This window comes from Choloepus didactylus, chromosome 12, assembly GCF_015220235.1.
Source record: "Choloepus didactylus isolate mChoDid1 chromosome 12, mChoDid1.pri, whole genome shotgun sequence".
NCBI lineage: Eukaryota > Metazoa > Chordata > Mammalia > Pilosa > Megalonychidae > Choloepus > Choloepus didactylus.
In genome coordinates this window covers 6,878,581-7,022,759 of record NC_051318.1, presented here as the reverse complement: position 1 = coordinate 7,022,759, position 144,179 = coordinate 6,878,581, and the positions used below count along the sequence as shown (strand labels likewise).

The 144,179-nt window shown below is 45.6% G+C and overlaps 1 protein-coding gene across 1 annotated transcript; it reads left to right on the top strand.

The window, feature by feature from the left end:
• The first annotated feature begins 86,432 nt into the window (after positions 1-86,432).
• On the top strand, positions 86,433-142,536 carry KL (klotho). The gene is made up of 5 exons (XM_037800180.1): positions 86,433-87,303; positions 133,311-133,821; positions 134,544-134,812; positions 138,774-139,875; positions 140,380-142,536. Exons 1-5 carry the CDS (start codon positions 86,476-86,478, stop codon positions 140,712-140,714), a joined length of 3,045 nt encoding a protein of 1,014 aa, XP_037656108.1. The 5' UTR covers positions 86,433-86,475; the 3' UTR covers positions 140,715-142,536.
• The last annotated feature ends 1,643 nt before the right edge of the window (positions 142,537-144,179 follow it).

Here is a 144,179-nt window from a genome sequence, read left to right as displayed (position 1 = left end):
TAAGTGTGAATGGTTTTGTTTTGCTCTGGAGACCTGCAGGCAGACAGCGGGAGGGCTCTGCCCCGGGGTCCCAGTGATGATCAAGGTGACCCTGGGACTGGGTGCCCCACGTCACAGGAACTCCCCCCGTGACTCAGGGTCTGCGCCTCACATCATGGGATCTGTGTCCCAAAGGCTTCTGCCGTCTTGTTTTCCTGAAGGACCAGTGGCTCTCCAAGAGGAACCTGTTGCCAATTGCCTCTCTTCCTCGATGCCCCAGAAGGTCACTTGCAGGCTCGGGAAGCCGGAGCCCTGATCGCAACAGCAGCAGCTATTGTGTGGCACTGAGCTGACCGGTTGTTTTATTTGAAGTTCTCACACACCCTGCTGAGTGGGAAAGACTACTGTGACCGGAGGCTGCAGGGCTTGGCCATGTTAAAGGACTCTGAGAACGTCCAGCTTTGGGGGGAGAAGCAAGATCTGAAATCAATTCTTATCTGATTCCACGGAGCATGCTTTTTCCACTGCCCTCTCTCACATGACTGAATACTAACGAAATGACTGACCAGCCTTCTTGAAACACGGTTTTCCTTCCCCCGGCGGTCCGTGGTGTGCAGGGTGACCGCAGAGCAAGCAGCTGGAGGAGGGGCAGAAACAGAACCCGGGTACTTTGTGAGCTTTGGGTCATCCAATCCTCACTGCAACCCCGTGCTGTGGGTTTCATTATGCAACCTCCCCCCTCCCCCACCTTTCCACAGCTGAGGCCAGAGAGGGTAAGCCACTTGCCTAATGCTGATAACCAGCAGGGACAGTGCTGGGACTCGAACCCCGGGAGGCTGGCTCCAGAGATCCGATGCTCTTATGGACGGCCTCTCTGAACTAAGATGGGGAAAGCTGGAGGATGCAGGGCAGTGCGAGGCTGGTGGTTTGCAAGAGCTCTACTTCAGCATGTCAAATTTGATGTAAATTTTGGGTTTCCAAGTAGAGTCCCGGAGAAGGCATTGCAATGTAAATTTGGCCTCCGTGGTGCACAGGTGGTGTGTGAAGCCAGAGAGACAGAAGATGGACCCAGCCCCAGAAGGGGTTCGGTGGAGAAGGGTAGAGGCCCAGGGCTGTCTCGGAAAAGGCCTCGAGGGACCCCCTTTCTCTCCCATCCCTCGGCCAACCCTGGAGATGACAACTTGGCTCACTGCCCCTCACCCCACGGCCCCAGAACCCGCCATCCGTGGGGCTCCCAGGCCTCAGTTTGCAGAACCCCCTCCAACCGCCCCGCCCTCCTCACTAAGCAGCTCTCGGGGCCTCGGCACCTGCCACTCCCCTGCCTGGAGGAGTCTCCCCTGGATATTCCAGGGCTCCATCCATTGCTTCAGATGGACCCCCACTGAGTGCCACCTCTCGGGGGGCCTCTTCTGGCCACCCCATCTGAAAGGGCTCCCTCCGCTCTCTTTCCCTACCTCCTGCTTTATTTGTCTCCATGGCCTATTGCTGCCTGGCATTGTTTCAAATTAAATTTAAATTCGAAATATTGGCCAACTCCCCCCCCCCCCCACCTCCCGCCTCGTCGTGGCAAGTGCATTGAGAGTGGGGGCCCCAGACGCTCGCTCCGGCCCTGGACGAGTGCCTGGCCCAGGACACAGACAGCAGAGCCCGGTGGCTGGATGCCCGGTTGGAAAGAAACCGAGTCGCCGTGACGGGGCAGGAGGAAGCCAGACGGGGCGTGCTGTCCCGGGAGGCCCAGGAGAAAGTGCGGGAGGAAGGCAGGATGCTGGGAGGCCCGGGGTCCGGGCGGTGCGGGCCCTGGGCTGGGCACTGTTGTTTTTCCCATTTCAAATTATCATCATCGGTGAGGAGACTCGTTTGCTGAAGCCCATCTCTGTATTGTTGGCAATCGCAAAACATTGAGAAAAAATGAGGGTAAATCAGGGAAAACAAACCATCAGTAACCTAATGTTGATAAGGTATTAAAATTATGCTATATAATACGATGCATTCGAAAGAACTGGGGAAATGAGCTGCATTTCCAGGAAGCTGTCCAGACATATTAAATGAAGAAAGTAAGCTGGAGTCCAATTAAGAGTATGATTCCTTTTATGTTTGTTTGTTAGGAAGACATGTTATGTACTGAGGGGAAAATTAGGCTGCATAAACAACAAATTATTTCAGAAGTTCTCTCTGTGGGGATGGGATGGAACATGGATGTCTGGGGGGAGATTTTTACTTCTTACTTTAATAGTTGCTTTTAAAGGTCAGGAATATGGAATTTTTTTTGCACTGTTTGGAATTTGTCAGTATTTAAAAAATAAATTTTTTTTTTAATCATCATTTTATTGAGATATATTCACATACCACACAGTCATACAAAACAAATTGTACTTTCGATTGTTTACAGTACCATTACATAGTTGTACATTCATCACCTAAATCAATCCCTGACACCTTCATTAGCACACACAAAAAAATAACAAGAATAATAATTAGAGTGAAAAAGAGCAATTGAAGTAAAAAAGAACACTGGGTACCTTTGTCTGTTTGTTTCCTTCCCCTACTTTTCTACACATCCATCCATAAACTAGACAAAGTGGAGTTTGGTCCTTATGGCATTCCCAATCCCATTGTCACCCCTCATAAGCTACATAAAAAATAAATTTTAAAAGGAAAGGAAATAAACAGGATGGAGATGCTGTAGATATTTTAACTAAATAGATGACATAAACCTGGAGACGGTGTGGTGGCTCTGGATCAGGCCTGCGCTGCCCCGAGAGGCCAGAGGACCAGCAGGGGAGCCCCGGGCTGGGGCAGGATGCTTTCAGCTCGTTGGTGCCTGGCCTGAATATTCGAGAGGAGCCAGACAACTGGGCCTCAAAGAGGACCTTCTGGAGCGTTCCAGGGGCTGAGGTGGGCCAAGTGGCCTGCGGAGAGCTCCTCTAGTACACCAAGACTTAGCTCCCAGCACCTGCACTTATTGCACTTAAAAAACAACTTCTCCCCAGGACATCAAGAGTTTGCAGAGTGAGCTCTCATGCAAGACGTGCAGACCCATTCTTCCCTTTTCTAGATGTGTGGTTTTCCCAGCCTTCTTGGACATCTACGAGCAGTGCTATGCACTTGGCTTACCCTCTAGAGATTTCATAACAGACTAGAGTTCACTTTGATTGAAAAGGTAAGCATCCAGGTGAATTAAGGTTCTCCAGATGAACAGAACTGACGGGGTCTACATGTATGTAAATAGCGTGAGATTAAGTATGGGAATTGGCTTACGCCAGCAGGGGGATTGGTGAGTCTGAATTCCGTAGGGCAGGCTGCAAGCTGGGAACTCAATGGTGACATCGAATTCCCCAGAGAAGCCGCAAATTGAGGACTCTGATGAAGGTTTTGATGAATTCCTCAGGAGAAGCTGGCTGGCTGAAGTAGAGATAGAAATTCTTCCTGCTGACTGCTGAAATCTTAAATTCTCCCTTTAAGGCCTTCAACTGATTGGCTGAGAGTCCTCTCATTGCTGAGGACCATCTCCTTTGCTGACTGTAGATGCAATCAGCTGTAGATGCAATCAACTGACTGATGATTTAAATCCATCCATGAAATGCCCTCCCAGTAACCATCAGGCCAGTGCTTGCTGGGCCAAGCAACTGGACACACAACCTGGCCAAGTTGACACATGAACTGAACCATCACCCAGAATCCTCCTGTAAAACAGATTTTCTTGGAAAAGGAACCTAGTAATTTACCTCATGAATTGCATTTTAATAAATTAAATTCTACTTCAATAATAAGAGGTGAAGTATGCTGACGTTCTTTTCTTTTCACTTTGTTAAAGAACCAGGATCGAAGCCAGCTGCGGGGGTGGGAGAGAGTCAGCAAAGTCTCTCTATCCCTTTCCCTGGTAACTTCTCGAGACACTGGTCCGGATTTGCTGTCCCTTTCTCTCTTCTCGCTTTGCCCTCAGCGTGACTTCCTCGCTCCTGGCTTCCCAGCTCCCTTTTCTCCCTCCCTCCATCTATCACCCTCCTGCCGTGGCTGGGTGGGACTCGGGGCCCTGCCCAGCTCCTGCTGCTGTGTAGATCTTCCTCATTGACCCCACGTCCCCAGCTCTCACAGCTGCTCTGCCTTTCACACGTTGTCCCCCTTGCGGAATGCCTTGCCCTGAGCTCTCCTGACCTGCTGACCTGTTCCTTTGTTGGAGAAGTCTTTGTTGAGACTGTCCCCCTCCCAGGAGGAACCAGGACATCCCCCAACACCAGCCCAGGGCTGGGCGGCATCACTCAGCTCTGAGATCTCTGAGTTTCACGCCTGCCTCTGCCACTAGTCAATTTGCTTTTGCATCCCTGGCACCTAATGGGACTTGGCACAGCGTCGGCGCTGGACACAGGCTGGCTGTTAGATGAACGGATGATGCGCAGCGGGGGTATAAGGGCAAAACCCACAAACGGGCTCCAGACTGGTCACCCCGTAACAGGAATCCTGCGGTGCCCCCAGCGCATACCCCCCACCTGCGTGCCACCCTTAATCTTCCTTCCAGGTCTGCAAGGGGGGTGGCCCGTGCCGGTTCTGCTGCCCTGGAGCCCTGCAAATTACTCCCCTCCTGCCAGCGGCTCCTGCGGGATGAGACAGACGGAGGGCGCACAAAAGATTTCCCGGCACCGCCGGCTGCGAACGTGCTACATGCTGTGAATCAATGAAGCGCGTTGGTGAACGGAGACCGCAAGCCATCCCCGGGATCGCAAACTACTGTCTCCAATTTAGAGCCACTCAAACCACCCCAAGGGGAGAGGCTCGACGCCCACCCTCCCGCCTGAGTAAGACAAGGGCTGGGAATTCCGGACGACGGGGACGGAGTGTCTGGCTTGCTGATTCCCACTTTGGTGAATTAAGTTAAGTGTTTGCAGACGGAGCGATGCATAATCTATTAGCGCCCACAGGCACTTCCTGGGCCGGGAAGGGGCCTGCGAGCGGCGGCCGCGCCCCCTCGGGGGAGCCGGTGCGTCCCGGGCCGCGCTCCCGCCCCAGCGCCCTCCGTGCGCGTCTGGGCACAGCCGAGTCGCCTCCCGACCGCGGGGTGGGCGCACGGGGTCCCCGAGCCCCGGCCTCCCCCCGGCCGCCGAAGGGTCAGGAATAGGAGCTGATCCTTTCCAAGGACCCGCGCTCCCCACCTGCCCCCGGGTTCATTCAAGGGAGAAGAGCAGAGCCCGGGGGTGGGTGAGGACCTCTGCGCGGGGGCTCTTCCCCTGCGCCTTTAGGAGACTCTCACTGGGTGTTGCAGGCTCGGGCCTTTTCTCTCTCCTGTGTGAGGGAACGAGGTGGCGGCACAGGGATGGGGAAAGTTGGTCCTTTGTCCTGGTCAGCCCCCCAGGTGGTGGCCGGCTGTGGGCTGTCCCTGCTCAGCAGGCGGGTTTCATCTCCCTGGGGGTCCAGCCTCAGCCCCGGGGTGGCCAATGCCTCCTTCCAGGGCTGGAAAAACCAAAGCACTGTGCTCAGATGGGTTTTAAAAGCTCCGATATCCGTGTACAGCCACATATATAAGATATGCATACATAGTATGTAACTGTTTACAATATGTACCTGCATGTGTGCTTATCTATGTATATGTATATCTATGTGTGTGCGCTTATGTGTACAGTCTTTAAAAAACCCTTCTCTAGCAGCTTTTCCCTGGCAAATGTGGGAATTATCCTCTTAATATCTGGTTTCAAAGCCTATCAAATGAGAGAAAAGAAATTCCTTCCAGATTAGGGCAGCACATATGAAATTAAAGCTGGAATAGGCCACTTTATTCAATTTACATCTTATTTTAAAACTTGAGAGTCACCTTGGAAAAACCCTTCGAAGAGGCTGAGTCTGGTCCTCAGGCTGGTTCCGAGACTGCGATGTGTTTGCTGATACGAGCCCAGTGAACTCCGAGAGGCTTTCTTCCCTCCACCCCTCCATTTGTATCCCATCCATGGCAAATTCCTATACATTTGTAGACTCCATCTTTGTGACTGTACCCAGATTACACTGCTGAGTTAAACCACTGATCAACCAAAACTTAGCTAAGCAAAAGACTAAGCAAACATTGTATATGTAGAGAAAAAACAATAACAGCAACATTCAAAGCTAAATGAAACTTGGCAAGAAGAGCTTGTCACTTCCAAACCTCTAGCAACCTCTATGACTGATGACCTCACAATGTTGCCAATTTGTTGAACTTTTTGCACTCTGGGTATGATTCTCAAAATTTGGATCCCAAATGTAATCTATTCCCATATTTTAAAGGGCAACTCTTTGCTTTGACCAAAGTATAGCTCTCTTAGCATCTCAGATATCCTGTTCAAAATTATAGTGGTTTACTTATTGATAAACTTCATCTGAGCTTCTCAGGCTCATATTTTACATGGTAAGTGTATTTAGTTAGGGTTCTCTAGGCAAACAGAACCAACAGGAGATATCTGTAAATGTGAGATTTTATAATTTCATAGGGCAGGATGCACAAGTCCAAATTCCACAGGGCAGACAGCGAGCTGGAAACTCTGAGGAAGGTCTTCAATGAATTCCCCAGGAGAGGCTGGGTGGCTGAAGAAGTGAAAGTTCTCTCTCTTCTCCCTTAAACGTCTCCAACTGATTGGGTTAAATCCAGCTGATTGAATTCTCTCATTGCAGAAGACATACCCTTTGTTGATGTAATCAGCCATAGACACAGTCAATGGACTGATGACTTAATAAACTAGCCTTCTGGTTTATTAACCAGTCACAAATGTCCTTGAAGTAATGGTTAGGCCAGTGCTTGCTTGACCGAACACCAGGGCTCTGTCACCTGGCCAAGTTGACACATGAACCTAACCATCTCAGTCCACCCCTTGTCAACTTGGCAGCAATACACATCACCTTAAACCACACCTAATTTCTAAATAGAACACAATAACAGACATATGTTTTGCCTAACAATACTCAGCTGTCCTGCGTACAACCAGAAATGCACTAAATCTCTCCAGAATAGGGTGTAAGTCCTTGGGTAACATTCACTCTTAAACTTGATATCCTATAACTTAAATACTACAAAATGAACAATACAAGTTATGTCATATGATTAGGGGATAAGATAGAGAAGAAAACAAAGATATTTCCTTTATAGACAAATACAAATATAATCATAACAAAACAAGTAGGAAATATTCATGTCCTTGCAGTCCCTGTTTCTGTAACTGGTCACGGGGCCATACTTCATATTTATCACTACCTTCCTTCACTACCCATTCCATGTTCCCTTTACCCTCAGCAAGCACTTCAGCTGGCCGTGGTTCTTTGCCTGGTGGGGTGACCCAAACCTTCATTCCTGAAGTTTCTTGGCCATTGATCATCCTGCCTGGATTGGGTTGTTGCAGTTTTCCATTGACTTTAATCACAGGGTGTGGTAGTACTAAGAGACGCCCTAGGGGATCTCCTGTATTCCAGGAAAACTCTTCTTTACCTCTACTGTGTAGTTGCAGTGCTATTTCCCCTTAAGAGTCAGGATCAATCACCCCAGCCAGTATAGTGATCCCCTTCCTTGACTGTTAATTCAGAGGCATGAGAAGCCCAAAGTGGGCAGGTGGCAGCCTTAACTACCAGTTCAATGGAATTATTGTGTTTCCTGGTGGAAGCACTCCTCCTTTTGGAACTAAGACTTGTAGACCAGCAGAGCTTAAGCTTGCAGGGACAGGAAGCAAAAATTTCCCTAGTGGATCACTAGGAGTGATAGCGAGTGGTGCCACTCCTGTTTCCACCCCTTGATTCTTGGACCTGTGAATCCTGGTGTGCTGGTTTGAATGCATTATGTCCCCCAGAAAAAGCCATATTCTTCGATGCAGTCTTGTGGGGCAGATGTTTTGGTGCTGATTAGATTTGCATGGAAATGCACCCCACCCAACTGTAGGTGATAACTGATGAGATATTCCCATGGAGGCATGGCCCCACCCATTCAGGGTGGGCCTTGATCAGTGAAGCCATATAAATGAGCTGACGGGCAGAGGGAACTCAGTGCAGCTGTGAGTGACATTTTGAACAGGAGCTACAGCCAAGAGGGACACTTTGAAGAAAGCACAGGAGCTGCAGATATTAGAGACAGTTTGAAGATGGCCATTGAAAGCAGACTTTTGCCTCAGAGAAGCTAAGAGAGGACAAATGCCCCAAGAGCAACTGAGAGTGACATTTTTGAGGAGCTGCAGCCTAGAGAGGAACGTCCTGGGAGAAAGCCATTTTGAAACCAGAACTCTGGAGCAGACGCCAGCCACGTGCCTTCCCAGCTAACAGAGGTTTTCCGGATGCCATTGGCCATCCTCCAGTGAAGGTACCTGATTGCTGATATGTTGCCTTGGTCACTTTATGGCCTTAAGACTGTAACTATGTAACCAAATAAACCCCTTTTTATAAAAGCCAATCTGTCTCTGGTGTTTGCATTCTGGCAGCATTAGCAAACTAGAACACCTGGCTATGGGAGAAACAGCACCATGGAGTGGACGCTGATTCAGAGTATACACAGCCTCCTGGAGAACACTGCCCCAGCCCTGCAAGGTATTGCCACCTAGTTGGCACTGTAATTAAGTCTTTAAAAGACCACTGCACTGTTCTATCATGGGCCGCCTCTGGATGATGGGGAACATGGTAAGACCAGAGAATTCCATGAGCATGTGCCCACTTCCTCATTTCTTTTGCTATGAGGTGGGTTCCTTGATTAGAAGCAATGCTCTGGGGAATACCATGATGGTAGATAAGGCATTCTATAAGTCCATGGATGGTAGTTTTGGCAGAAGCATTGCATGCAGGGAAGGCAAACCCATATCTGCAGTATGTGTCTGTACCAGTAAGAACAAATTGCTGCCCCTTCCATGATGAAAGTGGTCCAATGTAATCAACCTGCCACCAGGTAGCAGGCTGATCACCTCGGGGAATGGTGCCATATCGGGGACTGAGTGTGGGTCTCTGCTGCTGGCAGATTGGCCACTCAGCAGTGGCTGTGGCCAGGTCAGCCTTGGTGAGTTGAAGTCCATGTTGCTGAGCCCATGCATAACCTCCATCCCTACCACCATGACCACTTTGTTCATGGGCCCATTGGGCAATGAATGACAGGAGTGGCTGGGGAAAGAGGCTGACTGGTATCCACAGAATAGGCCATCTTATCCACTTGGTTACTAAAATCTTCCCCTGCTGTAGTCACTCTCTGGTGAGCATTCATATGGGACGCAGATATCGTCGTTTTTGTTTTTTTGTTTTTTTTGTTTTTTTTTTGCCTACTCAGAGAGGTCTATCCACATCCCTCTTCCCCAGACTCCTTTCTCACTAATTTCCCAATCACGTTCCTTCCAATCCCTGACCAACCAGCCAAACCATTAGCAACAGCCCATGAATCAGGATAGAAATGCACCTCCAAGCAAAATGAACAACCAGGTGCACTGCTCGAAGTTCCAACTGGGAGGATTTCCTCTCACTACTGTCCTTCAGTGCTGCAGTGCTGCAGCTGTCCACTTTTGGGTGGTACCTAAATATCGTGCAGAACCATCTGTAAACCAGGCCTGAGTTTTCTATTCCTCAGTCAACTGACTGTAAGGAACTCCCCAAGATGCCATAGCTATGGGCTGGGAAAGAGCAGGTAAGGTGGCAGGAGTGGGGGCCATGGTGGGTGACTTCCTCACCTGACTTACTTGTGCTTTCAGGACCTGCTTTAGCCCTGTCTCGTATATACCATTTCCATTTTATGATGGAGTGCTGCTGTGCGCACCCAACTTTATGGCTTGGTGGGTCAGATAACACCCAGTTTATGATAGGCAACCCAGGTCTCATGGTAACCTTAACCATGATTAAGTTTTCTGTCTGTACTAAGGCCCAGTAGTAAGGCAAAAGCTGTTTTTCAAAAGGAAGGTAGTTACCTGCAGAGGATGGTAAAGCTTTACTCCAAAATCCTAAGGGCCTGCATTGTGATTCTCCTATAGGAGCCTGCTAAAGCATCTCTTTTTGTCACTCTTTTTGTCATCTCTTTTTGTCACTGACACTCCCAGCACCATTGGGTCAGCTGGATCATATGCTCCAAGTGGCAGAGCAGATTGCGCAGCAACCTGGACCTGTCACAGAGCCTCCTCGTGTTCCGGTCCCCACTCAAAACTAGAAGCTTTTCTGGTCACTCAGTAAATGGGTCAGAGTAGCACACTTAAATGAGGAATATGTTGTCTCCAAAATCCAAAGACACCAACTAGGTGTTGTGTCTCTTTTTTGGCTGGGGGTTGGGCAGATGCAACAGCTTATCTTTCACCTTAGAAGGGATATTTTGACATGCCCCACACACTGGACACCTAGAAATTTTACTGAGGTGGAAGGCCCCTGTATTTTTGTTGGATTTATCTCCCATCTTCTGAAATGCAAATGCTTTACCAATAAGTTAGAGGAGTTGCTACTTCTTACTCACTGGGTCCAATCAACATATCACAATATAATAGACCAATGTGATGTCTTGTGGGAGGGAGAAATGCTCAAGATCCCTGCTGACAATATTATGACATTGGGCTGGAGAGTTGATAGACCCCTGAGGTAGGACAGTGAAGGTATATTGCTGGCCTTGTAAGCTGAACACAAACTGTTTCTGGTGGTCCTTACTAACAGCTATTGAGAAAAAAAAGCATTTGCCAGATCAATAGCTGCATACCAGGTACCAGGGGATGTGTTGATTTGCTCAAGCAATGATACCACATCTGGAACAGCAGCTGCAGTTGGAGTCACCACCTGGGTAAGCTTATGATGATCCACTGTCATCATCTGTTCTAGTTTGCTAATGCTGCCAGAATGCAAAACGCCAGAAATGGATTTGCTTTTATCAAAGGGGGTTTATTTGGTTACACAGTTACAGTCTTAAGGCTGTAAAGTGTTCAAGGTAATGCATCAACAATTGGGTACCTTCACTGGAGGATGGCCAATGGTGTCCGGAAAACCTCTGTTAGCTGGGAAGGCACATGGCTGGCATCTGCTCCAAAGTTCTGGTTTCAAAATGGTTTTCTCCTAGGACATTCCTCTCTAGGCTGCAGTTCCTCAAAAATGTCACTCTTAGTTGCTCTTGGGGTGTTTGTCCTCTCTTAGCTTCTCCGGAGTAAGAGTGCTTTCAACAGCCATCTTCAAACTTTCTCTCACCTGCAGCTACTCTCTCAGCTTCTGTGCATTCTTCAAAGTGTCCCTCTTGGCTGTAGCTCCTCATCAAAATATCACTCTCTGCTGCACCAAGTTCCTTCTGTTTGTCAGCTCATTTAAATGGCTCCAGTGATTTAATTTAGACCTACCCTGAATGGGTGGGGTAATACCTCCATGGAAATTATCCAATCAGAGTCATCACTCACAGTTGGGTGGGGCAGATCTCCACAGAAACACTCAAAGAATTACAATCTAATCAACACTGAATAGTCTGCCCACACAAGATTACATCAAAGATGTAACTCCATGAGTTAGGGAACCAATGTGAGGATTCTGCCAGTTGCTGAGCATGTCTATTCCAATTATACATTCTGGAACTAGGGAAATAACCATAGAATGGGTCTGGGGACTCACTGGACCCACTGTGAGATGGACCTGAGCTAAAACTACATTGATCATCTGACCTTCATAAGCCCTACTCTGACTGGTGGACCAGAGTGACATTTTGTATCTCCTGGAATTGATGTTACTTCTGAGCCAGTGTCTAATAATCCCTGGAATAGATGATCATTTCCTTTTCCACAATGCACAGTTACCCTGGTAAAATGCCATAGGTGCGGGTAGCTGAGCTTGTGCCTCGACTTACCAGGCCTGGGCCAGGGGACTTGATATCACCCCCTGGGGAGGGTAGTAGGTACGGGCGTGAGTGCCCTCTGCAGCCCCCCCGAGCCTGAGGAGCGAGGTCAAGGCAGCTCCCTTTTCCTCACCCAAAATGCCACTGGCAGGGGAGGCTTGCCGGAGGAAACCGCCTTTCTCCCAACTGCCCTTTCCCCACTACCTTATCTTACCCACTCACTCCCTGGTGCCAAGGCCACTCCTGCCACCGCCAGCGCGCATGCACCGTGGCCAGAACAACCCCCGCCCGCTGCAACGGCTCCTGCGTCCTCTCAGAACCAATCCTAGCCCCTCTCCCTTCATTATTGCCATTTTAGGCTACTTCACCTCCTTTCCAGCCCTGCCCCTCTTACCAGCCTATATAACCTGTAATCACCCCTGAATAAATCTCTTTGGCGCATACCCCTACTGGATGAAGAGTGTTTTTGTCCTTATCGCCGCCCTCCTTGCACGCCTCTCGCCGAGGACCTTGGCCACGTTCTCCGCCTCGCCCTCGCCTCCGGGAAAGAGCCCCCGCCGCCGGTACCCTTTAAGCAGCCCCGAGAGCTGAGGGCTCGGCTACCGGCCGCCACTCCCCCTAGAAGCAGTAACCCCGACCGCAACTGGTGCCCCGTGTGAGGAACGTCTCCACACAACAGTTTGGCAGGTCACCCGCTCGCCCGGACGCCTCTCCAGCTTCCCATTTCCTCGCCTGCAAGGTAAGGGCCGCCTCTCCCTCGCCGCTTCCGGAGCCGTGGGAGGTTCCTTGCTCCGAAGCCGCTCCTCCCTTCCCCCACGCTCTCTTCGTCCTCTTGTATGCGCACTTCTATGACCCCCGTTCCTCCTAACACTCTCCCTCTTCCCCTCCATTACTTTGCTGTAGTTCTTTGTATCTTTGTTTCCTCATTTGGCACCGTGTGCCTCTTTGCAACTGCCCCCCCTGACTGCTCTCGTTGCCAAAGGGCACTGCTTTCTGCTCTCGCCGTCTCCTTCGGCCTTGCAGCCACAGTTTATCTCATTCTCTCTGCTCGGTAAACAACTCCTCCTCCTCCTCCCTGCCAGCCGGCCGGCCCGGCTCGGGAACAACTCCCCCTCCTCTCCCCTCAGCTATGGGTAATCGTATATCTACATGTCAGGCACCTCAAGTTCGTGCTCTAGCGGGTCTCCTAGACACGCATCGCTGTAAAGTGTCTGTCCGGCAGCTGCAGATATACTGGGATCTCCTGCTGCCCTTTAACCCATGGCTCACCACTTGCCATCTTTGGGACCCTGTTACTTATGATCGCCTTATTGATCGAGTCACCAACGCCATGGAGCATGAGAGCAAGCGCTTCCCTCCCGGCTTGCTCCCCACCTTGATAACCATCCGCTCCTGCCTTCAAGGCTCCCTCCCCCCTGATAGAGGCCCCGTTAAATCCAAAGAGGCCCTATCAACCCAGCCAACAGACTCAGATAGCGATACTAATTCAAATCATGACTCGGACACGGAGTCCTTAGTCGAGCAGATTAACAACGCGCTCGAGGTGACTCCCAAAAAGCAAAATAACACTGCGCCACGCCAAGATGGCGAACTTCCTCCTTCTTCTTCCATCGAGGGGAGGAAATGCTCCGGCGATGACATCAGCCCTAAGCTGGGCCGGAAACCGCATACGCTTTACCCCGCCCTTTCACAGGGCGGAGCTAGTCCACCATCTTATGCCTTGAACCCCGCCCTTTCACAGGACGGGGCTGATCCACCATCTTGTGTCTTAGCCACGCCCACCGCGCCGCCATCTTGCGACGCTTGGGGCCTCCCACTCCCGCCTCTCCCTTCGGCGAGCTCCCCTTCGGAGCCGCTACCGGCAGCTGCCGCCGCCCCTCCCACCCTGCCGACTAACAACCCCTGGCTGCCTTCTACACCTCAAGGCAACCCTTGGGGCAACGCTCCCCCTACCCCCACTCCCGCGCCAAGTCCTCTGCAAGCGTGTCCTCCTTTCTCTCGTGCTTTTCGCTGTTTTCCTCTTAACCTTGCCCCCACCCCACAGAGGCCGCATGACTGGTATCCCATTGACTTAGATACTATCAAGCAGCTTCGCAAGGCCGTCAAGGAGGACGGGTTAGGTAGCCCATATGCTTCCCAAATACTACAGGATCTCGCCATGAACTATTGCATCCCCCAAGACTGGGCCTCGCTTGCCCGTTCAATTTTTAACCCCGGTCAGTTTGTTGACTGGCGTGCTCACTTCCAGGCAGAAGCAGCTAAGCAAAGTGAGCAAGATGCAGCCATTGGAGTCTATCATCCCCCCGAAGCCTATTTGGGCACTGGAGCGTTTCTAAATGCGTCTGCTTATATTAATGTCCCTGCCACCTTCTGGACTGTCCTCAGAGGCATCGCCTTGCGCGCGTTTGCCAATTGCTCTGCCTGTCGGCCTAATAAATTCACCAAGCTCTTCCAGGAGCCGAGTAAGCCTTTCGCCACCTTTGTCTCCAGAGTCGAAGAAACCTGCGCTCAAAAGGTAAGTAATCCCCAGGCCCAATATTACATGTGCCCATCCTCAAATCCTGGAAAATCGTACTGTAATTCCCCCAACGAGTACTACTGTGCATACTGGGGGTGTAAAACACTAACCACTAATTAGAAGCCTCCTGTTCCTAATCATTACCTTACCCTAAAGTGGGCCCCTACAGGGTGCAAACTCCCTACTGTTAACTGGCTCGGCCAAGAAAGTAAGGGATCCTGCACACATCTTAATCTTACAGTGCAGCTCCCCACTGATCCCTCCTGGTTACTCGGTCAAACTTGAGACTTCAGAATCTATGAAAAAGGAACCAACCGAGGATCACTTATTATAATAAAAAAGGAAGCTGTAAGCCAACCATACCAAAATACTGCATTAAAAACACCCTCTGGCATAAGTCCCAACCAAGTCATTAACCCCCTTTTTCCACAGCTCTCCAGCCGCACCTTAGTTCCAACTAAACGCACTTCAACTACATCTCAAACCCCACCACCCCAGCTTCCTCTGCCCCCTTCTCGTTATTCCTCTCCCCTCCTCAGCCTCATCCAAGCCGCCTTTGCCTCAGTAAACTCCTCCAACCCCAATTTTACCTCCTCCTGCTGGCTCTGCCTCTCCACCTCTTCCTCCCTGTACGAGCCCGTTGCCTCCAACCTCTCCTTTTCAGAAAGCACAGAAGACAGCCCCTTGGAGTGCAATTGGAATACCTCTGCCGTCCCCCTGACCTTTCATTCAGTCTCCTATACAGGAAAGTGCGTCCGCCCTCGCTCCAGTAACTCTCCCGACCTCACTGCCTGTGCCAGCTACTCATCTCCCAGCAGCTCGGCAAAGTTTCTCATTCCTCATAACTCCTCCCAATGGCTCTGCTCCTCTACAGGACTTACCCCCTGTCTCAGCACAAATATCATCAGCGAATATAAAGAAACTTGCCTCCTAATTGTCCTTATCCCTAGGGTCTTATATCATAGCGAAGAAGACTTCTTCCTCCGTCTGAAAAAAAACTGCAGCTCCTGCCCTTCTGCAAAAGCGAGAGCCCATCACCGTCCTCACAATTGCCTCCCTCCTAGGTCTTGCCGGCGCTGGCACCGGAATCGCTGCACTAACCAGTCAAGGCTCCGCCCTAACTCACCTCAGGGCGGCTGTTGACGAGGACATTCGCCACTTACAAAACGCTATTTACCATCTAAAAAATTCTGTCAATTCCCTCTCTGAAGTAGTGCTCCAAAACCGCCGAGGTCTTAACCTTCTCCTCCTCAAAGAAGGAGGCCTCTGCGCCGCCCTAGGAGAAGAGTGCTGTGTTTATGCCAATTCCACAGGTCTCGTCGAGGACAGCCTGAAAAGGGTCCGAGAGGGACTGGAAAAGCGTAAAAGAGATCGTGAAGCCACCAATTATTGGTCCAGTTTTTTCACTCCCATCCTCCCATACATCCTTCCTTTTCTTGGCCCCCTATTAATAATTATTCTAGCTCTCATCTTAGGACCCTGCCTCATCCGCAAAATTGTCCAGCTTGTAAGAAAACAAACAGATGCCATTTTTTCCTCGTTCGTGCAAATCCAGTATCAGCGACTCGCCACCTCTGACGCCCCCCACTCCAAGATGACAACCAACCCTCCGCGACCTCAACGCCACCGGTCAACCCGCCGACCGCGAGACCCTTCTCAATCACCTGAACATCGCTCTCGCCTCGAGTTCCAGCTTCTCTGAACCCCTGAACTTTAAACCCCTGAACTTTAAACCCCTCACCTTCGCCCAGCCCGCTGCAGCGAAGCCATTGTCAAGCGCCCGGGCACCACACCTACACTGAACTCCAGCCTCACCGAGCCACCGTCAACCCCTTTTTTCCCTTCCCTGACCTCCCCCTTCCCTCACCCTTAGCGGGCCTCTCCGGTAAAGCCTCTTCCTCTAATTAGAAAAGAAAGGGGAATTGCGGGTAGCTGAGCTTGTGCCTCGACTTACCAGGCCTGGGCCAGGGGACTTGATATCACCCCCTGGGGAGGGTAGTAGGTACGGGCGTGAGTGCCCTCTGCAGCCCCCCCGAGCCTGAGGAGCGAGGTCAAGGCAGCTCCCTTTTCCTCACCCAAAATGCCACTGGCAGGGGAGGCTTGCCGGAGGAAACCGCCTTTCTCCCAACTGCCCTTTCCCCACTACCTTATCTTACCCACTCACTCCCTGGTGCCAAGGCCACTCCTGCCACCGCCAGCGCGCATGCACCGTGGCCAGAACAACCCCCGCCCGCTGCAACGGCTCCTGCGTCCTCTCAGAACCAATCCTAGCCCCTCTCCCTTCATTATTGCCATTTTAGGCTACTTCACCTCCTTTCCAGCCCTGCCCCTCTTACCAGCCTATATAACCTGTAATCACCCCTGAATAAATCTCTTTGGCGCATACCCCTACTGGATGAAGAGTGTTTTTGTCCTTATCGCCGCCCTCCTTGCACGCCTCTCGCCGAGGACCTTGGCCACGTTCTCCGCCTCGCCCTCGCCTCCGGGAAAGAGCCCCCGCCGCCGGTACCCTTTAAGCAGCCCCGAGAGCTGAGGGCTCGGCTACCGGCCGCCACTCCCCCTAGAAGCAGTAACCCCGACCGCAATAGGTCTCCTTGGGGAAGGCTTGGAGGAGGATTAATAGTATAAATTTTTTGGCAGTGTAACAAGGTCCTTCCCCAAGGGTACATGGCCTTCCCCTCATTCAAGGGGCTCTGGGTTTGTAAACTGTCTCAAGTCTGGGAATTGATTAAGGGGCTGTGACTCTCTTTTTTAAATTCAAGTCAGACTTTTGTTCACTTGACCTAATATTTTTCTGCTTGTACAAATCAAACAAGAATTTAATAGACTGCCCATCTATTTTACTTCTAGGTACTCCATGATCTACTAGCCAACGCCATAAGTCTCTGTGAGGCAGATTGTTTTGACTGCTGCTTTGAGCCTGTTTCCCATTATGGTAGCCACACCCACCACTGCTGCCATGTGGCTTCTGCCGACTCAAGATCTGATTATCCCCATTGTGTTTAAGGATTCCAGCTCAGTGACAGCAGTTCCCACAGTAATATTTGACATACAGAGAAGGGTGACTACAGAGCTCTTCAGGGATGATGGAGCTAGTCTCACAAATTTATTCTTCACAGTCCTGGTGTGTCCTCTGGACATTCCAGGGATGTGTGAGCAGGTCCTCCATGATAAATCAACTCTAACATTCCAATCTCTCTAAGCCTTTGGATCCCCTCCTCCACATTGTACCAGGGCACTTCTGGCATTTTGACCTCAGCTAATGTCGGCCACCTTTTGATCCATGTTTTAGCCAACCACCCAAATAAACTATTAACATTCTGTCTAACCCCTGAAGCTACAACCTTGAATGCAGGATCTCTGCTTAGTGGGCCCATATCAATAAATTCAGCTTGATCCAACTTTATATTCCTTCCACCATTATCCCACACCCTTAATATCCATTCCCATACATACTCCCCTGATTCCTGTCTGTATAAATTGGAAAACTCATGCAGTTCTTTTGGAGTATAGCAAACTTCCTCATGGGTCACACTTTGTTCCTCAATGTTCGGGACCTGTTGGGACTTTAGTCTAGTTATAGGTCTTGAAGCAAAGGCTGGTGGTGGGGGTGGGTCATGAAAAGAATTAGAAGTATCCCTTAAGCCATTTACCTCAGGACATTCCGTCGTAGTTCATCAGGTGTAACAGGATTGATCTTTCCAGACAGAGGTGTGATGGCTGCTCCCTCAGGGGAGGTGATTGTAGGTTTAGCAGGCACTAAAGGGTTAATCTCTTTAAGTGGAGGTTGGGTAGCTGTCTCCTCAGGGCAGACTGAAGGTGGGGGGCTGTTTCCTCTGGGCAGACCACGACAGGTATATCTAACAAAGACTCAGCAGAATCCAGGGTTCCAATGTCCTCACTGCCATCATTATCAACCCATATGTCTCGATCCCAAGTTTCAGGATTCCATTCTTTTCCAATCAATGCCTTTACTTTAACAGCAGACAACCTGAGAGGTGAAGATTTTAGTTTATGTTGTAAATCTGCTACTCTCACGATGAGACTTTGGGTCTGGTTTTCAGAGATCTCAAGTCTGTGACCACAGGAAATAAGATTTTCTTTCAGGGCACACATAGAAACCTTTACATCGGTCACTCAGCATTTAAGTTTCAAATTTGAAGCCTTCAGCTTATCCCTTTCTCTTATAACTTTATCCTGTATCTGTAAGAGCAGCCAGCCCACATCACTATACCTCATAATTTCACAAAACTCTGTTAAGGTGTCAAAAACACTGTCATTCAGAGTCTTGCCTCCTACAAGATTATGGTTAGGAGAATCAAATGATGATATTTTGCATATTTCTATTGCCAACTCATGCGATGGACTGTCAGTGCCATCTTGATTATTGGAAATAGAGTCATTAGTGCCTCTGAATCTAATCAGAGTGGAAAACAAATTGTAAAAGCCCATTTTAAGATTCTGTTTCTCAAGAACCAATCCCAGTAGCAAGCTGTATTAGTTAGGGTTCTCTAGGGAAACAGAATCAACAGGAGATATCTGAAAAGATGAGATTTTATAAAAGTGTCTCATGCAACCGTGGGGATACACAAGTCCAAATTCCATGGGACAGGATGCAGGAGTCCAAATTCCATAAGGCAGGATGCAGGAGTCCAAGTTCCGCAGGGTAGGCAGCAAGTTGGCAACTCTAATGAAGGTCTTCAATGAACTCCCCAGGAGAGGCTGGCTGGCTTTCGAGGACGTTCTCTCTCTTCTCCCTTAGAAGTCTGCAACTGATTGAGTTAAATCCAGCTGATTGAATTCTCTCGTTGTGGAAGACACACCCTTCGTTGATGTAATCAGTCACAGCTGCAGCTAATTGACTGATGATTTAATGAACCAGCCTTCTGGTTTATTAACCAGCCACAAATGTCCTTGCAGTAAGGGTTAGGCCAGTGCTTGCTTGACCAGACATCTGGGCTGCATTACCTGGCCAGGTTGACACACGAACTCAACCATCACAGCAAGCATGATGCTTGCCCCTGGCTATTATATACATAAGTGCATTATATTTTGAATAGCCTCATGAACAAACCTGTTAGGAATTGCATAAAATTGGGCCAGTTTTGGTCTTTTACCTTACTAGTTTATGAGCTGGGCTTCATGAGCTCTGTCTCTGCCACTGTCCTGAAATACTAATGGGTTAGCTGGGGCCATCTTTTGACAGTTTACAATTTTTAGTGAAGTGAGACAGGGATATTGTATCAGTCAGCGTTCTCCAGAGAAACAGAACCAACAAGATGTGTGAGCGTGCATGTGTGCGTGTCAAGAGATGCATTCCCAGGAATTGGCTCACTTGATAGAGGGGGCTGGCAAGTTCAAACCCCAGAGGGGAGGCTGGAAGGGGGAAAATTCCTGCAAGAGTTGACCTTGCAGTCTTGAAGTCCATGGGGGAAACCAGCAGGCTGGACACTCAGACCAGAGTTGATGTTGTGGTCTTCAGCCAGAACTTCTTCTCTGGGAAATCTGAGTTTTCTGCTCTTAAGGCCTTCAGCTGATTGGGTGAGGCCCACCCACATGATGGAGGGTCACCTCCTTTACTTACAGTCAACAAATATAGATGCTAATCCTACCTACAAAGTATCTTCACAGCAACATCAAGCAAACAACTGGAGTCACAGCCTAGCCAGCACAGATTAACCACCACAGGTATCTTCTTGCACATCTCCTTTGAAATTTACACTCAAATGACTTGAAAGCTCACACACAGATGCACTCAGAGGTCCCTGCAGACACACACATGCCTATGACAGATGGCAAACAGGTGTCACTCTTCACCACAAGCCAATGGATTGCTGGAGCCCATCCTGAGCCCTGCACTGAGAACCATGAAGCGATGGGAAGTCTCAGTGGAAAGAAAATGCTGAGGGCGGGGGGCTTGGTGGGGCCTGGGGGTGGTTTGCTGTATGAATACAAGAGCTCTTCTCCTAGGGGAAACTAAGGTAGTGCAGAAGAATCATATATCACATTATCTTAGGTTTAGAATCTGTTGTGTGCATTTTTATTTGATTCTAGCTTGTTAAAACAATTGCAGCAGGCATTCAACACATAGTAATAGCCACCCTGAAATGCCAAGAGTTCAACCAGAATTTGTGGAGTGAGTGTAAAACAAGGGACTCTAAGGCAGGAAATGGAAAAGAAAATTGTTGAGTACATTTTAAGCTAGTTTTACATGAAACAATGAACATTAAGTTAAATTCATATGTTATCCCTAAACCTACCTTAGCGGTGTTTCATGATTTCCCACAATTTAACTTAAACATGTTTCGCAAAGTTTTATCGTCACAACCACAGAAAATATATATTTCAATTGGTTAAAGAAATGCTCTATAGTAAAATAATTTTCTAGGAGGGGCCTTATATCTTTGCACTGGAGAGCAGGGAAGAAATTTGTGACTTGAAGAATAGAGCAGAGTCAGATATTTATTATTTGAGTCCTTTGCCTCAGTCTCATTAGTTAGTGTTTTGGTTTGCTAAAGCTGCCAGAATGCAATAGACCAGAAATGGGTTGACTTTTTCAATGGGGTTTTATTAGCTTACAAATATACAGTTCTAAGGCCATGAAAATGTCCAAATTAAGGCATCAAGAGGAAGATACCTTCTCTGAGGAAAGGCCGCTGGCGTCCGGGGCTCCTCTGTCACATGGGAAGACACAAGGCAATGTCGGCTGGTCCTTCTCTCCTGGTTCTGGTTTCAATGGCTGTCTCCAAATGTCTATGGGCATTTGTCTCTAAACTCTGTTCTTTTACTGTCTTTTATCCTTTTCCAGTAAAGGATTAAAACCCACCTTGAATGGGCTGGGTCACATCTCAATTGAACCAAAATGTCCCATCCACAATAGGTCTGCCCCCACAGGGATGGATTTAGAGAACATGGCCTTTTCTGGGGTACACAACAGATTCAAACCAGCACAGTTCGCAAACGGGTTTTTTGTTTTTTAATTTTACTACATGGTAAATTCAACCTCTTTGTCGGCACAGAATAAGGCATTTTATAGCACAGCATCTGAATAAACAAAAGCACTTTAAGTCTGAGTGATTTGCCACACAATTTCCCTTTAATTAAAGCTGACTCTCCTCTTAAAAAGAAGCCCACATTTCTGGATTCCTATTTTCTTTTCTTAAAGAAGTGCTTACATTATTCTATAGGTCAACAAACAAGATGTTTTCTGATGGTGATTGCATCATTTAGAAATTGCATCTGCTGCCAGTTACAGAGACCTGACCATAGAGGCTTAAATAAATTAGGTTGCTTTCTCCATCATAAAAGACACATGGATGTTGGCAGGCCAGTGCACTCAGAGCTGCTGCAGAACATGGCCTGGGAGACAGGCTCCTGGTGGCCTCCTGCTCTGCCATCTTTGGTGTGTGGCTTTCCTCCTGAAACTTGCCTCATGGCCCAAGGTGGAAGGTGCATCAGCAGCCATCACGTCTGCATTCCAGGGAGGAAGCAGGACAAAGGGAAAGGGCAAAAGGAGCCTGGGCCACCAGTCTGTGCTTCTTTTAAGAAACTTTCCCAGAAAACACACCCAACAACCACCCTCTTTCAGAGGACTCCCAAGTTCCTCCCCCTGGCGTGAATTCTGCTCATCCTTGCGTACACAGGCACAGCCTGAGAGGGCCTCACCTCCTGCCTGTGCTCCTCATCTCTTGTCCCAGGGCTTCCCCTTTGCCGCTGAGGCCTTAGAAGCTGCAGAGTTCACTGGAAAGCACCCACATGATCCAGAAGGCAGGAGAGCTCCGCCTTGTGGGGCCAAGCTTCGGCTAATGGGACCAGGAAGCTGTTGGAAAAATCCTTCTCCCCTCCTCACCCAGCCCGGGATGGATGCCCTGAGCTGCGTGGTTCATTTCCCTTTGGGAATATGGTCCCGTGAAATGGAGCCATCATTTGGGCTTGGTGCCAAGGGATGTCCGGTTTGGAAACCCGCCCTCGTACTGGCTCTCTCTTGTCCCCTGCCTTTGTTCCTTTCCCTCTCCTGCCTTGTCCGGGATGGCATTCGCTAATAAATTCGTGGCGCAGAAATTTTGTCTCGGGCTATGCTTTCTCAGGTTCCTAGGAGAAGATGGGGCTGAACTTGGGGACGTGCCATATCCAGTTGCTGGAGAGGCTGAAAATTGCGGTCTTTGAGCTGGTGATATTGACATGTCAAATAAAGTCAGATCACTATTGCTCAGGAAGAGGGAGACGTCTCTGCCACAGTGGCACACGGTGAAAAGGAAATGACACAGCAAGATGACCCGGCGACCTGGGGCAGTGCCTGCAACCAGCTCTGTCTCTTTGGCTCTAGGCAAGACCAGCCAGCACTGAAAATTTCCATCGGTCGTATTTAGCTAAATTGGAGATAAAGCAGCCTTTGGGACATGTGGTGCAGGAACAAAATTCAGATGAGGCAAACGCTCTGACCCAAGGCGACTTTTTTCTCTTGAGCTGGAAGTGCCTCTGGAAAGGGGTGATTCCGAGGGAGCTGCTCCACCAGCGGCAGACCTCATGCACTCCCAGGCGGCCTCAAGAGGCTGCTGAGCCGCCTCCAAAGCTCTTGGTTTTTGCTTGTTTGTTTGTTCGCATGTAATAATAAACTCTATTTTTAGAGCAGTTTTAGGGTTAGAGCCAATCTGCACAGAAAGTACAGAATTTCCATAGACCGCCTCCACACTTACAATTTCCACAATCATTAACATCTTGCATGAGAGGGATGCATTTATTACTATTGAGGACTGTTCTGGTTTGCTAATGTTGCCATTTTGCAAAATACCAAAAATGGATTGGCTTTTATAAAGGGGGTTTATTTGGTTACAAAGTTATAGTCTTAAGGCCATTAAGTGTCCAAGGTAAGGCATCAACAATAGGGTACCTTCACTGGACAAAGGCCATTGGCATTCCGAAAACCTCTGTTAGCTGGGAAGGCTGTGCTCTGCTTGCTCCCAGGTTGAGTTTCAAAATGGCACTCTCCAAAATGTCAGCTTCCAATGGCCATCTTCACAGTGTGTCTCTCAGCTGCAGCTTCTCTAAAGTCCTTCTGTTTCTGAGCTTTTATAGGGCTCCAGTAATTAAATCAAGACCCAAACTGAATGGGTGTGGCCACACCTCCATGGAAACAATCCCATCAACAGGTCACATCCTAATCAAAGGTGTTACTAGTCACATCTCCATGGAAACAATCAAAAGGTTCCAACCTAATCAACAGTAATACGTCTGCCCACACAAGATTGCATTAAAGAGCATGGTGCTTTGGGGGACATAATACAACCAGACCAGCACAAGGACCCATATTGATACATTATTATTAGCCGAAGTCCACAGTTGCCATTGGGGTTCACTCTCTGTGTTGAGCAGTTCTGTGGGTTTTGAGAAATGCACAATGTTGCACACCCATCATATGGTATCATGCAGAAGAGTTTCACAGCCCTAAAGCTGCCCTGGGCTCCCCATTCCTCCCTTCCATCCCCTTCCTCCCCCTGGAACCCCTGATCTTTTTGTGCCTCTATAGTTTTATCTTCTCCACAATGCTCTACAGTTGGAATCATAAAATGTAGCCTTTTTCAGACTGGCTTCTTTCACTTAGCAATGTGCATTTAAGTTTCCTCCATGTCCTGTCTTGTCTGTTCTTTTCCTTTATTTTATTTTTATTAGAGAAGTTTTAGGTTTGCAGAAAAATCATGCAGAAAATAGAGAGTTCCCATATACACCCCTCCACACACAATTTTCCCTATTATTAACACATTGCATTAGTGTGATGCCTTTTTTTACAATGATAAAAAATATTATAATTATACTATTAACTATAGTCAATAGTTTACATTAGGGTTAATTCATTGTGTTATACAGTCTTATGTTGTGGCTTTTAAAAAAATTCTAGTAACATATGTACAGTGAATGTTTCCCCTTTTAACCACATTCAAATATATAATTCAGTGGCATTAATTACATTTACAACGTTGTGCTACCATTACCACCGTCCAAAACTTTTCTACTACCCCAAACAAAAACTCTGTACTGATTGACCATTAAGTCCCCACTCCTCACCCCACCCCACCCCAGCCCCTGGTAATCTGTATTCTAGTTTCTGACTCTATGAATTTGCTTATTCTAGATATGTCATATCAGTAGATCACACAGCATTTGTCCGTTTGTGTCTGGCTTATTTTATTCAACATGATGTCTTCAAGGTTCACCCATGTTGTCTCATATATCAGCTCTTCATTCCTTTTCATGGCTGAATAATATTCCACTGAATGGATGTACCACATTCTGTTTTTCCATTCATATGTTGATGGACGCTTGGGTTGCTTCTATCTTTTGGCAGTCATGAATAATGCTGCCATGAACTTTGGCTTGCAAATATTTGTTAAAATTGCATTAATTGAAAAAGCATGTTTTACTGGGACCCTATTATTTTACACCTGAGGATAAACTGAGCTGGAGAAAACCTAGTAGTGAAAGTGCTTGGAGACATGAATGGAAAGAAGTAAAATGAAATGAAAGTAATAAAAAAGAAAGACTAGAAGTGGGATGTTTTCCAGGACTAGGAATCCAGTTATTAGCCCTTCTTTTCAGGTGAGAAAAAAAGACTTGATGTCATTGCATTGTCTTTAAATTTAGAGCACATTAACAGATTACTTCATTGTTATAAAAATAAATTTTTTTTTTTGTTTCTTCTTGTGAAACTTACTGAAAAATACCCTGGGTTTTTATGTTTGTCTGTTCCTGAGAAAAGTTAACTATCGCACCTGTTCTGCTATTCAAAACACACCTTTAATCAGCTGGCAGGCATGTCAGTGGTAAAGGAAAACAAAGTCCTGAGCAGCTCCTTAGATAAGCCCTGAGACAGCACTGGTTACATTTAATTCCCAAGGTTCTCTCATTATATTTCTCTGCAAAGGGGTTGTTGCACTATAGTTCTTATGAACTGAGAGGTTGTCTTGGGGAATTTTAATATTTCTTCTTGTCTTTAAATGTGCCTGCCAAGGTATTTCATTTAAAGAGTTTGTATTAATCAGCGTTTTCCAGGGAAACAGAACCGATAGGAAACAGAGAGATATATACGTTATACAAATAGTAGGTGATTTCTTCTAGGACTTGGTTCATGTGACTGTGGGGACTGGCAAGTCTGAGTTCCATAGGGCAGGCTGCAAGCTGGGAACTCTAATGAAAGTTTCCATGAATTCCCCAGGAGAAGCTGGCTGGCAGAAGTAGGGATAGAAATTCTTCTTTCTGACTGCTAAATCATGAGTTGTCCCTTTAAGGCCTTCAACTGACTGGTTGAGACTCCTTTCATTGCTGTGGACCATCTCCTTTGTTGATTGTAGATGCAATCAGCTGTAGATGCAATCAACTGGCTGATGATTTAAATCCATCTATGAAATACCCTCACCGTAACCATCAGGCCAGTGCTTGTGGGGCCAAACAACTGGTCACCATCACCTTGCCAAGTTGATTTAACCATCACATAGTTGAAAAAAATTATTTGCGTGGGATGATTGAAAATGTTTTCATCACTTCAAGACCATCAAAGGTCAATCCAGGAATAATAAAGAAGCCACCGCATAAATAACAAAGTTGCCACCAGATGCTATGCTTGGATGTGGTGACTTTCCTAAATGTAACGGTTGACAACTGCATGCCATCAGCTGCCTTGGGTAGCCAGGACTCTCCATTTCCCATCAGCCAGTGAGCACTAGCAAGGACCATATCAGCGTCAACAGCTTACGTTTCATCGTCTCTTGTCCTCACCTGCTGATAGAGGCCCCATTCCTGCAAAGTCCTCTCACAGCATGTTTGGAGATCCTCTAGGGGTTCCCCACAGGTAATCCTGAGTGAGCCTTCCCCTTATAGGTCTGTCCTTTCCCTAATAGGGACACGATCCCTTCCCTTCTGGGTCAAAGCCTGAGATCCGTATCCTCTCCTGGTTTGTACTGTACTCCGTGACCCCAGGGAAAGGCTGGGCTTCCTGCATCCTCAGTGCTTCACAGAGGCTGGGAGGTAGCAGGTCTACTTTCCTTGGAGCCCCCTCTCCCTGGATGCAGTCCATGAAGATGGACATGGAATAATTTGTGGGACAAACACCGTCACACTCCAAATAGCTGTTCCCCTTTGGTCCTGAGTCCTGGTTCCATGGTCCAGCAGGCTGTTTCTGGCATCCTCAGCTCTTCGAGGGAACTTTCTACACTCAGGCTCTAAGCCCTGGGAAGGCAGATGGCACACATGCCTGGTCATTTTAGTATCACCATGGAGTAGGCACACAATTAATATTTATTGTCTCTCTGACTGGGGCTCTTAAGTCATTCAGCAAAGAGAATCCTTTTGGGGCTGACCCCACAAGTTTGCCAGATTTGCCTCAATTCATATTAGGACAAAGCTGGGGCTCTCGCTACATTTTAAATGTCTCAAAATTATCTCATGTTCCTTAATTTGGGCTAACTTGCTTTATTCCTAGAGAGCTTGGAAATTGTGACAAAATTTTATTGGCCATTTTGTTACTGTTTCAACTTTGACTTTCTCCTGATTCCCACTATTTTGTTTTTGGTTTAAATATAACTAATGTATGCATTTTAAACACATGAAGGACGATAAAGTAGTTTCCCCTTGTGTTTTGCTTTTTCAGGCTGTTCAAAGCAGATACATGAAATGGGCTGGTTTAAAGAGTAGGAACTTATTATCTTACACTTTCAGACCTGAGAATGTTCAAATCTAGTCGATGCTTTCTTCTCGAAGAGCAGCCCCTGGCGATCCTGGGCTCCTCTGCCACATGGCAAGGCACATAGTGGCATCTCCTGGTCTCTTCCTTCTCTTCCCAGTTTCATCGCTTTTAGATTTTTGCTTCCACGGCTTTTTTTTCTCTCTGTACTCATCCCATTTGTAAAGGACTCCAGTAATAGGATTAAGACCCACCCTGCTTGAGGTGGGCCACACCTTGTCTGAAGTAGCCTCATCTAAAGGCCCTACTTGCAATGGGCTCACATCCGCAGCAACGGATTAGGTTTAAGAACGTGATTTTCTGGGTACACACAGTTCCAAACCACCACACCTCTCCAGCCACTAATAAGCCATGACTTTGGACTCGAGTTGCCGGATAAAGCACAGGATGCCTGGATATATCTGAATTTCAGGTAAATAATGAGTAACTTTTTAGTGCATAGCACACACTCACTATAGTGAATTCAAAACAAATAGGAGATAGGTTTTGCTTTTAAGAAGCTTTCTAGACAACTAAGAAGACAAACTCCGTGGACTTTTAACCACTTCAGAAGATAAATAGCTAGTGCCAGGTAGTAAGAGCTAGAGGAGGCCTCAGAAGGAGGCTGAGACTGAATCCTGAGTTGGACCTGAAGGACTAAATGGATTCTGGGTCCTTGCTGGGACTCCTTGGGGATCCTGTGGGTAGACTGGACCAGAAACAAAGGAAGTGTCATGAAGCCTGGCAAAAAGCCTTTAAAACGATGGGGTAGGCAAAACCCTTGTAGCCTAATTGCAGATACATGTTCCAAGTTCCAACGTGAATTACTTTGATCCCAATTAGTTTGAGCTTAAATAATGCCTTTGAAAAACAAAGTAATATATTGTTCTTTACAAATAAGACACATCTCCTGTTTCTCAATAAACTTATCTCTTAAGCACGAATTCAAAGCGGAAGACTTTGCTGGCACTGGCCTCTCTCCCTCCCTCCGCCCCTCCCTCCCTCTTTCCCTCCTTCCTTCCTTTCTTCCTTCCTTCACTTACTCAGTCACTCAGTCACTCAGCAAACATGAATTGAGCATGTTCCCTGCACCAAGCACTGTGTTGGGTGCACAAATCAAGAACGAGACAGTGTAACAGAGGTCCTGAAGATGCTGTTTGGAGACACTAGCGGGATAGCTAAGCTTTGTGTGTGCCCTTGGCTGGTAACCCTCTTTCTTCTGGGAAGCATATGTTGTCTTATAGGATCACATAACCAGAGCAGCTGACCAGCTCTCATTTCCAAGAAAGTGACTGGTGTGACTGTCAGATAGCCTTCTTTCTTAAACAAAACAAAACAAAACAAAACAAAAAACAACGTCTATTGGGGAAGGCAGACTGTAACAAATATAATTAAAAGGGTGTGACAAGAGGCTTGAACGAGGTGCTACAAAAGCCAAGGATAGTGTCGCAGGGATGGTTTCTGGTTGGCTTTGCGAGCAGGTGGCTGAGTCCTGTTTTCAGAGAGCAGGGAGCTCGCCAGCGCGTGGAGGGGGCAGACCCCTGGCAGGATGGATGGCTTGTGCTTCTTGCAGCATTCGTCATATTCTGCCTTCCGACTCTATGCCTTCCTGCCTCAGTTTCCCCACCAGACCCTGGGCTCCTTCAGCCCGGGGCTGTCTGATGGTGTCTGCAGCCCCCATCATCTGGCACAGTGTCCCTCCAATTGCAATTTGACTTGAGTGGCTCCAGGTTGCACTGATAATCTTTTCCCATGAGACGCCACCTGCAGCGCACACCCTGCTCAGATAACAGGCTGTGGGCTACCGTGAGACCCTCCCTGAATGTCTCCTTAAAAGAGAAATGAGGAAAATGAAATCTACTTCCCAGTACCATTTGGAAGGCTGAATGAGGCAATGTGTGTAATTCAGCCCATATAGTAGTTGGCATCCTGTTCCTTATAAATCCCCACACACTCACCTGTAACATCCTCTTTAAACTGACTTGGAATTTGGTTGCAAAATTGATTGGAAGAAAAATTTAAGGACTGGGAATATAGCCCACCAAGCAGGAAAAATTCTGCTAGTGTGAAATATAACTATGTTTGCAAGCTAGTCACACAGTTACCCGGCCATGCATTGCAGACAGAGCATGTTTGGATGATTCTCTTGGGGAGGATGCTTTGGCTGGCAGATGATCATGCACGAGCCCCAGGTGTGTCTGGGGCAGCATCTGGAGGTCAGGAGTCTACCTGCAGGACGTCATGAACATTTGAAATGTTAACCTGAAAAAAAGACTGAATTATTTATGTTGACGTAAACTCAGTAACATAACTGGTAACAAACGTTTAAGAACATAATTTTTGGGAAAAATTTAACAATTCTCTCCATTAAGCTCTGTGTATTGGGAAGAGCCGGCCGCAGTTTGCTTAGGGACATGGTAGAGACTCCTCCGTTTGCTCACAGCACACCCAGATTGCCTGGCAGCAGCATTTGAGAATCTCTGGCCTGTTCAATTACATAGTTTCGGCGTGAACCAGTTACTAAATCATTTTCAACATGGTTCAACTATTTCTTAATGTGGTATCTTTCCAAAGATAGATCCAGCCTTTTGAGAGGTGGGCCATTTTTGGAAATAGATAATTTGTTGAAGGATAGTAGATAACTTAGTTTAAGCCTCAGGATAATATTAAAGGTTGTAAAAGTCCCCTTTCTCCTTACCTTTCCACCCAGTTCAACTAATTAATTCTATATCACGGATCCCAATTGCAGGTGTCTTCTCGCTGGGAATGGAGGAGCCAAGACTCAGGAGTGTTCTCCTGGATAGACATGTTTTCTCCTGTCTGTCCTGGTTCCGCGGCTTCTAAGAGCAACCTCAGATTCAGTCTGTAGCTGGAGTGGAGTTTCTATCCTTATCCCTTGTATTTCCTCCACAAGGAGGAAACCCAGGATAGAGCATTTACAGGGCTTGATGTGTGTGAAAGAGCTAACGCGCCTGGGAAACTCTTCCTAAGTGAGGAGGAAAGGGTCCCAGGGGACTAAAGAAAGCCTTTTTCTTCTGAGGAATGTTACAGCATAAAACTCAGCTGTATCTGCCCCTCCAGCAGCGTCTGCTGGCACAGCCTCTCCAAACACAGCCTGTGCTCCAGCCACAGGGAGCTGTGAAGGATAGTGTCAAACCTCAGTCCTCTGTGAAGGGTTTCCCAGAGCTGCAAATGGAAACAGTCTCCAAATGCATTTTGCCTTCACTTATGCTATTCCTTTTGCTTGGAATATCTTTCACCCCATTATCTGCTGGAATGCTCCTATTTATCCTTCAAAACCCTCCTCAAATGTCACCTCTTCTGTAAAGCTTTAATCCTCAAGGCTGTTAGTCAGTTCTTTCTCTGGGGCTTTAACAGCACCTTTAATGTCTCATTTATGGCTCTTATGGCCTTATTCTGAAACTTACCTGCTTACCCGTCTGCATCACTGGGACACACACTGCTGGTTGTCTCCCCACATGTCCCCCTAGGCCTTCTTTCTTACTGATGGACTCTGGATATGGTTCAGTTTCCCAGCTTCAGGAAGTCTGGGTCTTCTCCTCCGCCCCTGGTTGGGAATCCTGAGTAGCATAAACCAATAGTGACAACTCGTGCCTTCCTGCCAGTTCTCAGTTCCAGCCTGAGTGTGTGACGCGCTGCTGGCCAGCCAGGGACAGTAGGCTTTGGGGGAGCTGCTCAAACTTGGCTGGCTTGTGAATCACTCAGCAGTATTTCTGTCAGGCCCCCAGAGGAGCTGCTGCCAGGGCAAGGACCCCACCTTGGAGAGTAAGCCAGGGGACTTCCAGGGAGCTCCCTTCCTCTTTAAATGAGGCAGGAGGGAAGGCCTGGCCCCCTGCCCTCCGGAAGCAGCCTCTGCAAGGCGCCTGGGGCTGCCGCGGGCCTCTTGCCCCCACGAGCGCAGTGGCAGCCTCTGGGGACGGCAGGACGGACAGGTGGCACAGCCTGGAGCCACCGCTGAGCTGTGGGCTGCTCAGCCCTGGGGCAGCCCATCCTTCATGCATCTCCTCGTGCAAGATGGTCCGTTTCCTTCTCGTTTCAGCTTGTCGATGGGAGCATTCTGTGGCTTGCAGCCAAAGGCAGCCCAGTGGGGAGTGGGCTTGGTGGGCTCAGAACCCCCAGCCCCAAGGGTAGAGCCCGGCGTGTTGTGGGTGCTCTGTAAATGTTCATCGAATGGATGAATGGGTGGCTGCAGGAACATATGAAGTGGGGTCTCCTGAAGTCAAGGACAGCTGGGGCCGCAGGCCCTGCACCAGTGGGGTGTGCCCTGGGATTCTGATGTCTGGGTCTGAGGACCGTCTAGCGTTTAATCCTACTTCTGCATCACCTTGCATCTGCGATTGGGCGATACCGACCCACTTAAATCCTAAGAAGTGGCAAATGTCCTTCATATTCTGTATTCCAGAAACCCCCTCACCTCCTCAGGTGAGTCCAGGTAGTGTTTCTGATGTTGTGGGTTGCATCCATTAGCAGGCTGTGAAATTAATTTGGTGGGTTGTGACCGGAATTTCCAATAAGTAGATAAGAGGAGAAACTGTCCGAGTGCATTCTCTACGGTGAGGCCAAGGTGTCGCTTTGTGAACTGTTTATTTCAGTCATGAACAGGTGGACGCACTGGGCCAAGGTGTAAAATGCGTCTCTTCCTCTGGGCGACTGCCGGCCCCAGAGGGCCACAGGCTCCTCCTTTGGAAACAGACCCCGGCCCCACCGAGAACCCTCCCGGACAGCTGAGGGGTCTCTCCTTTTCCCAACTTCCTGACTCAGAGAGAGCAGCACTTTGCGGTCCCTTCATTTGACTCTTTCCCTCATTTGGCGCGGAGGCCTCTGGGGGGCTCGGGGGTCCTGCGGGGAGACTGGCTTGGGGCTTGCTCACTGGCTGCAGCCGGGACTGCACAGATCCCCACAGGGGGATTTGAGCACTGGGGCTCGAGGGGCTTGCACGGGTCTGTGGCCTGGAGTTTTGGACCCCATCTTCCATCCTCCGGGTTGCCGAGGAAGGGCACACTCAGGGATGGGACTTGGCCCCACGTTGGAGATGTCACTTGAAGACTCTTTGGGGGGAAACAGCAGCCCTCAAAGCCGTTCTCTGGGTCTGGGGGAGAGGGGTGTAGAAACCCAGGTGCCACCCCCTCTCCCCTGGCTCTGCAAACGTGGGCAGATGTCAGCCGTGCTGGAGCATGAGACAGTTTTACCCTCACTCCTCCTTGGCAGGCTCCCTCCTCACACGACCCCTGTCTGGGCCAGACCCACCCTCCAGTTTCCCATCTCTGGGGTCCGTCCAGGCCACGCCCTCCAGCTGACAGTCTTCCCCCCACCAGTTTCTATCATTGAAATGGTCCAGATGCCAAAGTCAAGCTCACACGCCACCCACACCGTGAAAACCCCGGGTCTTCCCTGACCCTCACCAAGCCCCCCAGGGCCGTGTTTGCGCCTCTTCAAGCCCACCCCACATTCTGTCCCCTGTGGTAGCTATTTGAGTTTAGGCCTTGCCTCCCCCGCGTGGCTCTGAGCTCCGTGAAGCCATGGCTCCTTCTCCCCCTCAGCCAGGCAGCGGTGTGGACCGTCGCAGGAGCGAGGTGCTGTTATTCGCAGGGTTAAAGGGGTCAGCGAGTCCAGGTTCCGAGCACAAGGCGGCCCCTCCTACTGGACGGAGAAGGAAGGTGGAGGTTTCCCAGAGCTCAGGACCCGGGCGCGCGGGAGTTGCTGGGCTTGTCCACCTCTCCCTGGCAGTTACAGGAGGCTGCGTTCCTACCTGTGCCTGGGTGTGTGGTCCTCGAGGGCCTGGGGCTCTGGAACTGCCACACAGGGCCCAGTGTCCGCTTGGGGAGGGTCTGGGCTGCTGCCCCGTCTGTGGTGGCTGCAGAGCAGACCCCTCTCGGCTGGCGAGTGAGGCCATGGCCTGTTCAAGGGGTGTTGGAGCATCATGAGGCTGGAGTCGGGTAAAGGTGTCCCAGCAGGGGCCCTGGGAAGATGAGACGGCACCTGTGGTCTGTGATGCGCTGGGGAACGCGGAACACAGCTCTCAGGTGGGCAACACAGATCAGGCCCACCTGAGCCATCCCACCTGCGCCGTCTCATCTGAGCCGTCTTACCTGAGCCGTCCACCTGAGCTGTCCACCTGAGCTGTTTTGCCTGCACTATCTCACCTTAGCTAGCCCACCTGAGTTGGCCAGAGCTCCTGAGCAGAGACATGGCTCTGGATTCCAGTACTTGAACTGAGGTAAGGAGTCAGAGTGTTGAAAAACCACCCACTTTTCCCTGAGAAAGAGAAAATTCTTTCAGTTTAGCCTAATGCAGCTAAAAAAAAATAATAAAAAATTAAAATTTAAAAAATTTAAAAATTAATAAAAAAAATCCATGGCTTTGGTCAAACAACAGTGTCTGCCTTGCCTTCATCTAGCTCTTTTATTCTCAACCACAAGCCCTCTCCTCACCCCTTCCCTGGGTCCAGGGCAACTTCCGACCTCCCACGGATTCCCGTGACCTGTCACAGCCCCTTCTGGGAGCCGGAAGTGCCTGTTGACCAGGTTGTAGGCCCTTGGGAGGGGCGTCAGGTGCCCCTGGGGCCTGGCCAAGCTTGCGGGAGGAGTTTAGACCCATCACCCCCATCCTGGCTTGGAGGGTCTGCGGTGGGCCCCGGGAGCTGTGGTTTTAACAGCTTTCCGGAGATGTGATTCTCACAGGGGCTGCTTTTTTTTTTTTTTTTTTTTTTTTTTTTAAAATTTTTATTGAGATTGTTCACATACCATACAATTATCCAAAGATCCAAAGTGCACAATCAGTAGCCCCTGGCACCCTCTTACAGCTGTGCATCCATCACCACACTTAATTTTTGTTCAATTTTTAGAACCTTTCATTACTCCAGACAAGAAATAAACCCAAAGATGAAAAAAGAAAAAAAAAAAGAAAAGGAAATTCTAATCCTCCCATATCCCTAACCAACCCCCCTCAACTGTTGACTCGTAGTGTTGGTATAGTACATTTGTTTCTGTTTATGAAAAAATGTTGAAATACTACTAACTGTAGTATATAGTTTGCAATAGTTATATATTTTTTCCCTATATGCCCCTCTATTATTAACTTCTAATTGTATTGTCATACATTTGTTTTGGTTCATGGAAGAGATTTCTAATATTTGTACAGTTGATCATGGACATTGCCCACCATAGGATTCAGTTTTATACATTTCCATCTTTTGATCTCCAACTTTCCTTCTGGTGACATATATGACCCTGAGCTTCCCCTTTCTACCTCATTCACGTGCCATTCGGCACTGTTAGTTATTCTCACAACGTGCTACTGTCACCTCTGTTCATTTCCAAACATTTAAGTTCATCCTAGTTGAACATTCTGCTCATACTAAGCAACCGCTCCCCGTTCTTAAGCCTCGTCCTATATCTTGGTACCTTATATTTCATGTCTATGAGTTTACATATTATAATTAGTTCCTATCAGTGAGACCCTGCAATCTTTGTCCTTATGTGTCTGGCTTACTTCACTCAGTATATTGCCCTCAACGTTTCTTCATCAACCCGCTTTTTTTTTAGATGGTTTTGTTCACCCACCATACATTCCATCCTAAGTAAACAATCGATGGTTCCCTGTATAGTCACATATTTATGTGTTCACCACCTTCACCACTATCTATATAAGGGCATCTACATTTCTTCCACAAGGCAGGAGGGGGAGTCAAGGAAAGTAGAGTGGCAAAAGAAAGAGGAAAAAAGAGGAAAAAACAGTGACAGCTAGGAAGCAGCAAAAGGAAAGATAACCTTAAATCAAAGTAGAGAAAAGAGTCAGGCAATACCACCAACGTCATTTTTCACAGCGCCTCTGGAGATGCTGAGGGTGGCCGGCAGAATCGTCTCGGCAGCTGTGCTCCAGGGCCCCGGGGGAACGGGCCTGCTCCACCCCACGGCCCTGGAGCGCGCATTCTGGCCGATGTACGACAGTCTAGTCTATCAGTCTATACGCAAGATAATATCAGCTCGGGTGAACACAGGGTGATGGGAGGGAACCTGGAGGCTGCCGTCCCAGTCCCAGCACCACAAACGGGGTGGCTTAAAACCATGGAAATCTGTCGTCTCACATCCTGGGAGCTGGAAATCAAGGTGTTTGCAGGGCTGGAGCCTCCGAAACCTGTGGGGAGGAGCCCCCGACCTCCTCTGGCCGCTGGCCACTGGCCTTGGCTCGCTGCTGCGGCGCCACAGCCTCTGCTGCTCGGTGGCCGCAGGGCCGTCCCCTTCCAGGTCTGTCTGTGTGTCCTCTCCCCTTCTTAGAAGGACGCTGGTCATATTGCATTAAGGGCCTGGCCTGCTGCAGGGTGGCCTCGTCTTAACTGACCACTTCTTCAAAGACCCTGTTTCCAAATAATCCACCCCCACAGGGCTGGGGTGAGGACTTGAACTTGACTTTTTGGGAGACATGATTCTACCCATAACAGCTGCTCCAGCTGAGTCGAGGAAGATGCTCTGAGCAAGTGGAGACCTGACTGATGAGAAGAAGGCAGCCGGCTGCGGCTGGGGGGGACACTGTGCCGGGAAGGGGGGTTGCCAACGCTCAGGCTCCATGGGCAGGTGATCCTGGGGCCAGGAGGCTGGAGCAGGGGTGGGTGTGGGAGGGTGGGCGATGAGATGACACAGGGGCCTCGGCTAGGTCGTGGTGAGACTTAAGAATTTTGGGATAACTAACGGGAAGCCCCCTGAAGGTCTTTAGCAGGGGGCACCTGATCTTCTTCATAAAGGCCCAGCTGCTGTGGGGAGGATGGACCAGGGTCATGCGGAGGTGGGGACTGATCAGGAGGTTGTTGCCAATATCCAGGGGAGAGACTGGGGATTACGTGAAGTGATGGGAAGAAGGGGCCAGATCCCAGATCTATTTCACAGGAAGGACTGACAGGTCCTTTAATGCATGGGAAGCTCAGTGGAGGAAGAGAAGAACCAAGGGTGACTCCCAGGGTTTCAGACTGGTCAGTAGACAGAAAGTGTGACAGCATTTCTCAGGACAGACAGGGCTCGAAGGAGTGAGAGAGCCAGTTTGGGGGAGAAAATGAATAATTTTGCTTTGGTCATGTGAGTTTGAGATGCCAATGGGATGTCCAAGTTAAGAAGTTAAACAGGCAGTTGGATCTACAAGTCTGGGTGTGATGGAAGAGTTCTGGGCTGGAAAAACATATATTTGAGGGTCAGCAGGGGATAAATGGGCTTTCAAACCATGGGGCGGATGAAATCACCCAAGAGGAGGTTATAGATAGAGAAGAAGACCCGAATCAGAAGCTTGGCTCTGAAGGAGGCAGAAAACAGGTGTGCCGTGGGGTAGAGGACAGGTGTGCCGTGGGGTAGAGGACAGGTGTGCCGTGGAGTAGAGGACAGGTGTGCCGTGAGGTAGAGGACAGGTGTGCCGTGGGGTAGAGGACAGGTGTGCCGTGGGGTAGAGGACAGGTGTGCCATGAGGTAGAGGACAGGTGTGCTGTGAGGTAGAGGACAGGTGTGCCGTGAGGTAGAGGACAGGTGTGCTGTGAGATAGAGGAGAACCAGGTGAATGTCCAGCAGGGGCCTGGAGAAGGCAGTGGATGCAGCAGAGAGAGCAAGTGAACATGGACAGAGAGTTGACCAATCGCCTTGGCAAGGTGCAGGTCCTGGGTGGCCCTAATAAAAGTTGTTTCAGTGGTGGGGACAAAAGCACGGCTGGAGTAGGATGAGAAGAAAGTCCTTTTCCTCATTCTATGAGGACAATGCCTCTCCCCCACGCTGATTTTATGTTCTCAACTCATGAACGAAACCTGGGTGCATACTAATTCCGGAGATGGTTCTAGGGTTGAGCCCTCCCCCCAAGTCTCCCTTAAGAAACGGGGCCATATCTTGATTCAGCACTCAGAAAAGTGGGGTGCCTCCGAGGAAACCACACCTGCAGATTGGGGGTCTGGCTCTCTCATTTTTAATTGCCAAGGTGTCCATGTTTCCAGGAGCTCCTCCATCCTGGTGGGGTCTTGTGTTTAACAAAGAGCTGTGGGTAGAAGGGTGGGGATGGGGGGGGGGTCCCGAGGTGTAGCACTTGCCAATCTTTGTGGTGTAAATTCTCCCCCTCTGGCCAATTTCAAGCTACCACTGTAACCTCAACCAGTTCAGATTTCCTGAAAATGTAACAATCGGCTCTATGACACTGGAACCCTGGTGGTACAACTTGAAATAGATCTTTGGCTTGGTGACAGGTGATAGCTGGTGGCAGGGACCCAGGGGAGAGAGTGCAAAGTCGAGCTAACCTGCGGATGTTGACTTTGTCTGCCAGGGTTATTTTTGGCTCCTCATACTCTGTGTTTACTTCCCTTATTGGTTTCTCTTAGCGTTCTGTGAGGTGATGTCCGTGGTAGGATAAATGTTTAGACTTTTAATATATGTTTTAGGTTTGATTTTTTCTCTTAGTTTCAGACAGACAGTTGTACCTTTTCCTGTTTCTCCTTGTTTCAGGGAATTTTGCAGGTCTGGGAGAAGAACTAGTTGACATTAACTGCTTCTGCATTTTTGGGACTCGAAGCCATTGAAGACATAAGGCCGGGTTAGGGGGTGGGACCTGGTGGGGCCGTCACGAAAGCAGAGAACTTTTGGGGGTAGCAAAGGAGAGAAGGTCCTCCTGGGACTGGACGGGGCAGAGGTCAGAGGGTGGGGGGTGGCGGACCTCAGAGCAAACGGCCTCTGGGTCCCAGCTCTCAGCAGATCCCTGTACCCCTTGGGGGATGGAGGTCAAGGGCTTCCAAGGGCTGCAGGGCTCGGCTCAGAGCACACCAGCGGCAGCCTGCGGGGTTCACCGGCAACAGTGACTCCACTGAAGCATCTTCCTGCCCAGTGGGCTGGGGCCTCAATTCAGAGTTAAATGGAATTAAATAGAGTCATATCTCTTTTGCATCCTAGTTTGTGCACTGAAATTCGTTCTCACTGTGCTCTGCAGTTTTCTTCAATTTCTCAATCTCTTAAACTAAAAGCATTGTAATGAGTTTACATGCATCCCAGGATAGGGGTTTCTAGAACACTTGGGGAATGGCTGTGCAGAGGCTTTGAAAAGTTACAAGCACAAAACAAATAGAAGGGAGAAACAGCACTGCCTTGCTCAGACTGAAAAATCATGACCCCACCACCCCAGAAAGCACCAATAAACCTAAAACCTGGCAAGACAAAAGCAAGCAACTACCTCTTGACTAGTGTATGATCAACGATATGAGGTGGAATATCAATATCTTGTATAATCGGAAGTTCCTGTGAGCAGCAACTGGTACTTAGCCCAGCTAAACAGGCTACTACTTTTGTGCCACGATTCATGTTAAACAGAGAGAAAGGGAGGGAACAAAAGAGGAAGAAAGGTTGCTTTCTCACCTCCTCCCTGCCCTTCTGCCTGGCATCTGATAATCATGGGAACACTTGCGGGAAGAAGGGCAGGCGAGGAAGAGAGAAAGCTGTTCCCGTTCTCTTTACACGTGGCTCTTTCACAGGATCTGAGCACATTTGCTAGAAAATGTCAATTCCGTGAGCAGTTAGAGGACGCATCCTGCTGGGGAAAAGCACCCTCCAGCCCCCAGACACAAATAACTGGGGGCGCGGGGTGGGGTTGGAGAATGAATTTCAGTGACTTTGCAGTTTGGCCCAGAACCTCTGCTCAGGACCAGACAATCCACCTTAGCTGCAGATGGTAATCTGATCATTTCTACAAGCTCCTCGCCCCACACGCTGGAGTTCAAGCTTCATTCTCGACCACAGTTTAATCTTCAGAGGATTATTTATTTTTCTGCCGCAAGGTATTCGTTAGGCAGGAAGCCAGGCCCTCTGGACCACGGGCAGTGTGGCACGTCCCAGCGCCCCATCCAAACGGAGAAAGGTCCCCAGGAGACGTCAGCCAGGTGTGCGTCTCACAGAGGAGAAAACAGTGAGGGGCGGTGGCGGCAGAGAAGCAGTCTGTCTGCTGTTTGCTGGATCACCCAGCCCTGGAGGATGGGTTGCCTAGCAACCCCCAGTCACTTTCAGCCAGCGCTAGGCAACAAGATGCGATATGTCGGCTGCATCCGATTGGTGCGTCCTCCTGGTTTTTGGACGCCATGTAGGTATTACAGAAGCATCTAATTCTCTTCCATTTTGTTCACTCTGCTGCCTGCATGGGGCACCCCATCTCCAGGGTTCCGCAGTCCCTCTGTCTTTCTGGTGTAAGAGGGGAACTAAACTGGGAGGCTGAGGGGAGTTTTGGCCACTTCAGGGACTAGGAAAATGGAATTTTAGTCATTTTGGGTACATTAAGCATTCCCTCTTTTTGCTTAAGCCAGCTGTCTGTGGTCATTTTCAGGCCTTCTTACTGTCATATGGATTGTTAGATGTACAGAGAGCAATTAACTGGCCGCTGCAAAGGAAAGCAGTTCCCATATTTTATTATAACAACTATGTTAGCACCCCCTGCACCCGCCCTGAGAGGATGGGCAAGCAGTCAGTGTCTTCTTTGAGCACTTTCTATGCGTTCATCCTTTTCTGCTTTTTAAACCTCATGATAACCCAATTATTATTTCCAGGGCACAGGTGGAGAGACAGAGGCTCAGGAGGCCTGATTTCCCAGGACACCAGTTACTAAGTGACTCGAGGCGTAACCCAGTAGCTCTCCAGAGTCGTACGGGACACGATTTCTGCTCTTAGGGAAATTGAGAGCAATTCTGAAATAGCCTTGCCAATTTTAAACCCAAGTCAATGTCTGATTTTGAGGGGCCCGGGAAGGTAGAAGTGTGTGGCTGGCTCCATGCCTGGAACGGGGCCAGGCCGTGAGGAGGGTGCCCCGCTCTCCTGGAGCCTCTTCCCTGGAAACCACTGGACAGTGGTGGCATCTTCTGGTTCCACCAGGATGATTCTAAGTTCAGACAGCAGAGCAAAAACTGGACGCAAAGGTGAACCTCGATGGTCCTCTGTCCCTGCGTTTTGGTGTTGGTTGAACTTCAGACCCTGGGTTCTCCGGCACTGCATGCCCAGTCTAAACCCCACACAGGGCCTGGCTGCTGAACAGCCAGCACCCATCCACCCACCCGAGGCTGGATGGGAGAGGAGATAAAGATTAATCCTTCCTGGCTTTGGGGAGGCATTTTCCCAAATAGGAACTCAAAAACAAACGGGGAATCAAGTGACCATGAGAACAGAAAAGGGAGGAAAAATCAAGAGGAGCGGTTCAAGGTCAAAGTGAATAAGAATTTGCAAACGTTTGAGCTGCCTCCTCATATTTAGAATCACCCCCTTTAAAGTTAATTAATTGCTTTTAGAAAGGAGTTTTATGACATTTGAATGCTGTAATGCCTGGCACTTCCCTGTGTGCATGCACACACACACATAAACACACGCGCACACAGAGACACTGTGGTTTTATTAACCTGTTGTTTCTCAGACCCCCTGTGAAAGGTGTTATGTGGGGCAGTGATTCCTAAACTTGAAAGTGCCTATAAATCATCTTGTTGAAATGCAGATTCTGATCCAGAATTTCTGGGGGTGTCCAAGATGCTGTGTTTCCTATGAGCTCCTGGGTGAGGCTGAGCCGCTGGCCTGGGAACTGCATTGTTCCTGATTGTAGAAGTTTCCTGTTTGGAGGAGGAAATTGGGCTATGGAACCTCAAAGATCCTTCCTAGCTCTGAGACAGTATCTGGGATCAGAGTGTTGTTTAAACTCCAAGCCTCAGAGGCAAACATGAGGCCGGCTCGCTGCATTTCAGTGATGGAAACCATCACCTTTGTTTTCTGAAAAGTTCCCAGTCAACTTAACCTGTTCTTTTTCACCCCACAGTGGGGAGGTTTGGAGTGAGGCTTGACACCCTGGTACATTAGCCCCCTGAATCCTTGTCACAGCTCTTGGAGGTAGATATTATTATTTTTATTTTCCAAGTGAAGAAATTGAGGCCCCACCTGGTAAGTGCTGCTCATGTGTTTCAAAGTCCTCAACCACATTCGAACATCTCAGAGATGCTGGAGAAACAGGAGGTAGCAGGTGGGCATTTGCAGACACAGGTCAGATCAACCTGCTGGGGGCTGCGGACGATTCGGGAGGACTGGGTTTCGGGGAGAAGCAGTGTCGCGTGGGTCAACCCTGGGAAAAAAGTGAAAGAGGAAAGATGGTGTTTGGCTTTACCCCCTGACACTCTGAGCCTCTCTCTTTTTGCTTTCTTTCACTTCCACCATGCACACACGCGCACACGTACACACACATGCTCTTTTCCACCTTGCCAAGATGGCTTTGTGTGCACAGAGGAAAGTGATCCAAACGCCTTCAAAAATTTCCTTGTTCCAGCAATTACAGAAACTAACAATCACAGGTACTTACTGTTTTACCCTTTCCAGAGTGACTAGGAGGAGATTTGAAAAGAGATTGCTCAACTTCAGGGGCAGAACCTCCAATGGTGGCATTTGCGAGATATGCCTGTGTCTGTGGGGGTGGGGTGGGCAACTGGGGAGGGGGCTGAGGGGGCCAGCTGCCTGAAAGTGCTGAATCCCCCTGAGCGCCCACTCCATCCCCCGCAGTAGCAGCCTGGGCAGGGGGGACGGGCCTGAGCCCCTGCTCAGCACCACTATATACAACAGTCTTTGAAAAGCACTCAACACCATTTTAACAGGTAAAATTGTATTGGGAGAGTTTATTCAAAATGGGTCTGGAAACGGCCGTGAAGCATGGACACCGACTGAACAGACGTAAATGGTGATTAATGGCCGTGTCTGCTGGCTGCTCGGGAGATCTTTATTACATTTTCTCTAACAGCCTAGAAGAGGTAGACACTAACAGAACTGTAATTAAATTCGTGGTGGATATTAAATTGGAAGTGATTGCGAATCTCAGGGAAGGCAGAAAGGCAACCTGAGAGTACATGATGAGTAAAAGACAAAATAAAATTCAACCTTAATGGGTGAAAAAAAATGCCTTCTAAACACAACTAGGGTGGAAACAGCGAAGATCCAAGGCGCTCGATGTGAGTCAGACACAGGCCTGAGTGCTTGGGAGGTGTTTGCTCATTTGGTCTTTCTGATAACCTGAAAAGTAGGTGCTGCTGTAATTCCCATTTTGTAGGTAAGCAGACTGAGTCAGGGAGAGATGAAAGTGGCTTCTACAAGGCTCACAGGTAGCAAGTTGTCTAGAAATAAAAAAAAAGTCCCCTTGAGTCTTTCTGCCTTGAATTTCTTTTCCTCTAGAACTATTGCACAGTAGTAAAAGTAGGCTTTAAAAATGTTTCTGGATATTTGGATTTAGTAGAAATGTGTGTTTTGTACTTGGCCTAAGGATAACCTAGTGAAAGAAGTACTTTTTAGAAAGAGTCAGTCTGCAGTGACTTTGGGCACCCAGTTAGTCTGCTGTGGAAAGGGCCACGATGGACCCTCAGAAGGCACTGGAGGGGAGGACAGGGCTCTTCTCTGCTGTGTTCACCGATGTGTCACCAGCTGCTGGAACAGTGCCTGCCACACAGCAGGGCTCAGGGGTGATTACGGAATGCATTTCTGTTAGTCCCCTTTGATTTGGCATCGGGTTTTACTTGGAAGTCAGAAAACATCAGGTGGTGGTTTTAATGGAAGACACAAGAGCTGTGGATGTCAGGAAAGACCACTCCTGCTCTGTGGACCTGGAGATGTGTGCTGTGGCACTTCTGTCATTTGTATTGTGTCACCTTGGGCAAGAAACTTTTCAAGGTTCCTTGCCTAGAAAGAGGGCATCGTGAGTGTGCCCTGTCTCCTGTCTCCACAGGGTTGAGAGAATCAAAAGAGAGCTGAGAAGGCATGTCATGAACCGTAAGACCTGAAACAAATGCTAACTGTCGTCATACAATTGTATCACAACGTTACGCTGTGTTTAACCGCTCAAATAAACTTACTGTAGCACTAAGATAGTCCAAGATGGTTCTGCTTATTGCTTTAGAGCTGATGACAACAGACTTCAGTTTCTTTTCAGGGTGAACTTCAGAATCTTTGGGGAAAGGAACCAGGAATGTTGTTATTAAAAATGGCTCCATGCAACACATAAAAATCCTTTCCGTTACACAGCAGCAGCAGATAATCTGTAAGAAAACAATTCCATTTATAATAGCATCCAAAGAATAAAATATCCAGGAATCAATTTGACCAAGGAGATGAAAGAATGTTTACTGGAAACTACAAAGCACTCTCTGAAAGAAATTAAAGAAGACCTAAATAAATGGAAAGACATCCTGTGTTCATGGATTGAAAGACTTAATACTCTTAAGATATTGATATTACCCAAAGAGATTTACAGATTCGATGCAATCCCTATCAAAATCCAGATGGCTTTTTTGCATAAATTGCAGAAAAGCCAATCTTCAAATCCACATTCAGTTGCAAGGGGCTCTGAATAGCCAAAACAATCTTGAAAAAGTAGAACAAAGTTGGAGGACTCACGCCTACTGATTTAAAACCTTATTACCAAGTTATAGTAAACAAAACAGTGTGGTACTGGCAAAAGGATGGGCATATAGACTGTGGAATAGAATTGAGGGTCTGCAGATAAACCCACATATCTATGACTGATTTTTGACAAAAGTGCGAAGACCATTCAAAGGGAACAGAATAGTCTTTTCTACAACTGGGACAGCACATGCAAAAGAATGAAGATAGACCCTTACCTCACAACGTATACAAAAACTAACTCAAAATGGACAAATGGCCTGTATTAGTTAGGGTTCTCTAGGGAAACAGAATCAATGAGAGGTGTCTCTGATTATCAAATTGTAAAAGTGACTCACGCAACTGTGGGTATGCACGAGTCCAAATTCTGTAGAGCTGTCAACGAACTGTCAACTCCAAGGAAGATGTCCGATGAACTCCTTGGGAAACAAATGAGCAACTTCAACGAACTCCTCAGGAAATGAACTGGGATCTTTGACAAATGTGTTTGATGAATTCCTCAGGAAATGAACTGGCAACATCGACGAACGCCTCAGGAAATGCTTCGCTGGGCAGCCGAAGAAGAAGTGAAGGTCCTCTGTCTGTCTTGCTTATAAGTCTTCAACTGATTAATTGGATTAAATCCAGCCAAATGCATTCTCTCATTGTGGAAGGCACACCCTTTGGTGAGTCATCAGTCACAGCTGCAGTCAATTGACTGATGATTTAATAAACCAGCCTGATGGTTTATTAACCAGCCTCAAACATCCTCACAGCAATTGTTAGGCCAGTGTTTGCTTGACCAGACAGCTGGGTCACCTGGCCAAGTTGACACATGAACCTAACCATCACATGGCCTAAGAACTAAAACAATGAGAGCTAAAACAATAGAACTCTTAGAAGAAAACATAGGGGTAAATCTTCATGACCTTGGAGACGGTGATGGATTCTTACATATACAACCAAAAGCATGTGCAGCAAAATTAAAAATAGATAAACTGAATGTAATCAAAATGAAAAACTGTTGTGTATCAAAGACCATTATCAAGAAAGTGAAAAGATAATATACAGAATGAGAGAAAATATTTGCAAATCACATATCTGATAAGGTCTAGTATCCAGAATATACAAAGAACTCTTACAACTCAACAACAAAAAGACAAACCACTTAGTTAAAAAATGAGCAAAGGACTCGAATAGACATTTCTCCAAAAAAGGATATACAAATGGCCAACAAACACATGAAAACATGTTCAACATCATTTGGGAAATGCAAATCAAAACCACAATGAAGCACCATTTCACATCCACTAGGACGGTTATAATAACATAAATGAAAAATAATAAATGTTGGCAAAGATGTGGAAAAAATGGGAACCTCATAAATTGCTCGCTCAGGAATGCAAAATAGTTTAGCTGCCGAAGAAGACAGTTTGGCGATTCCTCAAAAATTTACACTAGAATCATGTGACCCAGAAATTCTACTCCTAGGTAAATAGCCAAATGAATTGAAAACAGGTACTCAAACAAGTACATGTACACGCTTGTTCTTAGCAGCACTATTCACAATAGTCAAAGGGGGGAAACAGCCCAAACAGCCATCAACAGATGAATGGATAAAGAACATGTGGTCTATCCATTCAATGGAATATAATTTGGCCATAAAAAGGAATGATGTTCTGACACACACTACAGTGCACCTGGGCCTTGAAAACATTATGTGGAGAGAGAGAAGCCAGATGTGAAAGGTCATGTATTGTATGATTCCATTTATTTGAAATATCCAGAATAGGCAAATCCATAGAGACAGATTGGTGGTTGCCAGGGATGAGGGTAAGGAGGGAATCGGGAGAGATTGCTAAATGGGTAAGTGGTTTCATTTTGGGGTGATGAAATGTTTTGGAACTAGGTGGATGTGGAAGTTGGACAATACTATGTATGTACTAAATGCCACTGGATTTTTCACTTTAAAATGGTTAACTTATGTAGATTTCAGTTCAATAAATTATTTTTAAAAATAAGTTAAGAAATTATTCCATCTGATTGTAATGTTCAACCATATTTGAGGATGACTAGTTGGAGAGAAAAGTTGCTTCCCATGGGATAGCACAAAGAGGTAGGGCTGGGAGACAAATGGACAGAAGGCAGGTAAGAGGTCAAAAAATTTCAAAAGTTGAGGGATACTGGGCAGCCTTGAGTCTTGACAGGGAGGAGGTCACAGGAGAGGGAGTCAAAGCCAAGGTCAGAGCAGACCCCGCCCAGTGAATTCGGGGGTCCCATTGCCCAGCAGAGTATCGGGGTGTTAGTGTCTGTGTCGGCAGAGGAAGCAGAGTCAGCACTTGCTAGTCCTGCTAGTTGAAGTTCATCTTGCCAAGAGAGGCTACTTTCCTACCATTAACTGAGCTCCTTCCAAACTTGGGGTTGTACTAGTTCCCCTTTTCTTTGTACCCTCTGACCTATCCATTTCTCCATAACCAGCAGTGGGTGTAACTTGTGGGTCATCATTGATTTGACAATTATTTATTGAGCACCTACTATGGGCCAGGTCTCACTCTAGGCTCTGGAAATCTAACAGGGAACAAATCAGACACAACCCTGGCCACTTAGAACTCTTAGTGAAGAGGGGGAGATGCACATGAATGAACTATTATATCCATATATAATTAAAAAACAAACAAACAACCTCTGCCCCATGCCGTGAAGGAAATGCCCAAGGTCAGTGAGTTTGCAAGGGCAGAGCCTGTTGTGGTGATGGTGCCTGTGATGTTGATCCTGAAAAGTGATGTTTGAGCTGGAATTGCAAGAAGAGTAGAAATTAAATAGACGAGGGGGTGGGGAAAACAGGAACAACCTGTCAAAAGGGCTCAAGAGAGAGGGAGAAGACACAAGAAGACGTGTGACTGGACATCAGAGGTGGAGGGTGGGGAGGGGACCCAAATGGGCTCGAAAGGCTCAGGATGTGGACCGCCATCCTATGGGAAATGATGGGAGAGCCTGGAGAGTTTTAAGGAAGGGTGGTGGTGGTTTTGGTGGTGGTGGTGGTTTTGGTGGTGGTGGTAGTGGGGTGTGTGTGCACGTGTGTGTGTGTGACAGAGAGAGAGAAAGGGGGAGGGGCTGAGCAGCGTTATGTTTTAGAAGGTTTCTCCGGCTGTGGGTTGAGAATGGATGGAAGGGACAAGACTGAATGGAGGAGGCCAGGCATGAAGTTCTAGTGGGTCAAATGGAGGACTGCCAAAATCTGTGTCCACCCAAAACCTGTGAAAGTGATTTTATTTTGAAAAATTAAATTAAATTAAAGAAATTAAATTAAAGATCTTTTAATTAAATTAAATTAAAGATCTTGAGATGAAATTAAATTAAAGATCTTGAGATAAGATCCTCCTGGACTAGAGTGGGTCCTAAATTCAATGACAAGTAAGTGTCCTTAGAAGAGAAGAGGAGGGGAGTGTATCTGCAGGGAAGAAGGCCTTGCAAAGATGGTCAGAGACTGGTGTGATGCTTCCCCAAGCCAAGGGACACCAAGGAACGCCAGAGATTGCTGCAAAAGCCAGAAGCTGGGAAGAGGCCCGGACCAGCTTCTCCCTCTGAGCCCCAGGAGGAACCACACCTGCTGACACCTTCACATTGGACCTCCAGCCCCCAGAACCCTGAGAGAAGACATTGCTGCTGTTTTAAGCCCCCAGCGTGCGGTCACGAGTCCTGGCAGCCCTAGGAGACTAAGACGGACTCCTGCTGTGGTCCGGGTGTGAGTCCCAACCCAACATGGCGGTGTGTGGCACCCCATCCTGGCAGTGTTGCAGCCCTCCCTTTTTTTCCTAATACAACTTTATCACATTTTTATGCCGAACATTCTAATGCTGATGAAAATCTAAAAATTGCCTTATAAGCTATACTTTTAATAGTCAAGTGAGGCATTAGAAAATTTTGCATCGGAACAGTTCCTCCGAGTTCGAGTTCTCAAAAAGAAGTTACCTAAAGGCAAAAGGGAAACATTTTGTAATAGCTATAAAAAACACCAGCATAAATAAAAAGATTCATTTTTATTGCATTTTCGGCTGAGAGGTGGCTGGAAATAAAAATAAATGTATGGCTATTAACTGCCCTTCAAAATATGCTCCTCTGTCTCGTCAGTATGTGTGCTGGTTTGAATGTATTAAGTCCCCCAGAAAAGGCCATTATCTTTGATGTAATCTTGTGTGGGCAGATGTATCAGTGTTGATTAGATTGTAATTCTTTGAGTGTTTCTGTGGAGATGCCCCACCCAGCTGTGGGTGATGACTCTTACTGGATAATTTCCATGGAGGTGTTACCCCACCCATTCAGGGTGGGTCTAAATTAAATCTCTGGAGCCATATAAATGAGCTGACAAACAGAAGGAACTCAGTGTAGCAGAGAGTGACATTTTGAAGAGGAGCTACAGCCAAGAGGGACACTTTGAGGAATGCACAGGAGCTGAGAGAGGAACTGCAGTTTACAGAGACATTTTGGAGATGGCCTTTGAAAGCAGACTTTTGTTCTGAAGAAGCTAAGAGAGGACAAATGCCCCAAGAGCAACTGAGAGTGACATTTTGGAGAGAAGCTGAAGCCTAGAGAGGAACGTCCTGGGAGAAAGTCATTTTGCAACCAGAACTCCGGAGCAGACACCAGCCATGTGCCTTCCCAGCTAACAGAGGTTTTCCAGACACCATGGGCCATCCTCCAGTGAAGTTACCCAATTGCTGATGTGTTACCTTGGACACTTTATGGCCTTAAGACTGTTAACTGTGTAACCAAATAAACTCCCTATTATAAAAGTCAATTCGTCTCTGGTGTTTTGCATTCTGGCAGCATTAGAAAATGAGAACAGTATGTCTTGGAGAATAAAAGTTGAAAGAAAATGATATTGTTTGGCTATCGAAAATTCATTTTATTTTTCTAGTACTTGATGGTATGAGAAAAATTGGGATAATTACATTTAGTCTCCCTAGTGTCTGATGGTTATTCACAGATTCATCATAAGGAAATGCATTCTAAATATTTAAAAGGTGGTGGGATGGGAGAACCACATCCAGAAAATGAACCATGGTCCAGAAGGAGGGTGACAAGGGGTATCGGGACACTGCTCACCATCCAGCAATGATAGTGTTTCTCACCCAGGGCTGCATTAGAATCACCTGGGAGACTTGGTACAAATGCAAATTCTTGGGCCTCACCCCAGGCCATCTCCAATATCTGGGGAAGAGGCCCAGGGATCAGCAGCTACAGCACATCGCAAATCACTGTGGGTGGTTTTCAAAGTTTGAGGACCACTGACGTCAACAAACATATCCTGGGCTGGGGGTGCATGGGTGGGTGGGATCATTTCCCTGTGTCTGCCTGGAAGGATTTATTATTGGGTTGGGAAGATGATACCACAAGGAAACATGCCACAGCAAGAATCGCTGAACTCCAGAAGCCCTTCCCTGTCAAATGAGCAGCTGAAACCGAGAAGGCTGCCCCATCCAGGTCATACAATTAGTGGGGTTGGCAGCATTTGGAACCGAGGACACCCATCTGGCATTTGGTCCACTCTGCGGAGACACGTGGATCACTACCCCTGCACGCCCCATAAATAAATTCAGATAGATGCAGACGGAGTCACCCTTACAGAGAGGGGGACTCGCTTTCCATTTAAGATGCTTGGTTTTGTTGTTTAAAGGGACCCATAAACCTTCTTCTTCCCCAAGTTTGAAGCCACAAACTCCCGCCGGCACCTGCAATGCGTGGCCCCGGGAAAGGCTCGTTCTCTGTGCTGGTTGCTGCCTGGCATATTGGTGGGGGAAAAAAAAAGTTCACCCTGTCTGTGAAGTGCCTGTTGAGCTTCACTGATTCATGGAATTCTGAAGTAGATTCTGGAATTAATCTTTAACTTATCTAAGTATGTTTTGTAGAGAAAAATTTTCATGTTGCTGAGGAAAATTTGAAAGGATTGGAGATCAGTTGATCCTGAAAGATTGAGGGAGAGTTGATATCTCAAAAACTGCCGAGTGTTTATTATAGGGAAGAACCAGTGAAGAAATAAATTATCCTAGATTGTGAGGGATTTCCGCTATAAAAAAGGAAACCGCTGCCCGGGACCAGGCCCTTGGCCTCCGACGGTGAGAACCGGGGGCCTCCGGGGCCAGGGCAGGGAAGGGGGTGGACGTGTCAGTCCCTCTGGAAACGCAGAGGGCTGCGAATGGAGAACTAGTAGCTCACCAAAAAGAAATGCAGGAGCTATGATCAGCAAAACGGGAATGCATACTGGGCGAAAAAATAAAATAAAATCACAAAACAGAACATTGGGTGTTGAGCCCTTGCAAGCTCTCCGTTTCATTGCTATCTGAACCCTTAGGGGCTAGCCCCACATAGAACAGACACTGCTGCTCAATGACTGACTAAGTGAGGGAGTGAATGAATGAATGAAGGGAATGATCCAGATTGCCTCTTGAGGTCCTTCGGACCCCATGATTTCAAACATCTCCCATGGGATAACATTCTGAAGTCGGAGCATTGAGTGTGGGGACAGTAAACAGGTCCAAGAACAGTGACCCGGGCTAGGGAGGAGGTGTATTGAAGCCCCCACAGCCCAGGGGCTCTGAGAACATCAGGTCAGGGAGCAGCGGGGAACGTCTAGCGAGTTGGAAGGTGGGACGGCACCAGTGGCAGCTCAATCACAGCCCACTCCTCCCTCTGCCTCATCCAGGCAGGGCCGAAACTGATCAGAAGAAGGAAATGCTGGTGGGCAGAAGCTGGGAATGCTGAACTTCTTTTGTAAACCCAAAGAGAAGGCCAAGAGTTTATAGGGAAAAGACAATGCTGAGTGTGATATTTAAAAATCACAGCTCAGGTCTTTGGGACAATGAGCTACAATTCCCCATTCGGGAACAACTGCCTTTTAGAAGTGAATAGGCTTGCTGATTGGTCCGTATATCTGAATATAATAGATACATGTTCAAGGTCAACTGACAGGGACTCAGAAAAGAGCACAACTATCGAGAGCTCTGCAGAACTGGGGGGATGCCAAACAGCTAGAGGGGAAAGTGACAGCAATGCTTTTAATGTATAATTGCACTGCGGTCGCCCAAGGCAGGGAGACAGCTGGAGTGAGTCAGGGGTTACGCTGGGACAAGAAGGTTTAAATGAGATTGCTGATCACATCCCCTGACGCGACCCTGCTCATTTGTGCCGCTACTGGAGCTCTGGGCAAGCCCAGCACAACTTGGGCACAGAGTTCCTTTCCTTCTTCAAGAGAAGGTCCAGTAACTTCCCAGTTTCCAAATGCCTAAAATTGAAAAGTGTGAAATTGGGTATTTTGGCAATTTCACTGAAGCTCAACAAAAATGTCTTAGATTCAAGCAGGGACTTCACTGCCCAGAAGAGTTGGACCAACTCCTCTTAATTGAAGGGATGGCTCATGTTAGGGCCAAATCCAAGGGGAAGTTGGGGGTGGGGGCTGCTGGGCTGCACGCTGATGGAGTAAGCTGTCCCCATCATGTTGGCTTCTCAGTCACAGGAAGGACTGGAGCTCGATCACTGAAATGTGCAGTGAGATGAAGATGAGAATTCTCACCTTGATCTGTCCTCAAAGAACATGTGTTTCCATCTGAAATGACAAAGGAACATATACAAATTTACAGGTTCATAAAGTGAAAGCCATCTGGTAGACCACCACCTCCAGTAGAAGGGTAACTGCTTGGATGACAAAGTGTTTGAGCTGGAATTTAAGACTAGTAATACAGAATTATCCTATATTCTCAAGTTATCTAAGAATTTATACCATTTATACCATTGTTATGGGTTGAATTGTGTCCCCCCCCCAAGAAGGTAGGGTGAAGTCCTAATCTCCAGCGCTTCAGAGCATGACCTTATTTGGGAATAGGTTGTTGCAGATGGGATTAGTTAAAATGAGGTCACCCTGGAGCAGGGCAGGCCTGATAAGACGGGGAGAAGAGAAGCAGAAAGGCTCAGGGGAGAAGGGCAGGTGACAGTGGAGGAGGCAGGGAGTGGAGGGGTGCAGCTGCAAGCGAAGGAGCGCCAGGGATCGCTGGTAAACACCACAACCAGAAGTGACGAGGAAGTTTCCTCCCTGCAGGCGTCAGAGGGAGCGCTGCCTGCAGACACCTTCCTTTCAGACTTCCAACTTCAGAATTGGGAGACAACAAATTTCTGTCGTTTTCAGCCATCCAGTTTGTGTTACTTTGTGATAGCAGCCACAGGAAACTAATACAACCACTATATGATTTATACCCCCCAAAATGGCTTTTTCTTAAGAATGGTGGATGGGCACGTTTGTGTGTGTAGGTGCACATGTGCGTATTTTTAAAGGTAATAAAAGTTCTCAACTTATAACACAGATGTGATATCTAACATGTTTGGGGTTGGGACGTGGAAGCAAATGGAATAGAATTACATTGACTAGAGTCAGGTGGTACTAAAGGGCCTGCACGTAGGAGTCAGGGACTGAATGAAAAAATAAATTGGAAGTTGAGAGCCTGGAAGCCATGGACTTGTTAGCAATGCTATGATGGAATAAACATCAGTGTGTGGAGAGCAAAAACAGGTTAAGAAATCTAAATAGGGCCACTGTGGGAATGAAGAAAAAGTGAGCAGGAAGAGACAGCATTTCCGATGGCCTCTTGCCTGATCAGTCTTCTCTGATTTCACATATGGTCGGTTCTCATTAATGCTTGTTGCGGTGCTCTCGGAACACAGTTATTTACACTCACTGGGAAGCAAAAGAAAGCTGTCAAGGACCCCTGGGGAAGTGTGGGTTGGTGCCTTACTGTTTTTGCAGGCATTTTCAGACAAGCCACAGATACTTATTCTGCCATTAAAATCTATTTAAGGGAGTGAAAACACAGATAGGTAAGGGGATAACTAAAAATACGAGCGGTATGTGGTAGATGCCAAATGAGAGGTCTAAGTGATGGATTCTAAAGGGATCCAGTAATGGGAGGAGATCTTTGGGGGCGATGTGGCTCACTGCAGGGCTTCAAATACATAAGCTTTCAGGGGACAGAGGGAGCCTGTACAGAAAGATATTTTAGGAAGACAGATTTGCTTGCAGATTAAGTGTGGATGGAGGCAGGAAAATCTAGAGGCAGGAAGCTAAGTTGAGAAATAAGTGCAAAATGCCAGACTGAGGGCAAAGGGGGCCTGTTTTCTGGTGATAACAGTGGGATTAGAAAGAAACAAATAGAAGAGAACTTGGTTGCTGATTGGATGTGGAAATTCAGAGAGAAGGAGGACTCAAAGGTGGCTCCAAGTCTGATCAAGAGAGAATAGTGTTTTCTTGGCAGAAAGGAAATCAAGAATAGGTAGTAGTTTTGACTATAAAGTAATGAGCATGAGTTGTGGCAAGTTTGAGGTGGCAAGAGCTTGGAGGTGGATTCTGATTGTAGTTCAGAGTTGAATGATTGACTGGGTAGTCACTTGCCTAGAAGTGACTGTAATTGAAAATTGAGAGTGTATCAGCTTCTTAAGGGAAGAGGTTTGGAGAGAAAGATGATGAAGGAGAACATTTGAGGGGTACGTATAAAGCAAGTCTACAAAAGGAAGAAGGAGCATCAGTGAGTAAAGACGAAGAAGGTACCCTGAGAGAGGGAGGTAGAGAAGCAGGATGGTATGCATAGAAAAAGCCAGGGCAGGAGAGAATTTCAAGAAGAATTGGTGGACAGTGTGAATTGCTACAAAGAGGTTCAGGAAAATCAGGTCAAAATATTTCATAACTTTCCAGTTACAAAGCATTTGCCCTATTTCCTTATTACTTTTGAAAACCTCTGAGACTATAAATTAATAGTGTTCAGTCTTAAACCAGTGTAAGTAATAACGATGTATTTAAGGTAACAAATCTGAGATAACGGAGCGTGCAAAAAGTAGTATGTTCTGAGAGGAGATTGTGGGTACTCTACCCATCCGTCACCCATCCATGCCAGGAGTGGCCTGTGAGGCAGAGGAGAGAGAATCATCTGGGAGGAACCCTAGGGGGAAAGCACAAATATAAAAAGGAACAGTGGAAGGAAGATAGAGCAAAGATCTCAAGAAATGCTGACAAGAACAACAAAAACGCGATTATAGTGGTTTACCAGATGACTTGTTCACAGTGAGCTCGGACTATTGAGAAAGGCATTTTCTTGCAAACATTTTTTTCTTCCCTGTAGCAGAATAAGCGGTTTAGGAACATCTAAGCTAAAGGTTATTTCTCAGGTATAGTAAACCTTGAACACTATCAGTGCTTAAAGCAAGGCATTATACTTTTAAAGTTTAGGTAGAAAGCATTTGTCTTTATGTTACAAATACAGAAAATGTAGACTTTCTGACATATTGTGGTTGCATGGACAATAACTGAAGCTTCAAGAATATGTCATAATCATGATCTTTGATGAAAATAGAGAAATGGCATCAGATGGAGGAGTTTTTCTATAATGGGAGTCAGAGTTCCCCAGAAAAGGGATCAGAGATTTTGTCCAGGCACCGCTTCCTGGGACAGCTTCCCCCATCCTTCCTAACACCATCCTTGGTGTCTGTTCTCTTCCGCACGGTCTGTGCACCACCACCTGCCCCCCCGTAGAGCTGGTCTTTGGCCCACCCTCCCAGGAAGCAGGGGACAAGGGGGAACGATGGTGGGAAAGGCAGATCCAAGGCCTTGAGCAACAGCTAGGAGTTTGAGCTCAGATCCTCCTGGTTAAAATCAGCCATTCCTTCTTTGTTAATTTATTCTATTTTGTAATCTTCATCACAATACTTGTTATTGATGTCTCCTCATCTCAGCAGCTGGTGAGGTTTAGTTCAACGTTCTGTCTGATTTGCTTTCCTATCTTCATACCCCTGTTCCATATGGGTGTTCCATAAGTATTTGGTGACTTGAATTGAATGGAAATGAAATGAATTGAACTGGATTATGCCGAAAAAGACAGTTGTCCAAGGACAGAAGCAGCAAAGCTTAACAGATGAGGGCACAGACTTTCCAGTAAGACTGATGCAGACTCCAGATTTCTGTATTGGATGTATTTAGGAAAGACTATCTTTTTGGGAGGGAGGACAAGGAGATTTGCCCCAAAGCTGCGTTTGATAGAAATCACCTTGTTTTCACTGGATTAATAGCTCCAAAGCCAATTCTTAGCACCATCTTTGCTTTAGATTTGGGTTGAAATAAATTCTCTAGGCCTCGGTTTCCACATCTGAAAACAGGAAATAATAATAAAAATATCAGTCCCGCCAGGGTGTTCTGAGTGTTACTGAGACAATGTATTTTAAGTATTAGCTTAGGCCTGGCACACAAGAATTTCTCTGTAAAAGCTAACTATTATTAGAACTACTGTGATATCTTAAGTGGGTCATATTCATAAAATGTTAGACTGTTAGAGCTGGAAGGGAGCTCGGAAACAGCAATGATATAGGGTTTGGAGTCCACAGACCTAAGTGGGAATCCCAGTAAAACCTCCATGTTTAAGAATCCTCTGGACTGGTTAAAATTCAGATTCCAGGGCCCTGCCCCCAGAAATTCCAATTAAGTAGTTTTATGTGCATTTTACAAGTTCCCAGGTAACTCTGATCCCTCAACTCTATGGACAATTCTCTGTGAAATGCTGACTTAATCTCTTCAAGGCTCAGGTCTTTCCTCCATAAAATGGGGGCAGTGGTACCTGCCCAGTGGTTTCTTGTTTGGAAAGTTTCTGGATCTGAAACTGGCTCATTGTAGGCACTCTGAAGTATTGGCTTCCTTCTCTTCAGATACCATCTATTCAACTATTTCATATAACCACACACAGCCAGCATCCGAAAAGAGGCCAAAATTTCTAGAATGTGTTAGAAGTTGACAGAAATTAGTTAAAAAATTAAGGAACAGCAAACATGAAAAGAGTAAGGAGTCTGTGAAACACATGAGGCATATTTTGGAAAACAGAGGCCAGTCATTAGGATGGATTTTCCCTCCACATATCAGCCATGGGTGGAAATCAGACTCCACTCTGACGAGCCAGCTCTCTGCTTCCAGACACCAGAAACTGAGTGAGCAGCCAGCGAGGCCTGCCCCTCTACTGTCCCCAGCCAGCAGTTTCATTATTGAGTTTTGGAAATCTGACTACTTGTCTGCCTCTGATTCATTAATGTAATATTAGAATAAAATTAAAGATGGTTTGATGATCTCAGAGGACATCTGAGGACAAGGCCGGGTCCACGCTGGACTGAGCCAGCGACAAAGAACACGAAACTTCAGCTTGTCAGCATGGCTCCTCCGAAGGGTCTCGTCTGCCAGGCATGTGCTCCTCGTCTTTGCCGACGAGAGCTGCTTCTGCTGAGAACGAACTTTTCAAGCCCTGGTGTCTAAAATAAGCTAGATGAGTTCATTGTTTTTCCTTCATGTTATACTTTATGTTAAGCTGGAATTTAACTTTGAATCATCACAATCTGTGGAATTATATAGTGGTATAATTTCTTTGCTGTATAATTGATAGAGAACTTTGGGATACTTCTGGTTGGAGGGAAAAAACACTCTAGAGAAATATAAGGCTGCATTTATATAAATGGAAAAACAATCAACCCCATCAATTGCCAATTCCCCAAAATGTGTAGGGAAAAATACTAACTTTTTTTTTTTCTCACTTTTTTTCTTCCATTAAAGAAAATATTTTAAACTGAATCCCTACCCCACCCCCCCTTTCCATCTGTTGTTTGTGGACATGGGATATATAACAGCAGGGGAAGAGATGAGAAAAAAATCTACCAAAGGCTGGTTCTGTTTAACAGATTACATTCAAATTTGTTTTTAAAAAGAAAAAACTCATTATGTTTTATTCAGGCACAACACTGGCAGATGTCTGCCTGAAGGGGGGAAGTTTTGTAATTATAAGTTTCCAAATAAAGCCTTAAAACAGAATTCGACTTGTCTATGGGGAGCTTTTTTTAAAAACCATTCATTCATTCATTCACTCATTCATTCATTCAAAAAGCGTTGGCTGCTGGCGTCTGTGCTAGATTGTAAGGAAAAGGAGGTAAAAGATAGCTTCTGCCCTCAGGGAAGGGTTGAGACTCCACTGACCAGCGTCAGTGGAGTCCGAGGCCACCGTCACTGCAGTCAAGTCTGGATTTTACCGAATCTACTTACTCAACAAACGAGCAGCATGAATCAGCCATGCACCAGGGGTCACAGAAGGTTATGGAAGGTTCTGAACAGGTGTTTGATGAATGACTTGCTGACTGAGTGCCCAGAAACTGTTGCTTGGAAACAGACCAAGAGTGGTCCAGGGCAGTGGACATCGGTAGGATAAGAGGTGCCGGAGTGGAGAAGGCCCCGGCTCTGCCACCTCTTGGCAGCGGGAATCCTGCACAGCTACTGCAGTCACCCCTTCCCACCTTCTTTTTCTTGGGCTCCCCCTTTAGCCTCAGCCCCTTTATGTCTCTCTCTGTCTTTTTTTCTCTCTCTCTTTCTCATATTTATTGTGTCTATAGAGTTGCCACAAAACCCAAGGGATATTTTCACTCCACTAAATTTATTTGAGGTGATGAGAGAAAAGTCCTCAGGGGAATGGGCTGCCAGGGAGGCCCCTGCACAAGCCCCAAGGATATGGCCCCCCATGAGTTGGGGCCGAGCTCAGCCCCTGCAGGTCGGGCGGATCTGTGAATGGGGGCACAGTCTTCCTTTTATGGCTTAAGTATATATACACATGCACACACACTATACACACACACAGTGCTACATGCACCTACATATAAATTGTATCCCAAGGAAGTTTTTAATATTGTGAATTATGGATCAAAAGTGATGATTCCCCTGATGGGAAGCACAGTACCTAGCACAAGTGACTGAAATATCGGAGGTGAAAGGAATGTGCAGTTATAGATTCTTGGCGGAGAAATACCACTTGAAGAGTTCAGCTGTCATTTAGATATTTTTTCTGTACAGGATCATAGATCGAAGACATCATGAATCTTTTACAATCCTAAGAAAATCATTAACAGTCAAAGGATGATGTGTTTGGAAATTACTGCCTCTCAAAGAGGCGATCACTAAATATAAGTTTTTCCTTCCCCAAGGACAGTGTCCTTCCCCTGCCTTGTATGTTCCACGAGGACGGGGTCACGTCTGCTTTCCTCACCACAACCCCCAAGCCTGTCACGGTGCCTGGTGCCCAAACAGCGCCCAGTGCCCCTCTATCGGGGTGAGATGTCCGGGTGTGGAGATGTCACTTTGAAATGCTGCACCGTGTAGCCCAAAAACGTCAAACAGGGTTCTTGACCAGGTAACAAACAACAAAGTCCAAGAAGACATAGGGGCAAAGTGGAGCACGGCACTCAAAGAGAGGTCCACACATGGAAACCTAAACATTTGACACCTGAGTTCCAGTGAGAGAATGACTTTCAGGTAACACGTGTTAGAGGAGCTCAGAATTGACAAGCCAACATCCATGGCTGGCTGAGACTAAGATGATCTGGGCATTCCCTGTGTAAGTGGGTGCTATTTTCAGGATGAGGAAAGGGTAGTGTTCTAGTTTGCTAATGCTGCCGGAATGCAAAACACCAGAGATGGATTGACTTTTATAAAAGGGGGTTTATTTGGTTACACAGTTACAGTCTTAAGGCCATAAAGTGTCCAAGGTAACACATCAGCAATCGGGTACCTTCACTGGAGGATGGTCAGTGGTGTCTCAAAAACCTCTGTTAGCTGGGAAGGCATGTGGCTGGCGTCTGCTCCAAAGTTCTGGTTTCAAAATGGCTTTCTCCCAGGACGTTTCTCTCTAGGCTGCAGTTCCTCAAAAATGTCACTCTTAGTTGCACTTGAAATATTTGTCCCCTCTCAGCTTCTCTGCAGCAAGAGTCTGCTTTCAATGGCCGTCTTCAAACTGTCTCTCATCTGCAGCTCCTGTGCTTCCTTCAAAGTGTCCCTCTTGGCTGTAGCTCCTCTTCAAAATGTCACTGACAGCTGCACTGAGTTCCTTCTGTTTGTCAGCTCATTTATATGGCTTCAGTAATTTAATTCAGACCCACCCTGAATGGGTGGGGCAACACCTCCATGGAAGTTATCCAATCAGAGTCATCACCCACAGTTGGGTGGGGCACATCTCCATGGAAACACTCAAAGAATTACAATCTAATTAACACTGATAGGTCTGCCCACACAAGATTACATCAAAGATAATGGTGTTTGGGGGACACAATATATTCAGACTGGCACAGCAGGAATACTTTACAAAGGGGACATGAGAAGAAACAAAACAAACAAAAAAACCCTGACTTCAGCTTACTGAAAATAATGTTCTAATTTTAATAGCAGCAAGTTAAATTATCATACCCAAGGCCTTTGAGCAAACCCTGGATTTATGGAACCCAAATAGATGAGCTCAGCAGGGTTAGTTGAAGACTGGCTTGATTCCCTAGAGAGTCTGATGAATTAGAAGACATAGTCACATTCTAAGAATCAGGAAGAGCTTTAATTAAGCCCAAAAGAAATGTAAAGCATGGAAAAGTAAAGAAATACAAATGGAAAATAAAATCTCGGACTCTACCTCTTGCTGAATTATTGGATTACATTGACAAGCTGGCGATAAGAGCTGACAGAATTTTTGATCACTTTGATGGATTTTCTCTCCCTCTTAGCATTTCCCATCATATTGTTATTGATAGAGGGTTCCAGGCCTAACTAACCACTAGTTGCTTCCTGTGTGAAGGATGATGACTTCATAGGGCAGGAAAGTTTGTTTTAGGGAGTTGATAGAGAGCGTCTCCAAGCAGGCAGCTGAATTGCACAGACATGAAAGATTTGGTCCTCTAATTTGCTCTGGCTCATTAAAATAGTGTTTGGAGCAGAGGTACAATTATTTCTTGGCCCCTGGCACTTGCATGGTTGTATAAACAGACCACAGAGACATGGAACAACCAAATGTTTTTCATCTATTTAATCATGCGTGTGTGTGCATGGCTGTTGTCAGTAAACCCAAACTCAAGAAAACCATTTATGAATCTTGCCAATATCCTTAATGAAACTACTTACAAAATTTGATGTACAAAGTAAGGATACATGAGGCAATCTTTCTATGATATATTTGGTACCTCTTATTTGTTCAGTGTCAATTTCTAGCTATTTTCTTTTTGCTAAATACTGTTGAAATGTGTATACTGACAGCGAGGAGACATGTCTTGGGCACCTGTCTCTAAAGGGCCCAACTCTGGACTGTCAAACCTGATCCAGAAACCTGACTTCACGTTCTGACCCCTGCCCCTGACCAGATCTGGTGGTGGCGGCGGGGGTGATTTACTTGAGATTTTATTACAGCAGAATTACTTGTGGATGATTGAAATCATATGGATTAGAATGAAACCCATACAAAGTTTACTTTACAAATAACTGAAGTATATGAAATCAGTATATGAAATGGGATCCCTGAATGGGGAGCTTACAGAGCCCAGTTTTACATTTTTCAGTTTTTGGGGTGAAGCTGCCAGCAGCTTCTCTTACATGGGCAGGGATGGAATCCCCTTGAAGCATCCCTTTTTTTTCTTTTTCCTTTTATTGTGGTAACGTATATGTAAAATTTGCCATTTTAGACATTTTCAAGTATTCACTTCAGTGGATTAACTGCATTTACAACATTCTATACCATCACCACCATCCATCACTGAAACCTCGTCATCACCCTAGACAGACACTCTGCAGCCATCGAGCAGTGACTCCCATCCCCGCTCTCCGAGCCTCTGGCGACCTGCTATCCACTTTCTGTCTCAGTGAATTTGTCTAGTTTAAGAATTTCAGTAAATGGAAGCATACAATATTGGTCCTTATTTCGCTCAGCGTAATGACCTCAAGGTCCATTCACGTTGCAGCGTGGATCAGAACTTCATTTTTTGGACTGAATAATATTCTACTGTAGGATGCACCACAAGGTGCTCGTCCATCATCTGCTGGTGAACACTTGGGTTGTTTCCACCTTTTAGCTGTTGTGGATAATGCTGCTGGGAACATTCATGTACAAGCATCTGAGTCCCTGTTTCCAGTTTTTGGAGTACGTGCCTCAGAGGGGAATTACCAGGTCCTATGGTAACTCTATATCTAACTTTTTGAAGAACTGCCAAATTTTTCCACAATGACTGCCCCATTTTCCATTTCCATCAACAACGTATGAGGGCTCCAATTTTTCCACATCCTTGCCAACACTTGTTATTTTCCTTTTTTTTTTTTTAAATAAAAGCGATCATAGTAGGTGTGAAATAGTATCTCATTGTGGTTTTGAATTGCATTTCCATGATGACTAATGATGTTGAGCATCTTTTCATGTGCTTACTGGTCATTTGCATATCTTCTTTGAAGAAATGTCTATTCAAGCCCTTTACCTGTTTTTTAATGAGGTTGTTTGTCTTTTGGTTATTGAGCATTTTTTAAGATACAACCTCTTTTTCTTATGCAAATGCAAGGCAGGCAGGCCCCTTACCCCAGGGAGAAGCTGTCATGGATTTTGTTGAGCTCAGCCATGTCTCTCGGTGGTCAGAGTTGGGGAAAGTGGACTAATTGGCCTGAGGGCGTCTATATCTCAGTTCCTTTCAGATTGGAAACACGTCACTGGCTACCATTTGTGTTATCCATTTGTATTGTTTAATAACTTGACTCTGCTGGAGAGAAAGGTGCCTGCTGATTCACTGCCTGCATCCCACCATTAAATATCATCTCTGGCTGGAGAAACTCGGGAAGTAATCAAGTTCTCCTTCTGACCCGTGGGCTCTGGAATAAGAGAGCTGGCAGGCAACATAACATATTTTCTTGATAAACTTAGCATCACAGCAGTAAGTTCTATTGCAGTGGGAAAAATGCTTTGCTCCTCTTTGGAGCAGCACTTTGGCCATGGAAAACGACAGGCCAAACAGTGCTACATCCTGAGTCCTATTAAAAGAAATGATGCCACCATTTCATTAGTCTGAATGGGGCTGAACACCGTGGGAAAAACATTAGGGAAGAGATTTCTATTCCTGGTTAAGCACGTCTATTAAAATTGAACAACTTCTCCTTTAAATGAAGATTCTCATTCACCAGCCCCTGACCCACCCCCCATAGTTCCATAATGTCATTTTACTCCATGAGAGATTAATTTCTTTCTCTATAACAATATTTTTGGAGTTCTCAGTTCATGCCTTTGGAACAATAGGAAATTTGAATCAAAAGATTAAAAACACATTCTTGCTCCTTCCAATTATAAAGATGAAAAGCACTGGGCTTCATCTGAATGGTGAGTTTGGAGAATAAAATATGTTCGTCCTGCTGTTTAACATGCTAGAGTGAGTACATGTCATTTGCCCTCACAGAATGGGTCCTTGAGTGTGCTGGGCCCTGATGCTGGGCCTCACCCTGTGTGTTTCTGCTGTGTGTGGAAGGTCAAGGTCACTGAAGGTCAAGGTCACTGAAGGTCAAGGAAGGTCAAGGTCAGAGCCAAGAGTGTGTGGACATAAGGAGGCATTTGGCACAAGCCATCTAAGTGGCTCAAATAAAAACCACTAAATATATTTTGGGGTGTTTATATTTGTCTTTCATTGTAGTCAGATGAGTTAGAAAACATTTCTTCTCCACATATCTTTGTAAATGAAATGATCCAGAAGAAATATGCCCCACATGTGTTCAAAGGTGGGGCCGGGGCAGGGCAGGCTCGAGTGAGCGTCCTCCTTGGGCCCTGCACCCCAGGCCCCCCTCCCTCGCCAACCCCTGGTCTGTTTTCCTCTGAGGATGACAGCACCCCCAGCCCTGTGCACTCATTTATGCTTTCTCGAAACTGGAAGGAATCCCCTTTATCAAGGCTCTTACATCACTAGGTGTACAAGGAAAATTTATAAACCATAAAACTGGCTTTCTGGAACAACTGGAGACTAGATCCAATAGGCACGGGGCCATGTGGTATGAAATGTTCCCCACCTGGCCCATCAGCAGGGCAGGGCATGAGGGGTGCAGAAGGGTGGGTTCAAAGGTGAGCCTGATCCGGAGGGGTGGGCAGACATGTAACTGCAAGCACAGCACGCCGTGAGCTCACCCAAGTGCAAAGTAGTGGAATTTTAATTATTTACAAAAACACTCCAATAGCTGAAATTCTACCACTAGAGACCCATTCCTTTGGATAAAAGCATCGTAATTTAAAAAGCAGAAACTCCTGCTTGAGTTACAGGAGGTGGGTGGTACAATTAAGTGCCCAACTCTGTCTTACAAATTAGTTATTGAGACTATTTCCTATAGTCGGAAATGGTGAAGGTACATTTCACAGCCTCCACATTTATTTCCCCCCAGTCAGTGCCTAATTCCAGAGGCTCCAACTATCAGCTGGTGAGTTGGGGATAAGGATTGTTTGGCCTCACTCACTTGTCGTGTCGGACTCCACATGTAGAGCAGAGAGAAAGAGGCCAGAGCCACTTTCACGTGACACAAAATGCAAACTGTGGAACCTGTTCCCAAAGACCCTGCTAGGGGAGCTGCTGACGTGTTAGGGTTTTGACTTCCCACAACTTCAATCCATTCTAGCTTCTCAAAAGGCTGTTCTTGCACATTTAGTGGTTAAAGTATTGCATCTTACTTCACTAGCAGAGGAAATACATGGTTCTCTAAGCTCAACAACAGACGGTTAAAGTTTACAAAACCACTGAGAAAACAAACTCGATGTAGGAAAACAAAGTTCACCGCTAATGCAGACCCCTTTCCTTTGTCAGTGCACTGTCTTAATTTCATGTTTTGACTCATTAGGTAACAGTGCTCTGTTCTGGAAAAAAAAATAAGCCAACATGGAAAATCATGAAAATCATTTAAAAAGCACCAACACCCAATTTAGCTGTTCAGGGCAATTTTCTTTCTTTCTTTCTTTTTTTCTATTCAAAGGAACTAAGTAAAATGCTTCTGAGGGAATGCTTACATACAGCAACCTTTAGGAGAAAATTGCTGATGTGAGTGAGTGGTATCAGGCTCCATTCACTGTGATGAAAATAGAATTATCTTCATCATAATATTTTGTGGTTCAAAATTTGCTTGGCAACGTAGCATTAATAAAAAGTCTGGGGAAGAGTGAGGAAATAAATTATTGTTAGAATGAGTGCTATTTAACTACTCGTGCAAGAAAACTTCTCTACTCTGGCATGAGTCTTCCTAAATGTCAAAGGAAAATTTACGTTTGGATGTCTGCTGATGTGCGAATGCATGTATATACATGTACACACCTGTAAACACACATGTGTGCATATATCCAGATCTGCCCGTACGTATAAACAGGTATCACTTTCATGGTTTATCAGCGAATCTCAGGGATTGCAGAACTAGGAAATCTAGGTGGCAAATATCTTCCTGGCATCACAGTCAATTCATTTGCTTCTCTGCATTTGACTGATTGGAGCAACCCTTCGAAAGAGCATTTAAAACATTTCGCGCTGAGCCCAAGCCCAGCTGGGGCTGCAAAGCCCATGTCTGGGGGGGGGATCCTGGTGGGTTACACGGAAGAGCTCACACATGGCCACAGGTCTCCTTGCGCCGCACCCACGGCCGTGAGCTCACCTGTCTGAGCAGGTGGGGAAGGTGAGGCCACAGGTGCTGAGCAAGTTCAGGAGAGCAGTGGGGCCCGGCAGCAGGTTCCAGAAGGGCTAAGGAGCCTCGGCAGGAGATGACAGAGAACCTGCCCCATGGGCAGGTTAAGCCTTCCTCTAAGGTGTCCAGGAACTGAAGTGTGAGTGTAAAGGAGGGCGAGGCTCCCATCACCTGCCCCCGAGCTTCTTTAAAACGAAGGAGGCTCTCGATGGCTCTGATGAGGAAAGAGGGGTGACCCAGGAGAGGAAACAAGGACGCAGAGAGGCTGCAGTCATGCCACGGGGTGTCCAGGGGTCTGCAGAGATGCTGCGCTCCCTGCGGCATGTGTGATCCCCAAATCCCTGGAGACCAGGTGTCAGGAGAGTGGATCCTGCCTCTCTCCCTCGTTCGTGTCTTCCAATAATGTTACCGAACAGCTCTGAATTGTCCTTGCTGATAAGGAAAGCACCGTGTCCCCAATTTTCCATCATTTGGATGTACCACAAGATAAGTGTCACTTAGGTAACACGAGACCATTTCATTTGAGAAGATGATGATAACAACGGCACACACCAAGTGCTTAACGTACACCAGACACAGCTGTAAGTGCGTTGTTTCAATTGGCTGATTTAATTGATTTAATTGAAGAGAGGGAACAGGAGTCACAGAAAATATAATTTTTATTGTTGGCAAAGTACTGTATTGTAAACATCTGGGATTATTAAACAGAATAAGATAAAAATGACAATGTTTGTGATCCTACAGTTAAATTTAATAAACAGGTGACACGACAAGGATTGATATCAAGAATATAAAAAGATTTGTGCACATCAACAACAACCAAAAAATATTGCAATAGAAAAATGGGGAAAACGTAGAAGAGACTGTTTCCGGGAGAGGAAACTCTTAGGATAAACAGACATATGAAGAGGTCAAACTTCTTATTACCAAGAGAAATGCAGGTAACACAATGAAATACCCTCTCGCTCCCGTTCGATTGGCAATGATCGTAGAGTCAGACGATGCAGGCTTGGGGAGGGCGTGGGGTGGGGAGCCCTTGCCCGGCTCGGGGTCTGGAAGCCGGGCCTGCGATCTGGGAGGCAGGGTCTCCGCCCAGTGCAGTCAGCTGTGAGCCCCCTGACGCCAGCCCCTGCGCCCCGGTGCCCCTGGGAAAATCCCCCTGCAGCTCCCTAAGGGCACGCAACGGGCGCTCAGCAAAGGGGGTTTGTGGTCGGGGAGCTGGAGGCCATCGGGCCGCCCGTCACTTGGCGTGGATGGGAAAAGGCAAGCACCAGAGACGATTGTCTCGCAATGACACGGACAGATCTGACAAGTTCAGTCCTGAGTGAAGAAAGTCAAACAGTGAGACACGTTTCACAATTCCATTTATATAAATTAAAAATACATCTGTGCAAAGCAACAAAACACATCAGGCCAAGATATTTGTTAAACACGCTAGAATGTTTGATGGAGGAGGGGAGGGTTGACTATAAGGATAAAAGAGGATAAAGAAGCAAACAGAACAAGAGAAGGGAAAAGACTTGTGACGACTCAACTCAATTCAGCTTTATAAATGTTTATTAAGGCTCTACTTTTTCCAGGCACTTTATTTACATTTGCTCTTTCAGATGGTATCTGAGCCTACATGTGATTTATGGACACAAGATAATGAGACTGTTCATAATTTTAGATAGTGGCTTGCATCTACCACATGAACAGGGAGAAAAAAATAGCATCTTCTAAGTGCATTTATGATAAGATAAACCATTGAATAATAAATGAGATAATATCTTCAATGTAGCTTTTATCTCTAGCGATACTGGAAACCATTAAGAACCAAGAAATAATTAAAAATAAGCTAAACCTAAAATAATTGTGATAGATTTTGAGAAGATTAAACTTATTTATTCCTCTAGCTAAGCTTCTATGGAAAACAAAATCTTAGAGTTTCGATTGTAAGTCCCAAGTTACCTCACACTCAACAAGTCCTAATAAAACTAATCTTTAGTATCCCCAAATTATTCATTCATTCAACAAATATTTATTAAACACTTGCCAGGTGCCAGATACTGAGGCTGATTTCCATTACTACACCATGATTTCCCAATTTGTATCTCTACCCTAGACTTCTCTGAATTCCAAACCCACACATCACAGACTTCTTTCTATTATGCGATCATCTCAAAGTTCGCTCAAATGTCCAAAACCAAACTTGTGATTATGTCCCAAACCTGCGTTCTCCGTCCAGCTGTTTTCTCTCAGAGAACAGCTCACATGCCAGACACCAAGGGGCACCTTGACATCTCTCTGCCACTTACCTTTTCCAGCCTCTCGCCGAGTCTGTGGGGTTTACAGTTTATTTCTCAAATCCATCTACTTTCCTCCGACAATCACGTCTCATTTCCTGACTGGACTCGCCACTCTGATCTGCCCAGCCCTCTGCCCCATTCTCTACACTGAAGCCAAATCTGCTCGTGTCGTTTTCCGTCCCTCTCCTCCCGTAGAAATTTACGTCTTTTCAGCTGAGAAAAAAACCTTTGAGGGATCCAGTGGTGGGTTGATGATGTGCTTCCACTCTCTTTCCATCCACACACCCCCACCCTTCGCCCTTCCACGACGGCCTTTAGCTCCCTCGTTTATGCACCATGCCCCGGCTGTCACAGGATCTTTGCACGTGCTCTCCCCTCGGCACTGAAATGCTTGCTCTCCCTCCCTGTTGCTCCCTCTGGTTCATTCATTCACACACAGACACTTACTGAGGAACTGCTGTATGCCAGGCACTGACCCAGGTGCTGGGATTCAATAATGAAATCAAGGTCCCTGCTCTCTCGGAGCTTTCATTTTTATGGGCTGAACCTAAAAACATCCTTTCTCCAGGGAGTCTGATCCCCAAAACTAGATTGGGTCTCCTTGTTACAAGTTCTCAAAACTCCATGTTCTCCTCCCTATTAGGTATCATGGCTTGTAATTACGCATTTACTTGAGGACTTATTTGCTTAATGTCTGGCTGTTGGATCAGAGCCTGTTAGGGATGTGTCTGTGTCCTGGGGGCCCATCACACTGCTAGGTACATGGGAGATGCTCAGTTTAGTAAATATTTCTTGGTTGAATAAAATGTGAAGAGAAAATGTCCACTGCCCTAAGGCTGGTCTAGCGAGGAAGGCAGATGTATGAATATACAAAAGCCGGGTGGGGGTGGCAATTTTGAAGACTCAGTACCCCAAAATTGCAGTACATATCATTAATAATTTTCATATTGATTCCATACTGAAATGATATATTGTGTTCAATAAAATATATTAGTAAAATTTATTTCACCTGTTTCTCTTTACTTTTTAATGCAGCTACAGGACAATTTAGTTACACCTGCAGCTCATATTCTTTTCCTGCCGACATCCCTGGGTTAGACATCTGTTGAGTGAAGGCTCAGAAATGGGGCAGGGATTCTCAGAGGGTAGGGTGAGGGGGGTCCCACCCTTAGGCCAAGCACGCAGCCCTGCCACAGACCCCTGCCACACTTCGGGGACCCTGTGCTTTGGAGCACCGTCTTTGAAGTTTCCCAGGTCCCCCTCTGGTGCCTGGCAACAGCTGGGGCTGCAGTGCTGTCTGGGCAGGGCACCCTGAACCCTGATCCCCTTTGCGATTCCTGTTTTCCCTCTTTGGGGTACTCTTCAAGCCTCACTCCCCTGGCACTGCGTGTGGGGTTGACCAGATGCCTGAGTTGTTCTGGGACTTGTGTCCAGGGGACATCCTGAGGTAGCTCAGGACAGCGCTGGCCAAGGGGGTCCTCCAGCTGCCTGGCATGGCACTTCTTTCTTGGGATCCTGGGAGACTGGGTCACCAGAATGGTGCTGACAGGCTGATTTGGGGTCACTGTCACACTTCTGACACAGGCCCAAGAATCTTCACATGCACTTGACTGGACAATAGAATAGACAAACCCTCTTCTCTGCCTATTTTTCTAAATTTATGTGGATGAGTCACTGTTGTCTCACATGGACCCGTGAATTTTGTAATACATTTAAAAATCCAATTCCTTATATAGACCAGGCCTCAAAAGATGAGCTGCCTGGCTAGGGCAGCCTTGGGGGAGTGTGGGGTAGCTGTGCTGGGGACGGGACTGCACTGGTCAGATACTCACAAGTGTGTGGCCAAGTGAGGCGGGAATTCTAGGGTCCAGGAAGCTGAGGGTTCTGGCAGAATGTAAAGAGCTTCAGAACAAAACTGCAGGCTGAAGTCAGGGAAAAGCATTTTCCTTATTCTATAAACTACCATTAGCAAGCTCCAGAGAAACAGCACCAACAGGATATATATAATTATATGGATTCCAGAGCCTTCTGGAACATGTCAGAAATGTCCAGTAGGATTTTTTGCCCGTTCCCCTTCTAATGTGGACACCATCTTCACCCCTGACCTCTGTGAGGACTGTTCACAAGAGCAGCTCCCTGGCCGCCTCTAAAGCTCGAGGCCAATTTTTAAATAAACATTTTTTTCTGATCATAAAATTAATAATCCAGAAATTCTGGAAAACATAAAAAAGAACAAGGAAAAAATATAATTGCTTGTAGTGCCCGCACAAAGAGGGGACTGCTGTTACTAATCTTTCCTTCCAGCCTTTTTGCTGAAGCACACTTGTGTACGTAAACGCAGACTTACAGGATGCCCTGGTGGCGTCCACATGGAGCCCTTCCGAGCCTGGCTGTTTGGAAATCGAAGAGGCTGCACAGTTTGACATGCTTGGGGGCACGGTTTCTTGGAGAGCATGTCTGTTGGGGGGTGGGCTGGATTTTTGTTGCTGTTTTGAGGTCCCAAATGAAGACAGCGTATCTCTTTCCTACCTGTGACTCTGCACGGGGCTGCAGCCTTTAGGGAGAGAATTGGAACAGCAGACGGGTGACCTGTTTTGGGGAGACTTTTGATTTTAGGGACACAAGGAAGGCTGCTTCGGGGCCTTAGGAACAAAGTGTTGGAGCTGGAGAGAGGGTCCTTCTCCCCGGTGCCATGTTCACCTTGGCATTGCCATGGCGGCTTGGGGATCCGCCTACACTTGGGCCAACACTGGCATTTGCCTGCCGGGGAGCAGGAGCAGGAGAACATGCTAGAAGCCACGTAGTGACTGCACCTGTGCTCAGCTATGAGCACACAAGGTCCCTTTCGGAGGGGCCTTTAAAGGGGACGCAGTGGGAGCAAAAACAGATGCTTCGACGTGTAAATACTAGAGCGACGGCATCTGTATTGGAAGGCTGCTGATGTTCACGACATTCCAGTGACATATTTCTTGGTCTCTCTCCTTCATATTCTCTATTAAAATCGCGATATAGGCTGCATCTGCTATTTTGTATCCTGCTGTTTTTCACTTGCTAGAATAACTTTTCCTATTAAATACCTTTTTAAAAAAGGTTAAGCATATAAAGCAATTATCAGAAAAAGGGAGACGGTCCCTTCTAGCAAGCTCTGCAGACATAAGGAACTCTGCATCACCAGAACTGGCACGGAGGGAAGGCAATGTAGGAGAGGAGAAAGCACGGCTACCTGTTTGTTTGACATCAGTCATCAATGAATGCAGAGTTATTGCATTTCCACCCACAGACCCTGGTGCAGGGCAAACAAGAAGAGTAAGGAACAGATCTCGTCTTAAGAAACTCCAAATCTAGTTGGGGAGACAAGATTTAAATTTCAAAAATTTATATGAAAATACAAGAGTTAAGTAATGTTTGATACAAACATGAAATACTTCACTGGAAAGTGCATGCCATTGAATGGTGCAGGTAAACATGAGTGACGAAGTAATCACTGTGGAAAGAACTTTCAGAACTGTGTTGCCCAAACTTCTCATTTCTGCCCCTAATGTGGCGTGCATGATGCATTTGGCAGGTGGTTGGTTGTCTGTCTCCCAGGGCTCGGTCTGCTCCACTGTCATGGGCCAGGATTTTGCAAGGGGAGAAACACACTTCAAACTCTCAATAAAGTTTGTGGGAGCAAAATTGAATTGAACATGGCATATACATTCCTGTATCCTGCAATGCCTTATAATAATATGTGATAAACCAGTGATGGAGCAAAGTAATGAACAATGAAAGATGCTGTGGGATAGAGGGGAGAGCGCGAGCTCTGATGCTGGAAAGATGCCATTGTGCACTGCCTACGTTGACATGTGAGTAAATGATCCCGGGTCCTTTACAGCAAGGGGGTAAATTTAGCTGGTGTTTATTTCTAGCATCATACAGCTTTCTATATGTATGCTAGCCTGATTTCCTAAACCCACTTTAAAACCCCGCCTTTCCTTTTCTTTTCTCATCTAATTTAATTTCATTATTTGATTATCAACTCAATTTATGCCACCAGGAAGGTTCTATGGTAAGGACATTTTGAGCTTCTATAACCAGGAGAATAGAGGTCACAATAATGGAAAAAGGGACACCAGTAAGAGAAGCTGGTTTAGGAGGAAAGATCACGACTGTCCAAGCACAGAGTGTCTCATTAAATCCCCTCCCACCTCCTCATCCCTGTGAAGTACGGATTATCATCTCCATTTTGCAGTTGAGTGACTTTCTAGGGTCACACCGCCAGTAAGTGATGGAGCCAACGGGCCACCCAGTCAGCCGGATTCAAAACACCCTCATCACACGCATTTACCTACCCTGTACCCTTTCAGGGAACATTTACTGAGTGTCTCCAATGTGTCAGGGACCCTTCCAGGGGCTGGAGGTGTGGCTGGAATGAAACAGGTAAAAATTCCTGCTTTCATGGAACATACATTCCAGGGGGGAAGACTGGCATTAAACGAGAAAAGGCGACTAACAGCACGTTAGCAGTGGTAAGTAGATTAAAGTAAAGCAGGGACAAGAGGTGCTGGAGGGGGGTGTGGTAGGTTGATTATGCACCCCAGAAAGAAACATGTCCTTAATCTTTATGCATTCCTGTGGGTGGGAAGCCAGGTAAACAGGACCTCTTGAGGATGTTATTTTTAGTTGCAGTGTGGTCCCATTGAATGAAGCTGGGTCTTAACCTGGATTCCTGGAGGCCTTTATAAACAGAAGAAATTCAGTAATAGAGAGAGAAAACTGCAGGGAGGAGCCAAAAGCCAGAACTCAACGGAACCCAAAGGAGAAAGGAGAAAAGCCAAGGAGCCCCACGATCCCCAGCCAACCAGTGACCCCGGGAGAAAGCAAGTCTCCAGCCTCTGAAGCTGTGAGCCAATCATTTCCTGACGTTAAGCCCACCCATTATATGGTATCTGTATTTGTCTTAGCAGAGGGGAAACTAAGAATGTATCAGCAAGATGCGGTGTACACATACAATGGAATATTATGCAGCCGTGAAAGGAATGAAGTTCTGATGCAAGCAACAACATGGATGAAACTTGAAGACATCATGTTGAGTGAAATAAGCCAGACACATAAGGTCAAATATTGTATGAGCTCACTGTTATAAAATAATTAGAATAAGAAAGATTTCTAGAGCTAGAAACAAGGATACAGGTTCCCTGGGGCTGGGATGGGGGTACGGAATGGGAGTTAATTCTTAACTGGTACAGAGTTTCTGTTTGGGATCATGGAAATGTTTTGGTAATGGCTGGTACTGATGGCAGCCCAACATCGTGAAGGACTTAACACCAGTGAATTATATATTTGAAGGTGGTTAAAAGGGGAAATTTTAGGTTGTATGTGTTACTAGAATAAAAAAATTTTAAAACACCATGGACTGTACAACACAGAGAATCTGTAATGTAAACCATAGACTATAGTTAATATAATCATAATAACATTGTTTCATCAGTTGGAACAAGGGTACCCCACTAATGCAAGGTGTTAATAATAAGGAAACCTCTGTGTGTGGAGGGGGGTACATAGGAACTCTGTATCTTCTGCATGATTTTTCTGTTAAGTCTACGACTTCTCTAACAAAAAATAAATTTATAAAAAAGAAAAAAAAAAAAAAAAAGAGGGAACAGGATCTAGAATCCAGGACAAGAAGACAGCTGATCCTGGTGAGGGTGGGGTAACTTCTGCATTTTACATCTTCTATAAGCACAGCGACATAGGCTGGGAGATTTGCTGTGGGCGGTGGTGGGATTCATTTCCCAGTCCCTCCTGTCCTCTCAGTGCGAGAAGGAGCGGGTGAGGGTCTGCGTGTGGGATGGAAGAGGGGGCGCTGGGGGCTGAAGACAGAGGAGAGCGTATGGGTCAGGGAGCGGACAGTGGAACTCCCCGGAGATGGCAGGGTTCCCGGACTGGGCTCCAGGCCCCTCGTGACTTGTGGTAATGAACCATCAGCCTGTTGGTGTGTTCTTCTAGTCTTTTCCGGCTGATCAGGTGTAGGAGAGGAGCAGGTGGAGAGCTGAACTGACCTGGAGTTGGGGTTTTGTCAGGTCAGCCCACGAGAGAGGGAGCACAGCAGTGATGACAGTGGATCAGGGAGTCTAAGGGTGGACGGGCCTGAGAGGCAGGGGGAGGGTGGGGTGAAGGCCAGTGACGGGGTCAGAGGCCAAAGGATTGTCCCTCCTAGTGGAGTCAAAGAACTGTCGACAGGGATGTGCTAGTGGGAGTCAGATGGAAAGGTGGAAGGTGGTGGAGAGTCTTTAGAGGTGAAAACAACACAGACCAGTGTCTGACGTGCGGGCTGGAGAAAGTAGGTTGGAGGCCGGGACCCTTGGAGAAGGCTCAAGTCAGGGGCCAAAGTGTTCAGTGAATGAGGAGGAGAACGTAGGGTTTAACAAGGAGGAGCTGCAGACCCACAGGTGCTGAGCCCCAGGGCAGACCTGGCAACGTCCCGGGGTCTGGGGTCTGGGGTGGGGTGAGATGGAGATGCCATGGTTGGCAGAGGCAGGGGCAGCAGGGAGGGGTCCTGCCCACACCCCGCTTTCCCACAGGGCTCCTTGTCTCCTTCCTTTTCATTTCCCTCCTTGAGTGCCTGCCTCCACATTCTGGTATTATGGTTTGAGATACCGATCATTCTTGGAAACACCACCTCTGTCCTTCAGGGAAATGAAGAGTGAGTGAAAGAGTCCTCCTGATCCTGAAGCACCGTCCATGACCAGGGCTGGCCTGGGAAGGGGACTGAGGCTGCTCAGGAGCACTTGCAGGTGGAGCCCGGGGGTAGCTGGCCGAGAAGGTGCATCTCCCATCAGACTTGGAGCAGGAGCTGGAGCCAGATGGGGCAGGAGCCCCAGTGCCAAGCTACGGAGCTTGGACTTTGATTGCTACACAAGGAAGGTCAGTTATGGCTTTGAGGGCAAGAACAAATGAAAATCATTTGATGGATGAAAAATTTTGGTGTTCATTTGTCCAACTATGTGTGGATCTGTCTGCGTATTTTTTTTTTTGTTTTTTTTTGCTTTTTGTTTTAATTCAGTTTTATTGAGATATATTCACATACCATACAATCATCCACAGTGTACAATCAATTGTTCACAGTACCATCATATAGTTCTGTATTCATCACTCCAATCTATTTTTGAACATTTTCATTACCATACAAAAAAAGAATAAGAATAAAAGTTAAAGTAAAAAAGAACATCCAAAACATCCCATACCCCCCATCCCTCCCTATTATTTGTTTACTATTTGTCCTCATTTTTCTATTCATCTGCCCATATACTGTGTAAAGGGAGTGGGAGCCACAAAGTTTCACAGTCACATGGTCACACAGTGTAAGCTATATACACATACAGTCACCTTAAAGGATCAAGGCTACTGGGTTGCAGTTTAACACTTTCAGGTATTTCCTTCTAGATATTCCAATACACTGAAAACTAAAAAAGGATATCTGTATAATGCATAAGAATAACCTCCAGAATGGCCTCTTGACTCTATTTGAAATCTCTCAGCCACTGAAACTTTTTTTTGTTTCATTTCTCTTCTCCCTTTTCGTTCAAGAAGGCTTTCCGAATCCTACGATGCCAGGGCCAAGCTCAGCCCCACGAGTCATGTCTCACATAGGGGGAGGGCAGCGAGTTCACCCGCAGAGTTGGCTTAGAGAAAGAGGCCACATGTGAGCAACAAAGAGGTTTTCTGGGGGTGACTCAGGCACAATTATAAGTAGGCTTAGCCTCTCCTTTGCAGTAACAAACTTCATAAGGGCAAGCCCCAAGATTGAGGGCTCGGACTTCTAAATTGGTAGCCCCCAATGCTTGTGAGAATATCATTAATTCCCCAGGTGGGGAAATTTAATATTTCTGCATTTTCCCCCAGTCCTTCAATGGGGCTTTGCAAATACATTTATATTCTCTGCCCAAATTATTCTGGGATGAATTGGGGCTTCACACTAACCTGCCCAAACCATCCAGATCCCACAACCTATTCAGTGTTCCACGTAATTGTGTTGTTTGAATAAACTGACCATACGAGTTAAATTATATAGTGTGTTACAAAAAATATAGATTTTGCATCTAATAAACATCTCTTCCTTTGGTCTCACACAGAAGCTGAAGTTTTAAAAACATTGTCACTATCGTCCTTTACCCTTTAGTCTGATTTACCTTAGTCCTAACCAAGTCCATTTCATTCATATCTCTAATTGAAGTCTGATCTCTTTTTTCAGACTTCGTATCAGTTGCTGTATGGGGTAATGCTGACATTCATAGCTGCCGGACTCTGGCTCTGAGTCTCAGGTGTCACACAGATACTGAAAGTTCCAGGGACTGACCAGGTTATACACAAAGAGCATCTCAGAATTTAGAAATAACCATTACAGCTCAGGAATAGATGTAGCTGCTATAAGAGCTCACAATCTAGGAGCCCACAACTCATCAGGGGAATCCTTTGGCTCGATGTTCCAAATATATCCAGACTACTTCTCTCCACTTCCTCTGTCACCATCATGTTCCAACACACCCATCTTTCCCTCATGGAGCAGGCAAAGTGGTTTCCTTTAGAAACCTCATGAGGGTAAGTCCCTCCGGAGGCTTCCCATCATGCTCAAAGTGAAAAAATTAGTCCTCTGTTCTGACCTCGGTGGCCTTCCGGAACATGCCAGACATGCTCTGAACTGAGACCCTTCGTGTTGGCTGTTCCCTCTTGTGAGATCTTCTCTTCCCAGTCCCTGCTGACATGCCACCCTCTCAGTGAGGCTCATCCTGACCTCCCGGACGTGAGGTGGGAGTTTTGTTTGCTTTGTTCACTGCTGTCCGCGAAATGCAGAGTGCAACACCTCTGTACTAGGTGTATCAGCTTCCTGCAGCTGCTGTGACAAATAACCACACACTTAGTGGTTTAAATGACACATATTTATTATCTTACAGTTCCGGAGGTCAGAGGTCCAAAGTCAGTTTCCCTGGGCTGAAATCAAGGTGTCAGCAGGTCTGAGCTCCTTCTGGGGGCTCCAGGGGAGAATCTGTTTCCTTACCTTTTCCAGCTTCAGGAGGCCCCTGAACTCTTGGCCCCTGCACCTGAAGCCTTCCGACGTCTGCTTTCGTCATCTCACCTCCCTCTCTCACTCTGACTCCCCTGCCTGCCCTATAAGGACCCTTGTGACTACATCGGACTATAATCTGATAGCCCCCCATCTCAAGGTCCTTAACTGCACAGGGCCTTTTGCTACGTAAGTTTCTTTCACCATATTCGCAACTTTCAAGGAGGAGGATATGGACATTTTTTGGGGGCCATTATTCTGCCTTCAAAATAGGGGATCAGTAAATATTTGCTGAATGAATGGATGAACCTTTTATTTCTACCCATTGGAATATTGAACTAAATTTCAAGTTTTGGTCTGCTTGCTGCGAGCTTAATTCTAGTTCTGAGCAGACTGCCCTCAACTCTTCTGATGTTCTAGAGGATGATATACCCCAAGGATCTGGTTGTGGAGCTCTCCCCAGTACGGTGACAGTCCCAGGCCCGTCCCCGTAAACGGTTCCCTGTAAGCTCTCTGGCAGCTTCCATCAGCTTGTCATAAGAGAGAGAGCTAAGAACGTCTCCTAATTCAGACCCTATTTCTGCTTTTCAGGCCTCCCAGTTCCCAAGACATGTCTCTGCCTGTGCCCCAATCTGTCCTCTCAGTACAGGCAATGACTTACAGCTGACCTCCTCCATCTGCACCAGGGCAATGCCCTCCCCTTCCTCCTGCCATGGGGAGCAGAGCTGGGGCGAGACCTTCAGGGAAGATGAGGTGCAGGTGGGTTGGAGGAACTGGCTCTATGAGAACTTATAATCACAGGCTCACTCATTTTAGTCACTACAGCACTAAGTGGAGACGTAAATTGCCATTTATTCATTTATTCTCCCACAAACATTCATGGAGCATTTGACCAGGCACAAAGCTCCGCCCCCGAGACGGTCACTGTGGGTGAGAAGTCACAGGCGCACGGATCTGGGCGAGGTACCCACCTGTGCTTCTTTCCAAGAGAACCACAAGGAAATGCCCTTCTGAGCTGGAGACCCTGTGTGGCTCCTGGGGATGGAGCCAAGCCCCTCACGTGCACAGGCTGGCAGGGTTCTGTAGAAGGAACGAGGTGCTTGGCTGTGAGTGTCCAGTGACGGTACCGACTCTGCACCAGAAATGATTTCCCCGCGATAGGAAATGTTCAGGCAGGAGGCACGAGGCGGTTAGAGAAGGTTCCTGCAGGGCCGGGCATTTACATCACGTGACGCTAAGCATCCTTCCAAGTCTAAGCATCTGTTTTTTATAACGTTGGGAACTTTTCATAGCTTATGGATGGTAGCCTTTGGCACATATTTTCTTCCAGGTCTGTCACTTGTCTTCTAACCCGCATCTAATCACACAGGTAAGTCAGGCCTTTCGTTTATGTTGCCTAGATTTTGCTTCATGCTGGGAAAGGCTTTTCCCCCACCAGATTATGCAAATAAGCTCCTAATATATGTTAGTATGCTGTGAAGTTGGGATCTGACTTCATTTTCTGCCAAATGAATGGCCAATTCTGCAAGCATTAAAAAATAAAATTGTTCCTTCCCCACATTTTAGCTCATACTAACTTACCACATCAATCCATCTAGTTGTACACTCTAATATTTTTAGAGCCTTTTCACTATTCTCATTGCAGTAATGTATTATTTTGATGATAATGGGATAAGTTCCTCCCTCACTCTTTTCACAATTTTCTTGACCACATTTGCACCATTTACATTTCTTTTATTGCTAATGATGTTGAATATTTTTCACATTTGAAGTTCCTTTGATTTCTTCTAACATGAATTCCTTGTTTGTGTGCTTTGGCAATTTAAACATGTTGATTTTGAGAAGGTGGCTTTGAATTTCCCAGAGGATGTGTCTGGCAAAATGAAAGGACTGGAACAGTTTTAAAAAGGTTAGGGCTGCAGTGGTTTAAATTTGTGAATCATCTTCACAGTTGAAACCGGGAAGTTTTTGAGCTCTCAGAACGGTTTTAAGAGAGAGAGAAACAGAGGGTCAAAGCCAGGTGATGGGGCCAGGAAACAAGAGGAGATCCAGGTGAGAACAGCCAGGTTCACACCGTGGAAAGTGAGCGAAGGAAGACGGAAACGCTGGGGTCACTTAGGAGGCACAGGTGGAAGAAACAGGATCTTTAGTCTCTTCTCTCTCCTCATTTTTCTCCTTTAACTGTTTTATCTTGAAATCCTTTCAAACTTACAGGACAGTTAGAAAAACAATGTATACCCCATACAGAGAACTTCAATACACCCCTCTTCCCTACATACCCAGATCCACCAGTTTTAACACTTTGCCATATTTGCCATATCCTATCTATCTATCTACCATCTATTTTATCCATCCATTCACCTATATCTATATGTGTATTTATATCTATATCTATATCTATCCATCTATTAGTCCATCTGTTTATCAATCCAATTTCTGAACACTTGAGTGTAGGTTGTACACATCCTGCTCCTTGAACACTTAATACTATCATGCGCATTTCCTAAGAACAAGGATATTCACTTATGTAACCACCTTAAGTGAAGATATCAAGTTCAAGATATTTAACATTGATATAAAGCTTACAGCCTATATTCCAGTTTTTTAATGTCCCTGTGAGCCTTTTCTCCTTCCTTGCTGATCCCCTTCAGGATCATGTGTTGTATTTAATTGTCCCTGTCTCTTTAGTTGCTCTTTCTTTCTTTTTTTGTTTAAACTGTGGGAACATATGACAGTAGAGTCTTTCCCATGTCAACCATTCCCAAACGTATCATTCAATGGGACATTCACCATGCACAATATTGTTCACACATTCACAATATTGTGGTGCTTTCACCACCACCCATTACTAGAACTTTCCCATATCTCCATCTTTCTGTCTCTATGAGCTTGCATAGTCTCTGATATTTTGTTTGTAATTATTATGGGGCTTAAATTTCATATCCTCAGTCTGCAACAATCTCATTTGCTTTGATACCAACTTAACGTCTATCATGTACACAAACTATGTTCCTATACCTCTCCATCCCCTCACCTTTATCTAGTTCTTGTCACAAATTACATGTTCATACATTATGAGCCCAAAACCACTGATTTATCATTACATTTTATGCATTTACCTTTTGGATCCTGGAGGAAGTAAAAAGTGGATTAAAAACCCAAAATACAATAGTACTGGCCTTTGTATTTAGCCATGTCTTTACCCTCACTGGAGATCATTATTTTTCCTTGCAGATTCAATATATGGTCTATCATCTTTTCCTTCCAACCTGCAGAACTCTCTTTAGCATCTCTTGTAAGGCTGGCCTAGTGGGGATGAATTCCATCAGCTTTTAAGTATCTGGGAATGTCTTACTCTCTCCTTGACTTTTGAAAGACAGTAGTACAGGATACAGAATTTTTGGTTGGCAAATTTTTGCTCTCAGCACTTTAAATATGCCATCCCTCTGCCTTCTTGCCTTTATGGTTTCCAATGAGAAATAGGCACTTATTCTTATTGCATCTCATTAGTGTTATGACAGCACTTTCCTTGAATGCCAGGAGTTAACAAAAGGAGGAGAAGGAGGGGGAGGAGGAGGAAGAGGAGAAAGAGAAGAAAGAGAAGGAGAAAATTAACACCTTTTCCAGTCTTTGCAGATTGATTTGTGCAAGTTCTCTCCTTCAGGGCTTATCCATACAATCAGTTTAGAGAATAGCTCCAGGCCAAAGCACAGGGGCCTGCCTGGTCCTTCGTCTGTGTGTGTGTGTGTGTGTGCGCGCGCGCGCGCGCGTGTGTGTGTGTGTGTGTGTGTGTGTGTGTGTGTCTGTGTGTGTCTGTGTGTGTCTGTGTAGTCACGGGAATTCCCGTGATTACATGGTATTGAATGTCCCCTCTTCCCTAAGAAACAGTTTCCTCATGTTCCCGGGCACGGCACTGTATGTCCCACAGTCAGCAATCCCCTGCCCCAGGCAGCACGACTTAACTGCTCTCCCATAGTGTTCAGAAGGAGAGCTCAGTGAGCTGCCTTCTGCATTCAGGGCAATTTCTGGAATGGTGAGTTCCTCTGGCCACCACCAGATATATTGGGCCAGAGATACATGCTCCCAGTAAGTGCTCAAGGGTTTCTCTGCTCCCTCCAGAACTGGGACCAGGGATCCACACTGGGGGGCTGTCTGGCTTCAGGCCAGGATGGTGAGTGGTGGGGGAAAGACCAACCAGGACATCATGAGATCCTCCCACTTTTCAGTTGCCTTCTTCTTGATTCAGCACTCAACCTGTTACTGCAGCCCTTTAATTGTTTTCTGGAGCTTTGAAAAAGAGGTTTCTGCCATTTCTGGCAGGGTGTTCAAACCCCCTCCATCTTGATCAGACAGTGCGGGGCCAGACTCTCTCTCAGAGAGAACCCAAACATGGGGGCACATCATCAGTACTGCTGGGTTGAGGATTTGCAGGCAACTCTCATCACTAGGTCAAGGGCTCAGACCTTACACCCAGGTTTTATTAGTCACCCTTGGAGGGCGATGCATTTTGTGTTATTTTTCTATGCTGTGATACATTCCAACTAATTAATTCACTTTCTGCCCCAGTCAATGCTCTGATGCCTCAGGACACCAATTTCAAGCCTGTGGCTGGGATCAGGTTGACAATCTGTGAGAGTGGACCATGAGAAGGATGCTAATTGGGCCATCTAAGCTCTGAACCCTTGAACTTGGTCCTAATCAACAGAAGAGACTGACCATATTCAAAGAAACAGCAAGTTTGATCTTGTGTTGTGTGATAAGTACATCTGCTTTGTTATCTTGGTGAAAAATAGGTCACAAAATTATGAATTTTAAACATAGGCATATAGGTAACCCTAAATACTGCCTAGGGTATTTGAGATAAAAGTGGTTTATATAGACAGTTCCTTTAAAAAGGCAAGCTGTGTAGTTTCAATCTTGTGTTCAGTGTTATTCCAACGATCTTTTGTTGGCTATTCAGGAGATTCACAATAGTGGCCATGGTGGATTGAATTATGTAACTCAGAAAAATATGTTCTTTATCTTAATCCTTCCCTGTGGGTATGAACCCAGGACATTTTGACTATGTTATTTTTGGTTGAGGATTCATCAACTGGATCAGGATGGATCTTAATCCTACTACTGGAGGCCTTATAGAGAAGGCCACGGGGAGAAAGCCAGAGGGAAGTGTAGAAGCTGGAAGTCAATGGAACCCAGAAGAAAAAGGAAAAGACATCACCATGTGCATTGCTACGTGACGGAAAAGCCAAGGACCCAAGGATCTCCAGCAGCCACACAGAAGATTCCAACCCTGGGAGGAAACAAACCTTCCAGACTCTGAAACCCTGAGCCAACAAATTCCTGTTGTAAAGCCAGTCCGCTATGTGGTATTTGTCCTAGCAGCTGGGAAACTAAAACAGTGGCTATTTCACTTTTTTCATGCCCACTCGCAGCAGTTAACCTACCCTCCTATTCTGCAGGAAGAGATGAATCATTAGTTTTAAGTGTCGTGTCTTTCCCCTCATTCTCTTTCAGCCTCTCTTCTCAAAATAGATTTGTCTATACCTTCAAATGCCTCCAAATCTCTCAGTAGCTCTATTCACACCTCTTCCTTTCTCTTCTCGGGGAAATAAAATCTTTCCTCACTTTGGACCAAAACTTATCGACATGTATTGCCTGCAACTTTCACACAAGTTAAAAGTCAAATAATGTTGAAAGGTTTATTAAAGAAATCATCAGTTCCCTGGTTCTGTCCCTTTTGGCTCCTACAGCTGTTGCTATTTTTTTCTGGGTATTTTACCTCCATAATTAAAAAAAATAATATGCCTGTACCACTTTTTCTTAAATCATTAATGCAACAGTCTAGTATAGTTATAAACTGTAATGTTTTATTGAATTCATATTAAACTTTTAAATTATAATACGTAAATTTTATTCAAGGTGATCCAAGTAGTGTACTATGATTAATTTCTTTTATTATACAACATTTTGTTTTTCCCAGAGAAGTGATTGCCTCTTTTTTTTTGAAGGACTAAGTTTTCTTTTACACTCCTAAAATCCTGTAAAATCTCTCTCAATAAAATCTGTTAGAGAATCGACCTGTTCCTCTTGTTTGTTTGATTCCTAGAGGCAGCTCTCCTAGAGCTCTCCATTTTCCTTCTCCAGTGTGGAATGTATATGTTCTAAGTTAACTGCATCCCAGGGCTTCTTTTTACTACAATCTTAAGAATTCCCTTTATCTTTCCTCTGTCTGTATCCTCCATTTCATGCAGTCCATATCTTCTTCTTTTTGGGTTGGTTCTTTTGTTTTTGTGGAGTACATACTTCCATAGTTTCAGAGAAAGTGAGCATAGGATATTCCTGGGGAACCTTCATCTCTGAAAACATCTATTCTAGGATCATATTGGATTATTAGCTTGGTAGGGTGCAGAATTCCAGGTTGAAAATAATTTCCATGGGAATATTGAAGGCATGGTTCCATTGTTCTCTAATTTTCCATGTTGCCGTTAAGAAGTCCAGTGCTATTTTGGTACTTTGGGGTTTTTGTTTGTTTGTGTTTTTAATATGTGAGCATTTTCTTCTGGAAGCTTTTCTTTATCTTCAGTGCTCTGAAACTTTTCAATGATGTGCCTGATGATGTGTCTTGATTATTTATTGTGCAACTTTGACCAACTTAAGTGGAAAATCATGTCCTTCAAGTCTAGTACATTTTCTGTTTTCTCTGTTCTCTCTCTCTCTTGAATTCCTATTAATTGGATGTTTGGTCTATTATCTATTGCTTTGCTTTTTATATGAGTTTCTAAAAGATTTTCTTAACTTTATTTTCCAATACTTTTACCAAGTTTAAAAATTTATTTTTATTCATCATATTGTTAATTTTTAAGAGTTGATTTTATTATTTTCTCTCTCTTTAGCTTCTATTTTTTATTCTCATCCTGTTCTCATATCATAAATGCAATATCTTCTCTCACCTGAAGATATTAATGATGAGTTTATACTCTCTCTTTCATGAGGAGTTACCCCTCCTGTCTGGTGCTCCTTGGCTGTTCCTTTATATTTAAGAATGAGTCACTAAAAAGCTGCCTGCAAGCATTAGGTGCATAGACGAGGCTTGGGGCAGGTAGGGCTTTAGTGTCAGGTGATCTGATGGAGTCCTAGAGCCATCCTGGGGAAGAGAGCTGGGGGTCTTACAGCTTGTTCTTTAGTTCTGGATTTAATCTGATTTTCATCTCCATGCCTCACCCATGCTCTCCTCAATGCCTGATGTCCCCAAGTCTGGACCTCTTTGGATCCATTTCTCCAGAGAGAATAATTCTTGTCTCCTGTGGGGGAGTGCCTGGCTGTGCTGGGAAGTGTGGTGAATGGGGATCTAACCGCTCCTGTTTTCAAGCCTCTATCTCCCATCTTCTTTCATGGTATCTCATATCTTGACACTCTCTGGAGTTATGCTAGGAAATCATATTGCTTGTCATTTGTGTCTCCCTTGGTTAATTCACTTACCAATAATTCATGTGTGTTTGCTTTTCATATATTAATTTCTCAATTTCATTGAAAATAGATCTGTCTCTTATTTTCCTCATTGTGTTGGGGGCATTTTTGAAGAAGGGAGTAGAATCATCTCAACTCCAGAACTTGATGCCCTACGTCCTGAGGTGCACTCTCCCAGCTTCTGGACATGGACCTTGTCTCAAGACGTGTTTAGTTGGTGTCCAGATCAGTTTCCGGCTGTGGCCGGAAGGAGGACATGGGGGGCAGGATCCAATCCCTCAGGCTCCCTGCTCCACCCAGAAGAGATGGAGCCATCCAGGAACGGACCAGTTCCACAGGCTGCTGAGGCAACCGGAGCCCAGTCTAGTGGACTCTGCTGTCCGCTTCAGCTCCGGAGCTGGAGCCACACCTTCGTGAAGCCCATCTGCAGTTGTCTTGAAGCGCTCTGGAGCTCCCTTTTGATCACCTTTTAGCAGCTCTGCGTCCGTCACCCCCAATGTCCCGGCTTATGCTCCCTTCCCCACCATGACTGCGCTCTGGCTGCACGCACTTGTTTCCCTCTTCTTACCCCGTGTTTAATATCTTGGCACCTTAGAAACCTAAAACCAGCTACTTGGAATCACAGCTTCATCTTTCTCCTGAAACTCCCACATCTCCTTCTCCTTAATCTTGCCTTCTCTGTGCATAAATATGTACAGAGTTCCCCATTTTGGAAAAAAAAATTCTGAACTCTGCTAACCTCTCAAGTGACCATCCTTTCTCATTCCTTCCACCAGAAGAGCGTACACTTGCGGCCTTTATCTCCTTGTCTCCCAATGACTTACAGTGTCACCAGCTTGAGCCCCTGGGACAACTTGAAAAATCTGTCTCCAAGGTCACCAAATGATCTAAGTTCCAGATTGATTTCCTTTTCCCAACAAGTTTGATCACCTCTCCTTTTTGAAATGCTCATTTTGAAATGCTCTGTTCAACTAAGGTTGAAGCACTTAAATAATCTTGTAATCTTCCCTCTATCTTGCCTCCCATATTCAGTCTTTTTGTTTGTTTGTTTTTGGTTTTTGTGTTGTCTTCCACCTTTCTCTGGCTTTCCTCTGCATTTCACAGTGCTAGGCACAAGACTTCCTTAACTCATACCTGTTGTTCAATACGATTGTTGTGGATGACATAAATACCTCCCGTGGAGGGTCAACGTCTGTGAGCAGGAAGCTCATGGACAGGCATTCTGTCTGAGCCCAGGGGAGGCGGTGAACCTGTTTTCCCCCTCCCTTGGCCGTGGAGGCCCCAAGGAGAACAGGTGAGAAGGAACTGGGAGAAGGAATGCAGATGATGAAGAAGACAGTCAGTTTGCTGATACCCTTCAGGTTGTTGAAAAACCATCACCACAACAAAAGTCACTAAGTAAATTAAAAATTTCCTTTCCTTTAATGCATCAACAACTTTACATTCATAGTCAAAGGACTAATTAATCTCTCATTTGCAGGAGAACAAATAATTGAATAAAACCCATATTTTAGATGCTTCATGGTGGTTGTAAAAGGTAAGAACCAAAATAAAACCACGCAAATGAGAAGCAGTAGTAGGTATTCACACTTCAGGAATCCAGAACTTAATAACCATGAACAGATCCTTTATGAACATCAAGTTTTTGAAATAAGGTTTAATTATTACATAATCTGTATCACTGGGTTAAATGGACTATCTTCTGGAAACTTCTCTGATTGCTGAAAGCTTTGATGTCCACCTTAAGAGATGTATCTACCTTACCCCAACTCTCCCACCCCAGTCTACACTGAATTTCAAATGTGAAATATTTAATGAACTTGGTCCTTTTAATTACTGCTCTAAAAATATCCTTTAAAAAAAAACACTGTTGATTAAATATAAGTCCCAATAGATACAATCTGCCCTTAGCAAACAGACCATACATTAGTAAGTGAATACTTAGCAGAAACTATTTTCCATGAGACCCATGAAGCATTTCTAATTGAAACTCAACGAGCTACCACCCAGCAAACCCTGTAACCTTCAGCTCTGGAAGGGAAACCCAAGGTGGCTTGCAGATACACAAGCCTTTTAATTTAGCCAGAGAGAGTGGGACTGTGCAGTTGTGTGGCATAATTTTTTAAATTGCTGAAGTGTCATTATTTATTTAATATTTATTGAAAAATGTAAATGCCACATTTAGCAGGATAGTGAAGTCTTTGCTCCATTCTGATGGTTTAATCTCATTAATCATGATAATATATGCTAGCTGGAGTCAGGAATATTTAACAAAATGTGGGAACAAGTTCTTTGTCCTTGCGTTTTAAAGGAACTAATAGAAGTACCTCCAGTCGCAACATTTAAAGCTTTGTTGATTCTAAACTTGCATGAAGCAGCGCGGGGATTATTACTGGAGGAGAACAGACGGTACCCACGTGGGAATCTTAATCGATACCCACGTGTCGGTGCCAACACTGAGGCGCAAAGTGCTGGAGAGGGTAGGAAAGCTCTCAGCAGGATCTCACACTGGGCTGGGGCTATCCACGTTTGACCCCGACGAGCCCCTCAGGCGCCCCCATTTACAGACCAGGAAGGCGGGGCTTAGAGACCCACCTGCCCAACGTGGCCAAGGTAGCGCCCAGGCTTTCCACTCCCCATTGAAGTGTGTATCGGTTACTCACAATTACACACACACCTACAAATGGGCACAACTTGTGCTAAAAGGGCCCTCTGACAACTGCAAAATCGTCATGGCCCTGTTTTGTCGCGGTAGGAGGGAGGGTTGTGCTACGTTCCCGCCCTCTCTGCTTTCCCCTCGCGGGCGATCCAGGGACTCCGGCTCCGCCCAGCTGCAGACAACTTTCCACCGATAACTCACCTGCCAGGTCGGAGGTGAAAGCTGAAACACGTTATCAGTCATCAAACGAATGCAAACGGCCAATAAAGGTAAATATTCTTTTTTTAAAGAACAATCAACAAGTGTGATGTGAAGTTCTCTAGGGACTTCCACCAGCTATAAGCAATGAACAAATACCATTTTGAAATTGTGCAAAGATAACAGTAAGAGGGAGAGCAAAGCAAACATCCACCGCCACCCCTCAATCTACTTTGCCTTTCTCCAAGGTTTCCTCGCCTGGGGACTGCGGGAAGGGCGGAGCACCCACGCGGGTGGGTGGGGTGCGTCTCCGCGCGAGCATCTTCCCTAAAGACCGTAAGAGGGAACACGTCAAAGTTCTTGCGTCGCTCTCGCCACCTGGCCTTCCCTCTGCGGTTTCAAGCGATTCCTGCCCGGCGCTAGTAATGCCAATGGCAAGCCTGTGCAGGCCTGAGAACCGCAGCAAAGAGAGCAGGTGCTTCCCCGGGAGCCTCCGCGAGGGCCGCTTTCCCCGGGCCAGGCCCGGAAGCCGGCGGATCTCGGGGCAACTCGCTCCGGCCCCTTCGCTCCCGAGTGAGCACCCGCTCCGCGTCCTCCCCCGGGAGGGCGCACGGCTGGGAACGAGAAGGGCGCACGGAGAGAACTTACGTGTTGCCAGAACCTCCTCCGCGGCTGTCAAGAGCTGGGAGGAGCAGGTGCCTTTGCTTGGGCGTCCAGAAGCTGCGCCCCCAGGCCGGTGCCTTTTCTCGCCCCACTGTTCGGACACCCCGCTTCCCCCACTCAGCGCGTCGCTGGCTCCCAGGTAATGATTGCCAGCCGGGCCAGCCGGGGACGCGGGGGTGGGCGCCGGGGGTGGGGTCGGCGCGGGGATAAAGGGGTGCAGGCGCGCACGGCGCTCACTGCACCCCGCTCCGCGCACCATGCCGGCCCGCGCCCCGCCGCGCCATCCCCTGCCACCGCTGTCGCTGCCGCCGTCACCGCCACCGCTGCTGCTGCTGCTGCTGCTGCTCACCCTGGGCGGCCGCCCGCTGCGCGCCGAGCCTGGCGACGGCGTGCAGACCTGGGCGCGCTTTGCGCACCCGCCCGCCCCGGAGGCCGCCGGCCTCCTCCACGACACTTTCCCCGACGGCTTCCACTGGGCCGTGGGCAGCGCCGCCTACCAGACCGAGGGCGCCTGGCGGCAGCACGGCAAGGGCGCATCCGTCTGGGACACGTTCACCCACCACCCCGCGGCCTCCCCGGATGTCCCCCCGGCCGCCGGGCCGCCGTCGGGCTCCGCGCCGCCCGCCACCGGGGACGTGGCCAGCGACGGGTACCACAACGTCTACCGCGACACCGAGGGGCTGCGCGAGCTCGGGGTCACCCACTACCGCTTCTCCATCTCGTGGGCGCGGGTGCTCCCCAACGGGAGAGCGGGCGCCCCCAACCGCGAGGGGCTGCGCTACTACCGGCGCCTGCTGGAGCGGCTGCGCGAGCTGGGCGTGCGGCCCGTGGTCACCCTGAACCACTGGGACCTGCCCCAGCGCCTGCAGGACGCCTACGGCGGCTGGGCCAACCGCGCGCTGGCCGACCTCTTCAGGGACTACGCCGAGCTCTGCTTCCGCCACTTCGGCGGCCAGGTCAAGCACTGGATCACCATCGACAACCCCTACGTGGTGGCCTGGCACGGCTACGCCACCGGGCGCCTGGCCCCCGGCGTCCGGGGCGGCCCGCGGCTCGGGTACCTGGCGGCGCACAACCTCCTCCTGGTGAGTGCGAGGGGCGCAGCGCCCCGCCGGGAGAGCGCCTCGGGGACGCCCGGGCGGGAGGGGCTGCGTCTCCGGCTCTGACCCGGCCTCGCTGGGTCGCGTTTGGGGGCCACTGGGAGGCGCGGCCCCGGGTGGGCACCGAGCAGCTCGGGCGTCCCCGGGAAGGCGCGCGGTTGGCTATGGGCGGGCCATCCTGCCGCGGGCGCCTGAGCCACGGCTCTTGGGGGTCCGGGGGTCACCAAGATACAGGAATCGGGTTCTCTGGTGAGAAAGTGGAGCTCTGTTCACGCGGGCGCTGCGGAATTCTCAGAGGTAAGGGCGGGGAGGGTTTACTCTGGCGGGAGACGGGAAGCCGTGAGGGGGGCGCACGCAAGGAGCAAGTTTGTCCGGAAGCTGTGCCCACAGCACTGCACTTGGCCGGAGCTTGTGATGTCACGAGTTCAGCATTAATCCAAGATCTGTCTTGCTTGTGGCACAAGTTCACGTGGCACCCATTGTGAAGGTGTCAAAATCGCATCTCTTGGAGAACAGGCTTCCCGCCGGCTTTGCACGCTCCTGCGCCGCAGGGAACCGCTGCACCCAGGACAGCATGGAGAGAAGAGGAAGACTACATACACAGCCCTAAGCATAAAAAGACAGAAACCTGGGGGGTAATGATTGTGTTCCCCGGCATCTGCATTTTCACCTCGCTCTCCTCAGTCGGATGAGTTCCAAATTTACGAGACCATGAGCCCCACAAAATTAATTCCAACACCCTTGTGCAGCAGGTTTCCTCAATTTTGACAGCAGGAAATATTAATAAGCCATGATAAAGGTGTCCCCTTTTCTTCTTTACTTAGCATTCAGTTTTAGGGAGCTGTATTTATAATGATGTCAGTTGTTGGTACACTTTTTAACAGATTTTTGTATCATGATAAAATATGTGCATGTATAAACATTTAAATAAAAGTGTTTAAATGTATGACTTTTTGTTCCGTATTTTGGTGAACAGTGGACCTGCTAGAAGACCTATTTTTACATTTAGAATTAAACCATATACTTTTGAGCTAATTCAAGAACAAGACCACTTCTAAGCACTTTTAATCAAACCCTTAGGTCATTGAAACAACTATACTGGGTTATCAAAGAATCTGCAATGCTCTGAGCTACTGAGTGTCTATAAAGTGATGGCAAGTGTTGTCCTGATGGCCAAATTAGATTGGATGTCAACTCTACAAAGCTGTGCACCACCACTGGTTATGAAAGACTCTTAGATTTGTTTGATGAACAGATTGTGATTTTAGTGATTTTGCATTCATCTAGATCTTCTCATTGGGTGTTTTAGAACAATGATTCATAAACTTTCAGCCTGTGAATCCTTTCCCTCTATCAAAAGACACTGAAAACCACCTATGTCTGTAATAGGATAACTACGAGTGAGAAAAACTGGCCCAGCTTTTGAAGAAAAACATAAATGTGATCAATTCATGCCAGAAACAAAGAAGAAATTTGTGACCACCTGGGGTATCTGACAGAACATTCTTGGAAAATCCCTGCTTTAGATTTAAGTAGTATGGGTTTTATTTTTAGAGTGTTGATAACTTCTGTGGGTACACAAAAGGAGTCAATCACTGTTAGAGTGATTTATACAGTCATTTCATGTATAAGATGACAAATTTGGATTGCATGAACTCTCACTTGGATATTTTAAGTAATGAAAAAGTTTGGGGTTCTTATGCCCACTTGGCTCTCTTGCCCCTCTATTAAATGTTTGAATCCTGACACACACACAAAAATTTTCCAAACACTAACCATCCTTCCCAGAAAGGCACTGGACTTTGAATTCATAAGAAATTAGTAACAAGTTTACACTTGGTTTTGCTGATGCTGCAAGCAAAATGTTACGTGCTGTAAAATATTAATTTTACTTTCAGATTTCTTTGGGTTTGGAATTTAGTCATTGTTGTAGCTTACAAGGTAAGTGCTATTATCTGAGAAGGTTATCATAAATTACTTTTTGTTATTTTGCATGTATTTTGTAAATTACTTTTTGTTGTTTTGTATGTTCTTTCTTGGGGGCGGCGGGACGAGGCGCAGTGCGGATAGGACTGTTTCGACTTTATTCAAATGATATTCTGCAGATTTTGGTGATAGGATATTTCAACGGGGCAGAGCCCTGGAGCTTGGATGTTGCTGTTGCATAGACGTGAGGGCACCAGGTCCCCTGTGTGGTCACCTGCATTTGGGAATCTGATGCTGGCCAAGGATAAGGCTGCTCCCCACCCCCTCCGCATTTCCACTAATTTTAAAAAGGGCTAGAGAGAACCCCTGGGAGGTGGGAAATTTGAAATATCCTGAGACTGAAGGACATTTGAATTTGTGCCTGTGGTCTGGAGGACAGGAGGCAGCCAAATTACACGAAAAATAAGGTGGTTGGGTGGGGGTGGCTTGCTGCTCAGAAAATATCAGAGGTCCAAGTGTTCTTTTGTGGGTTCTGAGAGAGAGAGAGAGAGAGAGAGAGAGAGAGAGGTGGGGGGGGGGGTAGAGTGCGATTGAGAACTGAGAGGTCCCCCTGCAGAGCTAACACATTGGAGCAGGCCAGTTTTGTTGTGGGGTCCTTCTCTCATCTGAGCATAACCCAGAAGGAGGACACCTTTCTCTGGCTTGGAAAGGAGCTGCCAAGCCTTCACAGCTCCTGGGAGAAGGTCCTTGATGTCCCCTAAAAACCCGGCCCTGAGGACCATGGTTGGTGAATCCAGGCTTAGCCGGGCCGCTGAGTTTTTGTTCCGCCCATGGGTTTCTGAGAGGACCAGGGACCAACCTGAAGACACCTGTGCAACCCCCCCACCTCAATTCTTGCAAATATTCATGCAGGGAAGCCTGTAGAAAAGAGCTTCATTCGCTTAAGGAAGTCGGGGCTGGAGGCATCATCTGGCCATCGGTATATAATACGGACCCTGCTGGGCTGCGCAGGTCTCCTTGACTTCACGACTCATGTCTTCGCCAATCTGTCTGCAGCGTTCGTCTCGTCAACCTCTGCCTCTTTCTGGACACCCTTCCCTCCTCTGCCTCCAGACCCCACTGTCTCTTGCTGCTCTAGGCTCACTGGTCATTGCTTCTCCGTCTCCTTCGCTGACTCCCCCTTCCCTGGTGCCTAAACATTGGTCACCCATGGCCCCTCTGGGCCCCTGCTCTGTCTAGATTCACCCCAGGTGGTCTCCTTGCACACATCCCGTATCCCAGCAACTCCAACGTCTGCATCTCCAGCCAGGACTTCTCCTTCAACTCCAGACATGAATAGCAGCTGCCTTCTCCACTTAGATGTCCAACAGGCATTTCCAGTTACACATCCGAAAACAAGCTCCTGCTTTTCCCATCTTGGCGGAGGCAGCTTAGTTCTTTCGGTGGTCAGTCCCAGGCTTATCTCCTCCCTTTCTGACACAGGTTACTCCCAACCCATCCCCGAATCCCATCGCTCCGCCTGCCTTTAAAAGGGTCCCAAATCTCACCACTTCTTCCCATTTCCACTGCTACAACTGAGGACCAGGGCTCCATCAGACTCCGCCTGGGTCACCAGAAGGCCCAGTTCCTGTCCTGGCCTCTACAGTGTGCCGAGGAGTCTATTCTCAAGAGTGTTGTTATTTGTGAACAAGGTGTTCTAGTGCTAATGCTGCTGGAATGCAAAACACCAGAGATGGATTGGCTTTCATAAAAGGGGGTTTATTTGGTTATACAGTTACAGTCTTAAGGCCATAAAGTGTTCAAGGTAACACATCAGCAATCAGGTACCTTCGCTGGAGGATGGCCAATGGCGTCCGGAAAACCTCTGTTAGCTGGGAAGGCACGTGGCTGGTGTCTGCTCCCAAGTTCTGGTTTCAAAATGGCTTTCTCCCAGGACGTTCCTCTCTTGGCTGCAGTTCCTCAAAAATGTCACTCTTAGTTGCACTTGGGGTATTTGCCCTCTCTCAGCTTCTCCAGATCAAGAATCTGCTTTTAATGACCGTCTTCTAACTGTCTCTCATCTGCAGCCCCTGTGCTTTCTTCCAAGTGTCCCTCTTGGCTGTAGCTCCTCTTCAAAACGTCACTCACAGCTGCACTGAATCCCCTCTGCCCATCAGCTCATTTATATGGCTGCACTGATCAAGGCCTACCCTGAATGGGTGGGGCCACGCCTCCATGTAAATATCTCATCAGAGTTATCACCTACAGTTGGGTGGGGCACATTTCCATGCAAACAACCTAATCCAAACGTTCCAACTTAATCCCCACTAATATGTCTGCCCTACAAGATTGCATCAAAGAATATGGCTTTTTCTGAGGGACATAATACATTCAAACCAGCACACAAGGCAATGTCCCTGCTTATTAAAACCCTGCCTGGTTTTCAAGAACCAGCTCGTGCTCCTTTGTCCCCCACCTGAATGCCACCTCTTCCTTCCGTGGAGCCCCCCTCCGAAGGCCCCTACTACGGCCCCTTTTATTTAACCATTTCTTTCCTTTTCACCTCTCCACAACCAGAGCAATTTGTTAAGTGAAGAGACCATGCTCTTTTCATCTCCTGTCCCCTAAGTTGGCATCTTGCCCTTGGCAGGTGCTCCAGAAATGGCTTCTGGCCACCGAAGACACTGAGTTTGCCATTCTAACTGATGGTCTCCTGATCAGGGGACAGGGAACACCAAATCCTAATCAGATATGGAAATCAGTAGACATCATGGAGCAGAATCTGATGTTTTCAGTGCAAGTTTAGGGCTTATCATCAAATTTAGGACTCTCTATAGCTACACGGCATCATCTTGAAGACATTTTCAGAATGAGGATCAGGAGACACCTCCTGGCTGGCTGTGGGAGCTTATATTAGAAGGGGCTTTGTTGTCTAGTTGAATTTTCATTCCCCAAGGAATAAGGGTAAGCAATTACCAACTAGATAGATGCTCAAACTACACATATCTGTACTTTTAGGGAACACTAATTTCCCTCTCATTAAAATGTATCTGGTACATGGTTGGAATTATCAACTGGTTTGAAAGTTAATATTCTTAATAGAATTATAGGGAATTCCACAGGGTCTTTACTCAGAAGTATTTAAAATCTTTCCCAAAGAACATAACTCACTACTCTGAAAATCTGATTACATAGTGTTTTTTGTAGGTTATGGTCAAGTCAAACACAAAAAGAAAAAATGACAGGAAAAGAACTTATAGGGTATTTTCAAAATCATAGCTATGTTTTAACGATGTAAATTATTATGAGTTGAAGAAAAGAGGGAAAATGCAAACAACTGGGCATCCAAGTAATTTACTGACATGTGTTTCCTAAGCACAAAATAAAGGAATACCCAGTGTTACCTGAATGTGTAGTGAGTTGTAGCTTTTGCACACAGGAGCTTTCAGAGGTATCTCAATTTTTTGTTAAAATGACTGCTCTAGGTCAGAATTTTATTTTGTTGCAAAAGGTACCTTTCTTTCAACAAATGTTTTCTTTTTATGGCATGGGGGACATTGGGGGTGGAGGAGGAAAATAGAATACATAGCCACTGGGAGCATAGAAGGAGTGAATAAATAAAAAATACACACTGTTATGGAATCCTCCAAGATCCACAAACTCTCAGGAAACTCCAAAGTATACTAGTAATCTAGACTTAAGCAGATAAGCATAATCTTCCTTGTATAAACTATTTCCTGACTTATTCTGAGTACAACCTTAAGCTGAGCAATCCCTATACTTCTCTTTTCCATCCTGGGTAAACTCTTATTTATCCTTTAAAGACTTGACTTAAGTACCCCTATTTTGTGGCAGCCAAAGGCAGAGGGGGTCATTTATTCATTTGTGGCTCTTTGAGGGCACATGGTGTGTCTCATATTTATTTTTGAATTTTTAGTGCTTATCTCAGTTCTTGGCATGAAGGAAATATGCCATACAGTTTTTAATGAGTGAATAACTACAGATATAACATAATTTCTATTGCTTTCTACATATCATTTTTCTTTCTTGTAAATTAATACTTGCATTCTGCACTCTCCTATGTTATCTGTGAGGATAAACGGTGAAGAAATTTCCTGCTAGATCCATACTTGACCCTGTGGATTTCCAGAGGAAATCAAATCCCACCTTCATCCAGTGGACAGGGGAAAAGAAGAAGGGGAGAACATAGCCTTTCGGGGCATGCCCTGGACGTTGCACCTGTTAGCACCACTCATGACCCCTGGGCTGAAACTTAGTTACAGGCTGCAAGGGGTTCTGGGAAATGTAGTCTTTAGCTGGGCAGCTGTGAGTGAAGCAAAAAATTCTCTTACATTGAGAAAAGGGTGAAAAGCAAGATGATTTGGGAGAACCAGTCGCTGCACACTGCCTACCATCAAGAGATGTGAGGATTAAAATTAAATCATATATGTCAACTTAATTTGGAAAATATAAAGGGATCTATAAAAATGAAGTATTGATTTACTGTCAATGATAAAAAAGGAAGAACAAATTCTTCTGAAATGATCCTCCTGAGCTATTTAGAAGAAAGGAGAGAAGTTTAGAAATTGTGACCTCATTCAACTTTTAGTCTGCAGCTATAGACTCAAGTGGCATGAAATCTTCTCTGAAATCATCTTCATAGCATTGGACCAAAACTGTTCAAATCATCTTAAAGGGCCTATTTTTCATAAAACTTATTATCAATTACATCTCCTGGATCTAGCTTGATGTTTAAATGAAATATACTAAAGTTTATGACTGATAAAATTAAATAGATTAACTTAACTAAAGACAAATATTTAGTGAACATTTGTGCCCCTGAATAAATAATTTTTTTATCGATAACTCTTTTTGGGAGTGCAATTGTCAGATCATCATTCATGAACCAGTCGCATTATAGTTTGATAAAATAAAATAAAATAAAAGCAGTGGATGTGCCATGGTTAAGGAAATAATATTTCCATGTCTATAAGTTCACTTTTATTCAATAACTAGAATTTCAGAATTCGAAGTGACTTGAGAAATCCCGGGTGCAAATTTCTTAGGAGAACAAACCCCTTTACAGCGTCCCTCCAGGGGTCTGCTGGCTGCTTCTTGACTATTTTCAGCAAGAATAGATATAGTTCCTCCTAAGCCTGCACTCAATTTTCATCCTTCACATTGAACGGGAACCTGTTACTGTAGAAGACTTGCTCCTTGTCTCTGCCTGCCCAAACCTCACAAAACAAAACTACCCACTTTCCCTGAGGATCTTTGAACAGGCACTCAGTTCTTCCTAAGTGTTTCCTCCTTCATGCGACGAGAAGGATTTGGGGGACCCGGGCACGTGCCATTTATTGAGAACCAACCATGTGGCAGGCAGGACTGCTGCTAAGGCCTGAGAATATGAATGGGGCTCTGGCGCAGGCCCCCTGATTTTCTGGTTCTGGGGGACTCGCTGTTCTACCTCTCAGCTGGGTGGGTCGTAGCCGGGGAGGGAACGCAGGCAGCCGGAATTGTCTGTGGGATCTGCTTGTGCTCCAGCCTCCCTGACAGCTGGGGAGTGGGTCCGGCTCTGGAGCCCTGGCCCCTGGGCCACAAGGGGAGGGGGGAGGGGGAGGTTGTGCATGTGGCCATCGGCCACGGTCCAGCCTCGGGCCTGCTGGGCCTGGGGCAGGGGAGGCTTCTCTTCCCCCTGCAGGCCCCTTCTCTTTGGAGGCCTCTTCACCTGGTCCTCTCCTTTCATCCCCTCCCCACTCTGTGCTCAGGGTCTTTCTCGGGCCCTGCAGTTTCCCCAGCACTGGTTATCCCTTGCCCAGAGCCTCTGCAGAGGTGGGGGGCACGATGGAGGCCTGGTGGTCTGGGCCCAGCATCCCCTCCCTGAAATTGTCTGACTCAAAAGCAGCTCGGGTCCTGTGTGTCGTCCTGCTTTGGCACTGTGCACCCAGAGCGCGCTTTTTGGTCTGCAGGAGAGATTGCGTCTCCTTCTGGTCACCTCACTTGGGCTGAGTTACCTGTGCACAGGTAACCTGGTCCCTTTCACCCTTTCATGTCCAGGGTGACCCCTTTGGAGTCTCTTGCACTGACAGAGGCCAGAAGGCTCCTCTCTGCGTCTGCAGGGCCGCCCCCGGCTGTGGGGGGCCTGGGGACAGACCGTGACCAGGCATCGGGTGGTGGGTTGACTCATGTTGCCATAGAAAAAGGGACAAGAGACAACCCTGGCCTCCAATCTCCTATACTGTTAGGAGCCAGTTACACTACGTTTTCTACATATCTCCATCATGTAATTAGATGTGACTAAGGAAGGAGCGCTTGAGAGTTCTTTGGCTGTGCAGCTCTCTCCGGCCTCTGGCCTCTCCTCCAGGAAACCTCCCCGACCCCCTGAGCCTGGGTTTGATGCTCCTGCTTTCTGCTCTCATGAAACACTGTGCTTCCCCTCTAACAACACGCCTTATTCCAACACTCTTCCTCCCCCAACACACCTCGAGCTTTGAAATGCCAGGAACCCTGTTTATCTTGCTTTGGGTTTTATTCCCAGGGCCTCACTGCCTGGGAGAGGAAGCCTGCAGATGTTATGCAGATGTTTGCTGCCTGAATGAAAGGACAGTGCACACTCCTTCCAGCCCCTCCACATGCACGTGTGTGCACGCACACACACACACACACACACACTGCAAAAGGAAACAATGGAATTGTTAACTAACAGTGGTCATTTCTGGAGTGTCGGATGACAAGTGATTTTTTCCTTTCTGGATGTCGGTATTTTCCAATTTTTTAAAACAAGAAAATGTGTTATTTTGTGATGAAGAAATAGTAAATAGTTTTGAACTCACCCATCTAATTTTTTCCCTCTTGAAACCCCATTAAATGTCAGCAAAGAAACTTGTAAAAAAGAAAAGAAAAGAAAACAAAAAGAAGGCCTCTAATGATGGAGGGATCAAGAGAGGAGAGAGTAACAACAGAACACAGAAGCTGGGAAGCAGACGGACAAGCAGTGTTGAGTCAGTAGAGCCGAGGAAGCGATTGCTGGGTTGGCAGTGGGGGACACGGGGGACGTGGGGGCAGGGGGACGCCAGGCGAGGATGGCGGAATCCTTGAGAGACTGGGAGGAGCAATACGAATACTTGGAAACAGGGGATGAAGGGAGTGAGTGGTTGAAATGAGGAGAATTGGTTGAAAGCTATTTAAGAAACTAGTAGATTTCTAGATCTCTTCCCCGGATCCTCACTGCTGGGAAACTTCCCCTCCTCCACTCAGGTTGACAACCAGAAGTTAATTCTTTGCAGGCTAGACGGTGGAGGGTGTCGGGACTGGGGGACCCCCACACACTGGGGGGCACAGGTGCCACACTGAAAAGGAGGAACGGGTAAGCATGTGTAGCCTGTGCTGAGAGCTGCCCCTTCTCCCACCAGGTTTTCCGGGTATCGGCTGTTCGCCTTTTACTCTCCAGGCAGGGGTTGGAAGAGTCTTCCCCAGGGAATCTGACACACTCATGAGGAAAGACCCTTAGAGGCTTTGCCAACAAACAGCCAAGCTGGATCGCTCGGCAGCAAAGCTTAAGGCCCACCTTCCCCACCCACACGCTCAGAGCTTCCAATCAGGTTTTTTGTTTGTTTGTTTCTCACTCTTAAATATGAGCAGACAACCAAGGATCCCAAGACCTTGAGGAAGTCTCTAACGTAAAAGTTTGAGACCAACACAAACTTCATCAACAACAAACAACTTGGAGGAAACAAATTATTCTGGGAAGAGAAAGTTTGGGGAGAAAACAAACAACAATCTTACATTAATTTGAGATAAGAGAAGATATTTTATCCAGGAAATAGGAACAAAATAATATAACAAAACACTCAGAGGACAAAAAGAGAGCTCTCAGGAATTCAATATAGCAGAACTGAAAAACTCAATAGAAGGGTCAGAAAATAAAGCTGATGAAATCTCTATAAAAGTAGAGCAAAAAGACAAAGCAATAGAAAATAGGATGTGACTTGCTTGGCCAGTGGAACAGTGCTCATCACACAGTTGAAGAGTATGTGCACACTGGAGCTTTTCTTCTTGGGTTACTCCAAGAAAAGCTAAGAAAAGCTAAGAAAACTAGAAGCCAGCCAGGAGGTCCAACACTCCAGTAAAAGGCATTCTGGAAAGAAAGAATGGAGGGTGGAGTGGAGAGCTGCACTGCAGGCCCCTCGGGCCACGAAGAATTCATGCTCTTGTGTAGTTTCGTCCCACATAGACTCTGGGCTTGATAGTGTGACTTGCTTGGCCAGTGGAACAGTGTTCATCACACACTTGAAGAGTACGTGCACATTGGAGCTTTTCTTCTTGGGTTACTCCCTCTAAAAGGCCAGCTTCTGTGACTGGGCTAGACTCCTGAAAGACAGGAGGCCACGTGGAGAGAGACACTGGATGGTCGAGGGCCATCTCCGACAAGCCAGCGCCCACTGGACCCCCAGCTGACTGCAGACGTGCGAGTGAGTGACCTCTGCTACATTGCGTGGAGCCTAAGAACCGCCCGGCTGAGCCCAGTTTAACTACTGAGAAATCACGAATCACTGCTGGCTCAGGACCCTGTGTGGGGGCAGTTTGCTTTATAGAAATAAATAACTGAACCACAGAGAAAGGAAATAATGAAGTAATTCAGAAAATTCCCTAGAACTGAAGGACATGAATTTCCATATGGAATGGGAAGGACTGGGAGTCCTCACAGAATATACCTGCTGTGTGGTGTAGGGTCGTTTTTCCTGGGGACCCAGCTCCTCTTTAGTGGCTTATGGATCTGAAAATGGGCTCAGGTCTGGGAGCTGAGGAAGGGAGGATGGCTTTTTTATTTTGCCAGGCTCTCTGAACCGTTCCACACTCCTTGCAGGTCTTGGCTGCACCTCGGCCATGCCAGTTCCAACTGCTGTGGCCAGGTCTCTGTTACTTCTGGATCCCACTGACCCCATGGAGGCAGCAAGGCCTGTGGAGGGGCCCCCCTGAACTTCCCAGCAATACCGGCTGTTCTCACGGTATCCTCTGGGCCTTGTCACGGAGACAATCCTCGGTGACATGTTTGGCCTCATGTGATACCATTGCAGCAAGCCGACTTCCCTCAGCCTTTTCATTCCTTCGTCCATCAGCTGTCAGAGCAACTCAAGCATTTCCTCCTCATTCAACATTGGTCGTGGCTTTCTCTGGACTCTAAGAGCCACCCCAGCAGCAGGTTCACCCATCCCGTGGGGTCCTTGCTGGAGTGTTAAATCCTATATCCAGAGGAAGTGTCCCCGGCAATGAACTCTTGCTCACACATTCTTATCTTCCAGCTCCTTGGTCAGACACCCTCCAAATTCAATCCCCCCAGGTTCTTGCTAGCACATGCTAATTCCTGGAGCTACTTTGGGGTGTAATTTCTTTCCTTCTTTATCATGCTCCAACACATTCCCCTGTAACACCCTGGTTAGCCACCCGTCAGCTCCTGAGGGCACCCGTTCCGGGTAGGGCAGAGCTCTCTCCAGCTTAGTGCAGATCTGTCCCCTACCAGGGAAGGGGAGGCCCCTCTGCAAGCTGTGAGGGTTCACAGGTGTCTGAAGGGTCACCTCCTCAGGTTCAGTCACCTCCTCAGGTTCGGTCACGCTGGGGTAGCTTTGAGAAACATGGCCTCAGGGCCAATGAGATGGTGGAGTCAACTGGTGCCAGGAGTCCTGCTGCTCCTCCCAGCTGAGATCAGACTGTGTGTTGTCACAGCTACCACAAAGACCAGTGAGGACTGCCATTCAGAGGAAGTGGGTGAAAATTATTTCCAACCTAGAATTCAGTATTTATCTACACCATCAACCAAGCATGAAAATAGAATAAGGATATTCCAGACACTCAAAGTCTCCGAAATGTCTCTTTCATTAACTCCTTTTTAGGAAGTTGCTGGAGGATATACCTTCACTAAAATGATGGAGACAAGCAGGAAGAAGACATAGGATATAGAAAACAGTAGGCCTCACTCGGGCAGTGCTGATGGAGTGTAGACCTGGGAAGTCATCTGTGCAGTAGAACTAAGGGCAACCAGTCCAGATCGAAGGGGTGAAGGAGTCCAGGAGACGCGGCTCCAAGACAACACGGGAGGCGATGTGACCTTGTGGAAGTCTGTGCTGAGAGGCTCTCGGAGGGTGTGGGAACAATTAGCCGCAGTTTCCAAGAGAACCGAGCAAATGAAAAAGCAATGTGACTATTAACTTCAGGGAAACAAAAATAAGAAAAATGCACAGCCTTAGTTGCTACTTCCCAATGCCCATCCATGAATTATATTCATGTTGGCAGAATAATATTAACACTGAATGTTCGTTAAACCAATAGTTGTTGAGTAAATATATTGACTGTGTAAGAGACCTAAATCCTTGTCTACTATAAAACGAAGTCAATGGATGCTGTCCAAAGTTGATGAATCAAAGCCCATATTATTTGGAAGGATGGAGATGTGTAAACTACAAAAGAAAAAGTTATAAGAGTTCAAAGTGGTTGCCTCTGGGGACAAGAACTGAGGAGATTGCAGGGGGAAATGGGACAGAGCACTGGGGTTTTTGTTATAAGTTGTTTCGAACTATGTACTCAAATTTAAACCATGAACATACTTTACTTTCATAAAAGTAAAAATAGCAAACAAACATATTTTTACCATCACTTTAAAAATTAACCTTGTTAGTTATAGCATGTATTTGTAACATTACAGCTTATATATATACACCAAACATACACTCCCCCAGACTCCCTGCTATTTCTATTTCACATTTACTGTTTCTAGACATCTCTTATAAGTGATATCATACAATATTTGTCCTTATGTGCCTTGCTTAATTCATTGAGCATAATGTTTTCAAGGTTCTTTCATTTTGCAGCATGGCTCATAACTTCATTCTTTGTTATGGATGAGTAATGTTCCATTGTTCATGTTTAGCACATTTTGTTTATCCACTCATTTGTTGATGGACACTTGGGTTTTTTCCACTTTTTGGCGATAGTGAATAATGCTGCTATAAATATTGGTGTACAAGTATCTGCTTGAGACACTGTTTTCTCTTTCTTTGGATGTTGTTCCAGTTTGCTAAATCTGCTGTTATGCAAAATACCAGAAATGGATTGGCTTTTATAAAGGGGATTTATTAGGTTACAAATTTATAAGTCTCAGGCCATAGAAGTGTCCAAACTAAGGCATCAACAAGAGGATACCTTCACTGAATAACAGCTGATTGCATCCGGAACACCTCTGTCAGCTGGGAAGGCACGTGGCTGGCGTCTGCTAGTCCTTTACTCCCAGGTTGCGTTTCAAAATGCTCTTCTCCAAAATGTCTCTGGGCTTCTGTCTTAGCTCCTCTCTCTCAGCTCCTGTGAGTCCTTGCTTCTTTCTCCCAGGGCATTTCTCTTTAAGTATCTGGGGGTCCTCTCTTAGCTTCTCCTGGGGCAAACTCTGGGCTTCATCTCTTACCTTAGCATCTCTAAATGTCTTTCTGTCTGATCTCCCAGTGTCTGGGTCTGTGTCAGCTCTTAGCTTCTCCTGGGGGCAAACTCTGGATTACATATCTTAACTTCTCTCCAAAATGTCTCTCTCAGTTTCTCTGAGCTCCTTGTTTCCATGAGCTCTCTTAAAGGAATCTGGTGATCTAATTCCTGGATGGGTGGGGCCACACCTCCATGGAAATTATCTAATCAAAAGTTCTCGCCTACAGTTGGGTGGTCACATCTCCATGGAAACAATGTAATCAAACATCCCACCTTAATCAAAAGACCAGTAAGTCTGCCCCTACAAAATTGCATTAAAGAACATGGCTTTTGTGGAGTACATAATAGATTGAAACCAGCACAGATATATATTTAGAAATGGAATGGATGGGTCATATGGCTCTTCTTTATTTAGCTTTTTGAGGAACCACCATATTGCTATCCACAGTGGCTGCATCATTTTACTTTTACATCCCCTCCAATAATGTACTAGATTGCCAATTTTTCCACATCTTCTCCAGCACTTATTTCCCATTTTTAAGTAATAGCCATGCTTATGGATATGGAGTGGTATCTCATTGTGGTTTTCATGTGCATTTCCCTAATGGCTAATGATGTTGAGCATCTTTTCATGTGCTTACTGGCCATTTGTATATCTTCTTTGGAGAGATGTCTATTTAAGACCTTTGCCCACTTTTTAGCTTCTTTTTTGTTGTTGTTGGTTCTAAAAGTTCTTTATATATTCTGGATATTAAGCTTTTATTCGATAGATGCCTTGCAACTATTTTCTCCCATTCTGTGGGTTGCCTTTTCACTTTCTTGATAATGTCTTCTGATGTACAAAAGTTTTTAATTTTAATGAAGCCAAATTTATCTGTTGTTTCTTTTTGTTGTTTGTACTTTTGGTATCAAATCTACTAATCCCTTACCAAATCCCAAGTCATGAAGTTTCACCCCTGTGTTATCCTCTAAGTGTTTTATAATTTTAGCTCTTATATTTAGGTCCTTAATCCATTTTGAGATAATTTTTATATATTGTGTGAAGCTGGGGTCTAACTTCATTCTCTTGTATGTGTATATCAAGTTTTCCCAGCACATCTGTTGAAGAGACTATTGTTTCCCCATTGTATGTACTTTGTACTCTTGTTGGAAATCAATTGATCATAGATGTGTGGGTCTATTTCCGAACTTTCAATTCTGTTCCATTGGTCTATATGTCTGTCTTTATGCAAATACCACACCATTTGATTACTATAGCTTTGTAGTACAATTTGAAATCAGGAAGTGTGAGTCCTCCAGTTTTGTTCTTTTTCAAAATTGTCTTGGCAATTTAGGGCCCCCCTGTAGTTCCATAAGTGTTTGAGAGTTATCTTTTCCATTTCTGCAAAAAGGTTGCTGGAATGTTGAGATCTTTTTGAGTCAAGCTTTGAGGCATCTGAAAATTAATGTCTTGTGGGATTTCATCCTTTTGATGATAACAATGTTGGAAAGGGATAGGGCTATGAGTAGACTGTGAAATTGTTAGTCCTTTCTCTTGCCATTAATCAATGTTTCAAACCTCTATCAGTGTTTAACATTTAACAAACAACCAGTAAATTTCTGTTGAATGCATACACTTAAGGTATAAGCATGGTTATTGAAGCAGCCACTGTGCTATCTAGTATATACACCAATGTGGATAAAGGAAGGGGGCATCAGAGGAGAAAAGAAGCAGGTGGAGGAGTGTGGGGCAGGCAGAGGCAGCTGTAACCTAGTGTATTAGTTAGGGTTCTCTAGGGAGACAGAATCAATGAGAGATGTAACAAACTGTCAACTCCAAGGAAGATGTCTGATGAACTCCTCGGGAAACGAACCGACAACTTCGACAAACTCCTCAGGGAATGAACTGGGATTTTCGACAAACATGCTCGATGAACTCCTCAGGAAACGAACCGGCAACTTCGACGAGCTCCCCAGGAAAAGCTTCACTGAGCAGCCAAAGAAGAAGTGAAGGTTCTCTAACCGTCCGGCTTATAAGCCTCCAACTGATCACCCGGACCAAATCCAGCCAATTGCAATCTCTCACTGTGGAAGCACGCCCCTTGATGAGTCATCAGTCAGCTGCAGTCAATTGACTGATGATCCAACAAACCAGCTCGTTGGTTTATTAACCAGCCTCAAATATCCTCACAGCAATCGTCAGGCCAGTGCCCGCTTGACCAGACAGCTGGGCCACCTAGCCAAGTTGACACATGAACCCAACCATCACACCTAGAGACTAAGGGAGAAGAGAGCCGAGTGGAGAGATACAGGTGATGGCCGGAGCCGTGTGAGAGGGGGCAGCGGGGTCGTTACTTGGTAGTCTCCCTATAGAAGTGGCAAATCCTCAAACACTTGAATATGGAGGACTGGAGCTCAGGGGCACTGAGCAGGGAGTGAGGGGCAAGTTGGAAACAGGGGCTGGGTTGGACTGCCTTTCACCCCCTGCAGCCTCTTCACTCTGCAAGCAGATAGCACCTGTCTGCCTGATAGGAGGAAGACACCAAATGGCTCCAGATAAGGATCCCACCTGTTGACAGTGGGGGAGGGTGTCCCCTAAGGAAATGACTCACTTCCTAACAAACCAACACAGAGTATACTTTATCTCCATAAGCTACTCCTATGCTAACAGTTTCCAACCAATTTTTAGTACCTTTTTATTAACTATGAGTATTTGAGGATAGTTCCCAACCTAAAAGAGAGAGAAGAAAATAAAAAAAAGAAATCAAGTACAGAGATCATCCAGGAATTTAAACACACACACACACGGAAACTGAAAATGAAGCAATCAGAAAATATGAAAAAATTTTGAGTATGATTAGTAAAATAAAATGTTTAGTAGAAAGAGTGAAAGGTAAAATAAAAGCAATGCCCAATCATAGAAGAAAATGACAAAGAAATTGAAAATATGAAAGAAAGGGAAAGAGAGTTAAAGGATCAACCACAAAAGTCTGGCATCAGACTAATATGAGTTCCAGAAAAAGAGATCAGGGAAATGGGCACTCAGGACATTATCAGAGAAATACCATAAAAAGCCCAGGATTGATGAACACGAGCCTTCAGCTTTGAAGAGCCTACAGAGGCCTAGCACGGTGATTAATAATAATAAAAAATCTGTATCAGGCCCATCATTGTAAAATACCAAAGCATCCACAATAAAGAAAATATTTTAAGACTTTCAGAGGAAAATAAAAGGTCACAGAGTGCGGTCGGGGTTACTGCTTCTAGGGGGAGTGGCGGCCGGTAGCCGAGCCCTCAGCTCTCGGGGCTGCTTAAAGGGTACCGGCGGCGGGGGCTCTTTCCCGGAGGCGAGGGCGAGGCGGAGGACGTGGCCGGGTCCTCGGCGAGAGGCGTGCAAGGTGTGGAGGGCGGCGATAAGGACAAGACACTCTTCATCCAGTAGGAGTATGCGCCAAAGAGATTTATTCAGGGGTGATTACAGGTTATATAGGCTGGTAAGAGGGGCAGGGCTGGAAAGGAGGTGAAGTAGCCTAAAATGGCAATATTGAAGGGAGAGGGGCTAGGATTGGTTCTGAGAGGACGCAGGAGCCGTTGCAGCGGGCGGGAGTTGTTTTGGCCACGGTGCATGCGCGCTGGCGGTGGCAGGAGTGGCCTTGGCACCAGGGAGTGAGTGGGTAAGATAGGGAAGTGAGGAAAGGGCGGTTGGGAGAAAGGCGGTTTCCTCCGGCAAGCCTCCCCTGCCCGTGACATTTTGGGTGAGGAAAAGGGAGCTGCCTAGACCTCGCTCCTCAGGCTCGGGGGGGCTGCAGAGGGCACTCACGCCCGTACCTACTACCCTCCCCAGGGGGTGATCAGGTCCCCTGGCCCAGGCCTGGCAAGCCGAGGTACAAGCTCAGTCACCCGCAACAGAGCAAGGATCAAGAAGCAGAATGCTTTGGGGCTTCACACAGGCAACACTGCGCCTTAAAAGCAAAGGAACAAGTACTGTTTTCTAGGAAGCCAGTGAGAGATACGCACCAGCAAAATGACAGAGCAGAGGAGGAGGAAGAAGTGGGATCTGGAAAAGTGTGGATCCAGTCCACAAGAGAGAAAGAAAAACCCTGGGGTGAGAGCAGCTCCAGAAAGCATTGACTTCAGATTGGACCAAGAGGATGGAAATCTTAGCAGAGAAGGGAGTTCTCTAAGCGAAAAAGTAGGCTCAGTAGAATAGATGGAATGATACATAATATGACAGAGAATCGCAAAAACATTTTATAAAAACACACGTGGAATATTATGCACGTTTAATAATGAGGTGATTATTTATTCAAGGGAAAACAAAAAGCTACCCAGAAAAGGGAAATGCTGTAATTTCTAATTTGGCTCTGCAAATAGGGATGATGATGTAAAAAATGATTAATGTGTGAAATAAGTACAGATATTTGGGAGATTGAGGGAAGAAAATCGGGGGCTGTAAGAGAGCTACCATGTATTCCTGATGAATCACTAAATTTCAAAATAAACATATTTTGGAATAAGGAGGTACTTACTAGAAGTAACAGCTAAGAGTGAAATGGGGTTTTCACAGGGGAGCAGGACTGGGGATTGGTGAAGGGACGGGGAAGGCACCTAGTGTTTTTCATGATAAGCTTTTGGTTTACTTGATTTTAAACTATATGAACGAGTTTAATGAAAAATGATTTTTTAAAATCCTACCACTGAATAGTTTACAAAGTGCTTTTATGTATGTTTTTTAAAAAGGCAGGTAAATCGGTGGAGGGGTTCAGAGGTTCTGGGAGTTGAGCTGACTTTCCTTTGGCAACTAAGGGACAGAGTGGGCATCAGAATCCAGATTTTCTGAATCCATCTTCCCGGTGGTCATCCCAGCGCTCCATGCCACCTCACATACAGGAGAAGCCCAGCCTGCCGTCCACACAGCAGCACGTGGAAACAGAGGAGGATGCCAATGCTGACTGACGTCACCAATGCCTCTAACTCATGTTAACTTCGGAGTGTCACTGTTCCCAATTTTTACAAAACCGCTGACCCATATGCATCGGTACCAGTTGCTACCCAAACTTAGGGGCTCAGACAACCGTTTTCTTTTGCTGACAGCATGGTGGTCAGGGTTAGGAGAGGGCTCTTGTGTGCAGCTCCTTCGGAGGTTTCCACGGGGCTGGGCGGCCAAGAGGGCCCCTCGCCGGTCAGCCTGGCCACCTGTCCGTGGCCTCGCCCACCCAAACAGGGGTCTCAAGTGAGTCACGCAGCTTCCCCAGCGTACATGTCCCAGGAGAACTGGGGGGACGTGGCATAGACTTTCTTGACCTGGCCGAGGAAGTCGTAAGGCATCACTTCCGCCAAAGCATTCACAAGCTCTGCATCTGTAGGGGAGGGGGAGCTGACCTCCTGCCCCCACCTCTGAGTGGACGTGAGACAAAGTCACAGTGCCAAGCGTTCAAGGAGGGGAGGTATTGAGGCGGCCATCGTCGGGGAATACAGTCCACCGTGGCGGCTCAGGCCTACCCACACACAGTCATATGCCAGCAATGCTTTGTTCCACCTTCCCAGGACCTGCCCATCTTCCAGTGTGTGGTTTAGAAACTACCTCCTCCTACAGGAAGCCCTCCCTGAGTGCCCTCAGCAAGAAGGAATCTTTCCTTCCTCCGAATCCCCATTGCATTTTTTAAGTGTCCCTCTTTCGGCATTTTCACTTTCAGGCTTGCATCATCTTGATTTTGCCTGCCTGTGTTTGGGCCCTTGCAGTGCCCTGCAAAATTACTTCCATATTCTAAGCATTGAGTAAATGCTTGCTTGATGGAAACTCAAAGTTATCATTGAGTTAAATGAGAGCTCAAATAACAGTGATGAAAAAGCTCCTTGCAACTCATTCAGATCTCTCTTGTTTTTCCCTTTCGCAATTCTCATTTCTGAAAATGAAAGACACCAAATGGTCTCTTTTGAGGAGTGACAGTGTGAACCATGTGTGGCTGTATCCCTGTGTTTATGGCTCGTGTGAAAAAAAGGAGGTGGGGAAGTGAAACACCATGTGATTTACCATTTGATAAAAGGCTCTGTTGTTTTTTCTTTTTATTGCTCTCATGACTAAGCGCTGCAGTTTTAAAACTTCGCTTTGTCTCAGGGAAGAAGGTCTCGCTCTAGCAACACCCTCACAGGTGTTTGTTAACACATTTGGCCTCAGCTCCTAGGACAGCCCCCTCACTCCCGGCCCTCCTCTCTGGTGCCTTGGGCCTCTGGACAGACTCTTCTCCCTGCCTGGAATGTCCCCCCCGCAGGCCACACCCCCATCCACAGAACCGGCTCCCCACCACCTCAAGGCTTTGCTCAGAAGCCAATTTCTCAAAGAGGCACCCCCGGCTGCACTGTGTAAAACTGATTCTCCTGAGACCCAGCCCCAAGGGCATAAGGTGGTTTACCTGGCGGCAGCTCCGGAACCCCAGCAGATTCGGGGAGCCTGTAGGAGAGAGGAATTCACCTGAATATATAGGTAGCTGCACATGAAACTTGTGGAGGTGAATTTCTTGGGTTTGGTTTTACAGCCTGTGCCAGTTTGGATATATCATGTTCCCCGAAAAGCCATATTCTTTAATGCAATCTTGTGGGGGCAGATTTAGTGATCTTTCTGATTAGGGTGTGACCTCTTGATTGTTCCCATGGAGATGTGACTCACTCAGCTGTGGGTAATACCTTTGATTAGATTATTTCCATGGAGGTGTGGCCCTGTCCATTAATTAAATCGCTGGAGTCCTATGGGAGCTCAGACAGAAGGAGCTCAGTGCTGCAGCTGAGAGAGACATTTTGAAGACGGCCATTGAAGTGGAATTTTACTAGCCCAGAGTTTGCGTGGGAGGAACTAGACAGACCAGAGACACTCTGGAGAAAGCCATTTTGAAATGCAACCCGAGAACAAAGGACCAGCAGACACCAGCCACGTGCCTTCCCAGCTGACAGAGGGGTTCCGGACGCCAGGGCCGTTCTTCAGTGACGGTAACCTCTTGTTGATGTCTTAATTTGAGCACTTTTATGGTTTTAGGACTTTAAATCTGTAACTTAAGAAATCCCCTTTATAAAAGCCAATCCACTTTTGGTATTTTGCATAACAGCAGCTTTAGCAAACCGGAACAGAGCCCCAGGAGGGCAGAGCCAGGTGATCCGACGCCGTTGATGCACCAGAGGCTCTCAAAGGTGCCATCTGAGATTCCTTAGGAAATCCCTGATGGATGTTAATTCTTTGGATTTAGCGGCTGCTCAGAGAGCCAAGAGGCTTGTGTGTGTTCACAGACACCCCTCGATACGCCTTTGTCAGTGGATCCCCATAAAGCGCAAGGAGCCCCAGTTTCTTGTGATAAAGAATAGCCTTTGGAGATTATTTATGATCATAAAGGGGGATCGTAAGGAAAAGTTTTCCTTGACTTGGAAATGGGGCAGAGGGGTTCCTGGTTTCCCTCCCAACCCGGGCCTGGGCTAATTGTGTTTTCTGATTCTCGGGGTGGGGGTGGGGGTGATGGAGAGTTGGGGAAAGGGGTAGCTGCTGCCCTTTAGATTTGCTGTTTACTGTGGATTAGGGTATTTTACTCTCTGTGAGGGTAGGTGTTAATTTGTAGAAAGCTGCTAGCTATCCAAATGATTCTTGCCTAACAGAAACACGAAGGATCTTTGTCCTGTTGATTACAACCGCAACATACTTCATGAAAGGGAAATCAGGAGCCTTGTGAGCTCCATCCAAGAAATCACCTCCCCTCTCTTTGGCACCCCTGGTCTCCTCACCGTGCGCTGCATTTCCCATAGCACTTACCATCTTCTAACATACTTGACAATTGAGATAAATTATGCTAATTGTTTATTGTCACTCTTCCTGCTAAAACGTAAGCTCCATGGGGGCAGGAATTTTTGTCTGATTTGTTCACTGTTGTATCCCAGGTGCATAGTAGGTGCTCAGTAAATATTTGCGATGAAAAGTGTTCTTTACTGCAAGGGGATCTGAGTTACCTCCAAAGCAAAAAGCTCTAAGTGAGTCTGTGAACTGATAAACGAGCCTGACGTCTATTGTTGATCAGTCAAAGCCGAAAAATTAGGCGAGGTAGACCATTGAGAAAGCAAAGGTTACTATTAGGGGAGAAAAACACTTTTCTCAGTTTTGTTGAAATCAGACAGTAGCCGTGTCATGAGGGTATCAGATAATTACTTTGGTGAGTGTAGTAATCCATGTTTCCTGAAAAGATCCTTGTTGACTGACGGACCATGGGCTACTTTTGCTGACCTTGCAAGTCCATCACTTCGTCTGAGTTCTTTATCTTCTGTCTTATTTCCTCATCGAGCCTAGAGCCTGCCTCTTTGTTCCCTCACTGCTCTCCTGCTGCTGCTATTAGAAAAACAGAGATAAAAACCAGGGATGCAGCTCCTCTGGGTTCCAACAATAAAGCTGTGATTAACGGACTAGATGAATTCTGGCCGCAAACTGGATATTTTGTCAACAATATAGCAGCAGTGACTTGGAAGGATTTTTGTTGCAGTGTGATTTCATAATTGAATAGGGTGATGTTGATTCTGTACAGATAAATTTATGAAGCAAGAACCTCAATCTCTGATCTATTAATGCATTTTCCCAAAGTGAGTTATGAAATCACTTTTACTTTATTTGAAGGAAGTTTTTATTTAAAAACAAATGAATACAGACTTTTATGTAACCTGCTTTGGAAAAAATCCAGACAAAATGATCTTAAGTAACAAACTCCAAAATTACAACATGATTTTTAATATCTACATCCACCTTTACTTTGCCTAGTTGTAAGAGCATTTTGTGTAGAATCTCAAATTTGTTTATATGTGTATTAAGAAGTGCTATGATTGCACATGAACCAAACCCAACTAAAACTAGCTGAGGAAAAAAAGGGAATTTATTAGAAGGACACTGGGACAATTCACAGAACAGAGAAAGACCTCTAGGGACTTTAGGAAATGGAATTTGCAGTTATCATTGCTGTGGAGAAGGGGTCTCCTCTCACAAACACATGTGTGCACACACACACACATACGCCCCACTTCACCACTTGCACAGAAACCACTTGCACGTGCCAGGCTGCATTTTCCATATTTAATTCGTAAATTTCCTCAGCTAGATATCTGAGCCCATCACTTAAATTCTCCCTTCCATCCAACATCAGGACTCAATTTTGCCAAATTCTCTGCACTTTAAAACAAGGTTCATCTTTCTTCCAGTTTACAATGACACATTCATCTCTGTCTAAGGCCCCATCAAAAGTAAATATAGAGTCCATATTTCTACCAACAGTCTCTTCAAAGCAATCTAAGCCTTTTCTATCAAGCTCTTCACAATTCTTCCAGAATCTTCCCCTTACCCATTTATAAAACCTTTCCAGCATTTTTGGTATTTGCAAATTGCAGCACCCCACTTCTCTGGTACCAAAATCTGTTTCAGTTTGCTCAAGCTGCTGGAGTGCAATATACCAGAAATGGGTTGGCTTTTAACAATGGGGGTTTATTAAGTTACAAGTTACAATTCTAATGCCATGAAAATGTCCAAATTAAGGCATCAACAAGAGGATACCTTCTCTGAAGAAAGGCTGCTGGCATCCAGGGTTCCTCTGTCAGAAAGCAAGGCACATGGCCGGCGTCTGCAGGTCCTCATGCCCTCTCTTAGCATCTCCAGGGCATTTCTCTCTCTAAGCTCTCTCCAAATGCCCCTGCCTTTTATCCTCTCACAAAGGGCTCCAGTAATGGATTCAGACCCACCTTGAATGGGTGGGGTTACATCTCAGTTGAAACAACCTAATCAAAAGGTTCCACCCACAATAGGTCTGCACTCAAGGGGATGGATTGAAAGAACATGGCATTTTCTGGGGTACATAACAGTTTCAAACCAGCACACAAACTAAAACTAGTCACCTTCAAAAACCACCAGAGGCTGTTGAACCTGTGGATCCTGAGGAAGAAGTGAAAGGCAGCTGAAAGGAACAGATGTCTCCACCTCTTCAGGCTGACGTGTTTTTCAGTCTTGCTGTTGTCTGCAGTGCTTCCTTTTTTGTTGCCTGGACCTCACCAGTTACAGTGTGGTGCACACTGGTTGAACTGATGGCTCCAATTCCATCGTCCCTCTGTATGGCCTCGCCCTCTGCATGCAACTTTGCAGGGTCCTCCTGCTCTGGGCTGTGCATCCAGCCCCATGCCTGGCTCTGGGCTTAGCCTCAGGACTTGCTTTAGCCACTGGAGAGCTGCCAGATACTGGAGAAGTGCTTGTGGGTTTCTGCAATTGCCATGAGAAGGTGCCCCAGCAGGTTGACTGCAGGGTGAGAGCTGTGGAGCAGATCTAAGCTGTCGTAGCCATCCCAGCCAGCACCACCCTGGATCAGCCAGATGAGGCCAGAGACAATGCTCAGTGGCGCCAGCTCCATCAGAAGTAAGACCAGCTCACAAACAAGCATGGTGCGTGCAACAGATGCACAATGCTCTTTCCCATCTTCTCTTCCAAACATCTCTCAGATTTTCCTTTTCCTTTCCTTTCTGACTGTCATCACCTCTGGCCAGTACTTTAGTCATATCTACATTGTGGCAATATCATTCCAACTTTCAGCACCCAGCTGTTCACATCTTAATCCACACTGCAAGATGCTGTTAAATGAACATCTCTATAATATGATTTTGATCATTATTGTCTCAGAAATAAATGCTGATCCCTGGTGATCTGTAATACAAAATCCAAATAGCTTTACATTAAAACTTTCCATAATCTGATTCCATGCTCTTTATGTAAAGTTATTTTCCAAAAGTCACAAACTACTAACCTTCTACTCTAATTAGGCTGGTGACCTCATTATTTTCACAACACTTGAGTACATTCTTATCTCTGTGCCTTAAATCATATTTCCCATGCTGAGGTACCCCATTGCCCTCCCCAGACTCCAGCCAACCCCCCCTCCCACCCCAGTGGGAGAGAGCTTAAATGCCTTGTGGTTGCCCCCTTGCAACCTGTCCTCCTCAGATGTGGAATTATAGGGTTACAATTATAAGGCTAAAAGTGTAGGAAACTCTTTTTCCGTGTTTGTGTCATGGCATAGGCTAGAAAACAGAGCTCAGTGTTTGGCTTAATACACAATCTCACAGCTTTTGGGGAGAGTTCCGGATGAGTTGATGAAATGCAGCTTAGTCAAAAGCATCTTAACGGGGAACAATTTCCTCAAGGATACCATGTGGTTAAAACATCCCAGTTACTGGTCTTTTCAGTGTTAATAATTTTGGGGCTCCAGGAGTATTTCGAGCATTCTATTTGTTTCCATAATTATAAGGTTAAAAATGTAGGCAACCTTTCATCCGCATTTGTGACATACGGGGGCAAGTGAAATGTGTGACTGTAGAGATGAGTGAATCAATAAATTGTTCAATGTTGAACTAGTTGGAACAATTAATTCTATCCTTTTGCAAAACAGGAAAACAGCTAAGCAAGCAGGCAGACATCATCAGCCTAAAAAATAATGTAGTAAATAATTTGAAATAGAAAAATTCCTAAATTTAAAATCCCCGTTTCTCTTATTATTTGTTGATTTTATTTCTCCTTATTAGAAAAGCAATGCAGGCTCATTCCATGAAAGTAAAAAAATCAGGGAAGCAGAAGAATAGAGGAAAAAAAATGCCTGTAATCCCACTGAACAGAGGCTGTATAAATCCCTCAAAATCCAGCCCGGTGTATATTTATTTTCTGTATGTACATCTGATCCTGTAAACTAATACACGCTTCACCTGTAGCCGACTACAATGCATTGAATTGACTGATGATCGTTTGCGGTTAACAATTAGTTTTTCCTCTTTAACCCTTCCTTCCTGGATTATCCTGAGCAATCCCTATGGTTGACCCTTTAGGTTCATCCCACTAATCTCAGAATTAGGACTGGCATATAGGGGCTGCACAGTACATCTTTGGCTAGAAGAGTAAATCTGCATAACCCCACGCGGCTGGATGTTCAGGCTGTTTGAAGTGCTTGAACTGTTTCCGACGGCAAGGGGACAGTGTGGCGTGGGAGACGGCGGAGCCACCTCCAGAAGCTCTGGAGGAAACGGGGCGCTCTCCCTGCCTGGGGGCAGGCCTGGGGTGGGAGGGGAAGGCCCCTAGTGGGGTCGGGGGGTGGGGGGAGCAGTCAGGGCTTCTCAGGCCCAAAGAGAACTGAGCCGAATTTCGAAGCAGTGAGAATTTTTCAGTGAAGAACTGGGGGAAACAGGACTGAGCAAAAGTGAGGGTAACTAGGGGCTGCTTCTTAGAAGGGGCAAGTCTAACCCAGAAGGCAGAGGGGGATGAAGGAAACAGAGGGAAGGATTTATCGCAGGGTGGGAGATGGTCATGCAGGGTGGGTAACGAGAAGCTCACCAGGCTGTAGCAAAGGAGCCGTGCTGGGGAGTGATGAAATACATTTGTCTTCAACTGTTCTGGCACTTTCTATTAATTGGTGGGAGGCTGTAGGGCTTGGTGCTTGCAGCCGGAAATTGCACTTACTGGATTCGCTAAGAGGCCCTAAGTACAAAGGCAGGTAAGGCTAGTGCTGCCCAGTCATCTCTATCTGCTGGTGACAGGGAAGGCAGACGTGGGTGCTGGGGACAGGGAGATGCCGGTGAAGGGCCTGGAGGCTAGTTGCAGGCCCGGAAATTTTTTTTTTTAATTAATAGCCTTCATTTTTTAGAGTGGTTTTAGGTTTATAGAAAAATTGCACAGACACAGAGAGTTCCCATATGCCTCCTCTCCTCCCTCCAACCATTTTCCCCTATTATTATTATTATTATTATTATTTTCCCTATTATAATTAGAGGTTAACATCTTGCATTATTAGTGCAGTACATTTGTTACATTTGACCAACCAGTATTGATATGGTATTATTAACTGAGGCCCCTAGTTTCCACTGGGGTTCACGCTGTGTGGTGCACAGTTCTGTGGGTTTTGACAGATGAGTAATGTCTTCACCCACCATTACAGCATCATGCAGAAGAGTTTCACAGCCCTAAGATGCTCTGGGCTCCATCTGTTTGGCTCCCTGCCCCCTTCTCCCTCATTGATCTTTTACTGTTTCCATAGTTTTTCCTTTTCCAGAATGTTTCAGAGTTGGAATCATCTAGAATATAGCCTTTTCAAACTGCCTTCTTTCACTTAGCGCGATGAACTAAAGGTTTCTCCATGCTTTTTTGTGGCCGGAGATCCTATTTCTTTTTTTGCTGAATATTCCATTGCCGGATGGACCACTGTTTGCTTATCTGTTCACCTCTGGAAGGAAACCGTGGTTGTTTACAGTCTTCGGCAACTACGAATAAAGCTGCCGTCAACATTCGCAGGTTTTTAAGTGGTATGAGTTTTCAACTCCTTTAGGTAAATACCTAGGATGGCAATTGCTGGATTATATGGTAAGTCTATGTTTGCCTGTGTGAGAAACTGCCGAACGATCTTCTCAAGTGGCTGCATCATTTTGCCTTCCCACCAGCAGTGAATGGGTTTCTGTTACTTGACAGCCATGCCAGACAACATTTAAGGACCTGCACACAGAGACTACCAATTATTTTTATGGATAAAATCAATGAGAAGTTATAGATGGCAATTTTTGAGAAATTATGTGTTATATTTTATGGTTGCTTTTTGGATAGCTGCTGGCAATTCTACCTTAAGGAACTGCAGCTCATAATCTAGGAAGCAAGGCCGATAGAAATAGGGTCTAAAATTGATCTAAAAACACAGGCATTGGGTTCATGGGCACTCTTGTATAACAGCTCAGGGCAGCTGTCACTTTAGGAAGTTGTCCTCAGACACATAATTGTGATACCTGTTCTCAAAGTCGTGATAAAAGGATGGCAGAAAGAAAAAACAAATCTCCAGTATCCTCTGGCATTCTTCTAGTCCTTTGACCTTTGTCTAAAGAGTGCACCTTTAATTTAGAACTAAGCTAGTGTGCTGGTTTGAATGTATTATGTCCCCCAAAACACCATTATCTTTGATGTAATCTTGTGTGGGCAGACACTATCAGTGTTGATTAGATTGTAATTCTTTGAGTGTTTCTGTGGAGATGCCCCACCCAACTGTGGGTGATGACTCTGATTGGATAGTTTCCATGGAGGTGTTGCCCCACCCATTCAGGGTGGGTCTAAATTAAATCACTGGAGCCATATAAATGAGCTGACAAACAGAAGGAACTCAGTGCAGTTGTGAGTGACATTTTGAAGAGGAGCTACAGCCAAGAGGGACACTTTGAAGAATGCACGGAAGCTGAGAGAGTAGCTGCAGATGAGAGACAGTTTGAAGACAGCCGTTGAAAGGAGACTCTTGCTGCGGAGAAGCTAAGAGAGGAAAAATACCCCAAGAGCAACTGAGAGTGACATTTTTCGAGGAACTACAGCCTAGAGAGGAACATGCTGGGGGAAAGCCATTTTTAAACCAGCCACGTGCCTTCCCAGCTAACAGAGGTTTTCCAGACACCACTGGCCATCCTCCAGTGAAGGTACCCGATTGCTGATGTGTTACCTTGGACACTTTAAGGCCTTAGGACTATAACTGTGTAACCAAATAAACCCCCTTTTATAAAAGCCAATCCATCTCTGGTGTTTTGCATTCCCGCAGCATTAGCAAACTAGAACAGGCAGCATCTTGAGGCTTCTTTTTGGACAATGGGTAGACACAGATTAGCTGTTTGAATCATTTGCTGTTTATGAGCTGCATTTCCATTCTTTTGCTGTTGGTTTCAGCCACTTTAAGACATTTGTAGGATTATATTAACACTGTAAGAATTATTCCACTTAATTTTTTTTTAAATCTAAGGAATGATAACATAAAAAGACACATCCAGTGTCACTCTGAAATATAGCTGAGTGATTTTCAACATGCTCCATGCCTTCTCCATCTCTAGACTCGTGTACCAAGCTGCCAACTCAGCGTCTTCATTGACCTGTCACACACATGACCAAAACAGAACTTGATCCCTTCCCTTCCTGATGCCTTATTTTTGGCTTTCTCAGTTGTCCTTGGTGCTTGTCCCCTCTCGCCTCACATGCCACATATATCATCCAATTCCTCAGCAAGTCCTGTTGATTCTGCCTTCAGTGACAGCCTAAATCTGATAGCTTCCCCCATGTCCTTTGGTCCAAGGCACCATCATCTTTTGGCTGGACCACAGCAGTAGCTGCCTAATTGGTCTGCTTGCTCCTGTCTTCCCCTCCTAGCATCTGTGTTGCACACAGCAGTCAGGGGTCTTTTAAAAAGTATACCTCAGTTGTCACACTTGAGCAGAATTGGGAGCATCTGAGCCCACCTTGACCACACCAACAAACCATCCGATGACTTTCATTCCATCTAGAACAAAATCTAGACTCCTTACAGTGATCTACCAGGCTGGGTCAATCTGGTAGGGTGGGTGTCTCCAGAAGCAGGTGCCCGGGCAGCAGACCCTGAGATTGCAGAAGAAATCAGTAAGGGTGGGAGTGGCAGGTGGGGAAGAGGAGGGGAAGCCAAGCAGGGTTGCAGCTTCAGCAGGATCCCTGGGGGAGCTCTGGAGTGTAAGTTACATCGTAGAGTTTTCTGCCCCAATCTAGACAGAGTTTATTTTTCATTCATTCATTCATTCATTCATTCATTTATATTTTTTTTGTACAGAGACTTGAATTTTTACAAGCTGGCCTTTTTAACTCCCACCTTGTCAGTTATCAGCAGGCGCACTTGTGGGAGTGAGGAGCTAACTGCTTCCTCTCTGATCTCACCTACAAAGTGCCCCCTTTGCTTTCTATAAGCTCCGCTCACACTGGATTTTCTTGGAACATGCTAAGTGTCTTCATGTCCACAGATCTTTCCTCACACAGCCCACCCCTCTGCCAGGAACACTCTCGCCCAGGTCTTGTTTAGCCAGGGCCACTTTTCCCGTTGTTGTCAGTCCCCTCCTGCAACAACACCTCCCAAAGAAGCTTTTCCCCTATAAACTACACCTCCCCCATCCCAATCCCTGTTGCTCTCTAGCTTCTTACTTGGTTTTATTTTCATTTGTTGGCTCTCTTTCTCTCTAGAATGTAAGCTCCATGAGGACAGGATCTTATTTGAATCCCACTGACTTCTAGGAACTGGAAAAGTGCCTAGCAGAACATTTGATGAATTCATGAATGGATGACTGAGTATTGACAATTGTAATTCACAATGAAGTAACTGCGAATATTTTTAAATAACAGATTACTATTGGAGTTTCCGAAATGAACTTTTGTTTTAAAGATCAGTTTTCTCTTGTCATATAAATCCTAGGTAGTTATATTTCTGTCCCTTGCACATCTTTGCCTGTGGCGAAGTGTTTCAGTTTCCTGCTGCTAACGCAAATACCATGCAGTGGGTTGGTTTAAGCAACGTGAATTTATTGGCTTATGGTTTTGAGGCTAGGAGAAAACCAAAATCAAGGCGTCATCAAGGTGACGATTTCTTTGAAAAGACTGGTGTTGTGGGGCGGGCTGCCAGTGATCCTTGGTCCTTGGCTTTCCTGTCACGTGGCCATGCACATTTTGGTGACTTTGGCTTTTTGGTTCTGTTGACTTCGGCTTTTTGGTTCTGTTGACTTCCAGCTTCCGGCTGCTCTCCATGGCTTCTCCCCTTGTGACCTTCCCTATAAGGCCTCCAGTAACAGGTTTAAGACTGATCATAGGTCATTTGGGCCACAACTTAACTGAAGCAGCCTCATCAAAAGGTCCTATTTTCTTACAGTGGGTTCACACCCAAAGGAATGGATTATGTTGAAGAACTTGTTTCTCTGGGGTACGTAGCTCTGAGCCACTGCACTGAAGTATTCACCCATTTTTTTTAAATCCATAGATTTTTTTAAATTGATGCATATATTTTAATGTGCAACTTAATGAGTGTGACAGCTATATACACTTGCATAACCAACACTCCAATAAAATACAAAACATTTCTACCCCAAAAAAAGTTTCTTTGTGACTCCTTCTAATCAATTTCCAGCCACCTTAGGCAACCCCTGTTTTGAATTCTGTTCCCATAGATTATTTATGAACTTTATGGAAGTGGAATCATACAACCAAATGGGTATTCTCTTTGTGTCTTGATTCTTTTACTCTACATAATATTTTTTAGATTAAGCGACATTGTTGCATGAAACAATAGTCCATGCTTTTTATTGCTGAGTGTTCCATTGTGTAAATATACCATGTTCCAGTTTGCTAATGCTGCCATTATGCAAAATACTAGAAATGGATTGGCTTTTTAAAAATTTTTTCTCTCTTTTAATTTTTTTAATTTTTTATTTTTTTATTGTGATTGTTCACATACCATACAATTATCCAAAGATCCAAGGGGTACAGGCATTTGCCCATGGTGCCATCATACAGCTGTGCATCCATCACCACGATTAATTTTTTTTCACTATTTAGAACATTTTCATTACTCCAGAAAAGAAATAAAGACAAAAAAAGGGAACTCAAATCCTCCCATACCCCTAACCACCTCCCCCTCCATTATTGATTCATAGTATTGGTATAGTACATTTGTTACTATTTATGAAAGAATGTTAAAATACTACTAACTGTAGTATATAGTTTGCAATAGGTATATATTTTTCCTATATGCTCCTCTATTATTAACTTCTAGTTATAGTGTCTTACATTTGTTCTAGTTCATGAGAGAGATTTCTAATATTTGTACAGTTAATCACTCACATTGTCCACCACAAGATCTGCTGTTTTATACATTCCCATCTTTTAACCTCTGACTTTCCTTCTGGTGACATCCGTGACTCAGAGCTTACCCTTTCTACCACCTTCACACACCATTCAGCACTGTTAGTTATTCTCACAACATGCTAACATCACCTCTGTCCATTTCCAAACATTTAAGTTCACCCTAGTTGAACATTCTGCTCATAATAAGCAACCACTCCCCATTCTTTAGTCTCGTTTTATATCTGGTAACTTATATTTCATGTCTATGAGTTTACATATTATAATTAGTTCCTATCAGTAAGACCCTGCAATATTTGTCCATATGTGTTTGTCTTACTTCATTCAATATAGTGTCCTCAGGGTTTCTTCATCAACCCATTTTTTTTAACACGGTTTTGTTCACCCACCATACATTCCATCCTAAGTAAACACTCGATGATTCCCTGTATAGTCATGTATTTATGTATTCACTACCATCACCACTATCTATATAAGGATGTCTCCATTTCTTCCACAAAGAAGGAGGAAGAGTCAAAGAAGGTAGAGAGACAAAAGGAAAAGAAAAAAGAAAGAGAGAAAAAAACACACATGACAGCTAGGAAGCAACAAAAGGAAAGATAGCATTAAACTAAAGTAGAATACAAAGTCAGACAACATCACCAATGTCAAGAGTCCCGTACCCCTCCCCTCTGTCCCTCCCCCCAAAGGCATTTGGCTTTGGTATATTGCCTTTGTTATATTAAAGGAAGCATAATACAATATTTCTGTTAATTATAGTCTCTAGTTTGCATTGATTGTATTTTTCCCCCAATACCACCCTATTTTTAACAACTTGCAAGGCTGACATTCATTTGTTCTCTCTCATGTAAAAACTCATTTGTACCTTTTGTCACAATCATTGAGCACCCTAGGTTTCACTGAGTTATACAGTCCCAGTTTTTATCTTTCCTCTTTCCTTCTGGTGTCCTACATGCTGCTAACTTTCCTCTTTCAACCATACTCACAGTCATCTTTGTTCAGTGTACTTACATTGCTGTGCTATTACCTCCCAAAACTGTGTTCCAAACCTCTCACTCCTGTCTTTTCCTTTTCGTCTGCAGTGCTCCCTTTACTGTTTCCTGTAGAGCAGATATCTTGTTCATAAACTCTGTCATTGTCTGTTTGTCAGAGAATATTTTAAGCTCTTCCTCATATTTGAAGGACAGTTTTGCTGGGTATAGGATGCTTGGTTGGCAGTTTTTCTCTTTCAGTATCTTAAATATATCACCCCACTTCCTTCTTGCCTCCATGGTTTCTATTGAGAAATCTGCACATGGTCTCACCAAGCTTACTTTGTATGTGATGGATGGCTTTTCTCTTGCTGCTTTCAGGATTCTCTCTTTATCTTTGATGTTCGATAATCTGATTATTAAGTGTCTTGGCATAGGCCTATTCAGATCTATTCTGTTTGGGGTAGGCTGTATTTCTTGGATCCATAATTTTATGTCTTTCATAAGAGATGGGAAATTTTCATTGATTATTTCCTCTGTTATTGCTTCTGCCCCTTTACCCTTCTCTTCTCCTTCTGGGACACCCATGACATGTACATTCCTGCATTTCATGTTGTCATTCAATTCCCGGAGATGCTGCTCATATTTTTATTCTTTTCTCTATCTGTTCTTTTGTGTGTAGGTTTTCAGGTGTCTTGTTCTCCAGTTCCTGAGTGTTTTCCTCTGCCTCTTGAGATCTGCTGTTGTATGTCTCCATTGTGCCTTTCATCTCTTGTGTTGTGCCTTTCATTTCCATAGATTCTGCCAGTTGTTTTTTAACTTTTGATTTCTACCTTATGTACACCCAGTGTTTTCATTATATGCTTCATCTCTTTTGCCTTATCTTCCCTAAACTTTTTGAATTCATTTAGCATTAGTTGTTTCAATTCCTGTATCTCAGTTGAAGTGTAAGTTTGTTCCTTTGACTGGGCCATAACTTCATTTTTCTTAGTGTAGGTTGTAGTTTTCTGTTGTCTAGGCATCTGGTTTCCTTGGTTACCCCAATCAGGTTTTCCTAGACTAGAATGGGCTCAGGTCTCAGAAGGAGGCAATAGTATCAGGTTTCCCTGAGGGTGTGTCTTGGAAGATTGACACATCCTGTGAGGCCTCAAGCCGCTATGCTTTTCTGCCCAGCAGGTGGCACCTGTCAGCCTGTCACTCCTGACTGTTGTAAGGAGGTGTGGCCTGTGGCTGTTTTCCCCCAGGCTCTGGGGTCTGGTTCTGAATGGAAGGCGGATAGTAGAGCTGGGCACCACCTCTTTCCTCTTAGGGAAGATACACCCCCTAGGGAGATATCATTTGCATTTGAATAGTCTCTGTGACTCTGCTATCTCCATCCTTGTCTGGGTCAGGGCATTGGTAACTGAAGATAGCTGAGGCTTTCTCCACTGAGTGAAAAAGGGACAGAAAGCCTCCCTTCAGAGCCAGTCCATGGCCACCCTCACTTTCACCCATTGGCCAGAGATAGCACCTGGTTCTCTGGGCTCCCCCTCCCTTCCAGAGAGATCTTCTGTCTCTCCAAAGTCAGTTGTCACCAAAAACCTCTGTCTGCTTGTTGGGGATTCATAACTTGTATTGAACAGTCAACATTTGTTAATTAAAATCTAAGTTGGAGTGGGCTGAGGCATATTTGCTTGTTCAGAGAGTGCTGCTGTCTATCACAGAGAGGCTTTGCAGTTTGGGCTGCCATGGGGGGAGAGGGCTCTTGGCTTGGGTCCGCAGTTTTTACTTACAGATTTTATGCTGCAGTCTTGGGCATTCCTCCCAATCCAGGTTGCTGTATGATGTGTGGACAGTCACAGTTGTCCCCCAGCAGTTATTCTAGTTTATTTACTAGTTGTTCCTGGTTGTTTATTAGTTGCTCTAAGGGGACTAACTAACTTCCACTCCTCTCTATGCCACCATCTTCTTCCTTCTCCAGATTAGCTTTTATAAAGGGGGTTTATTTGGGTTACAAATTTACAATCCTAAGGCCGTAAAAGTGTCCAACTAAGGCATCAAGAGGATACCTTCACTGAAGAATAGCTGATGGTGTCCGGGACACCTCTGTCAGCTGGGAATGCACACAGCTGGCATCTGCTGTTTCTTTGTTCCTGGTTGCATTTCAAAACAGCTTTATCCAAAATGTCTCTGGGTTTATCTTAGTGTAGCATCTCCAAACATCCTTCTGTCTGCATCTCCAAGCATCTCTAAGTGTCACCCAGCATCTGGGTCTGTGTTGGCTCTTAGCTTCCCTCTTAAATACTCCAGTGAACTAATCAAGACCCTCACACTGAATGGTCAGGGTCACACATCCATGGAAATAATATAATCAAAAGCATTACCCACAGTTGTGTGAGTCACATCTCCATGGAAATACTCAATCAAAAGTTTCCAACCTGTGCCAGCTTGGATATATTATACAAAAGCTTTATTCTTTAATGCAATCTTGTGGAGACAGATGTGTTAGTGTCGATTAGGTTGGAATCTTTTGATTGAAAATTCTGTGGGGAAGTAACTCAATCAACTGTGGGAGAAATGTTTGATTAAATTATTTCCATGGAGTTATGGACCCTGCACACTCAGGGTGTGTCTTAATTTAATTAGCGGAGTCCTATAAAAGAGCTCACAAACAGAAGGAGCTCAGAGCAGCTGAGAGGAACATTTTGGAAAGAAGCCAAGTGCTGACACTGATACTTAGAGATACTTGGAGATGCAGACAGAAGGACATTTAACTATGAAATGAAGCTCAGAGTTTGTCCCAGGATATGCTAAGACAGGACCCTAGGTGATTAGAGAGAAACATCCTGGGAGAAAGAACCAAGAATGCACAGGAGCTGAGAGAGGAGCTGGAACACAACCTGGGATCAACAGATGCCAGCCATGTGTCTTCCCAGCTGGCAGAGGTTTTCTGGATGCCACTGGCCATCCTTCAGTGAAGGTATCATCTGTTGATGCCTTAGTTTGGACACTTTTATGACCTTAAAACTTCAGATTTGTAATTTTTAATAAACCCTCTTTATAAAAGCCAATCCATTTCTGGTATTTTGCATATACGCAGCTCTAGCAGACCAGAACACAACCTAATCAAAAGACTAATAAATTTGCCCCCAGAAGACTGCACTAAAGAACTTGGCTTTTTGTGGGGAACATAATATATCTAAACATAATATATCTTCATATATATCTAAACTGGCACATACCACAACTGTTTATACATTCTTCTGTTGATGAGTGTTTGCATTATTTCCAGACTTTTGCTATTATGAATAAGGATACTATGAACATGCTCATATGGATCATTTTTGTAAGTTTTTAACTTGGTAGTGTACAAGTCTTTTTTTCTCTCTTTTCCAAACCTCTCTCTCCTGTCTTTTCCTATCTGTCTGTAGGATCCCTTTACTGTTTCTTGTAGAGCAGGTCTCTTGTTCACCAACTCTCTCAGTGTCTGTTTATCTGAAGAGTTTAAACTCTTCCTCATTTTTGAAGGACAGTTTTGCCAGATATAGAATTCTTGGTTGACAGTTTTTCTCTTTCAGTATCTTAAATATATCACACCACTGCCTTCTCACCTCCATGGTTTCTACTGAGAAATCTGCACATAGTCATATCAAGCTTCCTTTGTTTGTGATGGATCACTTTTCTCCTGCTGTTTTCAGGATTCTCTCTTTGTCTTTGACATTTGATAATCTGATTATTAAGTGTCTTGGAGTAGGTCTATTTGGATCTATTCTGTTTGGGGTACACTGCACTTCTTGGATCTGCAATTTTATGTCTTTCATAAGAGATGGGAAATTTTCAGTGATTATTTCCTCCATTATTGCTCTGTCCCTTTCCCCTCCTTCTGGGATAACCATGACATGTGCATTCATGCACTTCATGTTGTCATTCAATTCCCTGAGACCCTGCTCATATTTTCACATTCTTTTCCCTATCTGTTCTTTTTTGTGTAGGATTTCAGATGCCCTGTCCTCTAGTTCCTGAATCATTTCTTCTGCCTCTTCAAATCTGCTGACGTATGTCTCCGATGTATTTTTCATCTCTTCTATTGTGTCTCATTCTCTTAAGTTCTGCCAATTGTTTTTTCAAACTTTAAAATTCTTCCTTATGTTTGCCCAATGTCTTCTTTATTTTTTTCATCTCTTTTGCCATATCTTCCCTCAACTCATTGACTTCATTTTTGAATTGATTTAGCATATTTGTTTGAAGATCTTTAATTAGTTGTTTCAACTCCTGTATCTCATTTGAAGTGTAAGTTTGTTCCTTTGACTGGGCCATATCTTCATTTTTTTTCTAGTGTGATTCGTAATTTTTTGTTGTCTAAGCATCTGGTTTCCTTGATAACTCCAGTCAGATTTTCCAAGACTAGATGGGCCCAGGTGTCAGGAAGAGGGTGTAATTAGTATCAAGTTTCCCAGAGGTTGAGACCCAGCAAATTGTCCAAGTTTCCTGTGAGGCCTCTAGACCTTGTGCTTTTCCTATCCTGCCCAGCAGGTGGTATTTGTCAGCCCACAGCTCCTACCACATAAAGTAGGTGGTGCCTTTAATTCTCAGTAGACCCTGTCCCTGCCATGGGCTGAGAGCATCAGAAGCCAAGCTTAGCTGTTTCTGATCCCCCACTGACTGGCTGTACATTCGGAGTTCCTGAGGGAGGGCAGCCACTTCAGCTGGGCCCTACCTCCCCCTTTTCTTAGGGAAGATAAGCCCTTTAGGGATTTATCTCCTTCACTTGACTTCTTCCTTTGTCTCTGTAACTATCTTAACTGTACCATTTCCTGGGTCAGTGCTGACAACTGAAAATGCCTGAGGCTTTTACTAATGAGCTACTTAGAATGAGAGAGAGAAAAAAAGGAGACAGAGCCAGTCCCAGCACCGCAGTTATCAGTCAAGAACCAGAGTTGGTGCCCAGTTCTATGTGCCCCTTTTCTTGGACACAGCCCTTTTCTAGTACTCTGAGCTCAGCCAACTCCAAAAGCCTCTGTTCTTATTTATTTATGTTATTTTTTTTTTCCTGTCAGCCCTGCTTCCTCTCTGCTGGGAGAAACCTCTGGGTTCCTTTCCTGCTTGCTCTGGGTTTATCTGTGCTTGTAGTTTGTATCCAGTACTACAAATTTGCTAACTAAAACCACAGTTAGAGCTTGGTTGAGTTACCTTCCCTTCCTCCTAGTAGACTGCTTATTTTTCCCCCAGGGAAGTGTTTCTGCTCAGCCTGCCATGCTGGTGGGGAAGGGGTGCCAGATCCACAGTTTAGGAAGCTTTACTTACAGTTCTATGATGTGATCTCAGCCATTCCACCCATTCCAGACTGGTGTATGATGTGTGTCCAGTCACAGATGTCCCACAACAGTTGTTCTAGGCTATTTACAAGTTGTTCCTGGCTATAGGCTCAGACCCATATCTTGAAATCTAAATTAGAGCTCTGTGCCTGTTTGAATGTATTATGTCCCCCAAAATGCCGTTATCTTTGATGAAATCTTGTGTGGGAAGATGAATCAGTGTTGATTAGATTGTGAATCTTTGAGTGTTTCCATGGAGCTGTGACCCACCCAACTGTGGGTGATTACTCTGATTGGCTAGTTTCCATGGAGGTGTGGCCCTGCCCATTCAGCATGGGCCTTGAGAGAGAAGCTGCAGCTTACAGAGACATTTTGGAGATGGACTTTGAAAACAGACTTTTGCTCCAGAGAAGCTAAGAGAGGACAAATGCCCCAAGAGCAACTGAGAATGATATTTTTGAGGAACTGCAGCCTAGAGAGGAATGTCTGGGGAGAAAGCCATTTTGAAACCAGAACTTGGAGCAGATGCCAGCCACGTGCCTTCCCAGCTAACAGAGGTTTTCCAGACACCATTGGCCATCCTCCTGTGAAGGTACCCAATTGTTGATGACTTACCTTGGACACTTTATGGCCTTAAGACTGTAACCAAATAAACCCCCTTTTATAAAAGCCAATCCATTTCTGGTGTTTTGCATCTTGGCAGCATTAGCAAACTAGAACAAGCTGGAAGGAAGTTAGGAGGGCATCACATACCAGAGTGTCTTGCCTCAAATTGCATCATTCATACATTGCAAGACAATACAGTAGTATTCTCAGAGGCCAGCCATGGCACATTCTTTCTAATTTGTTTTTGTAAGAGGGCTTGCATGGAAGCTGCCTGTCTCTGAAGGTCTCAGAGATGAAATAGAACCAGGGTATCTTCTAAGAGAGAATTTTCCTTGTGGCTCAGAAAAAAGTTTAGCATCCACCCCAGACCTTTTGATCTGGTTCTCACTGCCCTCCTTCCTTCCTCCATATCTGTTTATTGATATATCTGTTTATTCTCTGCCCCAGAGGAAAGAGAATCTGAGGAAAGAGAGATAAAAGGCCCAGTCAGTGCCCTCCAAGCACCTATTATCCAGACAAATAAATACGACACAATATCGTTGAAGTCTTTGATAGAGGCCAGTTGTGGGGACACATGGAGCAGACATACGAAGATGGGAAGATGTCTGGGAAGGCTTTCTGGTGGACGAGAGAACAGAGCTGAGCTGTGAGGAAGGGTGATGATGGAGAGGATGGGAGTAGGTGAAACATCCTTGGGAGAGTTGCAGCTGTAGAAGTGTGGACGCCTAGGCAATCTCAGAACTTCAAGTAAGGCTTCCTGTGCCTGAGACTTGGGATTTGAGGCAGGGTCTGGAGGTGGGACAGGTCGGCAGGGGTGGCTGGGGCCTTCCAGTCACCATGATCTAACCACAGATAGTACAAGCAGGGCCTGCCCCTTGGACTGCTATGAGCCATTTTCCTTTTCTTACATTTTAATTTATTTTCTTATCTGCAAAGCAATGCATGTTTATGGTAGAAAATGAAAAAATATAGATAAGCAAAATCAATAGTGTGATGCTCCCTCAATCCCACCACAAAACCTCTGTTAGCAAGCTGAGCTTTATAAACATATTTTTCTTTATGAAAAATGCTATAAAACTGTGCATACTGTATTCTACCTACATTTTTGTTCAGTCAGTACTTTCTAAACATTTTTACATGTTGATAAATATTCTTCTGCATTATGTATAATGTTTGAATAGTGATATTTCTTTAGTAATAACCATAATGTATTAAAACCACATATATGGGTATAAATATATTTTGAATGTTGTGTGTTTAAATTGTTTGCAATGTTCTGTGCTTATCAATCATATTTAGATGGTCATTCTTGCTCTTGCCTTTAATTATTTCCCTATGTCCTTGTTAGTATCTTTATTAAAGTTCAATCTTAAGACAACAGGCTTATAAGATTAACATACCTGGAATAATTAGAAAGTAATGCAATGGTATATATAACCATCTCCCTATTAGTCATCCTTCATTGTTGCTTGGGTTAAGTGCTGACATTTCCCACACCCTGCCTCTTTGTCTTCGATTACTTGGATCTACCAATCTGAAAATGGAATGAGGAGGTAGTGAAGCTGTGTTGAGTTCAGTTTAATAGACAATGAGCCAGGGAGGGGTGGGGGCACCCCTTGGGGAGATCCGTTTGGGAGGGGGCATCATTTTTTGCATGGTAAGTGATGTGGTAGAAGGATATCTAAGACTTTGAAGCACCCCAGGAGGGAGCACGGTGCAATGTGGACAGGGCGGGGCACTTCCTGGAGAAGATGCCTGCCTGGACGGCCACCAAGCTGGGCTGCTGTAGGAAGCAGTCAAGTAACAGAGCCCATGGGGGCTTGGGGCCAGGGGAGTGGCTGAACCCAGTGTTATCTGACACCTTCCAATATTGCGAATTCATACTTCTCTAAAACAACCAACTACTTAATAGATGCTTTCACTTGTGTCATCATCACTGATTCCTTACAATGTCCCCCACGGGAGTACAGACATTCCTCCCATTTGTGCAGGTAAGTCACCGAGGCTCTTGCTGATAACAGATAGTAGAGCTGGGACCCAGACCCAAGTCCCTTCCACTCCAAACCCCAGGCTATATCCACTACACTCGCAGCTGCAGGTGGTGTTTCCTTTACCTGACTGCTCTTCCTTTTCTGTCTGCTCACCTGTTATGGCAATAATGGAGTGCCTGCTGTATACAAACTTTGTGCTGGATGCTTTACAGAAATTATCTTGTTAAATCCTCAAGACAGCCCTGCGAAGAGACAGGAAGGTGAGGCTTACTGGGGATAAGTAATGTGGTCAAAGGCATCAAAGACCAGGTGAGCCCTGCCCTAAGGCCCAGGTCATTTATCAGTTCCCACCAAACCTGCCCTGAGCCATATTGGATGACTCAAAGTTGTAACAGTGGCCCACGATTGCGAGCAGTTCTATTCTATGGCTCCTACACAACCACCTGCAAGGCTGGCTCAGGTGAGGGAGCTCTTAGGTGGCTCCCATCCCTGCCCAACCCTGCTCTGCCTACAGATGGCTGCCTGATGCATTTAGCACAGGACTGTCCCCAAGGCCTCAACATGGGCCAAATTAGGCAAGGCCCCTGGTTCTCGGTCCCAAGTTGGGTTGCTGATTCCCGAGTAGCAGCTGGGACTGCCCCCTTTCTCCCCTGTTTAACTGTTGAAGGACATGATGCAATTTCCTGTCATGGGGAGGCAGTGCAGAGGACGATAGAGAAGGGAGGGGCCATCACAAAGTCAGCAGGTGCTTGCACCATGGAGCCCCAGGCCTCTTGGGTCACAAAGACAAAGGCCGTTGTTCTTTTGATCAGCACTTTATTTCCACATCAGTCTTAGCATTAAGAAAGCTGCTTCAGGTCATGAAAAAAAATGCGCTTTGGTGAAATGAAACCTAAGAGCTATCCACTAAGAAACTGAAAATGAAAGACAGAAACTATTTTATCCTATTGAAAGGTTTGGCTGAACTCCTAGGAAGGGTGATGAGGCTATTCTTGGATGCTGGCTCTGTAATGAGCCACAGGAAGAATATTCAGGAAAAACGAAGAGGCTATTTGGCATTCTAGATGAAAAAGCTTCTTTGGGTCTGTGGAGTGCAATGAAAATTGGCTTGATCATTTCGGAGAACATAAGGAGTAAAAAGAATTAGAATGGAGGTTTCAAAGAGGGTATGTTAGTAGGAGAAAGGCTGATAAGTAGCACTTGTATTTTGAGAAAAATAGGGAAAGTAAATCAAAGAATTTAAAGGGAGAGAGCCATTTCATTCGGATAGGGAAGGAAAAGCTATAACTCTCACTATTCTTTGTAAAAAAGAAAATAAGTGAAAATAAAATATCAGGAGTCAGTAAGACTTTATGGGAGCCACTCTTCACCACTGCAGGGAACTCCCAGCTCCTTGCAGCTGCCTTTAGTTGTTCTGTGCTCTTGGCTTGTGCCTTCAGCCTGGGTGTGCAGGAAGCCAGCACGGTCACAGCATTCTGGACATTGGGCCAAGGTTAAAAATTGCAGTTGGTCCTTTAAGGTTTTGCACTGATTCTTTTTAGGGAAGAGAAAGATTGTGAGGATGTGTTAGAATTGTAGCTATAAGAGATGAACGCCAAATAGAAATTGATTCCAGAGGCAGGACAAGATGGCAGTGTAGGGAGCAACTAGTAAATAGCCAGGAACAACTAGTAAATAGTCTGGAACAACTGTTTGGGGGACACCTGTGACCAGGCATACAGTCTGGAATGGGTGAAAGGGCTAAGATCACAGCATAAGAACTAGAAACTTGATACTGATTATACCTTCTTTCCCATCTGGTCTGGGAATGTTTGATTGGGGTAATCAAGGAAACCAGATGCCTAGACAACAAAAAATTATGAGTCACACTAGGAAATGGCCCCGTCAAAGGAACAAACTTACACTTCAAATGAGATACAAGAGGAGTTGAGACAACTAATTAAAGATGTTCAAACAAATCTAAATCAAATCAACAAGCTGAAGGAAAAGGTGGCAAAAGAGATGAAGGATATAAAGAAAACACTGGGTGACCATAAAGAAGAATTCATAAGCTTGAAAAAACAAATGGCAGAACTTATGGGAATGAAAGGCACAAACAGAAGAGATGAAAAACACAATGGAGACATACAACAGCAGATTTGAAGAGGCAGAAGAACAGATTCATGAACTGGAGGACAGGACAGCTGAAATCCTACACAAAAAAGAACAATAGGGAAAAGAATGGAAAAATATGAGCAGGGTTTCAGGGAACTGAATGACAACATGAAGCCCATGAGTATATGTTTCATGGGTGTCCCAGAAGGAGAAGAGAAGGGAAAAGGGGCACAAACAATAATAGAGGAAATGGTCACTGAAAATTTCCCATCTCTTATGAAAGACTAAATTACAGATCCAAGAAGTGCAGTGTACCCCAAACAGAATAGATCTGTATAGACCTACTCCAAAACACTTAATAATCAGATTATCAAATGTCAAAGACAAAGAGAGAATTCTGAAAGCAGTAAGAGAAAAGCAATCCATCACATACAAGGGATGCTCGATAAAACTATATGTGGATTTCTCAGTAGAAACCATGGAGGTGAGAAGGCACTGGCATGATATATTCAAGATACTGAAAGAGAAAAACTGCCAACCAAGAATTCTATATCCAGCAAAACTGTCCTTCAAAAATGCGGGAGCATTTAAAATATTTTCAGACAGACACTGAGAGAGTTTCTGAGCAAGATACCTGCTCTATAGGAAATACTCAAGGGAGCACTACAAACAGATAGGAAAAGACAGGAGAGAGGTTCAGAGAAGAATGTAGAAATGAAGACTATCAGTAAGAGTAAAAAGAGAGAGAAAAAATAAAAACAAAATATCACATATAAAATCCAAAAGACAAAATGGTAGACAGTACACGTTATGTTGAGTGAGATTAGCCAGAAACAAAAGGACAAATACTGTATGGTCTCGCTAATATGAACTAACATTAATGAGCAAACCTTGAGAGTTAAAATTGAGAACAGACATTACCAGGCAATAGAAGGAGGGTAGAGATTGGGCATTTGATGCTGAAGGAGTACAGAGTGTTCAACAGGATTGACTGTATAGATCCAGAAATGGATACCATAATACTGTGTGATGGTAGCATAATATTGTAAGTACTCTGAACAAAGATAAGTGTGAGTAAAGCTGAAAGAGGAAGGCTAGGGGCAAGTATGATAATAGAAAGAAAGAAGATAAAGACTGGGACTGTATAACTTAGTGAAAAGCAGAGTGGTGAATCATGGTGATTAAGTGTACAAATATAAGAATGTTTTTACATGAGGGAGAACAAATAAATGTCAAAAATTGCAAGGTGTTGAAAATTGGACAGTATAGGGGAAAAATATAATTAATGTAAACTGGAGTCTATAGTTAACAGTAACATTGTAATGTACTTCCATTAATTGTAACAAAGGCAATATACCAAAGCTAAATGTCTAAAAGACAGGGATAAATTGGAGTGGTATGTGATTCTTGCTATTGTTTTTGTATGAACTTTTCATTGCATCTTTATTTTTTTCTTCTTTTATTTCTTTTCTTCTTAATTTTTTTCTCCTCTTCCTCTTTCATTGCAAAAGAAATGGAAATATCCTTATATAGATTGTGGTGGTGAATGCATAACTGTGATTATAGCAGTAATCATTGATTGTTTACTTAGGATGGATTGTACTGTGTGTGAATAAAACTGTTTAAAAAATAAGTAGAGGGATTCAAGTGCTGGAGAAAATGTGGAGGGAGGGATATGCCTAATCACTGTTGGTGGGGAAGTAGAATGGTGCAGCCCATCTGGAGGGCAGTGTGGTGGTTCCACAGGAAGCTAAGTATGGGGTTGCCATATGGTCCTACAACCCCATTATTGGGTGTATACTTGGAGGCACTGAGAGTTGGGAGACCAGTGGACCTTTGCATACTGGTTTCTGTGGCAGCAGTATTCATGATTTGCAATGGATGGAGGTGGCCTAAGGGTACATCAGCCATTAATGGAATAGTGAACTGTGGTGTATACATACAATGAAATATTGAGGGGTGAAAGAAGGAATGAAGTTGTGAGGTAGGTAACTAGGTGAATGGACCTTGAGGACAGTATGTTGAGTGAAATAAGCCAGAAATGAAAAGACAAACATTATTACGCCTCACTAATATGGACTAACAATAATGTGCAAAGTCTGAGAACTGAATCTGAGAGCACAGGTTATCAGGGGAAGTCTTATTGTAAAGGTGCCTGGATTGTAAGCTTTTACAGCAGTCACATCTATTCATGAGCTGTAACAGTTATTTCTAAATTCTGAAATTCTGAGCTGTTTGTGTGTGACCTGGTCAGTCCCCGGAATTCTGGGTATCCACGTGGCACCTGAGACTCAGAGCCAGAGTTCGGCAGCTGTGAGTGTCGGCATTGCCCCATGCAGCAAGTGATAAAGAAGTGAAAAAAGGTCAGAGGTCAATTAGAGATATGAGTGAAATGGACTTGGTTAGGACTAAGGTAAATCAGACTAAAGGGTAAAGGATGATATTGACTGTGTTTTAAAACTTTAACTTCTGTGTGAGACCAAAGGAAAAGATGTGTACTTGTTGCAAAATCTATATTTTCTGTAGCAGACTATATAATTTAACTTGTATGATCAGTTTACTCGAACACCGTAAATACACGGAACCTTGAATAGGTAGTGAGATCTGGTTGGTTTGTACAGTTTAATGTGAAGCCCCAATACATCCCAGAGTAATTTGAGCAGAGAGTAAAAAGTATTTGCAAAGCCCCCTTGAGGGACTGGGGAAAATGTGGAAATATTAAACTTTTTCACCCAATTCTTGCAAGCATTAGGGACTACCAATTTAGTAGGCTGAGCCCTCGATCTTGGGGCTTTCTCTTATGAGGCTTGTTACTGCAAAGGAGAGGCTAAACCTACTTATAATTGTGCCTAAGAGTCATCCCCAGGGAACCTCTTTTGTTGCTCAGACGTGGCCTCTCTCTGTAAGCCAACTCTGCAGGTAAACTCACTGCCCTCACCCCCCTACATGGGACATGACTCCCAGGGATGAGTGTGGACCTGGCATCATGGGATTGAGAAAGTTTTGTCAACCAAAATGGGGAAGAGAAATGAAACAAAATAAAATTTCAGTGGCTGAGGGATTTTAAATGGAGTTGAGAGGTCATTCTGGAGGTTATTCTTATGCATTATATAGATATCCCTTTTTAGTTTTTATTAGAATAGCTAGAAAAAAATACCTGAAACTGTTGAACTGCAATCCAATATCCTTGATTCTTGAAGATGATTATTTAACTCTATAGCTTATACAGTGTGACTGTGTAATTGTGAAAACCTTATGGCTCATTGTCCCTTTATCCAGTGTATGGATAGATGAGTAGAAAAATGGGGACAAAAACTAAATGAATAATGGGGGGTTGGGGGGAGGGGTATGGGATGTTTTGGGTGCCCTTTTTTTACTTTTATTCTTATTCTTATTTTTTGGAATAATGAAAATGTTCAAAAAATTGTGATGATGAATGCACAACTGTATGATGGTACTGTGAACAACTGTACACTCTGGGTGATTGTATGGGATGTGAATATATTTCAATAAAATTGCATTAAACATATATAATTGACTCCAGTAATGTGAGTCACTTTGAAAACTCCCAGTCTGTTAGGATCAATAATATATAATACTGTTTAGAAATTCCTGGTGTGATTCACAGATGTAAGGTTGAGTTGTTTTCTGAAACCCATGAATTAAAAAGTACATAATCCAAAGTCAATTAAATAGTAAGATATTTTGACAGATTCTTATTTCATTAACTTTGCAAAATACAAACAATAACTACTGGACACCGAAATTCACCTTTTCCTGCCAGCTGCTGAGAAACAAGGGAAACAGCTCCAGTCCTGTACAGCTCAGGTGCAGTTACCTACCTCCAAGATAATTTATTGGTTCCAGGTGATAATTTATTGGTTAGTCTGGTTGGGAACAGATACAGCTAGAGCTGGGGATTTGGATCCATATTACATTTCCGCTCACAGACAGAGATTGATTCATATGTTTTTTCTCTTTATAGGCTCATGCCAAAGTCTGGCATCTCTACAACACTTCTTTCCGGCCGACACAGCGGGGCTGGGTGTCCATCGCCCTCAGCTCCCACTGGGTCAACCCTCGCAGAATGAACGACCATGGGGTCAGAGAGTGCCAAAAGTCACTTGACTTTGTGCTCGGCTGGTTTGCCAAACCCATCTTTATCGACGGAGACTACCCTGAGAGCATGAAGAATAACCTCTCGTCCCTTCTGCCCGATTTTACTGAATCTGAGAAGAGGCTCATCAAGGGAACAGCTGACTTTTTCGCTCTTTCATTCGGACCAACCTTGAGTTTTCAGCTCTTGGACCCTCGCATGAAGTTCCAGCAGCTGGAATCTCCCAGCCTGAGGCCGCTGCTCTCCTGGGTTGACCTGGAATATAACCATCCTCCGATATTTATTGTGGAGAACGGTTGGTTCGTCTCAGGGACCACCAAGAGAGATGACGCCAAATACATGTATTACCTCAAAAAGTTTGTCATGGAAACCTTAAAAGGTAGTATCGCGGGTAAATTCTAACTTCCCGTCAAAATCCATTGGTGATGTGATCCTTGAGATTATCTATAATTAGCAATGTGGATTCATGTTATTTAATTCATTTTGGCAGTAGTAGGAATTATTTATGTGACACCTTTCTAATTTGGGGCCTTGAAGAACTTAATTTTTTTTTTTAAATTCATTTTACAAATGTGAAATGGGTGATAATGTGTGAAATTACTTGATTTTTCAAGTTACTAATCTAGATTTTTTAGAGTATATTAAGCATAAAATAATATCCAAGCTTCTAGCTCACGGTACATGCTTTTCAGTTCTTATTGCTTGCACTGAACACAAATACATTTTGGAGAAAGAAATCAGTAAGTAGGTCATAATTTTTAAAGGTTTTATTCATTCACTGAATCAGACCCAAGTCTAGGTGCCAAGGATAGAAAGTGGAACAAGACTTTTTCCAAGCCCTCGGGGAGCACACACTGGAAATAAAGAACTACCTCATTTCAGTGCTGGAGAATCCAAATAAAAATACATTGGAGATCGGCTTATTTGTAAAGACATTTATTTGTAGGGTTAACAGCCTTCTGTGAGTAAGACTCACCATTGGTTGACCAAACAATAAACATGATACTAAATTTGTTCCATTAGGTACACAAATGCTCTTAAATCATGAGGTGGACACCCACCAAAGTTTCACATCATTCTTGTCCTGTCTTCCCTTTGTAGCCATCAGGCTGGACGGGGTCCATGTCATCGGCTACACGGCGTGGTCCCTCATGGACGGCTTCGAGTGGCACAGGGGCTACAGCATCCGGCGTGGACTCTTCTACGTCGATTTTCTAAGCCCGGATAAGAAGTTGTTGCCCAAGTCTTCAGCCTTGTTCTACCAAAAGCTGATAGAGAGAAATGGCTTCCCTCCTTCACCAGAAAACCAACCCCTGGAAGGGACATTTCCCTGTGACTTTGCCTGGGGAACTGTGGACAACAACATTCAAGTAAGTGGGGGGGGGGAAACCAGCCGCAGGCTCCCCATTGGCTGCGTCATTGGGTAGTTGTCATGGTGCCCTGTCCATTCTTTGAGCCTAACGTGGTTCCTTAATGAGCACCTTAAGGGTGCAAGCTTCTCTCCAAAAATCAACCTTTGTTTCATCTTGCACTTCTAATCAAACCCAAAGGGAAATAAATTTTAAACATGTGAAATGAAAGAAAATAAAAAGATAAAATACTCTCTTTTAATATGGTGGTCTACACACCTTTTAAAAGCAGCTGAGAGATATTTTGCAGACTCCAAAGTAGCTGAAATCCCAGTGGAGCTCCTGAGGTTGAGGTAGGACTGTTAGGCAAAGCCCACCCGAAGCATAACAGTGGCTGCCCCTGCCCCCAAGCTTGCCGAAATACTCCAGAATAAAAACCCTTGCTCCAGTGATTCACCATCTGGAACGTCACTTTTAAGCAGTAGTCACTGAAATGGTATGGAACTTCTTCATAATAGTCAACCAATATTTACTGAGCACCTACTAGGTACTTAGTCCTCAGTATTATGATTTTTTAAAATTTCCCTAATTTTAAAGGGATTTGTTTTGGAGCATTTGCTTGGATCTGGTAGTAAGCATTTATTGGATGCCTACGGTGTACAAAGCCCAGTGTCAGTCACTGGGGCTGCTTGGGTAAACCACGCAGGTCATGAACAAACTGCAGGAAGATTTGGCCCCCGCCTTCAGAGGGGCCAAGGAGTCCCATGAGGGAAAATGATGGCTGCACAAATGGCCTATGGACGTGACCCACAGTGCTGGCTGGCGGGGTGCGGGTGGCCTGTCGCAGAGTGGAGTCTGGGCCTGAAGACAGTGCTCACCACAGAGGAGACCTCTGGGACCCGGAGGCGAGGGGGGGAGCACGTCGGGAGGGAGCACATCCAAAGGGAGCACGGTGGAACTCGGAGCTGATCCATGGGCCCCATAAGCAGCCGTTTCAGGAGAACCTGGAGGAAAGGCCTTTCGGTTGACATGGGTTCCTGTTTTCTCATCAGTATCAAGTTGAAAACTTTAACTTGTAGGAAAATAAATCATCATTATCCTAGGTTCTTTTTTTGTTTTGTTTTGTTTTTTTTTTGCTGTTTTGGATCATTTTTATGTCTTTTTTCAGAAAATCCAGTTGGTTTTAGAGGCAGGCTCTGATGTAAATCCCTTCCTTAGGTTTAAGAGACCACCAAATGCTATGTCGGCAAGGACACCCCACTTGCTTGGGATTTCCCTCCCGTCGCCCTCGCCCCACTGCTCTTTGGAATCTCCCCATCCTGATTCCCCCTCAAGGCGGGGTCCACAGCGGGATTCAAGTGGGATTCAAGCGGGATCCGAGGGGCAGAGTGGCGCTGGCGGGGGAGGGGAGGGAGGGCCAGCGGGGAGGAGGGGTCAGCGCCTCCCGCAGCCCCTCTGCCCTCCTCCCCTTCCCGGGCCAGGGGCGGCAGGGTCCCTGGTCCTGGTTCTGGCTCTCGACACCGTGCTGGGCACTGACCCCTGCCCCACGCTCTGCCCCGCAGGTCACTCCCACTCTGTGCATTTGCAGGGGCGCGTGGGAGGAGCCCCCATCCCTCCGCGCCCCCGAAGGCCTGTGTGTCCGCCCTGGGAACCGAGAGGCAGTGCGCGGGTTTTGAGAGCACATCCGAGTTGCCCCAGGGAGGAGAGAAACAAACGGTGCTCAGATGCAACAGCGGGTGGCGTGAAAACGGAGGAGGGTGAGGGGAGAACCCGGGTTTTGCTCCCCAGAAACCATCCTTGTAAAGTCTGATTGTCAGCCGCCCAGCAGCCCACACGTCCTTCCTCACGCTCACTGAGCAGAGCTTGTCAGTGCTCCCCCTGGGCTGAGCCCGCCAAACACAAGGGTACCTCACTTCTGCCCCCAGGGTTGGGTGTGAACTTCTCTGGAAGCTCTCTAGTGGCAAGAGGCTGCCATTGCTCCTTGCTCCTTCCTGATTTTCACCTCGAGCTTTCTACAATAGTGCAGCGTCCCCCAACCCCCCCATTTCCTAACGGACACAATAAACTAAGTTCCTTATGCCAGTTCCAAGGGGTAAATGTGTTTGAATTCACAAGCTCCACTCAACACTTTTAATACATTGTATTAAAGCTCTGAGAAGTGATTTTTAAACCATGCAAATTCATTTTTCCCTCCTGGCTAGTATTTCAGATTCCTCAAATGAAGGAGGAATGTGCTGCACCAGAAACACTTTAAAATAAGATCCCTTAAGGGCACAGCCTGTCTGAAGTGTGACCTGAGCCTTAGTTGCATGGCTTGTCAAGTCACTTGGACCTGATTTCCCAGCGGCCAGCTTTGTTTTCCAATAATTACTAATCTCATAGTAAAAATAGGTCCAGAGCTTGCCCCATACTGAGGAATAGAGCTTCTTTAAAATTGGCCAGTTAGGAGAAAGTTTCTTCCATAACATATTAAAGGTAGGTAATTTGTTTTATACTCATTCTTTCTAAAAGGAAGAAAGGACATTTGAGATGCAAATTCATTATTTAGTTTTTTTAGTAAAACAATAATTCAGCGAGGGAGGTCAGATGGAATTTTGCCTAAACACTCATTTCTAAACATCATATAATTTTTAAAAATATAGTATTTTGCAAAAATTATACCTAGTTCCTTATATTTTTTTGCAGATGGACCAAATAAAAGCTGCTGTTTGGAACAGTTATGGTAGTAAAGTTATAAATTTAGTCAACCGGGCACTCTATAAAAATACAGCAATCCCAAAATTCCTTCAAGCTATGAACACTTTTACTTCAAAAGAGCATGCAAATCTTCTCCTGTGTGAGGCCAAGGGGACATGAGTGCAGCACAGCGGAAAAGTACTTCTGACAGCATTCCCGCAGTAGTGAGGAAAACACACACGTGCATGAGCTACAAGCGATGATCTTCCAGAAAAAGCTATTTCCCTCCAACATGCTGTTTTTTTATTACAAACACAGCACTGACTTCTCTAGAGAAAAAGCAGCTAATTTGCAACATCCCCATAAAATGCAGCAAAATCCCTGCTACCAGTTCAAACCTGGAATTTGTCTGACCCCTGCTTTATATGGAAGGTCAAACAGAGGAACCTGTTGGAAGGGGATTACTTCAGGAGAGAAGGAGGTTCAGGCAGCTCCGTCTTCTGGGTGAACTTTCAGTTTGCGTTCCCTGAAGATTTTGCGATTTTGATTTTACGATTTGTCCATCTTTCCTAAATACCTATTTTCATTTTGGAGGATTATATTTCATATACTTCAAAACCATTACTGTCATGATCATCACCAGGAAATAATTTAGAAAATTAAAAAAATTTACCTTAAGAAAATCCAACTCTGGGTGGATGACAATATTGTTCCTTTCCGCCAGTCAGGTTAAATTTGTTAAATTGTCATTGTCCCTAATGCCAATAAGAGGTGGCAGAGAGACTTTTGCCTCCTCTACTTACAGCAAAGCTCCGTTTGGAATGAAATTTTAATAAGCACAATTTAATTTTAAGTATCATTTTATGTTATAACTACCTCAGGTTTTATCTTTTTCTTTTTTGCCTAGTTTTCTTTTCTTTCTTTCTTTCTTTTTTTTTTTTTAATTTGAAAGTCTTATAACATTGGTGGCTTTTTATACTAAAAGGAAAACCTCCCAAATGTTCTGTTTGCTCCATATAGACCGGCCTGTGAGAATCGTTAGTGTCAGTCATCTGAGGTCACCAAAACTTCAGATTTTTTTTTTTTTAACATTAACATAACATTCAAGTGTTAGAGAGAACTATGGTCACGGCAAATGTGCAGAAAAGAGTAGAAGGTCTTCTTCCTCAGGAACTTAAAATGCAGGAGAAATACTTTAAATTCCCAGCTCATCCCACCTGCTCGTTGGGTGAAACTCAGTGTCCGGCCTTTAATTCTTTCCCCAGGGCTGTCCCGGGGAAGCTCACCTTTACTTCCCTCTCCCCAGGTAGACGCCACCCCGTCTCAGTTCACGGACCCCAACGTTTACCTGTGGGACGTGCACGGCAGCAAGCGGCTCATCCGCGTGGACGGGCTGGTGGCCGAGACGCGCGAGGCGTCGTGCGCGGACCTGGCGGCGCTGCGGCCGCAGACGGCGCTGCTGCGGGACCTGCGCGTCTCCCACTTCCACTTCGCCCTGGACTGGGCGCTGCTCCTGCCTCTGGGCAACCAGTCGCTGGTGAACCGCACGGTGCTGCGCTTCTACCGCTGCCTGGCCAGCGAGCTCGTCCGCGCCAACGTCACGCCGGTCGTGGCCCTGTGGCCGCCGGGGCCCGCGCCCCGGGGGCTGCCGCGCGCGCTGGCTCGCCAGGGCGCCTGGGAGAACCCGCGCACGGTCCTGGCCTTCGCCGAGTACGCGCGCCTCTGCTTCCAGGAGCTCGGCCACCTGGTCAAGCTCTGGATCACGCTGAGCCCGCCGGCCACGCGCAGCCTGACGCTGGGCGCCGGCCACAACCTGCTGCGGGCCCACGCGCGCGCCTGGCGCCTCTACGACCGCGAGTTCCGGCGCGCGCAGGGCGGGCAGGTCTCCATCGCGCTGCAGGCCGACTGGGTGGAGCCCGCCTGCCCCTCCTCCCCGCGGGACCGGGAGGTGGCCGAGAGGGTTCTGGAGTTCGACGTCGGCTGGCTGGCCGAGCCCATCTTCGGCTCCGGGGACTACCCCCGCGCCATGAGGGACTGGCTGGGCCAGAGAGGCGGCTCCCTGCTGCCGTACTTCACCGAGGAGGAGAAGCAGCTCATCCAGGGCGCCTTTGACTTTTTGGCTGTGAGTCACTACACCACCACCCTCGTGGACTGGGAGAAGGAAGATCCAGCGAAATACAACGAGTACCTGCAGGTGCAGGAAATGACGGACACCACGTGGCTCTACTCCCCCGGGCACGTGGCCGTGGTGCCCTGGGGGCTGCGCAGGGTCCTCAGCTGGCTCAAGTTCAAGTACGGGGACCTCCCCATGTACGTCCTGTCCAACGGCATTGACGATGATCTGCTCGCGGCGCAAGACAAGCTGAGGGTGTATTACATCCAGAGCTATGTGAACGAAGCTCTGAAAGGTAACGCGCGACAACACCTGCTAGAAACCCCCCAACACAAACCACACCGCCACCCCGAGCCGCTGGCTGCTCCCTGCCGCACTGAAGGAGCCCCAGGGATACCTGGTGTTTTCCTAGGGATAAAGGAGTTGAGCTAAACGTGCGCCCACCATGAATCTATGAAAACACCAGTCATCTTGTCTGTCATCTCACCTGCTGCTGTACGCAAAGTTTTAACCTAAGTACAGTACGTCATGGTAGATTTCATTATGTAGAACTGACTGCTTAATTTAGGTCACTCTTTGTCTTGCTATTTGCCCACGTGTCTTTGCATAAAAAAACCTTATCTGATTCAATCTAATGTAGCCTGAAGTTTTATTAAATAGTATGGAAAATTTCCCTAATGCACTGAGGGGATGTAAACGTCATGTGTTGTGTGCAAACTGTTTTTATAACCATTCTCCTGTCCCTTTGTTTCTGTCTGTTTCATTTTTGTTTGTTTGTTTGTTTTTGTTTTTGTTTTAGCCTACCTATTGGATGGCGTCAATCTCCGTGGATACTTTGTTTATTCGCTTAGTGATCGCACAGCTCCGAAGTTTGGCCTCTATCGTTACGCTGCAAATCAGTTTGAGCCCAAAACGTCCGTGAAACATTATAGGGAAATTATTGACAACAACGGTTTCCCGGGTGCTGGAAATCTGGAAAGAATCTGTCCAGAAGAATTCATCACGTGTACCAAGTGCAGCTTTTTTGATAACCGAAAGAATTTACTGGTTTTCATAGCTTTTCTATTGTTTGCTTTTATCATTTCCCTCTCCCTTATTTTTTACTACTCAAAGAAAGGTAGAAGTTACAAATAGTTCTGAACATTTTCCCGTTCATTTATTTTGAAATAATTATGCACATACATCAGCTGTTGACCACTTGCACTTCTTGATGCTGTGAAACTGGATTTCATACATCTGACCTTTAGGAAACCTTTTTGTGGCACGTGACAGAGGTTTTGTTATGGGTGTAGGTGATTGTAAAATACTGAATAATGTAAACAGTGACTGGATTTGATCTCTTTTGGGGTGATGATAAAAATGGATAGGGGCCATCAATTCTGGAAGGCAAAATGCAAAAATTTTATAGACAGTGAATGACAAGCTTAGGCATAGTTTTATCTGTGCCCATCTCTAAATTTAGTGCTTTACTTAAAGTAATAATTGCAAGTGTTAGGATAAAAAGTTAAGTCCCAGGGAAGCGTCTCTCAACAGCCCAACGCCCAAGCCCCTGTCGAGCCAAGTTTCCCAAGAAAAAGAAGATGGCGAATGGAGGAGAGATGGCCAAGGACTCAGGTTGGAAGGATTCTTTCGAAAGCAGTGTTTCTGTCAAATGCTGCTACTATTAATTTCCGTATCTGATAAACGATAAACTTAGCAGAGCAAATTACGGAACATTGGGCCTTACATGACTTTTGAAGACTTCCCAGAGGGTGGGTCCTTGACAACTTTGCTTTGCTGGTGCCTTGTCGGGGGCCCATGTGTGGAGATGGTCACTAAAGGTTTGCTGAAAAAGAAACATGAATCATGAGATGTTGGACTCTTGGGGACCACAAACCAGTTCTGGTACACTGCTGTGGTTCTAGGAGGAGAAGAGGAGAGTGCTTATTATGAGCAAAATTATGATTAATTTTGGAGCAGACCTTGGAACGAAGTGACCGTTCCTGAGTGAATATAAATGAGTAATTACTTGACCTCTGAGGCATGACTCTGCTTTCTGTCCTTTGGATTGTGCTGTGATTTCTTTGAATCCGTAGTTTCTTAACTTCTTTGCAGGTTCAGAAGCAATCTGGTCTATATCACTGGAAGATTTTTTTTTGTGATCATCGAAGCCCATTTCATATTTTTGCTGCTACTTCTGTCGAACTAGCTTTGAACCGGTTTTGTTTTTGAACTTTTACACTGAAGCATGCTACTGATTTCCAGAAAGTACTAATTGGGTCGTATCCTCTAATTTCCCTTAAATAAGTCCTGCTGATTTTCTGTTGCACTGCAGTTGGAGATGGTAAGTCAAGATCATATCAGGAAACTGTGTAATAATTAACCTCACTGACACAGGGTTATAGTGTATAATAAAATACTGTACTGTATTTTATATCATCTTTAGAGAGGATGTGATTTTTTTTCATGAGAGATAAGCTTTTTGGTGACATTCTTTTTATATTGTAGTTGTTAAAATAGGAAACTAGAAAATCAAAGCCTATTTTATGTATATATTTTTCTGGTTATAAGAGTAATATATATTCATTATAAAAATTTTAAAACACAGAAACTATAAAGAAACTACATATAAAGAAAAAATAAAAATATGGAATACAGAAAACCACAGAAACTATAAAGATAAAAATAAAAACCTCAGAATCCAAAGGTAGTCACTCCTAACATTTTCTACATATTTTTCTTTCACATATGGTCAGATCATGTTGTATGTATCCAGCTTTATTAATTTTTATGAGTAACATTTCCTTTGTCATCAGTCTCCAAAAGCATGATTTTAATAGTTGTATAGTATTCCACTGTTCTGGTTTGCTAATGCTGCTGTTACACAAAATACCAGAAATGGATTGGCTTTTATAAAGGAGGCTTATTTGGTTACAAAATTACAGTCTTATGACCATGAAAATGTCCAAACAAAGGCATCAACAATAGGTTACCTTCACTGTGAACACAGATAGCATCTGGAAAACCTCTGTTAGCTGGGAAGGCACGTGGCTGGCGTCTGCTTGCTCCTAGGTTGCGTTTCAAAATGGCGTCCTCCAAGATGTCTCTGCATCAGCTTCTTGGGGGCAAACTCTGGGCTAGTATCTCCGAAGTGTTTGTTGGCAAAACTCTGCTTTCAACACCATCTCCAAAATGCCTATCTCAGCTGCAGCAGCAAGCTCCTTCTGTCTGAGCTCTTATATAGGACTCCAATGATTAAATCAAGACCCATTGCTGAATGGGTGGGGCCACACCTCCATGGAAATAATCCAATCAAAGGTATTACCCACAGTTGGGTGGGTTACATCTCCATGCAAACAACCTAATCCAAAGATTCCAAGCTAATCAACACTAACACATCTGCCTCCACAAGACTGCATCAAAGAACATGGTATTTTGGGGGACATAATACATTCCAAACCAGCACTTCCACTGTATGAATTTGTCACAACTTATTTAACCATTCCTATTGTTGGACTAGTTTCTTCTTGTTAATTACTGTTAAATAATGAACGTTGTTAAAAATCATTTTCTTGCTACGTGTCCTTTAATCTCCTTGAGCCTGTTGAAAAGTAATTCTGCTCCCTGATAAAGGATTGTGATACATCTGCCTGTTACTTTGCCTTGTGAGTTGACTCAGCCACAGAGAGTAGAATCGGGGTGAGGAGGAAGAAGGTGTGACTGCAAGAGGGGCGACTGCCAGGCAGGAAGGGGGCGGTGGGTGGAGAGGAGCTGCGGGCTGCCCTTAGGGCTCAGCCCAGGGCTCGTTTCAGACACTGAGAGAGCAAAAGCAAGGAAGAGCCCAAAGGGGCAAAACAGAGAAGCCAAAGTCCCCGAGAGAAATGACAGCTGAAAGCCATTCGATTAGATTGTAACTAGAGCCTCGTGCTGCCTTGGAGCCCCCGCAGACCTTTGGAGGAGGTCACTGACCACCAGGGAAGAAGGCGGGAGCCCCTCTCGTGTCCAGCCAGGCAGGGTACAGATGAGGGGCTTTCTGGTCCTCATCTTTGATATTATCATTTCAACATGTGATCAATCTAAAAATTATTCGTGATACATTTTACATACTCTTTGGGGTACTAAGTCTTAGCAATCTGGTGGGTATTTTATGTGTACAGAGCATCTCGATTTGGACTAGTCACTTTTGGGGGGCTCAGTAGTCACGTGTGGCTATCGGCCACTGTATTGCATAGCAGAGGTCCGAAAACCTAAAGAAACACTTGCTCTGCTAAAAGCAGAATTAAGATATCCAAAAAATTTAAACAAATAGCAGAATAGATTTTTTTTAAAGAATCTTTTAAGCGCTATAATCCATAGAAACAATTGGCACATAGATTTACATCTTCATCAAAGCAAATATTTCAAAACCTCTGTGCGGAAGGAAGAATTCTGAATAGGTAGTCATTTGGGTGGAAGCAAACTGCTTTTCTTTTGATACTATATTCCACAAATTTAGTCTTCTAATTCAAAATGTCCTCCTTTTCCAAATTAGAGCAATTGCATTGTTCTGTAGCCCCTCCATTAATATTTAATGTCAAACAATGCTTTCTGCCCAGGAAGGAAAAATAAATTGGATGATCT

Coding starts and splice junctions, on each gene's coding strand:
- KL (XM_037800180.1), top strand. CDS start 86,476: ATGCCGGCCCGCGCCCCGCCGCGCCATCCCCTGCCACCGCTGTCGCTG. Junction 87,304..133,310: donor CGGCGCACAACCTCCTCCTG/GTGAGTGCGAGG, acceptor TTCTCTTTATAG/GCTCATGCCAAAGTCTGGCA. Junction 133,822..134,543: donor TGTCATGGAAACCTTAAAAG/GTAGTATCGCGG, acceptor TTCCCTTTGTAG/CCATCAGGCTGGACGGGGTC.